Below are 124,718 nucleotides of genomic sequence, written 5' to 3'. Positions count from 1 at the left end.
CAATTAAAATAATAATTAAACAACCTGATTACAGTGGTGGATCAGAGTGACCCTGGGAGCAGGTGGCTTGTGAGCGGTCCAAGTCAGTGAAGCACAGTTGGTGTTTTATGTCCAACACAGCTGCAGCAAAGCCAACAGCAATGGTCCTGGAGCTCTGTACCTTTGAAGTTGCTACAAGATTAGATTCCTTGGAAGTGTAAAAAAATCCACCATCAAACAGCTTTTCCTTAAACTCACGAAACTAGAACTCTTTGGAAGATTAAAGGCAATTTCAGTACTTAAAGAGAATAATTGAAATATCAAGGGAACTCCCAAAGAAATTGTTGGTAAAGTGAGGATCCTAGCACTGGGCCCCAGATGACTCTACATCTATGTCTGTTTTTTCACTCAGGCATACTGCATACCAAAGTAACAGCTATTGAAAATATTGCTACTTTCACCTTTGCTTCTTTTTCTGGGAAGATCTAAAAATATATTTGCTGCTTGATACAAATGAGAGAGGGACTGCTGTAATTCCCTCAGTTCTTTACATAATACTAATACTAACTCTTAGTAAGAGGGGAGGTTGGATATTTTTTGTCTTAGTTTCTTTTATTTTGCTTTTTGTATTTGCCTCACACTGAGAAGGATAAAATGACAGATGTGAAAGGTCTTGAGTAAAAGTAATTTCTAGTTGAAGCCAAATATCATATATCTCCTATGTCTTACTCAAAAGGCTGGCCATGGTAAAAAATATAACGTCATTTCTACCCATGCAAAAGGATGAGCCTAAATGGAGACACTAATCTTTATTCTTGGAATTTTTTCAACATGTTCCTCCACTGAAAATGTTTTTGAAATACGCAAGAAAGATAGACTATAGGAGGAGGTATATTAATCTCTAAAAAACATGCAGCAGTAATAACAAATTTTCATTAAAAAAATATCTGAATATGTTGTGTTCTTCAATTGCTTGCTTCCTTCCTTTCTCTTCTAGCTGAAAGTTCCCTCTGTTGTTAGTAATGGGTTGACATGAGCTTCCAATTAAGAATCCTTTTATCATGGCTTGACATTCAAACAGTTATGTTTTCAAATACTGTTTTTTCTGCCCATAGAAGGTGCCCCATTTCTGCCAGAGAGCCTTGGGACAACTTTCTAGCAATGAGCAATCAGAGCCTGGGACCGAGTAACTAGGGATGTTACTCATATTCATGCCAACCACATTAGCTGAAGTCATGGTTATAATAAAGCCAAGTGGCACAGTTCAGCTATGGACATGAATAAAGTGGTCTCTTAAAGATGAACTCTCTAAAGACTAGGTGTACATACACTCATCCTCTGTCCACATCTGTTGTTTACTACTGTGTTTTATTTCTACCATTATCATGTTGTGATAAAAGCACAAAATAAAACAACCAAGTTCCATAATCCTCATTTTGAGGTTTTTCATAGTAGCTAGGTTCAAAAATAGGAATCTGACTGATTTATGTTATTTAAAGTGAAGTGATGAATAACTGTGGAAAACTGAAAAATTTTTGAATAATGACAAGCTTCTTGCACATGTACTCACATCCTCTGTACTTCAGTAGGGAATTCTACAAATATTTTCATTATTTCTAAACCAATTCTTTTTTTCCAGCTTGACAAACCGGGCTGAATTGAGTAAGGAAAAGTATTACTTAATGAAATTTCATTCCATAGGTTTCTCTTGCATGACTCACTGTATTGATGCTGAAACTAACACCACTGTGCTACTCTGTTTTTGCACTTCACTTATGATTTCCAAATCACATGCTAATTTTGGAACACCTCCCAAACTGACAAAGTTGTCCAGATGGCCATGTAAATGCTTGCAGTCAGTGCCAATACTCACGCAAACATGCATTCACACCCTTATCTCTGGTATTTTACTTAGCATTGAACATTCTTCTGAACAAAAACTTGCTTTCAGAAACATTTGAAGAATGTAAATGAAAAGAATTCTGAACATCATGGAAGCTGATTCATGGTTTCTATTCAAAAAACTGCTAGTGAAACCTTCTAAAATCATGAGCATATTTTTCTTCCCCATGACCCAAATTAGAAGTAGTACATGGGTAACTTTAAACATGCAAATAGTGCCAGTTGCTCACAGTTTTATATATGCAATTACATTTATTTTTTACCCAGGAGCTTTATGATTTTTATTCATGTTCATCTTTTCCTGAAATTTTATGGGAAATCTTTAGGAATGGCATAAAAGCAGCAACTTAATGCAAATGTTAATCAGTCACAAACTTTAATGCCACAATGCAAGAACCACACTGGAACAAAAGATACAGATGAACAAAAGGAAAGATACAAATGAGCAGCACATAAAGCCAGCATGACTGTCAGTCTGGAAGAATATAAATGTAAAATCAAATATTAGAAGGTTTAAAAGGCCAATCAACAGCAAAATTGCTTGAAGTAATTCCAGGGTTAGAATTGGTCGATGACAATAAACAAGACGAGGATCCTTCAACAGGATGGAATGTTGCTAGGAAAAGAAAATCTGTACATGAACTGAGTAAATAACAAAAAAAACTTAGTGACTGAAGAGTCACTGCAACAATAATCAGAACAGATTACTTGATTGATTCTCCAATAACCTCAACCCATTACATATTTCTGAATTAATTCCTTTAATTTTTTCATAGTATTTCCACTCAGAGCTTCTTCCTTTAGGAGAAGAATAAGGATTAATTTGTAACAAAAGTCATAAAAAAACTTAACATCAAGTGAATTGTTTACGTTTTGTAACAGGGCTGTTTAAAAAAATCCAAAACAGATGTTTTGCCAATGAAGGAGTTTACAATGGTATTGGATTTCAAATAATTTTGAGTGCAGTCAGTCAACGCAAATACTTTAACCAATTATTCACAATGTTATTCTTCTGCAAATCCTACAGATACATCTGCTCAGCCCTCCACTCCTTAAGTATTTTGGACAGATAGCACAGCAGTAATAGGTAGATTACTCAGAAAGCAAACTATTTAAGATAGTGATGTTGTCTCCATCTTGTTTTGCTGTCTATGACACAGTGCTCTAGGAAGTCGGGGGATCCATTATTTAGGGGTAAGAAAACTAACCAAATATAGCCCTTCATTGAGGAAGTAAAAGAAACAGAAGAAATGAACAGGAGAGCACAAGGCTGGAGTTACTGTTTTAAGGGAAGACAGCCCAAGGACACAAGTTATAGGTTACACAAAAAATAAAGGAACTAGAGATGAAGTAGGTTGCTTGGGAGTACCAGCAAGCAACGCCACCTTTTTGTAAATAATTGTGATGCCCACCTCTCTGTCTCTTTAGAGCCCCCTTGTACAGCAAAACCAAAGAGCTGGACTTCATCTGTAAAGATTTGAAAACACTTTTTCCTTCTTTGGTGTCAGAAACTGTCATACTTCTGCTCCTGGTATAAAACCAATGACCACAGTAACACACCTACTCTGTCTTCCTAAATCCAGGGATCAGGGTATCAGGGTCCATGATGTGGGGTGAAAATGCCAGTAGCAACCTTATTACATTAAGGGGAGGGTGATGTCTATGCAGCAACTGGATAGATAAGATTCTCCTTCTTACTTTTCCATAAAACTCTCAGATGCCCAGTAATAAGATTCCAAGGCTGTCTCCCAAGAGACCATGAGCACTGTCTTACACAAGGTCATATTTTAATGGTGTTCAATGCATTGTCTTTTCCAGTAAACAATGTAAGTAAAGATTATTCTGAATGCATAAAGATTTAGATCATACAGTCACTTGTGTTTTCATCTTCCTCCATTAATAATCAGCAGCCAAGGAAAAAGAAGCTGGAATCTGAATGCAAAGAGAAAATGTATAACAGTAGCACTAGCAATAATAGTAGCACAGTAAAGGCAAAACTAGAATTAGAGTTCAGTTGACATCTATGACCCAGTAGGAGAACTTAGGTAGCCAGTTAAGTGGACATGTTTTGCTTTTTTGAGGTTTATTTTCTTTAGGCTTAAACAAAAAACATATAGGGGTTGTCATATTTTCTTAAAACAAAATCTAAAAATTTCCAAGCTACTAAAATAGGATACTATATACTTACTTCCATTTTAGCCATTGGCAGTTATTGTTGAGTGCATTTGCACTTATGCTTCACATTAAAAAAAATGTTTATGGCAAAAAGCTCATATGTTTGTGAGAAGAGTATTAGTAACCTCTTTTTCATCTGAAAACATTATTTCTTGGTAGCAACAAATGAAAACACTACACACACTTGTAGTAATTAATTACAATCTACATTAAAACAAGATGTTGCCTGTTTACTTTGCTACCTCAAGTCAAGGACTGAACTCCAAATTATCTTATCTGTTCAACTTACCTTTTGGACTCTGAAGTTTGAAGACATATAAACCTTCTTCTTTTTAAAAATTAAATCTCTTGGAGCAAGAGTCTGGAGGGAGAGAAGCAATGATTTGGAGACAGGCTCCCTTAGGAAGTAGTCTGAGGAGGCACAGCTAAAGTTGCATCCTCCCTGGTGTCTCTGACAATGATTCCTACAGAAAGTCAGATAACATCAGTAGACACAATCCGGCTGTTAAAAAGAATGGAAAAGTGAAAAGGAAACTTATAAAGAACAGTCTCCCTTGTCTGTCATTCTCTGAAAATGGAATTGTATTGAACAATGGCACTACTGGTGAACAAAATGTGCAATCTGTACAGCCTTTCACTGAGATTTCGGGAAGTTTTAATTCTGTATGGTTCCTCTTAATCCTTAGAGGTGTTTCTCCAGCTTCCAAACAAGTCACCCTTCATTTTTAGAAGAGATTTTTGTCTTTCAATCATATGCAAACAGTTCCCATTTATTGATTGTGGGATAATTGCTCAGAAGGAATTTTTTAGGAATACGTATGTCAATGCCATTAGTGCAGCTTCTCACTAATGGATTCTTCAGCATATTTTTTTCAAAAAGCATGTGAACAATATAAACAGAAATTGGAACACCTTTTCTGTCCTGTAAATATGTGACATATGCCAGTGTGGTGATTTTATTTTGCCTGGGTGTTCATTACTATTATTATTGTTGTTGTAGTAGTAGTAATAATAATAATAATAATACTAATAATAATAATAATAATAATAATAATAATATTGTTTCATTTCAAATCCTAAGGAACTCAATAATTTAATTTTTACAACAGGAAAGAATTACTATTCTGTGCCTTTTCAGTGGTGGGAACAATCCAAGTAATAACACTAACAGATACACATTTCTTTCTATCATCAAGTTATAATCCAAGAAATTTGAAAACCTTGAAATCCTTTGCAAACCTTGAAGCCAGAGTCACTGTGCTGGATCAGCACACTTCAAGTATAGTCAACCAACAGCACCATATTCTGTCAAACACTTCCATCTTGAAAATAAACCCCATGGCCCTGCATATGTGGGATCTCAAGCACTCATATGAGATGTTTCACATTTCTTTCTGTCTTTCCATTTTGTCAAGGGTTTGTTGACAAACATGACCGCACTTCACAGCTATAAAAACTTGATACCAGGTTCATTGCTTCCTCACAAAGAGACCCTCACATAGTAACCCAAGACCTAGTCTGAATTAGTTTTGGTGCTCCATGCCTTAAATTCTTGCTGGTTACACTTGCAATGTACTTTAACTGTGCAATCTACAGGTCAAGCAAATATCAGACTGCCAAACTGCATGGCACTGGTCTGACAAAATATCATGTTACTGTATACCCTGCTGCCATTTTTCTAAGGTAAACCAGGTCACCCTATTTCTGTGCCTGTCAGTATCTTCAGTAAATGATGTTTCAGAGTCCTGCCTATCCCTATTTTAGCCCCTGCTAGTCCCAAAAAGTTAAAGAGGAACCTGACATGAAAACAAGATTTGGAAAAGTTGAGCAACTGTTTGCAGGACAGAAATAATTTAACAGATTTCTTGCTTTAAAGAGTTTCTATTTTTGCCTTGCTTCTATTTATGAGGAATAAGGTACTAATAGACCATAATTCAGAGTCCTGTAGATAAAAAATAGGTTAAAAAAAACCTAGGAAAAAAACAAAGAGGTAGATAAGCATAGAATTTCTTTGACTGAATAAGTGTGTAAAGCATTTACAGGAAGTTCTTTTGTGCAGTTAAAAACAGCTGCAAAGGAGGTGGATGATGTTAGAAGTCAGCTGGTAGGGACATCAAGCTCAGTGTGCATTGGGGTGGGGGTGCAGGTTAGACTTAGTGGGTTTTCTTCTGTTCCTAACTCAGCCAAATCCTTCTGATCTATTAGCAGAGGGTGAGCTGTACAGAAGATATATATGGAGGGAATAGAAAAAAGGGGAGAAGGAGACAGGAGAGAGGAAGGGGAAGCAAGTCAGAAGCAGACAAATGAGTGCAAATGAAAGCTTTCTTTGCATTGCTGGATGTAGTCAGGGTTGTATGGTTCAATGTGAGCAAAAAAAATTAAAGGTAAAGCCCAGATATGGTGCTATAGATTTTTCATTTAAAAAATTCACTCCACCTATCCCCAAATTTTGATAATTACACAACTAAAGGGAACCACATTTTTCTGTACAACAATCTGCTAAGGGCACATCAGTTTTGCTGGAAGTATACCTGACTGATTATGTATGAACAGAGACACCATTTGCTGCAGCTCGAGCAGACCTCAAAGATACAGACATTCATACTCATAAACAACAAATCCCTGAGACTTGCCTGATTAAACAAAGGCCAATAGTGGAAACTCAGTGCAGCTTACAGGGAGTACAGATGGCTCTGGGACTCTGGTGCAAGAGGGTGTAGAAGGAGGCTCTACTAACACAAGTCTGATAAATCATAGGGAGTCTAGGGAGGAGATGAACAAAAGGCAGATACAAGATCAATATGTGTCCCCTTCAGTCTCAGTAGCCAGTTGGTTTTCATAAGGGAATTAAGGGCCACGTTTCATCAAGGGAAAAAATTACTAAAAAAAAATCTAAACACTTCAAAATACCAATTTCTCAAATTAAATGGAATAAAAAAATCAACAGTTAGATATATTGACTAGAACTGAAAGCCCTTATGGGATAATAATGTAAAATTCTAATTAAAAAGCTTTGAAAAGAACTGCAAAATTATTTAAAGAAGTGAGAACATAATTTAATTTTGAAGAAGATTTAGGAATTTCGGAACTTCATTATAGCTTTGAAGTTATGAATTTTAGCTTTAAAAAAAGCTAAACACAGCACAACAAAACATCAACCAAAAAAAACCAAAACAAAACAAAACCAAAAACAAAGCAAAAAAAAAGTGCAATCTCTAGGAAGTGTCCAAATGTGTTTTTTAAAGGATTCTAGTTAAGCTTTGTAGTGTGGCGGAAAACTGGTTCTTTATTAACAGCTGGAGTCTGGAAATCCTAGAAGTGCTAGTTCCCAAGCTCTAAGCCCGCAATTACAGGCCTTGACTCCCAGCTCATTTTTATGACTGGCAGGTAGAATCCTAATTGAAATCTCAAAACCCAGAAAATCTCCAATTCCCACTTAGACAAGAAACTGAAGAGTCTGGGAAGTATTTAATCTCCTGCAGGCAGGTAGGATACAGAGATGTTAAAAAGAATTGCTGGCAAAATTCAAAACCCTGTCTCACCTATCATACTTTCACAGAAATAAAAATGTCTCTGCAAACATTTGAAATTTGACAAAAAATTATTCTCTGATGGAAAAATTGTTCCCTTTGAGAATTTCTCAACTGTCTATTTAGCAGAGTTGAAACACATCATATTCCAGAGATGAAACACAAGAAATTAATAAAAAAGATTTTCTGATGTTCTTTTAATGGCTTCTGAGCTAGTCTCTTGTAAGTCTGTTCTGCTCCTTTAGCTCCACCTGAGATCTTAACAGCTTTATCACAACTGTCTAGCTTCATCAGTTTGGTAACAAACAAGAAATTGTTTTGACACTCAATACTTTCTGTCAAAAGCAAAACTTGTAACTTGCAGCCACAGTGATATGTCATTAAAAGAAAAATACTTATTTCCAAAGGTAAATAAACACAGTTCATACAACTGCAGCACTGAATCACCTGGTTTGGGAATACTGAAATACTACCTTCAATTTATAAAGATATCTCTAAGATATAAACCATAAACACAGGCTTTATGGTTCAACAGTAAAAAAAATTGCTTTCTAAAGCATGTAGTGTTTTGGGGGAACATATTTTCCCTCCAGTTGTGGTTTTAAGGTCTTTTAAATATCTAATTATGTAAAACACTCAGATCTAAAATTAGTCTTAAAATCCAGAAGAACTTCCTTCCTAGATTATTTTTCAGTTCTTTTCAAGTACAGTATTATAAAAAACTCAAAAGGCCTTCACTTTATAATGAGAAAATAAGACAAGATGTCCAGGCAACTTCTTTCACTGAACTTTTGCCTGTAATAAAATCGATGCATTTAGCAAAAGGAGCCAGCAGGTCTATACTGGAAACTACCAGAGTTCACTTTGGATATGTGGGCACATGCTTATGATAAGAAATTCCAGTGCGGATCACCAAGTTGCTCCTGTGTTTGTTAAGGTTAAAATCAGAGAAGCACCTATGGTTCCAGTTTCAGAAATATGTTTTTTTTCTGCATTTATCTCTGTCGTAAAGGAGCCATAGTTTAGACCTTCTTGGTATTTATGTAAGGGAGAAAACAGTTAGTATTGCAATATGAAAAATACTGGTACAAAATAATTTAGGGCATTATACTTACCTAAAGTGGTACCATTTTTCATAAATTATCAAGATATGTTTTTACCCTTAGTAAATTTTTGAGCTACTCCCAAACAGGGATTTTGTATGTACAGCCTTGGTTGGCAGGTCCCAGCTAGACTACTTCCTGGATACCCAGGGAGTGTAGTGACCACATGGGTTTGCCAGGGAACCAGTGCTCTGACTGGGACCCTCAGGAATAAAGAAGAACAGCAATACAGGAATTCACTTTCAGAAGAAAAGTAATGGTTAAGGGTCACACCTAAGATATGGGAAACAGAACAAGTTTCTTTCAGCTGTTTAAATTTAAGTACTTCAGTTTTCTTGTTCGTGGTTTTTTATTCAGGGGTTTGACATCCACTGAAATCCCACTTCAGCTGCTTTTTTGGAATCTAGTATGAGGAATCTAATAAAATATTAACATGGGCATGTCTAGAGTAAGTCTTGCAGAGTACCAAAGCTGAAGGGCTTAATATTTTAGTGTGAAGGGAAGGGCTGGAGCACTTGCGTTTAGAACTATGCCATAGAAACACCCATTCTGGAAAGTGGAAACCTGCTAAAATTGAGGACAGGAAATGGAAGAGACACTCAAGAATGTTGTTTAGAGGCTGCTGCTGTGGCCAGTCTATCACTGCATGGGGAATTCCTGAGGAACACTCAAAAAGCAAATCTGTAGAAAGAAGATTCTGGATACCAGCTGTGAAGGCAAGAAGTGCAGCATCTGGTGAGCTCATCAAAGATCAGGGAACATCAGAGACCCTGTAAATTATCACAGAAATACCCACAGTGGAAGAGGTAAGCCTGGACTTCAAAAAACACAGCTGCAGTCACCAATTTTGGCAGCAAGCCAGAGAATTAAAAAAAAAATCCTGTAGTCATAGAAAGAAAATAAAAACTGGATCTCTCAGATTTTGCTATCAGACAAAGGATTTCTGCCCTTTGTACAACCATGTATGTGGTTGGTGCAAAGGAACACAGAAAAAAAATAGGCAACTCAGTCAGGGATGCTTAAGTGGACATGACTCAAGGAATGTACAGGGGGTAAGAGCAAGTGGCTCAGGCATTTCCTGAATTCAGAAACCCATTTGGCAGCCCTGAGCCTCATCACAGCCTGGAAGCCCTCAGCAGCCAGGTAGGCAAGGAGCTCTAGTGCCAGGAGAAATCAAGGAAGATTTCAAAGATTTCAGGGAGAACAAGCCTCCTGGAGGGTGGTGAACAGGAACAGAAACAAGGCAGGGATGTTTTATGCATTCTTGCCCCTGACTTCAACGCAGATGAATGACCACAAGAAGGTGCCAGTGCCCTGAGCTGGAGGATCATGACTGAGAATTATCAACTCCCAGTCGACCCTGGAGTTGTTCAGGATCTGCTGGTCCGAACGAACCCCTACAAACCTCTGGGGCCAATAGTAGCATGGGTCTTATGGGAAAAGGTTTCATTGCATTAGCCTGTGTTGGGGACAAATATGCTTAGTTGAGAAAGAAGGTTTATGAATGATACATATATCATGTGTTGACTGACTAAATTTTCCTACAGTTTCTTTTGCTCTAGAAACAGACCAAGGCCTGGATTGTAAGAAAACCTACCTCTTATTCATGACCAGAAACCAAAATCCTAGCATGAATTTATAAATTTTATGAAAAAGTGTCTCTCACAAGGAGGAAAAGTCAATTTTATTAAGAATATTTGGGATGAGAATGTTCTCTTTGAAGATGCAGAAAATGTGATTTTTCTCAATAGGAAATTGACATGAATTATACACTGTCAGAGCATTGCTGGTGGGACCTGGATGGAACCTATGTTTGTGATGATACTCTAGTCCAGTCTAGCAACCTAGCAGGACACTTCAGTGTGAGTGCTGAGTGCTGCTCTGTTAATCCAGTGATCCTCCAACCTGATCTGCATGCAGCCAGAGTAGTCATATCTTTTTGCACTCCTGGCTCCAGTATCTCAAGTGTCAAGATCTCATCTTCAAAGAGATGAGAGCAGTTGTTGGTTGTAGTCAAGTTCTTTATTGCATGAATACATCAGTCTCAAAGGCAAGGAGTTCAGATTATTAAAGTCCATGCTAAAATCTTTCTGGCATAGAGTCCTGAGCAGCAACAGCAGCAGCAGCAGCAGCAGCAGCATCCCCACCTTTTCTTCTTCATCCCCTTCTGCACCCCAATACAGGGACTATTTTTTCAAAATAATCCAATCAGATAAAAACACAATTCTAAAACAACCATTCTAAACCAATCTGAACTTGATTCTAATGTACCAAAGTAATATGAAAGTAGTGTCAGTTCTTACCCAAAAACTATGCATATAATATTATCTATTTACACAAATGGTACTGGCTGTTTTCTTAATTCAAATTAACATATATAAGTTTATCTATTTACATGAATAGTTCTATCTATTTACACATATAGTTCTGTCTGTTCTATCTAGAAATGCAAACAAAGTTCTGCTATGTTTTTGCTATGTCTGGAGCTAAGTTAAACTTGTGAAAAATAACACTACTGAAATTTAAACTAGGCTTTAGGGCATTATACTAACTAACATAGTCTCTTAAGGAAGGCACTTAAGATATATTTCTACTTACTTAAAACTAAAACTTACAATTCTATTTCATGTCTGTGTGGCTTAATATATTTCAGCTTCTCTAGGGGTTCTAATTCAAACCCTGCATTCTTTTCTCTCTCTGAAGGACTCAGAGAGGCTTCTCTTCCATGCATTCCAAACTGAAGCATAGACCTGTCCAAACCCAGAAAGTGGTGAAACTGCTCCCTATATCAGTGTAATGGGTTGCTGTAGTCCTCATTTTGACCCTGGTCTTGTCTGACTGGACATATACAAGACAATCCATTTCCTAATTGTGCCTTGGTTTTATAGCTGCAAAATGTGACAGCTATTCCAATCTTCTTGAAGTATTAACTCTCTCATGCAAGCAGACTTTTCTTAGCATAATCCCAGGAAGTGAGACTTGCTGATTTTTTTCTTACACTTGCCACAGATTAGGAAGTGTAAACCAGCAGAACAGCATGCATAAACTACTGCTTCTCCCACATCATTCACTTCCACCCCTAAAACACTTCTGTTTCTACTCATCAGCCCATTAAGTAAGCCTTTTTCACTTCATTTTCTTTCTATGTTCATCTCATGAGTGATGGATGTTATTTTCATACAGTAATCAAAATTTGCCCTTCATTCCTCTTAAGATAACATTTCCAGCACAAATGGGAGTTGTGATGCCTGCCTCACACAGATGAATCTTCTATTCAAGTGACAAAACGCTTTTTCTATCTATTCTTTTATTTAAAAGTGACTGGTTTTTAGCTTCTAGTGCATAAAGGGTTTGGCTTTAATTTATCTTCTTGGTCTTCTGTCTGGTCTGTGGCCAACACAGTTTGCTGATTCAATACTTAGAATGTTCCTGAATATACTCCATAAGTCAATATCAAAGTGTCTGGTCATTAACTGTTGAGACTTCAATTACATTTGGAAAAGGATGAATCTAGAATAATCATCTTTTCCATTGCACAGACACTCTGTCCCTCTTTGCTAGGGTATGCTTGTAGCCAAGATGGAGCAGGTGTTTGGGGGAGACTTTGGGGAGAGTCTGGTGGCACCATTTTTTGAGGTTCTCTTTCTGGAACCATAGCAAGTGCTTCTCAGAACCAAGAAGGAATTCTTCAATCGAACAGGAGTCGGACTTAGACATTGTGGGCACCATAATGGGTGACGCATACTGAAGGGTAACGATGCAAAGCTTTGCTTGTAAGAACACACTCTCCCATCAGTGTTGCCTCCTCCTAGTATCAACATCCTCCTCGTCATGGCTTCCCTCCAGTCACAGAAGAAGTTGAGAGAAAGCAAAATGTACTAAAGTTGTTGGACTCTGTGCCCGGTTCATTTGTCATTCTAACAACCAAGCACAATTAGGAGATTTAATAAAAACAACTGACCCATCAAAATCCTAACAACATGTTCTCAGGAATATTCCTTTGGAAGGGATGAGAAAATGTAATTACATGTTGCCAGACTCATTGCTTTCAATGCGTCATTGTACCTGAGTGGACTGTACATACAGAACTGTTACAAAATTCATCTTATAAACCGTAATAGATACAGAATTTTACTAGCAAGCAAAGCGACCCTCTTACAGAGAAGAAAAAAATATATATTTTTTGGTAGAGAAGTAACATATAGCCTAAAATTTTTTGTGAGCTAGTTATAAATCTCTGACTGAGTTTTATTGAAATGGGAAAGAAAGATTAAAAGCAAGCAAACAAAGAAAGCAATGGTAATAGAAAAGTTTAAATGCAAGCACTCAAATTCCTGTGGAAATGGTTTCATTTAAGATGACATTTAACAGTCCCCTACACCCACACTGCTGGAAACTAAAATCCAAACAGAACAGAATTATGGTTTTTTGCAAGTGAAATTTAATACTGATCAAGAAAAGAAAGGTATGTTCTAATTTCACTAAGAGAAATGTATCACAAAAAGGATAAACAGAAAATAAAGTGACTTAAATGTATAAATTACTAACTGTGATAACACAAGAGCCATTAGTTACCACATGGAAGAAATTGTGCAGGAATGTAAGTTAGCAATTAAATTAATATTAGACAGCATATATTCCATCAAGGAAAAAAAAAAAAAAAAGTCCTCTTCTAGAAAGGCTCATATGCTACTTCCTCATTTAATCATAAGAAACAGATACACCTGTCAATCAAATCATAAAAAAAAGTAACATGAAATGCTTTCCTACTCTGCATCATGCAGTTGTCACCCTGTCTTCTGCTTAGTGGACTGTACTGGTAGAAATAATGACCCTGTGACATGGCAGTAGATATCTGGGCTACACTGGTTGACTTCAGGATGGTACATAAATGGGTGGCACTCAGCACAGCACTGTCCATTTGCTCTGATATGGTACTTCTAAGATATCAGGGTTAGGGAGAGCATGGCAGGGAATTACTTCTGGGAAACTTAGGTCAGTATCAGTGACTTTTTTCTGAGACAGTATTTTGGCTTCCAGGATTAATTTTAATCAGACCCTGTTGCAGAGAAAACTTACCACTGTTTTGTGCAAATAACCAGAAGCGTGGGAGTGATTCTGCACAAAATTTTCATAAAAAAATAATAACATGGGATATTCTTCACAGCTTTAAACTTTGCTCACATTGACACCTAAGCTCTAGCAGATAATTGCATTTTGTTGACTGTAGAGAATAAAAAGCAAGCAGCAGAGAGGAAATGGAACAGAGGCCCTTTCCTAATACACTGTGCAAATCATACAGTAAAACCCACAGCAAATCATTACTTCTCTTCTCTGGTATTGCTGTATTCCCAGTTGCTGTAGATTCTGCTCTAACATCTGCAGAACTGCAGCTCAGAAATCATGCTGGTGATCCTGATGCTTCCTATCACGAACTGCAACTCATGCTTTGAGGTAAGGGGAGGGTGGGATGATTTCCTGGAGTGTTTACACCTAAGAAATAATGTCTGGCAGATCAGCATGTGTCCTACTTAACTAACACTGACAACTTCAGTGGAACTACTCACATACTGCTGGTCTTTCTTATACACAAAGAATTCTTATCCTAGTTCTCACCTGGTTTGGCTCAGCCCTTTCTATTTTTGTATGGTTTTTTGTTTGTTTTTTAATTACCTACCATTAAAATAATACTCCAATCTGACATATTTTTAAAACTGTAACTTTTCCTGATATCCTTGTTCTTTTTGATACCTGTTCAACCTCCATGACTATGGGTTTTGAAGGATAATTTTGACTGTATTTTCAGAACTCTGAGCTGAAGAAATGCTATTATATGCCTTTTGCAGGCAAGGGGTTAATATCACACACAAGCTGATGGAAGGTTTTCTTTTCTGAGAATGGGTTCTCTAGTTTGTACACTGAATACTGTGTGAAACTTGCATTTATGCATATTTCCTCTCCTCTAAAATATGCTGCAATTCTTGGTATATTTATACTTTTTTTTTTCTCACTTCTGTATTTGTTTGAAATTATTCAGCTCATGAATTGTGTGACTCATGGACCGTAACTGAATTTCAAACAGGCTACCATCAGAGTGGGAGACATGCTTGCTTGGTTTTCTTTGCATGGCCAACTTGGTATTGGTTTTGCTCTCTGACTAAAAAGGCACAATCTCTAGAATCAAAATTTTCCTTCTGTGAATATTCCATAATATCAGATGTTTTAACAAGATCACTTGAAACATATTTCATGAACCAGGCATAGAAATATATGAATGTAAAAGTGGTAAAAACAATAACAAGGTGACATGAAACAAACTGTTCTGCACGTGTGGATCTTGACCTTTTCAAAATTTCTGTACATATGCTTGTGTGTAGTTTGCAAGAGTGATGCCTTAACACTTTCCTAAAGACACTATTGATAAATTTTTCTAGATATCTGCCTAGCTTCTCTCAGCCCTTCTTGTGAATGAATAATATGCAGATGAATTATCACACTTTGGTTTTTAGTAAAAAAATAAGCTTTGGTATATACATAGAAGCCACAACCAATTGTAGGGGTGGGAAGCCTTTGTGAAGATGGGTCTCAAAGAAGCTATTCCACACCCATCCCACAGTCTCTTCTCTACTTGCCACCCTGGAAAGCATGGGAAAAGCTGTTCACCAGCTCCCACTATTGAGCACACAGGTTAGCTTAATTTTGTATTGGAAAGGTTTCTGTCAGTCCCTCGTGCCATGGGTACTTGGGCCATATGTGCTAAATGCCTGACATTTTGGTCAATGCTTATTGGGGCTGCGCTGTTTATAGAGAAAACCTGCATGTTTTTAGTGGGACCACTAACTTAGCTGATCAAGATCAGCATTCAAATTCTGAAGCTTGTTTAATTCTGCAACAAGACCTCAAGGTTATTTGTGAACTGCCTTCCTTTTTTAGCTCCAAAAACTGAGCACTATTTTGACAGTCACAGCATCAAGGAAATGACTCCTCTCTTCTCAGATTAGAGTCTGGTAGCAGGTGAAAGTAAATAAGCAGGGCTGCCTAAGCAACAGAAACAATCTTGCTGAATGCATGAGAAAGAATACAGCCTAAGTTTCAGCAAGAAACCAAAGCACAAAATGTAGTGAGAGAGTAAATTTATTTTGTTTTTTTAGATGTCTGATAGACACCTGCTGTTGTTTCAGTGGGCCCTTTACATTTGCTATGAATGAGTACTTTAAGAATGTATTCTAAAGAACATTTCAAAGAATATTCTGAGACCACAGTGTGGCCTTTTTTGGGGGTGGGGAGTGGGAGAGGGATGCACCCACAGCATCACCATGACCATACTTGTTAAGCTTCTCTGAAACCTAATTATTTCATGCATGTATTTATATATGTATGTTTCACTTAGACAGACTTTGAAAAGTTCTTGTCTTACTGATACCCAAAAACTATCAGAAATATATTTGAACTTAAGGAAAAGCCTGCATATGCAGTTTTCTCAAAGTCTTGGCTAGGCTGCACCTGGCTTCTCATAACATCAACTTTAAAACAAAATCACAAGCAATGGCAGTTTTTGAAAGAAGAGTGGAAAGGGTCTTATAATTAAGAGAATGGAAGGAAAGAGAGGTACAGGTGTAGGGAAAGGAATGACAAGTATATAATATTGCTGTTAATAAAAATCTATTAGTGAATTGCTATGAGGTTTAGAAGTCTCAGAAGAGTAGAAGAAAATTCATTCTTGGTATTGCATGGTATCAGGTTTGAATGAGCAGAAATGGTAAATTAGCTGGCGAGAAGCCTGGAAAAGCTGTTCTATGAAGACTATCCCCTAAATAAATAAATAACCTATATACAGTGAAAAAATTGTAGATTTTTTTGGCTTCTTTGTCAATGTCTGATTACGTGTAGCTATTTTTTTTTCTTAAGAATCAGCAATAAAGAATTCAATCTGTTTCCTCATGGATACACTTGCAAATGCACAAAAATGTTGTTTCGAGAAATACGTTTTGTTCTCAAACATATCAGGGAAGAAAAATTCAGCATCTGTCGTATACATACTGTGAATAAATACATTAGAAAGGATGCAAATATGAATCTAACTAAGCAGCTATAGAGATTTGAAGTGTCTTCCTCCATGCCTGAGAAGTGCTAGTACACTAGTCATTGTGTTTCTAAATAATCAAGTCATACCTGAGGGTTAATTTCTTAGCCTGTCTTTGCATGGAGAGAAATGGAATACAATTAATTTAAATTATTTGGTATAGACTTTCTGGAAGGGTCTTTACTGAGGTGAATTCTTTAAACAGCATGCTATTGACCAGCCTGCACAGTCAGCCACTCACTAACACCTCAAGCATGGTGCAAAGCGACAGGAGGAATCACACTTCCCAAGAATGTGTCTGAGTAATTACCAGGAGCTACCAGTGGGCTCCTGTCAAGGAGCTGATGGGGTCAGAAATGGGGCCCTCCCTACCCTGACATCTGTTTTTCCATCTGATGATGCGCAGTCCATGTGAGTTGTACCTCCAAGATGCTGTCTGTCCAAGCAAGCACAGGTGACAGCAATGGCACAGCATGAGGGGTTTGTCCAGGCATCACTGCCTCAGCAATGGCCGTGGAGCTGGGCTGAGAGAGAGGGGCTCACAAAACACTCAGAACCTCCTCCAAAGGCAGCAATGTGGAAATATCCAGTAGTGATGAGGTCTTGCACTGCCTCACTGTGTAAAGGGTAAATTTCACACAGAATTTGCAACCAAATGGATTTCATTTCCACAGTCATGAATGTGGTGCCTTCCACCAGCTCTGCAATCACTTTCAACTTAAATAAATTGAAGCAGGCAGCAGGGCAGGGGAAATTAAACTAGCAAAGGAAAAAAATTATTTAAACAGACTGGAACAGTTATTGCTGCCTGCTAGGAAATGTTTTTCTAGTCTTTTATCACCACATACAATCCCTAGTCCCATGTGATTAGTAAATTCATCTTGAAACACTGGTGTTTCTTGACTGAAGTTGAAAAATTAAGTGGTATGTTTAAATTCTTGTTCCTGAACTCAGTGAAAAAAGATGTTTTGCAGCACTTGGATTATAGCGTATATAATCAGGCTGCACATTTCCTATCTCATTCAACACCTTGCAATCTCCTGTGTGCCGACTGTGCATGGTGCAGTGATATGTCTAGAGGTAATTATTTCTGGCACCTACATAAGGGCAACAGATATGAGAGCCATCTCATGCTTACCTTTTTGTATACTTTTAAATGTCTGGCTGGTTTATTTTATACACAGGAATACATTTTATTTTAGAAATTTGTTCCTGAAAACAAATGCTAGAGTAGACACATATGAAAGAAATGGGCCAAATATGCTGTCTTTATTCAGAATTCTTTGGAAATTATTTGGAATGCTGCAATAAATGGACAAAGAAAAGATGAAGCAAATACCTTCTTTTAATGACATAAGGGAAGAGCCCAGGAAAAGAGTCCTAGAAATATTGGTGAATGACAATTGAAAGCCACATCCATGCCCCTTACTGCAGCTTGAAAGTAGGAAAAGGCAACAGTTCTGGTCATGTTGTGAGTTCCATCAGCCAAGTCCTGCAAAGAAAGCTGTAAGATACCCTCTCCCGAGAAAGAGCCAGTCTACATAGTAATCCCTTATGCCATGGAGGTGACACAGATACCTGAGGACCTGAGGGTAATGTGGCATGTACAGAGAAACAGATGCTGTGAGGCAGCCACCATCACTGTGAGCATGTAAGGTGTCAAGGTGGAACAAATCACCTCTGCTTGCTAGTGGGTAAGTCTACAGGATGCAGAGCAGGGGTTTCATCTCAGGAGAGTCAGCATGATGGTAGTTGAGTGAATGGCATTGATGGTTCTGGAGGGCTAGTAGAAGTGAAAATTGTGCCAGAAAGACCTAAATCCATTCAATTCTACCTTACCTCATAGAGGAGCCGCAAATGGCGAAGCCTCATTTTTCTTTGTTTTGCCCTGTGGATTCTGCAAGCTGATTTCTTTGCTATTTGATACTGTATCTAGATTTTACATCTTGTTTCACAGCTGTATGCAAAACAGCCATACTTTTCATTCCACTTCAAGCATGTAATGTCTTCTATAAACTTTGGTATCACTGGGATCTCATCTCAGGTCCTGTACCTGCCCTCTTTACAGAGGTGAGCTTGGGAGCAATGGACAGTGAGGGAGTACAGTAACAAGGAGAAGCCCACTGCAGGGTAGTGTTCATTTTACAGACTGAAAACTGCTGGCTAGAACTTTCCACTGTTGTTACTAGAAAAGGCCAGCCTGAGGGATCTGAAATGTGCACAGTGGTGGATGATGCTCCATTTGTAGCTCCATTCTTGCCCAGGTGACTCCCATTTGGCCTTAAAAACATTGCAAGGACTGTGATCAAAAATCTTCCACAAACAGGACAAGTAGTGTGGCTCATGAAGCTGTGCTTCTGCCAAGATGGTCTGGCAGACTCTAGTAGCAGAACACAATGTAAGAGGTACAATTTATTGTGCTTTGCAAGTGACACAAAAGCTTTAATGGGGTAGAATCATGCTCTAGTCCTTTTCAGACATCAGAAATTGAGAACATGGAACCAAACAGCAGGAGAGGTTCTTTGAGGCAGGACTTGTGATCAGATGCTAGTCACTAATTTTCTCAGCCCCTTAGGGCTCCCCATGCTCCCTCTCAGTGTTACATATGATCACTAACAGCTCCACAGCTGAGACAGAAACATAAAACTGTACATGAGGCACAAGCACATCTTTCAAAATCTATTTCAGGCATGACCTAGGATGTTCATTTATATTAACTGCAAAATTCTGCAAGATTAATATTAGGTAGGGCATTAATATTTCAGCCATGAGTCTGGAATAAAATGACCTTTAGAAAAAAACTTTTGTTGCTTTACATAATCAATAGTTTCCCACAACAGGAGAAAAAGATGAGATCAGCAGTTTCACTTCACTAGCAATTTCTTCAGCTATTAGTTATCAAAAAAATTTAATAAGTCTACATTCAAACCACTCCTAGAAATAAACAAAATGCTATTAAAATCACTGCAAATGATCCTTCATCAGCATAGTAAGACTTTTTCCAAAAATTAAAAAGATAAATAACATTTGGATTCTACCTGTGTGAAAAGCTAAAAACGCCATCTGCAGAGATGGCAGGATGCTGTCAGCACAGGATGTTTCACATAAAACTAGGCCCTAGTAGAGCATCTATGAGTTCTATATTGTCTTGGATGAGGGGAGTTGAGTTGTCTGTGTTCAGTGAGCAGCTATCCACACTCAAAAAATAAAAGTAAGAATAATAAAAATGCTACTTGTGGTTGGTTTTAATAGGTGAAGAGGAGTATTCTGAGTCTATCAGGGACACCAAGAACCACTTAAGTAACTAATTAAGAAGCAATTAACCATTTACAATGGTGCTTCCAGAAAATCAAGGATTTAAGGAAGTTTGTTGTGTTGTCCTTGCAGACTGCTCTGCAAGCAGAGCATGCAAATGTTTGACTGGCGCCTTTGCCTGGTCAGCATACTCAGCTAACTCCAAAAGCGCATGTGCTTCTCGTTTCATCTGGAGTCTCCTTGCATTTTACAGATCTGTAATTGCCCCTGAACTGCAAAGACTTCACAAATTTCCAGGTAGCTCTATCAGACTTGAGGAATGCTCCATGAAGAAAAAAAAAATGAGAATACAAAGATTACTTTGCTCTCAAGAAATGTCACCATACTAAAAACAATCATATGAATTAAAGGCTTTTGACAAATGAATAATTCATACACGCTAAATTAATTAATGCATTTTCAAGACAGGCCTAGTACATTTTCCTGTGTTAGCCGTCAGTACATGAGCAAACCTGGAACAGCTCTGCCATCTTTGCTCCCTGTAGTCATGATTCAGATTTGGAAGGAGGATACAATTTGCATAGCACTTGTGCGTCAGTGAAAGGATTACTTTTTTTATTTATTAATCAAAATAATGCTGTATACATATTACTCTTTTCCTCCCCCCCCTCCTCCGCTTTGCAAGACACTAGGAGCAAAACAACTGTTTCTTCATAAACACTCCAACTGCTGTGGTGAACAGAGATGACATTTACATAAATGGATTGCAGTGCAGTTGTTGAACATACACAGGGATGATTCTCTAATCCCATTTTAATTAGATGGATGTTGCAAGCATACAAAAAATTACAAGCTTCGATCCCTGTGGTGATGCCATACTGGCAAGGAATCAATCACCACGGCCTCAGTTGCCATGGAAACTGATAGCTCCTGTGCCACCATCTAAGTGCTAAATGATTGGTGGTGTACTCCTAACACAGGGAGAGCAATGAGTTTTTCTATCCAGCAGCTGTGCCAGAGAGTTAATTAAAAGCAGAGAACATGAAATAAATCTAAATCTGTGAATAAATGAAATGTACAGTACAAATTGAATTCCTGTGTTGGACAGAAATTAATATGCAGCACAAACCACAGAGCAGCCTGAATAAGCAGCAGCTCTGAATCCTGGGAACTGGTACCTCCGTGGCAGCTAAAACCCAAAAGTGGAGGGAACACCTCCTTATCTTGTTACCTAAACAAGGTCTTCCTTCAGTGCTTGTGGGGACTGAAGCATGCAAATGCATCCTCTAATGTTAAAGGTTTGCAGAAAAGCAGGAAGGACAAAGCTTAACCAGGATCTAATTAGCAACTGCAGTTTATCAGTCGTAGACACAATGTAAGTAAATGTTTGCAGTGCTGTACTCAAATTCACCAGGCAATCTCTCTGAAAGTCAATGTGGTTTTATTGATAAGCTGTGAATTTCAAATTCCTATTTCAAGTACCACAATTCCAGTAGCCAACCCTGAAATGCTTTTATCATAAAAATATTACCTCTGCATAAAATATTTTTTGGTGGGATGGGATGCAGCTCAGGCACAAGATTCCCACAGCCTCCCCTGAGGGCTCACCACCCCCTCAGCCCTACTGTTTAGGAGGGAGATTCCTGTGAGTGGGACAGCACAACTCCATTCTGGAAAGATGTTTAACCACTCACACCTGACAAACATGCCAAATGGGCAAAAGCACCAAAATTTAACTCACTCCTCTGTGCACAAGTGAAATTAAGGAGGGAATGGGGAAGTCTCCTTCCAGCTCCAAATGCAAGTGTGTCCTGGACAGCCATCTTTGAAACAACAAAAATTTCTGTAACACTGTCTACATCTCAGGCTCTTTAAGTGATTTGCATCTTTATCAAACCTTTCATGTTCAGTGATTTCCTGTTAGCCTATTGGGTCAGCCTGGTTGGTTGGGATGGGCATTGGTCATTTTTTCCCCTCATTTCTATCCCTTCTTTTTCATGCTGTCTGCTCTTCCAGCTGATGTCATATGCACTAAAGTCTGAGGATTTTTCTCAGACCTCTGGAATGACATGCTGTGGATGCTGACAAATCATTAGCATTCAAACCTGTTGTGCTAGATTCTTAGGAAGAAATCTTCTAAAGAGGTGTATACATTTTCAGCATCAAGCCACTAAGATTCATCCCAGAGGAAGCAGGGGCCATGCAATGGGAGTGCATCTTGCTTGTTCTCCTCTTACAGTCTGAGGTAGACAGGCACCATTGACTCTTGCAACCTGTCAGACAGGGTCCAGGCCTTGGCAGAGCACTGGTCTAATGAAAGAAAAGTTTTATATTCTTATCTAAGTGTAACAAATCTGATTGATCTACCATCTTTTCCTAGAGCCCATAGGAAAAAAATAATGTTTTAAAGGTTTGCAAGCTTTTCTAATAAGAAAATACATCAAATACTGCAGATTTTCTGTGAGATAAATTTCTTTTGCAATCTTCCTTCCTTCCTTCCTTCCTTCCTTCCTTCCTTCCTTCCTTCCTTCCTTCCTTCCTTCCTTCCTTCCTTCCTTCCTTCCTTCCTTCCTTCCTTCCTTCCTTCCTTCCTTCCTTCCTTCCTTCCTTCCTTCCTTCCTTCCTTCCTTCCTTCCCTCCTTCCCTCCTTCCCTCCTTCCCTCCTTCCCTCCTTCCCTCCTTCCCTCCTTCCCTCCTTCCCTCCTTCCCTCCTTCCTTCCTTCCTTCCTTCCTTCCTTCCTTCCTTCCTTCCTTCCTTCCTTCCTTCCTTCCTTCCTTCCTTCCTTCCTTCCTTCCTTCCTTCCTTCCTTCCTTCCTTCCTTCCTTCCTTCCTTCCTTCCTTCCTTCCTTCCTTCCTTCCTTCCTTCCTTCCTTCCTTCCTTCCTTCCTTCCTTCCTTCCTTCCTTCCTTCCTTCCTTCCTTCCTTCCTTCCTTCCTTCCTTCCTTCCTTCCTTCCTTCCTTCCTTCCTTCCTTCCTCCCTCCCTCCCTTCCTCCCTCCCTCCCTCCCTCCCTCCCTTCCTCCCCTTCTTTCTGCCACTTCCTTCCGCCACTTCCCCAGTGCACAGCTGACATACTGGAAATATTTGAAAGGATGCTTTCAGGTTTTTCCAGGTTCTAGTTACTGCTAAAATATATTAAACAAACCAAAACAAACAAAAAAACCCCAACACACCCTTCTCCCTCAAAATCAGGAGCAGCTTGATGTCCCAAGTAGAAACTAAAACCTGAAAAAGGCCTCCGCCAGCTGTAAGATGCCTCTGAATGCAGCAGCTCTGTGCTCCCAGGATGAGAGAGCACTCACTGCCTCCTTCATGGCGTGAGTACACACAGGGACGATACTTCACAGGTGAAAATTCTTCTGCTTTTCAGCTCACCTGCAGAAAAGGAGTGGTGAAAGTACACTTGTGTGGTAGGTAAACTGCAAAAAAGGGAAGGAAAAACAGGAATGCAACAACAGCATGAATACATAATAAAAGGGAATGAGAACACCAGCAACATAGCCATGCAATGGAATCTCCTCACTCCATTTTTACTCCAATTTCAATGAGATTGTTGGTGATTGCTGGGAGTTGAATTAGCATAAGGCAAGCCTTCAGCTTGAAACCACTTATGATAAATTTCACAGCAAAATTAACATTCAGCTGTAAGGATGTCACATGGAACTGGGCAAGGTGAGGACATCACAATTGTGCCCTTCAGACACATCCGCAGTTCTGCAGAAACACTAACACTAAGCCAAACTCATAATTCAGGAGTCATAGGTCTCAAAGCAGCTGAAGATTCCTGGTGTCTCCTTTATAGTGACAGATTATTCTTATTTAACCCATCCCTGTACAATCAGCCTTTTGTATGTCTAGTATAGCTTCCCACATGGAAATCACTCCTTACAACTGAGTGCTCTAGTGAGTGCTTTTCTCCAGTGACCTGCCCAAAGAAGGACTCCAAACTATGCCCAAAGAGAATTAACCAAATGGGAAAACTAAACAGTGAACAAAAATAACAGAAATTAATTTCCAGGGTTTTGAATGGGTATGCTCTCTGTGCTTCTTTAGTATGAATCTTTAAAAAGTTAACAGGCAATGTAATAAATCTTCCACATTTTTAGACAATCAACTTACCTGAAAAAGACCAGAGACTGTGGTGCTAACAGATATGACATTGATTAGTATTATTGATTAGTCATAGTTACTATGACACTGCATAGTAACATACTATGCAGTCTATGTAGTTTTACAATTTCAAAGAATAATTTCTTCATAACTGTTTTGGTGAAGGCCCCCTAAGTTATGTAGTGCTTTCCAAAAGTGCCCCTAAGGGTGTTAGGTTAAGTCACTCTGGCCTATCTTAAAAAAATTCTAGAAAGATGGAAATTTTTCTCACTCTTGTTCAAAATCACTTTATTTTTATTTAAGTTTGGAAGAATTTTTTTCAGTTTAAAGGCAGTGGTAATAAGATCATAAGCCAAATCACTGTTTTTTTCATCCATTTAAGATTTAAAATCAAGAAAATCTCACCATTTCCACATCCATATGGAGAGGAAACCATTTAGTGCTGAAGAAAAGAAGGGGAGAAGTTGAAAAAAGATTAAGCTATGTCCAGATGCCCTCTTTCATACAGTGAAAAAATTTCATGCAAGGATTCAAAATAGCAGAGCAATATAATGGGATGGATATAGCAAAAAAAAAAAAAAAAAAAAAAAAAAAGAGAGACAAAGGGAACATGTCTAAATATAAAAAACTGCAGTACTGTTTCCAGGTATCTGAAGTTAAACAGCAGTCCTCAGGGGAGAAAGAAGGACTATAATTTTCAAGCTTTTTTAATATGGTTCCTGTTATTCTGTTTTGGAGCTAAATCCAGAGTCCTTAAGCTGATAGGTTAAACTGCAAAGCAGTAGAGTCTAAATTAATAACCTTGTTTTAACAGTCCAAAGTCATAAGATGGTGTCAAAGTCTGCTTCCAGTTTCACCTGTTGAGCCACCAGAAAAATACAGAAAAATCATCATTTTTATCAAGTATTCTTCCTATTAGTTCACAGTTGCAAGCTAATAGCTCACAGCTAACAAAGCCAAATTGATTTTTGGAAATTAGGCTATCTTTTGTTGAATTCCAGCAGCTCTTCATGGTATGAGCTTTGGTCTGATTTCAGCTGATTAAATAAGGACTTCTTCAGAGATTTCTGACTTGGGGTAGTGAGCATGTAGCTGAAGACATATTCCCTCCAATTCAACTCTGGCAAGGAATATGGACAAAAAGAAAGAAATGGTATGGTAAGTGCTTTTCACAGCTGTGTCATGGACAAGTCTTGTCTGTTCGACTCTTCTACCAGTTAGCTTTAAATGGTATCTATTCCCTCATATGCAGTCCTTACTAGCAATAATTTACAATTCTTTTCTGTTCATGAAAGCCACCAAAATGTGAGATATTTTAAGACCAAATAGCGATTTCCTTTGAGACAAGAAAGGTGGCCTTATATTCTAAAAAAACCCAAATCATAAAGCATGGAATAAAAAAATATAAGGAGCACAGAGTATTGCACAATTTCCATCAAAATTCTCTACAGCAAAGGGTTAATATTTTTCTTATTGAAAGTACCAATCAGCACCTTTTTCTTTCATGTAATTAGTTATAAATTCTGGGATCTCAAATGACCATGTGCAGGAAAATATGTGATAATGAATTTATACATTTTTCTATTTATTTTGTTAATTATTTTCATTGCTTTCTATTGCATTATTAAAGCTTTTAGTCAGAGAAACATTAGGCAGCATGATAGATGTAAAAATATCTTCATGTCCTTTTATGTGACAAAAATCAAATATAGCTTGAATTGAATGAAGATGAAATTTTGCTGCCACATGCCTGCCAGGAATCAGCCCCACCCACATTTTTGGTTTTGCTGTTGGAACTGATGCCAGCTGGCAATGCACTCAGCAATGAGGTACTCAGCTGTTAGCTTTTTTAGAAGTATCCACTGGCCTCCAGTACTTCAGGAATACTGAATAGGTGTATAGGAGCATAGGAGACAGTGAAGGTATCACATTACAACAAAGACACATCAGCAAGCTTGTAGAAACTGACTGTATGCTGCCAGAGCTGGTGGCAAGCGGTACGGAAAGCACTTTAGCTTTCATTTTTTTTCTGCCGAGATTTTGCCTGAATTCTTTTGCATTTTTTAAATGGTTAGGAACACATCTGCATTTTAAAATCTTCAGCTGCAAGAATATCCAACAATGTTTTGGAACCCTGACCTTTATCACTGACAGGGGAATTCACAAAATCTGTACCGCTATCAATTACTTTGTTGGGTATTTCAAAAGTCTAAGGTCTTCCACATGTCCAGTCCTTTATATTATATCATAAAGATAATGAATAGATAGCAGCCTAGTTCTGAAAGACCCAGCAATCTGAAACAGTGATAGTCTAAATTAACTCTGTGGAAGCCTATGCCACTGCCATAAAAAGGTCTTCAGCTTCTCCAGCTCAATCAGGAACATGCATTTCTTTAAACATGCATAGAATAAAGTTTCAGAATATTGTGTGTGCACTGCAGGTATGAGGTGATCATTGACTGCAATGTAAGTTTTTCAAGGTCAGACTAAAGTTTACTAGAAATTTGCATCAGATGGAAAACTGGATTTGTAATAGGAAGGTGTTTTAAAAACTTTTTGTAACTTTTGGCAGTGATATACTATATACTGCAGGCTCACTATGTCTCCTCAGCAGGTCATATATTTTCCTTTATGCTCAGCTGAGTGGAGCTAAGATCAATTTTTAAATCACATTGCTATATTATCCATCTTTACTGTTCCAGACAAGGTAGATAATTGTTTGCTGGTTTAGAGTTCCTTGAGTTACAAAGCTAAATCCTTTTCCCAGAATTCTATTGTAAGTCTCAAAATGACCACTGTTTGCTACTTACAGGGTATTTGTGTATCTATTTTCCACAAAGAGGTCAAAAGCACCAACATTAACATCTATTCATACATACTTAAACACCAATAAAATATTTATTTTCCTTATTATAATAATAATACAGGTTTTCTTCAAAGGTAGGGGAAATTTGGTCACTTACACAAACAGCTATGAAAGAAAAATAACCATGAAAGAAAGATCTGTGTTTCCACTAACTAAACAGAATTTACAGGAAAATACAATGATAATCATTTGCAGGAATATAAAGCACATTATTAATTCAGAAAAAAAATAATGTCGTTCCTGTGTTTCACTATGTACAAAAGGTGAACTACAAAGCTTATCTAATTCTTATTGATACACTTTAAGCAGGAATATGTTCTTGTGCTTTCTTTTCTATGAAATTACTCAATTTTCAATCAACTTGTTACTGCCCAGCAAGTCACTGCTGTGTGTGAGTATGGAACTGAATACACACCGTCACACACAAACCTTTCAGTGGCAAAATTTTTGCTTTTTCTCCACAGATTGATGTTGTCAACTTCTGGAAAGTTTTCTAGCTTGGAGATATGTCCTCCTCAGGAGGAGCCATGGCTATTTACATCTGGCCAGTAACTGGAATTATGACCTCTATATGCCACCTCAGGTCTTCTGCCAAATATCTATGTCAGATAGCAAAGGTCCAAGCTAGTCTCTGCTCATCTTATTGGTTTCTTTGTTGACTTTTTCTGGAAGAAATACATGAACATCATCTGCTTTTCACTCTCCACCCTATCTCAGAGTCTGAAGAGGCACTTTAGTCCTACAAGTGGCTTTTGATTGCCTAGAAAAGCCTTCAGTATGAACCTCAAACGCACCACTATGGTAATGTCACACATTGTTCAATATGATTTATGTCTCTCCTCTTTTGTGTTTATTTTGTAATGTATCCAGCACATTGCTTTTGCTGATACTTAACCAGATGCAAGCTATTTGTAGAAAGTACTTGATGAATTTGGACGCTTTCATCAAATAAGTCAGTCTGTGATTCTGCATTTTATTGTCTTTGTAAAGTGTCATGGTTAAATATTCTTCAGCCCAATACCAGGGAGAACTTGAACAATCTGACTGGAAATTGTGCCACTCAATTTATCAGATCATACATATATCCAACCTGGTGTTGTTTCAGAGGCAGCAGCCACTATGGATCCGTTATGCAACATGCAAAGTAAGACAGTATGCAAAATAACTGCAATGGTGGAATGGTGGAATTAAAAAAAAATCATGCAAGAACATAAAGATTTAACAGGGCTCTCTGTCTGGAAGTCTGCTACAAAAGAACCAGGCATTGCAGTAATATCACTGATATCTTATAATAAAGTTGTGCAAATGAGGAAAAAACCCACACAAAACAGGAGCTCCAGCTACAATGTGGTACTCAAATGAGAAAGAGGCATATTAGATACTAGAGTCATTATTTGCCAAAATCTTCCTGTCCTGTAACAGGAGGAACATACTGCGTTGAAATTCCAAATTCCCAGACCATGCAAATGGCTACTCTAACCCAGAGATGGATTTCTTTCTGACCTAAAAATCTGTTGGTTTTTTTTTTTTCCTAAACATAATCTTGTCAATAGACCAGATGAGACTGAGATTTTTCTCCCATTAAAGTAAAAATATCCTCTCACATTACAATGCAGAAAAATCCTAAAAGGCCTTTACAAGTGACCCAGGAGAGCCCTAAATTAGAATCTTCATATGAAGCAAATATGGCACAAAATGTTGCAATTTACAGTACTTTCTAACTGTTTTGCAGATGCTGCATCATTGCAAGGTTAAGGGCAAATATCACTGACATAACTGACCACTATGGGAATTTGTCAATGGAAAAATATATCAATGATATTTTTTTCATAAGGCACCAAAAAGTAATAGAACAGCACCAAATCTTTTTGAGTTTCTAGTGATGTCAGCAGAGAAATAGAGATTAATAATAATAATAATAATAATAATAACAATAAAACTTTGCCATATAGAATAATCAAGTCTATAATGAGGTGGAATTTCACCACATAAGAATCATATTTGAAAATATTTGTGGCCACTTTTTGACAGAAAGTAAAATTGTGCAAGTCATAACATGTTACCAAAAAAGCTGACATTATGCCCTGCATTTTGTACTCCAGGTTTAAGATAGAAATTCCTCCTCATTTCCTTTACTTGTGATGCTTGTTTTATACCTTCAGCTCCCACCTCCCATTCGGTATTCACAGTTTCAGCCGCATGTGAAGATGTAAGACCTGAGTAAGAAGTACCACGTTTAAATGGAAATAATTCATGCTGTGTAAAATTCAATTTAATCCCTCTCTAAAGATCCCAGATAAATCTGACCACTATTCAAGTTTAAGTACCAAGCAGAGTAGCCAAGGATAATGAAAAATAAAGAGGCCTAGAGAAGCTACAGTAACACATTGATGTTATGCCAAATACTCTGAGCCAAATTCCTCATATAAGTACTCAACTATGGAGTTACGCTAGAGAAAACTTTACTCAGCATTCTCTGATTATGAGAAAATTCATTTCTAAAGCAGGGAATAAAATCGCTGACCCAAGTATAATAAAGAGGAATGGAATGGCAAGGACCGAATAAATGAAGATTGAAACTCATTGACTTGTACTATCCTGAAAGTCAATCTGCCCTTGCAAAACATTATTCAAACATTGCAGGAGTTAAATGTACATATTTGGAGATCTCAAAATCATCTGTACAGGAAGAAGGTAAACTGTGTATTTACTGAGGGTGCAAACATCAATATTGAGATGAAATTGCAGCAGAGGAAGAAAATGGGTTTTTTCAGATACAGTGCTGTAGGATCTGCAGAGCAGCTATTACAGACCAGAGTTAGAAAACAATGCAAAGGCACAAAGGAAAATCACTGGACCATCTTCCTCCATAGGGAAAAAAATGCACTGGGTTTGGAGAACATAGGTAGATGTCTCCCCAGAAACTATTGATCTAAGAATGGATTCATATAGTATGTATAAGGGTTCACATAGTATGGCATCTTCAGTTTTCTTTCTTTCTTTCTTTCTTTCTTTCTTTCTTTCTTTCTTTCTTTCTTTCTTTCTTTCTTTCTTTCTTTCTTTCTTTCTTTCTTTCTTTCTTTCTTTCTCTTCTTTCTTTCCCTTCCTTCCTTCCTTCCTTCCTTCCTTCCTTCCTTCCTTCCTTCCTTCCTTCCTTCCTTCCTTCCTTCCTTCCTTCCTTCCTTCCTTCCTTCCTTCCTTCCTTCCTTCCTTCCTTCCTTCCTTCCTTCCTTCCTTCCTTCCTTCCTTCCTTCCTTCCTTCCTTCCTTCCTTCCTTCCTTCCTTCCTTCCTTCCTTCCTTCCTTCCTTCCTTCCTTCCTTCCTTCCTTCCTTCCTTCCTTCCTTCCGCCACTTCCTTCCGCCACTTCCTTCCGCCACTTCCTTCCGCCACTTCCTTCCTTCCTTCCGCCACTTCCTTCCGCCACTTCCTTCCGCCACTTCCTTCCTTCCTTCCTTCCTTCCTTCCTTCCTTCCTTCCTTCCTTCCTTCCTTCCTTCCTTCCTTCCTTCCTTCCTTCCTTCCTTCCTTCCTTCCTTCCTTCCTTCCTTCCTTCCTTCCTTCCTTCCTTCCTTCCTTCCTTCCTTCCTTCCTTCCTTCCTTCCTTCCTTCCTTCCTTCCTTCCTTCCTTCCTTCCTTCCTTCCTTCCTTCCTTCCTTCCTTCCTTCCTTCCTTCCTTCCTCCCTTCCTTCCTTCCTTCCTTCCTTCCTTCCTTCCTTCCTTCCTCCCTTCCTCCCTTCCTCCCTTCCTCCCTTCCTCCCTTCCGCCACTTCCGCCACTACCGCCACTACCGCCACTTCCACCCTTCAGTCCTTTTAAAATTCTTCTTGTGTTGCTTGGAAAACCACCAAGGCAGTAGATTTAATGTTTCAGCTCCTGTGGGTGGAATCAGTTGTGCTTTGTAAAATACAACAAGAAGCAATAAAACTTGAAAGGCATAAGACTTTGTCTGAAAAACCATAACACAACTCCTCTTGGAAAGAATAATTGAACAGTGTACATGTTTCTTCCCATGGCTTGACACATTACATTTCAGGTTCTAAAACTGCTTTTTGTTATTCAGACTTTAACAATCCTTTATGATTTCTATGATCTCTTTGATCCCCACCTTTTGCTTTACTGTCCCAAACACATGCAATAGGCAATAGATAAATTGTTGAAAATAAGACTGGCTATAGCTGCATGGACCAAGGGGGAAAAAAGCCTTCTTTTCTTTGATCGACATCCTCTAATTGCATGAATTATGTTGCCTGCTAACTGTAATCACACATTAATTTTCCGTCTTTAATATAAATAAAACCACCTTATCAGATTTTTTGTCTTTTTTTATTCTGACTGATTTAAAAGGATAGTCAGAGACCTTGCATGGCATGAAAAGTTTTCTACTTCAATATGATGTGTATAATAACAGCAATATCTGTCCTTGGTGGTGCTTCAGCAAGCCTTGGTTTTGGATAGATACTTCTTTTTGTTTAGCTTCCTTGGACTTAACATGCCATAAAATTCCAAGCAGTTAAATTTAGGATGCAAGCAGCAATTTTAGGATGAAAATATTACAGACAAAATGAATATTTCTTCACCATCTGAAGATTTTGAATGCTTTCTTATTCAATGTTAGAACTTTTAAATGTAGGATCCAGCTGCAGCACCAAGGTGGTCTATGGATTTGGGGACACAATTTACATTAAAATAAATACAATTATTTCAAGTCTTATTATAGCTTAATTTAGTTAAGTAGCTTTTATTTCCTTTTAATACTACTCTTTCCACATTTTTACATAAACAAATCGCTTGCTTACTTGACATTTTATATTTTATTACAGACACAACTTATTCAACAGCTTGCTGAAATACCAGCCCTGTTTTCTTTCTCAACTTCTGGTACCTCTGAATTTATAAAGTTCTATTTTCACTTCTGCTCCACTTCTTTTATTGAGAGAAATATACCATTAGAGACAAAAAGGTAAAAACTGTTCGTCTTTGGGAATTGATGTTTGATTTCAAAGGCAACTTGAAGAAGAAAATTCCTACAATTTACAGACTATTCTGATGGCAATTACGTGTCCTTAAAAATATTGTTTTAGATGCCAACTGAATGAGCTAATATTGTGCTAGGAAGCATTAATAATGTTACTTGGCAGCAGTAGTATATCCACAAAAAGAACTTAAGCACAGCTATCATAATTAATAATACAAAATATACACTCTCATAAGCTTATCATTTTAGGATTTTAGTCAATCTTGTGAGTGCCATTGCACAGTGACATCACTTCATCATGGACACAGATCACTCATTCAAATGCTTTTTTTTGTCTACCATTTTGCCAGAAACTTTGGGTAGTAAGTAAAGAAAAAAAGTCTTCAGCCAGAAATTATAAATGTCTTCCTATCCAGGAACATCTGAGAAGCAAAGTCAGCACATTTCTAGATCTACTGGATAAATGCAATTTTGTTGTGTCATAAAAGGCCATTGTTTTTGAAGACCAGAATTTGAAATAAAAACACTGATTAAAATGGCATACCATTTAATAATAATTTCTAACCTGTTTATGTTTCTATTGACGATTTAAGATTCTGGTAACTGAAAGCATCACAATAGCTTTTTTTTTTTTGCCCTAACGGCTTACTTTATTTTTTTTTACCATTTCATAGAAAAAGTTTCAGTGTTTCCTCTGTGCTAGTGAACTCCGCTCTTCTTATTAACCTCAAATGTCTTTAGCAGATTCACAGAGGGAAAAGTAACCATATAGGACTATAAAAAAGTATTGTATGTTTTTGAAATAGGCAAATTCATGAACAAGGCTGGAAACTCAAAATCATTATAAAACTATGAAGTAAAAAAAGTAGTTTGCTTCTTTTATTTTTCAAAGTGTGTACATAACTTGAACATAGAAAGACTCTTGATCTTTACTTCAAACACACGGGAAGAGAATAAAAGTTATTCAGCCTGAATCTAACATATTAATATCTTTCCTCATTTCAATGCTACTCATGTATATTAAATTGTTCAAATCAGTGGTTTCAGGATCTGTCAAACACTTCATGGCTGCTATCCCTCAAGAATATTTTTTCTTTTTTTTCCATATATATATAAGGACTAATATGAAGCAGAGAGGTTCTTAGGGGGTTTTTTAATGCTGCAGAATCATATAACAACCTTAAAAATGCATGTCTGCTAAGAGAAAACCTGGTGCATAATAAGTTTGGTTATAACTGCATCTGAGTCAAATTAATTAAATGTTCAGTAATGATATCTCTACCAGGACTTGTTCCTTAATGTTCAAATGGATTTAAAGACAAAACTATCCAAACAGATCTTTCCAGAAATTTTGGAAAACAAACAGATGGAGACATAAACATCAAAGCAGGCACAAACGGAAATAATTGGAAACTTTGGGTGGAATAGGATATAAATGAAGATGTGGATGGTGGGTTGACCACACTTTGCCTTTTCTAGAAGATTTTACCAAATGAAAAGTACCTTAATTTCTGAGAAGATTTCTGAGAATCTTCCTGTGTAAATTGCTGGGACGAAGTGCTGGATGATCACCCCCCTCAGTCATGAGTTCTCCCTCCCAGCTCACCCTTTGCTTGGGAGAAATCACTTCTGCAGAGCTCCCAGAAGAGAACAAAGCACGCAGACAATGTTCTGCGACTGATATCTCACTGGCAAATGCTAGAGTGTGCCTGTAGCATAGACTTCACTCTGAATAGGGTTAATTTATTAATCTACACTTAACTGAATGCCAGAAAGTCACAGAAAACAGACAGGCAGAAACAGTCAGTCATAGAAAAGTCTGAGCTGGAAAGGACCTTAAACACCATCTACTTCCAACCCTCCTGCCATCGGCAGGGACACTATCCACTAGACCTGGTTGCTGTAAGTCCCATCCAACCTGGCCTTGAATACATCCATGAGTGGGGTATGCACAACTTCTCTAGCCCGTTCCAGTGCCTCACCACCCTCACACTAGAGAATTTCCTCCTAACGTCTCATTTAAACCTATTTTCTCTCTACTTCAAGCCATTATCCGGGTCCTATTACTACAGACCCTTATCAAAACTCCCTCTCTAGCTTTCTTGTAGCCTTCTCAAACTACTGAAAGGCCACAGTGAGAGTGAGAAAGGCTACCATGAGAATTTCCATAAAGCCTTTTCCTCCACAGGCTGAACAGCCCCTACTCTCTCAGCCTGTCTTCATAGTGCTCTTCATAGAGGTGCTCCAGCTCTCTGGTCTTCTTCATGGCTTTCCTCTGGACTCACTCCAAGAGACCCATATCTTTCTTGTGCTGATGACCCCAGAGAAGGATGCAGCACCCCAGATGTGATCTCATGAGACCAGGCAGAGACCGAACCCCACCCCTCACCCTGGTCTCCATGCTGCTTTGGATGTAGCCCAGAACACATTTGGTTTGCAGGTCTGTGAGGGTGCATTGCCAGGATGGTGCAGATTCTCGAGTCCTTCTCCTTGTGGCTGCTCTTAATCTTTTCTCTGCCTGGCCTATACTTGTGTCTGGGGTTGCTCTGGCCTGGGTGCAGGACCTCTCCCTTGTCCTTGTTGAACTTCTGAGTTTTGAATGGGTCTTAAACTTGCCAAGGTGCATCTGGATGGCATCCTCTCCCTCCCATGTGTTGACTGCACCTAGAGCTTAGTGCTGTCAGCCAACCTGCTGAGGGTGCCCTCCATCCCACTGTCCATGTCATTGACAGAGATGTTGAACAGCTCTGGTAACAATACTGATCTCTGTGCGACACCCCTCACACTTTGTCTCCACTTGGACATGGAGCCATTGACTGCAACCCTCTGAGTGTGGCCATCCAGACAATTCCCTATCCCCTGAGTCCACCCATCAAATCCATGTGTCTCCAGCTTACAAGCAAGAATGTTGTGTGGAACAGTACCAAATGCTTTGTACAACTCCAGGTAGCTTCCTTCATCTACCAACACCATAACCCTGCCATAGAAGGCCACCAAATTTGTCAAGCAAAATCAGACCTTAGTGAAGCCATGTTGGCTGTCATCAGTCATCTTCCTGTTTTTCATGTGCCTTAGCAGAGTTTCCAGGATGTTTTTCTCCATGATCTTGGCAGGAACACAAGTGGGACAGAACAGTCTGTAGTTTCCCAGGCCTTCCATTTTACCCCTTTAAAAAATGGGCGTTAAGTTTTCCCCTTTCCAGTCAGTGGGAACTGCACCAAGCTGCTTTCTTTCAGCACTCATTTGCACATGAACTAGGCATTTGAAATATTGTACTTTCACTGGTACACACTTATGTTGACGCAGAACCCTAAACTCCATTATTTTGTTGCATGTGCCAAACTCAGAGGAAATAATTCACAGTGTACATTTTCACATTTATCTTATCTTGATTTAAAAATAATCAAATCAAATGCATTTGTTGCATTTATGGTTTATTTAACTTTTCTTATATATGATATTACTGGATAGTATCCAAAACACAATATCACTCAGCATTTTCAGATGCTTAACAAGAGTGTGACCATGAATGCATCTACAATTAATATGAATTGTCCATTCCAAATGTGCAGTCACCAGCCGTAAGTGTGGAATTGGCAGTGATATCTTATCAGTTGTACTTGATGTTCATAAGGATCTTTTTGAGCCTAAATGATTCTATGACTCTATGATATCTTCAAATTTTCCTAATACTCAAGATTAATAAAGAATGTCATACCCCAAAAAGAGCTTCAGGTTTGATCTTTGAGACCAATGCAGTGTTCTCAGTGAAATATTGCAGCAACAAAGGATTTCCTGGCAGGTATATCTGTTGGACTGGGAAAGATGCTGTAATGCACAAAGGAGGCTGGTCACTGCAGCAGAGTAACCAGCTGACGTGATGGCTCCTTCTTGGAAGATGTCATCAGCTGTGAGCAGTTGCTCTGATTAAAGTCTGCCAACATGTAACTCCTAGTGGAGCAGGACCATCCTGACTGTGAGCTTTGACAGAGATATTTCAAAGCCACAGAAATCTTTAGCTCAGAAGAGAGGCAATTTAATCAGCAATTTAAGAGATGCCGGAGAAAGACATTTTTATGAATCAAATTCCCTATGCTGGACATCCAGACTAGAATTGAAATTTAATTTATTCCTCCTTTGAAGAAAACCAGCTTGAGTTCAAAGATGATCTAGCTGTATTAAATTGTCTCAGTATTAAAAATCAGTTTTTCCAGTACAGAGCTTAATTTTCAGGATTCCAAAACTAAATAACAAATTTGCCACTCTCATAAAGCATGTGTTCCATGCCTAAATGTAGCTTAAATGTTCAAGATTAATTAGAATTTACTAGTGACCAAGAACTGGTTGAATCATACTTCCTGGAAGAAACTAATTTATGCTGCATTAGCAGAAAGGTGATTATTTTCAACAAGTTAGTAAAACCTGCAATGGAAAAAATATTTAAACATTTGCAAATATCTTTAAATATTATCCTCACTGAAAGTCATAGATATAAGAAAAGTTGTCTGGAGGAAACTCCTAATTTAAGGAGGATAACTTAATTTATCCTTGAGTACATAGGACATCTATTTCCTGATCTGCTATTCATTTCAGCTGAACTGTAGGTCTAGGAATAAAGCCTGGAATGATCTGAACGAGAAATTCCCAGTACTAAAGGACTGGAAAGTGTCTAGTACTACACTTTTTTTTTTAAATTTGGTCTATAGAGGAGATGGGAACTGCAGGCCAGAGCATCATTATCCATTGGAGAAAAGAGACAGAATCTATTCTAAAGAGTAATTAGGGAGGAGGTGAGAATGTTGTATTGATACTGATGATGTGTCTTTGTATAAAGATATATATTTATGGTTTAATGATATTAAAAATACAGCTTGCTGAAGAAGTTACCTACAATGTGGCAAAAGAAATCTGTCACATGTTCTGCCTAGGTTTAGGTCAAAGAACAGTCAACATTCTGTCAACATTCTCATAGGAGGTCCTTTCAGAGTCCAGAAAGAACAAGAAAGAAGAGGGGAAATGGAAATGGAAATGGAAATGGAAATGGAAATGGAAATGGAAATGGAAATGGAAATTAAGTGGGTATGATGTAGAAATCATCCTCGTGCCACTGTACAGATCCATAATGATGTTTCTGACTCTTGGGCAATGGGTAAGAATGACAGGAAATGCATGGTAGAAAACCTATTAAAAAAGTGATAAAGATAATAAAAACCCTGTTTATTACAGGGCCTAGACAAGAAGTAAAATACAATGAAGAAGTTAATGTTCATCTGGAAGACAGACATGGAAGAACTCTGGAGAATTAAAACTAGTCTCAGATATCTTACTTAATTTGCCAATCAGGGGAGTACATTTCCACTATATTTTAGAAAGACATCTAATACAGGTATTTTCATTCCCCCTCAACCAAACAATAAAAATATTTTCTGTCCCTATTATTGATTTGTGAACTTTATCAAGTTCTAAATTTGGTTTAGAACTCATCACTTCATTGTCGGAATTATTTTAATCTAATTACTGTAACTGAAAAGAAAATATTTAAAATAAAAGTAATTTATCTTATATTTCATATTTATTTTAATCACAGAAGCCTATGGTATGTTTGTAGTTTTACTGGTTTTTTACAAATTGTTTCATTATCATTTCTGGAATTGTTTAAAAATATAAGAAAAACCCTTTCAAAATCTCTTTTGCTTTTGATAGTGGGCTCAAATTACATATTTTTCTGTATTAATGTAACTCTTCGAATGAGGTTTCCATAGCAAGCTCCCTGAGATAAGTTTTCAAAACTATCATGCACATGAATGAATTCACATCAGCCCACAAAAGTACTTGCACAAATGCCTGAAAAAATCAAACCCAAACAAAAGTGCAAATAAAGTGATATTTGTAATGTATGGCTTGGGGAAAGGAGAGTACAATATGGGATTTTCTGAAAAGGATCAACATTTAGTTATCTTTGTGAGATATTTTTCAAAATCTGTGCAGAACTGGGGCTTTGTCAGCTTGCATAAATCAGGTCCACAAAAGCCTGAGTGCTGTGACAATCATTAGGTTTAAGATATAGAGAAAGCTGCATCATCTTTGTTCTGACACTTTCCTGATGACTACAAAGAAAATTTTGTCTTCTTCTCTTTCAAGCACATCCTACCTCCTTCCCTATTCGTCATCCTTTATCTCCACCCTTAGCATTTCCTTTGAGAAACTGACCTGAAAGCTCCTCAGAGGGAAAAATTGTTAAGTTAAGAGAGGTTAGTTCTACCTAACATTCCTCCTTCAAAATCAAGTGCATCTTGCCAGCAGTAAGTCTCTGGTAGGCTGTAAAGGGATTTGTTCTTTTGCAATTAAAAGGTGACAAGCATCAGATAAGCTTCATAAATGGATTCAGGCTGTCTTCTTTCTGAATTGAGAAACAGTGCATGGTTTTAACACAGTGAAAAAAATAAATCAGAAGTTAGAAATACTGCAGTCTTAAAGTTTAAGTTTTTTAATCAAATCAAAAACTGTAGGATGAAAGAGACAGAAGTAGAGAGAGTGGAAGGGTTAATGAGGACAAACATAAGAACTGCTAATTCATAAAGCAAATCAAGACTGCAGCACCTAGAAGACATGATATGAGGCATCATTCACAAGTGCTCTTGATCACTGAACCCCCCCAAAAATAAAAGAGTGATAAGCACAGCCTTAACAAATGATAACAATTCTCACTGACACAGGATATTTTGCTGACTGATGTGAGACATACTTTTTTCCAGGTAACTTCTTCACTGACAGATTGATCTTGCGCTATAGCAGTCTCCAGCCTGCATGTTCTAAAGTATTTCAGCATTGGAGACTTAGGTAAAGGTTGCCAGCTCAGTTACACCACAATTTAGAAACTCAGGAGGCTGAAGAAAAATGTGTCTTCTGCTCTCTAAGATTTAGATAGATTTCAACAACTACTCCCTTGTGATTCTTCATCATGTAACTTTAGGGTGGATGGCACATGTGTTTTTTGGAAGCAGAAATTTACCTGATCTGAAGCAGTAAGAAATTACTGATTTGAATGTTTTCACATGGCCAATGTCATAACTGTTGAGACTACTCACTGAGCTAAATCCTTCTTCTTTAAATTCTACTTATTTTTATTCTTTTACTAATATGTGGCAGGACAACACTGAAGAGATTCACCACTGGAACTTTCTTCTGATCAGCGTAGGACCCTGTTGAAGTGTGCACCCTTTGCCATGCAGTAGACTTCATAAATCATAGATCACAGAATCATAGAATGTTTTTTCCTGAAAGGAACCTTAAAGACAATCTAGGTCCAGCCCTCCTGCCATGGGCCTGGACAAATTTCACCAGATCAGGTAGTTCAGAGTTCCATCCAGCCAGTACTTAACTGGAATTTTCCATCATTCAGCCTAGGAATAAAGTCATTGATCACAGTCCAAGGTTTGATTGTTGTATGCACAGGTATATTCCTCTTCTTATATTTTCTAGGTCAACTAACACATTCTTTCCCTGGCTTTTAATTTGGATCCATTCCTTTGTAAGAGTTCTTGCAGGGCAGTAAGTATGTTCTTTGAACCTGCTACCTGAAATGTGCTATACCTTCATGTATGTTTGTAGTCTCTCAAGTAAGTGCAGCTCTAACAGCCAGATGTATTATATTTCAAAGAAATGAGTTTTCTGCCTGATCAGCCATAATCTTGAAGATAAAGCAAAAGCTGTAGGAAAGAGGAAAAGACAAAAAGGAGACAAAAAAAAAAAGAGAATGAAAAAAAATGAAATAATAAAAAATAAAGTAAAACTGCTAGGGGGAAAAAAAGAAAAAAATAAAACAAAAACCAACAAAACAACAACAAACAACAAAGTATGCTAGGAGGGGAAAGGAAAAAAGGAAAAATGGGGAAAAGAGAGAATTTTTTTTTTATATTTCCAAACAGAAATATTCTGACTTTCACTAAAAAAAGAAAAAAAGTCTTTGCTTTGGAATGTTCTGAAATGCACTTCCTGTGTTTTAAAAAGTAAATAATCTCCCAACTAAAAATGTTTTCCTTTGAGTCAAATCAATTTCTTGGTGGATCAGAAAAAAAATACTCTTTTCTTTCCTTTAGCCAAGGAAAATATAACTTCAAGAGGAATAAAAAAATAATTGTTCAGGCAGGGCAGAGAAGGGGGAACTGTTATTTTCACTTGTTTGTCTGCTAGCTTTTTAGAAATACTCTTCTGTATTCAGTCCTACATATCTATACTGTAGACAGCATGTTTACAAAGCAGTCTGAATTTTTTCTTCCTTACAATTAACCCTTTTGCTATGGACATTTCCAGTAATCTTTCTTCACATGCTCATTTAATCTTCATCTCAGCCCCTACAGATTTGACCTTTTCCCTTTGTCATTACAAGTGCCTTCTGCAGCAAGTCTTTTGGTGAGAATGAATCTGCAAAAGCAGCTTCTGTCACTTTTCTAGCCAGGTTTTTGTAGTAGCCTCTTTGCCTTCCCTTTCGACTCCTCTTGGAATGAGAGGTCTCTTTCTTCCTGAGGGCTGATGTGGTCAGATAACTTTTCTCCAGTGACATGGATCCTTTCTAAAACCCTTTTTATCTCCTGTGGGACAAGTCTCCAGAGATATTTGTTGGTATATACCAGTCACTGAATGGGTGTCTTTCTCCTGCCTGTGGGTGAGCAGTTCTTCTCCTCTCACAAGGAGAGCCTGTCAGATGTGGGAGCAGCAGCATGATGGGAGGCTTCACGGGGGGCATATTGGAGAATTAGGACTTTGTTAATTGAGTTCTAGACCAATACAAAGTCACAAGTTAAAGCAACCAAACTGAGCACACACAGTACTGTATGAAACACACACTTACCAAGATTTTTGCAACAATCTGCTGCTATCAAGATAATAAGCAATCTACTTCATCAAGAGGTCAAGTACCAGCTTTTCCAGACTACACCATATACTAAATACTTGGGCAAAATCAAGTTTAATTAATGTAACAATTCTTTGTTATTAACAAGGTGGTGGTGCAGCACATGAGGAAAATATCATTAAGAACGATTCATGTAAGTAGATCTAGGTATCCCAGTGGTGATCAATGCTTGACTTGTGCAGAAAGGCCACAGACATGTCCCAACTGCCAAGATGAACTGCATTGTGGCAATAACTACACAAATATGGAACACAGGATGGGTTAACACACTCTATTTCAAAAAAAGGATGCAAAAAGTGACCTTATGAAAATAAAATATATACACACACACCCTCCAATATTATCTTTTAAATAGAATAAATAGCCCCAGAAAAATATTGAAGTAAAGCACCTATGAGGTTAAAAATGGTTCCTACAGTGAAAGGCAGCACTGCCGATCTTAGTTATTGATTAAAAAAACGACATTGTAAATGTTTTTGTGATCAAAAGTCTGGCAAATTGTATATGACAACCCTGGCTTTTTCCCTTCTATTTTTATTCCTAAGCTCTTCTCATTTATTCAGTTATGCAAGGCACTCTGCAGAATGCTGTACTTCTAAAAGTACACCTCATGCACCATTTTAATTTCTGATTTCTGATTACTGGATTTGGCATTGCAATTTTTCTTTAGAAGTTCAGTGGAAATAAAGAGTCTCATAACAAAGTGAAAATTGCCAAATTTTTTACATTAACAAACCTTAACAGCATTCTTTGCTTCCTATTGATTTTAATTTGAGAATACATGTTTTAAAGGGGAACATTTCTATTTTACCAATTCCAATATCTCACCACACTGTGTACATTTAGATTACCAGTAAGATGAGGCATGATGGATGAAAAAAGGGAAGGGAATGGAGGAGCTGAGAACAGGAAAATCAAGGCTTAAGTCTAGGTTGAGTTATTTGTGAATTATTTTCGCAGGCATTTCAGCATAAAACTCTTCCTGACTTAAGGAAAGGTATCAGCACTTCTTTAGTTGGTGCAGTACTTTAATTTCATATCTCTTTGATTACCTCACAGCACTAGGATACATGTGTAATAAAAGTAAAATCTTTAATATCCTTATCCACCTCCAAGAGCAATATAATTTCCTACTGCCTTCACAGTGCTCAAAAATAAAACAGTGTCTTTTTCCTGCTTGTTAAAGCAGCGTTAATAAAGAGTGGGTACTGTTTATCAATGTCCCCTGCTGGCTCCCACGCACAAGTGATATTATTTCTCTGCAAGATGTCTGCCATGCTCACAGCAATGCTACTTGTGTGCAAAATGGCTGACAAGGGATGTGGGTTCAGAAGTGGCTTTTGCTGCCTTAGAGCACATTTTGTCGAATATACATGCTGATAAATGCTTCCTACATTTCCAGCTTCCATAATTCTGGGCTGAGCAGGAGGTTTATCTCTCTTTAAAATGAGAAATGTGTCACCGACTGAGACATTTTCCGTTATTCCCTTAAACATTGAATTAAGGTCATGATCTTAAAAAAGGTATTAATAAAGTTACTACATAATAGAGATGAGAGCTTAAATAATGCAGTGACTTTATAGCTGGAGATCAGTTTAGCTCTTCAGCACTAGCAGCCACAGAGTCAATGGGGGGAAAAAAAGTTTGAAATTTAAAGGAAATCTTCAGATCATGTAGCTTCAATTGTAATATTAAAAGGAAATTGAGCAGGCAACACTACAGACAGTGAGAGCTTAGCTCGTCCTCCTTTGTCTCTGTGCTCTGCTTGCTCCTGCTGTTAAAAATCCTCAGTACAGTGGATATTATATATTGGAGTAAAAGAGGTCAGTTTAACTTTTAACTCTACACAGACATTATATGAAATTATCTGGTGGGAGTGTGCCACTGTGGACACAGATATGGAAAGGGATTCGGACCACTATTTAGCTCATGGTAAGAAGTGTTGCCACTTACATAAGGAGCACCACTTTAGAAACACTGGAAAAAACCCTGAAATAATTGTGCTACAATTCGGATATCTGAGGAAATGGTATAAAAAAATGAAACATGAACAGGAATTTTAATAAAAGGTGTTAATCAATCAGGTAAGAGACATTTTTTAGTCTCAGACCATCAAATGAACTTCATTTTGTGCCTGTGCTTCAAATTACCTGAGAGACTTATCTCCTGAAGACAGGCCTAATCACAACAAATGGCAGAAGCTCTTGAGGTTTCAAAAGCCAATATGCAAAGATGACTGATATTCAAATGTTAGCTGCTGCCAAGTGTATTGCACAAGGCTTTCAAAATACAAATTAACCCATTTACTACATTTTAGATAATCAAAGTAGCAGGTTTTTGCACCATAGTTTAAGTAACTGCCTTAAAATCAATGAATGGATTTAAAATTAGTAGCTCAGGGTGTTACCAATGTTTCTGAGAACTAAACTTTACTCTTGGATTTCTTTCCCTAGTGCAATATGCAACTTAGTTATCACCTTGTAAATACTCTTGAACTTGAATACTTTCTAAATACTTTTGAACAGAGCTCTGTTCCCATAAATAGGATTAGATATGCGGTAGTATCTGTTCTGGACAGATTTCTCAGTGAGACATGTCCAGACTGCTGTGTGTCACCACCTAACTCTGAAGTTTGCTCTTCTACTTTTCAAGGAGAAGCAGACTCAAACTAAGTGTAAATGTAAAGGTTTCATAAACAATTTAAAAAAAAAAGGCTTAAAAAAATCTTCTTGTAGTTAATTACTTAATACAGAAGGTTTGTTTTAAATATAGCGTGCTTAGACCACAGATCTAAGGAGACACATTTGTTAAATGTGCTACCATCACAAAAGCCTATGAAAGCAAGTAAAAAATAAAAAAGGCAAGACTTTTTTTTTTTTTTTTTGTGCTCAACAGCTATATACAGACCAACAATGGTGACATATTTGGACTTCTTGTTGCCACAATTTTTCAAAGCCAGAAGTTGTAGATTTAAGCCCCAGATTCTGAACAATGGCTCCTATCCAAAGCAAGTGATGTAGCAGTGCATCCTGACTTAATGAGAGAGCAGAGGAGATGCACAATGCTCCATCCAGGGAGGAACCTTAAGCCATCCAGGTGTAGTGGGTTGAGGCTAGACATAAGATGAGCATGGGTAACCTTGCAGTGGGACCACACTACTGTTACAGGTGACCTGATCAGGAAAAATTAGATTATGTCTTTTTTAAACAGCTGGAAGAAGCCTCCTTTTGACAGATATCTGTCTTCTTGAGTGACCTAACCACCCCAGTGAGATGTGGAAGGGAAACAGAGCATGGAACAACCAATACAAGAGGTGATGGAATCCAAGGTCCTGAGAGGAACAGAAAGAGGGCGAAAAATGAGGACTTACCATTAACTGCAATTTAATTAGCTTTGGAAATATTTAAACAAACTGTACAGTCAAATACTCATCATGTGTCACAGGATGCAGCTGCCATTTTGAGGCAATCCTTAATCACCTTCATTCACCTCATGGTGAACAGAATTGTTCCAAAGGACTGGGGAAAAACAAATAACACCCCTATCTCTGAGGACAGAAAAGGGGGAGAAGAGGAAATTAAACAGCTGGGCTCAAAGAGTTGCAACCAGTGGCACAAAATCTTCAGCTGGAGGAGCATCACTAGTGGTGTATCCATCCCAGTGGTCAATAAGGCTCTTAGGATCAATACTGTTTTACATCTTTCCAGTGACCAGGATGCTGGGACGGAACAGACTCTTAACAAGTCTGCAGATGACACAAAGCAGGGAGGAGGGGCTGATTGGCTGGCTGGCAGGGCTGTCTTCCAGAGGGACATGGGTAGGCTGGAAAAATGGGCCAATATGGACTTCTTGAAGTTAATTTTCTTGGAAATGACAAATTCTGAACTAGTCAGGAAATAAAAACACAGAAATTACATTGGCATTCCTTTTTTTTTTCTTTTTCTTTTTTTTTTTTTTTTTTCTTTTTTTTGGCATGACCCAGCAGTGTACTCCTGTATCAAAGACCAGTGGGTATCCCGGGCTGCATCAGGACACTGTCGGCAGATTGAGGAAGGTTCTCTTCCCTCTCTGTTTAAGCTCAGGTGAGACAAATCGAGACGGCTGAGTCCAGTTCTGACCCCTCCAGTACCAGAGAGACATGAACGTCCTGGAGCGAATCCAGCAAACAGCCACAGAGGATCAGGGCACTGAAGCAAGTCTTGCACAAACTGAAGATGGAGAGCTGAGGCTGCTCAGGTTGGTATTTTATCTGTGTGTGTAAACATCTGATAGCAGGGGATAGCACTTGGACTGGATGGTCTCTGGAGGTGTTTGCCAACCTCAGAAATTTGGCAACTGTGTAGCCCTGAACAAGGATTGCCAATTGCCATACATATAAGACATAAAGAAAAAATTGCTCAGAACTTTCTAAAATATGTAAATAATCCCTTTGTTCTTCCAAATATGGTCTTAGCTGAAGAGGGACTGAGCACTTATTTAGATCAAAAGGAGCATTTCTACTTATTTGTAAGGGGTTGGAAGCAAACCCTTCAAGGATTTATAACAAAAACTTCCAAAAATTATAAGGTTACTTTATTTACTTCAAAGTTGTTCAAATTACCAGTTTCTTGTTATCTGCAGTTACTTCAAATATTTGAAGTAATTTGAAAAGTTACTGTTCACACACAATATATCTTGTTTCTCTGGTGATTTTTAAAGGCAATTTATATTGATATTAATGGTCACAGGTAAACTATTTATACAGGGGGACCCTGATCACAGAATCTTGGAATCATTTAGATTTGAAAAGAGTTCTAAGACCACCAAGTTCAACCTTTGACCAATCACTGTCTTGTGAACAAGATCATGGAACTTAGTGCCATGTCCAGTCATTTCTTGTACACACCCAGGGATGGTGATTTCACCACTTGAATTGGCAGTCAATTTGAATGCTGAATAACACTCTCCATGATAAAATTTTTCCTGATGTCCAGCCTGAACTTCTCTTGGTGGAGCATCAGGTCATTTTCTCTTGTCCTGATGTCAGATGCCTGGGAGAGAAGCTGACCTCACTTGTCTGCACTCTCAAGGATTTGTAGAGACTGATAACATCTCCCCTGAGCCTTCTTTTCTTGAGACAAAACAACCCCAGCTCCCTCAGCTGCTTCTTATAGGACTTAGCCCCCAGACCCATTATCTCAACCTTTGCCCTTCCAGCACCTCAGTGTCTTTCTTGCAGTGAGGGGCCCAGAACTGCGCACAGCCCTTGAGGTGTGGCCTCAGCAGTGCCAGGTGAGGGTGACAGTCACTGCACTGTCCAGTCTAACTGGACTCACCAGTGCTGACAAGGCCAGGATGCCATTGGCCTTCTTGGCCACCTGGGCCCACACCTGGATCAGGTTCAGGTGCTGTTCACCCCCAAGTCCTTTCCCACTGGGCAGTTTCCCAAACATTGCCCCAGCCTATAGCACTGCACAGGGACGTGGTGACTGAAGTTCAGGACCCAGCACTTTACCTTGTTGGACCTCATACCAACGTCCTCAGCCCATCCATCCATCTGCATATCCCTCTGCAGATGCTTCCTGCCCTGCAGACAAACAGTCGCACCCAGCTCCATGAACTGACAGATGGTGCACTCAAATATCTCGTCCAGATCATCAATAAAGATATTAAACAGGGTTGGACACAAAACTGAGCCCTGGGGAACCCCTATAACGACTGAGCACCCACTGGGTGAACTCCATTGCACACCCCTCTCTGGGCCTGGCCACCCAGTTCTTTACCGAGTGAAGAGAGCACCTGTCCAAGCCATGAACTGCAGCCTCTCCTGGAGTATCAAAGCCTCTGTTGGAAGGCATAAAACCATGAAGGATGTGGCTGCTCTGACTTTTGTTTTGGACAGTCAAAAGCAATGCTTGCTGAGTCCTTTTTTGCCTGCAACATGAAAGTATTTGGCCTCAATTTTGGTATCAAGATTTTCAATTAGAAACTCACATTAGTTTGGTCCTGGGTCTCTTGTTCTGAAAAGAACAGAGAGGAGCACACTCCCCCTCTTTCCAGAAAATCACTGTTCTTCCAAAGAAGGACCCACTTATGCCGTATCTTTCAAGTCTGTCTCTGAAAGAAATGAGAATGAGAAGTAGTTATCTTCCCAGAGTTTTCCTGAAATGTGGCTGAGAATGGGTTAAATATCCCTCCCAGTTGTGGTGGTGGGAGCTCCTCTGGCAGCTCCTGAAGAAACCCTGCTGTAACCTACTGGATCCCAATATTAGTTAAAAATCTCATAAGTGGAAGAGTGGAAGGCAGGAAAATTTCATGCACTACCTCTGCTAATGTCTTCACAGCTCCTGTCCACGCCCACGTTTCCCCATCAAATGCAACCATCCTGCAGAAAGAGGCATTCTTACAGTCCTGTCACTGGAATGGCCACCTCAGGGCCACAACTGCAGAGAAAATACCGTGGCCAATGGTCTGAGGTCCTCGTGGCCAAGATCAAGCCACCATCTCAGTGCACAGCAACTCCTTCCTGGTCAGAGGAACAGCTTTTTTGCAAATGGAAAGTTCCACCTAATAGTGGAAAATCAAAACCTTGTGTACACTGTAAGACTGTTGGGGTATAATTAAGTCATGTCCTGAGTGCCCACAGAGCTTTAAAGTAATGGTTTTCTTACTTCTGTGATCCCACAGAAATGTAATATTGCATTGAAAACATCTAGCATTAACTGACATTTCCTGTTTGTATCTTAAGAGCTTCAACTTACATTTATTTTATCTGCACTAGATATAAGACTTTTCTGAGTTTATTACTATCTCCTTGCTTTTAAAATTCTTGGGAGCTGATTTTTCAATATTATGTTAAAGTTAATTGAAAAAAAATACCCCTTCATTTTGGGCTCTAATTTGTGTCTTTCAGGCAGAAGCATTGTTACTGCATGTATTGTTTATAAACCATTTCCATCATATTCATACCCTGAAATAAACAGGTACATTGTTCTGTTGCTCTCAGTTACATATATATGAGTTCTCCTGTGCATTCATGAATATTATTTTCGCATTTTCCTCTATATAAATAAAATACACTATTTTCCTCATGACCCATTTTCGTGTGATAGTTTAGAAAAAATTAGCAGATCATAACGCTTGGGCAGAAGAGAAGCATATTATATTAAGCCAGTTCATGACAAAGAATTAGAGCTGATGTTCTCCTCCTTTGTTCCTTCAGCCCTCAGAGATTTGTGCATCTTCCCCATGTACTCTCTGGGAGTAAGTCGTGCCTTTTATTACCTGTGTGTGCAGAACTGATCACACAAATCCTCAGTTATGGTGTCCTGCCCTATCTTATATTTAAGAAAAAGGAGGTAATCAAACTGTATGGATTTCAGGATTTGTCTCAAGAAGGGGGAAGGCAACAACAATTTCAGATTGCACAAGCTCTATAGTAGTGAATCTATAAAAGGAAAAACAGCACAGAGACTTTTCATTGCCTAATTCACATAATATAATCAATTACTCTGCACCACAAAACTGGCCTTTTTACTCCTCTCTGTTACTTACATTGTGTGTTACAAGCTTTGACTGTATGACAAGAAAAATGGATGGTTTTATGACCAGCTACACCACAAAGCAGGATTAGAGGATTTGTATAGGATTGCTTTTACCCCTTTTATTGGGGAAGGATCAGCTGCAATTTCACTATAACATCTGCCTGCCTACTGAAAATGTCTGAAGAGCAAAATTACAAATCTGGACTGCCAGACAAGACAAGGAGCTGCTCCAAATTCCAGGCACAAATCCTAGCAAGCAGTCCTCGGCTGGTATTGCAGGACAGACAGACACATACCTCTCAGATCTGCGCAACACTGCAGACCCCAAAGCAGCACTCAGAAACATGGCATTCAAGTTTCTGTTTAAGCTGCACAACACCCATCTCACAGTTTGGAGGGATGGGATGGAGAGCCACAGACTACTGAGGTTTAAAGATGCTGGTTTGATTGCTTTCATTTCTTTTCAGACCAGGATTGCAAGACACAAGCATCAAAAATGGTCACCTTTCAATGCACCAATAGTTAATGGATGGTGATAAATTGGAAAATAAGAAAGAATGATGCTAAAATATTATAGGAGAAATGTAAGTGTAATGGCTAACATATTGGCAGATCTCTGCAACATGTTCTAGAAGCATGCAGAAGTAATCTTAAGGCAGATTGTGTTCTGCAGCTGCAGCTTACCAAATATGCTAATCCACTATCATTTATTAATGAATCTTCACGAATCTGAGCTACCATGTTGAGTTACATGATATACTTCCAATACCACTTATCTGTGATCATCACTCAGTTAATGGTTTGCCCAGACAGGACTTTCATACCTTGGGCTGATGTCTCTTTATGTATTTCTGCAGCATTTGAGAACCTGATGAATGCACATCCCACAGCATCTGCTAGCCCTTGATCTTAGGAGAACAGAGGCAGGCAGAGTCACTGCTGGACCTGCTGGCTTCTTCTCCCAAATTGAAAGGTCCTTTTGCCTGGCCTTTCCATCTGCACCTGAGCCCCTTTGCATTCCCAGCTTCTTCCCTGTCTTCCTGGCCAGACCCAAACACCAGATTGTGGTACCAGCTGGGTATGTCACAAACACAAGGGAAATATAAAGACCAGCCTTGATCTCTGCCAGATGGTGCATTGGGGCTGTACCATAGGAGAGTGAATCCTCCTCCAATGCAGCAAGGGAGGGATGAATGCTCTGTGTAGCTCCTACCAGAGGTGACTACCACACAAGCACTTCCAATTGCTGTAGAGCCTCATCCATCACAAAAGCAATTTTGAAAATTTTATAGAGGCTACTGGCCGTCTAAACAGTTATTTTAATACATTTTTTAAAAATCCCAGTCTTAGAGACCATAAAGAAATTACTATAAAAATATTAGTGAGGTAATGATTAACTTTTAATTCACTGAAGGTTTCCTGTTGTATGCATTAAGTGAGGCCTGAGGCCTTTCCAGTGAGGATAAAAGGGAATACCAAATGATTACCCTTCCCTGACTGAGTCAGGCATCCCATGGAAGAGTTTGTGTGCTGTTACATAAGAAAGGATTGCAAGGTAATGCATATGCATAAGGAGTGTGCATGCAAGTAACAGGGACAATTTTATTCTGGTAGTTCCTCATTTTCTGAACACTGGATTCACAACCTTAGTGGTCTAGCAGTGTCAGTTTCAGATAGGTTATAGGTTCAAGACTATTATTTGGAACTCTGAACATTGTGGTAAGTTAAAAACCACTAAGATTGTACTTTCTTTAATTAGAAAATTGGTTCAGTCAACTGTTCAGGGAGTAATGTCTCAGTGCAGTTTACTAATTCAGGTGGGTGCTTTTCTTTTTTGCTTTGAGATAAGGAAACTCAAACTCATGAGAATTTCATACATCTATCTACATCTGAAAGGCTAAATACAGTTAGGAATAAGTGTATTTGTTTCAAATCTAGATCTCAGGGAACCATTCCTTCAGCAGGTGTTGGCTGCAGTTTTATTTCTGCTCTATAGAATGGAATTTTCATCTGTGGGCAACACTATTTTCTTCATTCAGAATATATCTTTCTTCACAACATTGAATAATTTTCATCATAATATTATGTTAGATTAATTAATTTAACTTGAAATTATTTCTAAAATGCATCATTTTGGAAGTACTTATCATCTTATTACACTACTTTTTCACATTTTTCTTCTAGGGCAATTTTCATCTGAGGTTGAAACCCAACCAGGGTCCTGTTTGTAGCACATACCTGTAGGCATCAAGTTTAAATTTAGATAATTCTGGCTTCCAATTTTTTTTTTGCAGAATAACGTACAGGGCCAGGTTAATAGGCCTTGTCAGTTCTGAATGAGGCTTGTACTGATAACATAATGCAACCAAATAAAAAGGCTTGAAGGTAGTATACTCTTTATCATCTCCAGAATAGGTATATTGAAGTCTAAAGGAACAATTCTCTCTTTTTTTTTTTTTTTCAGATGCAGTAACAGGATATATTAGCCTTGATATCCACGATGCCTAAATGCACTTTTTACTTATATAGGCTTAATATAGCACAACTTTCATTCTGCTTCAGAATGTATTTGCCCAAAGTTTACAGAAGTGTTGATGAACTTGCTTGCTCACAAAAGTGCTTCACTAAAATGCAGCTCAGCAGGAGATCTCACAGCTAAACACCGAGTCATTCATGGGCAATTTATATGAGTAGATGAAGTGAACAAATGTTGTGAAGACTGCAATAAAGGGGCTAGACCTCCTGGTGGCTGCTTAAGGAGCATGCACTGTGTACTACAGTGTCTTCAGCTTGCAATGCTTTTCTTTTCGTGGCTGTACATAAAGGCAGTCGTAAGCAAGTAATTTTGGACATGGTCCAGCAGTCTGGTGAGGTGGCTAAGAAGGCCAAGTGCATCCTGGCCTGTACCAGCAATACTGTGGCCAGGACAGTGATTGTCCCTGTGTACTGGGCACTGGTGAGGCCGCACCTCGAGTCCCGTGTTCAGTTCTGGGTCCCTCACTACTGGACACCGAGGAGCTGGAGTGTGTCCAGAGAAGGGCATGGAACTGGGAAAGGCTCAGGAGCACAGGTCTGTTGGGAAGCAGCTGAGGGAGCTGGGACTGTTTAGCCTGAAGGAGGCTCAGGGAGGACTTATCAGTCTCTACAACTCCCTGAAAGGAGGGTGGAGCCAGGTGGGGTCAGCTTCTCTCCCAGGCAACAACTGATAGGAAAAGCTGAACTACTCAGTATACAAGAAAAGTGATGGAGGGGGAATAAAGGAATATGCATGATAATGGATTCAGACTGAGCTGCAATTTCACCAAGTCAAAAAGGAGTCAAGTTTTGGTTCACTCTGAGGCAATGCTCCATTTTTGTTTGCTTCTGGGGATTTCAGATGAGGTCTTCTCTTGCAGAAAACTTGTGGCAAAATCAGAGTGGCCTGTTTAATACCTGTATTGTCACCTCAAGCCACAAATCATTGTTTGCATATATAAAACTGAGCACATACAAAAAAGGATGCTGATGATGAAGTATGTGCAATTACTTGGCACACTGCAACAAGTCCTTATAACTTTTCTCATTGTCAGGAATCCAAAATTCCTCACTCAAGACGTCAGCATTATGCTATTCTTTCACTCTGACTTTTTTTCTCTTGCCATGAAATTGATTCTGTCTCTTCTCCTTTTCTTTTTTTTTTTTTTTTCCTCTGCTAGTGGTCACATGATACTCTTCTTGTTTGGATTTATTACAGGGTCAATATCCAATCCTAAACTAGAAATACATAGAAAACAATTTCTCTTGGCCCTGTTCTTGGCTTGCAGAGCCTTTATTATTTGTCTGATTTGTTATTATAGTTAACAGTATTACTACTTATGCCTGCTAATACAGCACAAAAGCAAAATGAATTGATAGTAATGAGAAGCTTTTAAAGGCAATATTTAAGCAATAATGACCTCTGAGTCAAACATTTCCTGGCAGCTAATGACTGGCTGGAAGAGTAAAAGGTCTAAGATAAACCCAGGGGCTCTTAACCCAACCCGCTATTAGCTGCCAGGAAATGCCTGACTTGGAGAGCACTAATGCTATTATACATCATAAAAACATACAGAAAATCTAATTGCTTTTCTGCATGGTCAAGAGATGCCATGGATTGTTCCCTGCACTTGTGTTTCCCTAGGTGTTAATCACCAGCGTAGTTATCAAAATAGAAAGTAAAAATAATTTATTTGGAGTCATTAATATTATTTGGAGCTGATAATTCATCCTAGTGTGTAGGCCCAGAGAAGTCTTCATTGCATCACTCTAAATCTTTACATAAATTTTAAATCACCATAAACATGAATATCCATGAGACCTCAAAAGATATGTGTCACACTGACTGTAGACAACATTTTATAGCTTTATACATCTTTGTGCTGATCCTTTGGAAAAAAATAAACATAGTTGCCATCTTCTAACAATACAAGCTGGAACTAAGCATTTTTGCATCTTCTATTGCTGAATAGATAAGAAAAATTTCTCCAAGCCAGGTCAGTTGCTATTCTAGAATAAAAAGAAAGTTTCTCACAATTTCATGACGTAGTGATTAATATGATTTATTGAATTAGCTTTTCATATTTCAAATGCCTTTGACTTTTCCTCTGAAATGTACCCTACAGTTTTGTTGCATTGTACATTAAGACACCACACTTCCTTTTCCCACTGCTCCTGCCTCATCCATTTATATTTCCTTGTTCCCTTTGTAAACAAATCTCACTTCTTTTGACAGCTGTCCTGGTGCTCTTTGAGACAACACTTTGGTTTATTACTTATTAAGGGGATTTGTTGCAACAAATTATTTCCCAGAGCATTGTGTTTGGATGGGAACCACAGCAGGACAAGCAGAGAGAAGGAGCTATCATCTGCAAAATGGGAGGCAGTTTGAATAAAGAAGTAGCCCATTTGGAAAATGCTACTCTTTTCCCTGCTGAATGTTTGGGCATTGCAATATTTCTGCTGTTTAGTCTAGAGTATAGGTTGCACAGTGCAGCTATTGCCATAGTTTTGCTATAAAAACAAGCACTTTCACCCACCACAGATCAGCTTCACTGTGAAATATCAAGTGTCCTTCTTTTCTGGATATTATCCAAAGGTTTTACTTTTCTGCATATACATTTTTGTTCCAGTGAGCTCAAAATTTGTTCTTGAAGAAATGGTTTTTGTTATTTGTATATCCTCAGCTGGTTTAAAGTCCTAGAGAAAATAGAAAGTTAATAAATTAATAGAGCAAATCCAGGAGGAGTTATACAACTCAGATAGCACATGCTTAGTTGGGGAAATACAACTCTATTGAAATTAAGAAGAGACATTGCAATGTGCAGGTTCACACCTATAAAACACAAAGAAAGAAGGAAAAGTCTAGCAACAGCCTTTTCCTACTTGGCTCCCTATCCTTACAACCATATTTAGTAGCAGTATGCAAATAAATGTCTGTTTACCAAAAATTGATTGAGCCCAAAAATCCTGAAATTCTTTGATACCTGTTAAGCTGTAAAATCTACGATATACAAACCCCATGGCCAGTTCTATGCTGGAACATCTGGAATGCATATCTTGGTTCATAAGCAATTAACAGTAATGCAGATGCTGTTACTCTGCAGTGACTTTTTAGTGCAGACATTTAATCTCTAATTCACTTAAGGATGTTCCAACTGTCACAGAAAGTTACATTCAATATCTACATTCTGACATGCCATATTCACTCTGAAACCCCATCAGAATCTTGGTTCTTCAGCACCAGAGGGTACAGGGTAGAAACTCTTCTGTCATCTCTTTATTCTCCACATGGATTTGTAAATGTGTCCCAAAAAGTATCATTAACACAGACAGCACAAATGATCTCTAAGTGCATCTGTCATGTGAGACAGCCCAAGCAGTTGCCTGTCACAGGAGTTCAACACCAATGGCAGAACATGGCCCAGAGTCTGTCACCTCTCTGCTGCTGCTTCTCTTTGCCACAAAGCTCCAAGAGCACTATTAATAATTTCTCAACATGGTTCTTTCTTGAGCTGGTAAAACCATAAAGAAACAGTTGTCTAGTGTTGGTTTTGTTTTATACTTGAGTTTCATTTACTGCCTGTGTTGCTAACTCCTTTTAGACAAGTGCGGAAAACCACTGAACCTAGATCAAAAAGAATATTTTTGCACACAGATTTAAAGGTCAAGTCTTACACAAAACTCATTTATTTGAACATTATGTACTTTACTATTTAAATTAGTATAAAGAGCTGGAACTGACTCCTACTGATTTGAGTTATCTACTTTTGATCACTGTTGCTTAAATCACAATGGCATTTTTTATAGTTCCAGCTCCAAGGACATAAAGCCAGCTTGTTGCTTGGAATGACAGGTCTTGCATGAGAAATCACTAGCACAAGGTGCCAGTGGAAGGTCTGCCTAGTTCAGTGGGTTAATGAACTAGCTTTATGCCCTGGGAGACAATGAACTTGTAACTAGTTTTGATCACAAATGGAGGACTAGTAGATCTGAACAGGTCTTCTTTTCTCATCTCTGCAGTGCAACACCCACATGGTATTTCTGTAGGGAGAGTTTGAAATTATTATAATGATTTAGTTATTAATCATTAATCATTAGTTATCATTAGTTATTAATCATCAGTATGAGATTTCAGTCAGCATCTCACAAGCAGGCATTGAGCCCACCAGGAGCTGGCAGGAGGTCTCCAGGTGGTGAGATGCAGATGGTCCAGGGACAGCAGCAGGTCCACAGTATCTCCCTTTTCATCTTTCTGGCAAAGTCTCATTCCACACCAAGACGTAGAACTGTCCCATTTGCCCTTTCTGGAAAAACTTTATTCTTGATAAAGCTTAGCTAAGATGGAATTGAGCATAAATGATATCTTTCCTTTGAAAAAAATGTCAGTTAATCAGTACATAATTAAAATGAACTAGGATAATTGGAGACCCTGGAAATATAAATACCTCTCTGACAATGGTGTACTAGCATTTATTTGAAACACCAGTGATTGCTAATCAAGTGCCTGAGAAATGTTTTCACGGATCATTTCCCTATCTGGAAAGCTGTTGCAGAAGCACAAAACAGAAAAAAATGTTGTTCCACCAATAACTTAATGATATCTGACAGTGCAAGAATGTCTTGTGGAGAAGAATACATGGCCCATAGTTTTGTCCCTGAGAGTGGCCAGATGTGAGGCAAGCCTAAGAAATGGTGTATGCACACGGAATGATCTTTTTCCTGAAAGAGTTTTCCAGATTCTAATAATGCAGGCAGACAACAAGACAGGCAGTGACTTCAGATATCAAATGATTATTTACCTGCTGTAGACACCAAAATAAAGGACATCCTTAAGGAGGTTGTGTAATTCTGGAGACCATCCCCCTTGTTCTAGAAGGGGAAGGAGGGCTAAGTTCACAGAACAAAACAGGCCAACCAAAGTAAATCCCATTGCTCCCACTAGGTCTGGTGTAGACTTCCAGAGAAGGTGGCTTTCACTCTCTACAGATCCTAGAGGCCAAAACGCTGCTAACAAATATAATTTATCATATTGCAGAAGTCAAGTCATGCTCTTTGGACTTCTTGCAAAACATGACAAGAGGTGCAGAGGTTCTTTGTTTCTGATAGTTTTGCACATGTATATTAAACCTTTTTTTCTGGTAAGTGCTTAAGCTGGGACTCAGATGTGTAGTGTAAGAGAAAGCAAAATGCTTAATGAAACTCTGCAGAAGGGTAGAGTTTAGAAGTAAAAAGCTAGGATAAAAGCACTTTTCAGAGAAGGCCCACAAAGTTATCTTTCTATTCCTAAGCCAGCATAGATAGTCACTTTTCATACTACACTGGAGAAATCTTCTTGGTTTTGTTGAAAGAATAAAGTTGTGCAAAACAAGTTTCATCTATTTCTTCAAAGTGAAAGGAAATGCAATGTCTGGATTTTAGTATCAATCAATAAACATAACTACAGTTTATTACAAACATTGCTTTTCATTCCTTTATGCTATAACAACTTAATTTGTTGTGAAAGCTGAAAGCACCAAGAATCAAAGCTCCTGTAAGGCATCGGATATTTAACAATTTCTCTTCAGGCTTGCTGCTGCAAAAATGCATGAAAAAGAAAGTTCCCATGTGTAGTGTGTTGGAAAGCAGGAGATAACTGAATGTATAAAATTATCTCAATTTCATGGTATTGAAATTTACATTGAAATAGGACTACATACAGTCTAATCAGAACCCTGAGGTGTGTGTTGCCTTAATATTTCTATTATTTAAAGGAATAGGCAGTAGGAACCTTAGGCTTTTAATAATAGTAGACTCTACATAAAAATGAATGCACACACAACTTCCAATTCAGCACCATAAAATAATATATTCCCCCTTTTTACTATAATTTCCCTCCACAATTATTTCAAGCAGGATTTTCACTGCAAATTACATTTCCCATTTACTGTTACTATTCCCTCATTTAAGTACATATTTATGTCAGTGACAAAAGTATGTTAATGTACACTTTCTCAGCTCTTTTTAAGAAGGGAAATTATGGGCAAGTTTTCTGCATGAAAGTTAATTCTTCATGTCTAATAATTTTCTAATAATGTTTACCCACGTGCAAGTGCAAGACAAATTCAAAGTTCTGGTTGATTTGGATTCTTGACCCTTAGCAGTAGAGGACTTATTTCCTGAGACATAAGTGGAGGTCTGCTGGAGAGCTGCTTCACTTACTGGAGCCACAAGTATGAAACATTTCTGAAGGTGAGAGCTTTACAAGCTAAGACAACTGTAGCTAATATGCTGATAGTATGCAGGTAATTCTGTCAATGTCATTGAAGGACACCCTCGACAGATTTTCTACAAATGAAGTTGTGTTAATTGAAACTGGTGGCCCTTTATTCTCCTCTTATCAGTATAGCAGTCTGGACTTTTTTACTGATGTCTCCTAAAACTGGTCATTCTGTCTTCTGGTCAGCAGTAGTTTGTACTAGGATAATTGCCCATGCAGAGTAAACTAATTTAACCTCTACAGCCTTGGAGCTTTGTATCCAGCTGGTGCCCTTGGACAAGACCCATGTATATGTCTCACAGATGTTCTGCGGACACTGAAGTTTGAATCAGTTTTTGAAACAGATTTTGTGTTTTAGGTTGCACTTTCAGAAACCCTGTAAGGCAACAATGAAACAAGATTTACTCACAAAGTTTTTCAGAAGAAGTTACAGCACTGCAAATAATCTTGTATACCAATGGCTTAGGCTGCAGGGTAGATAAAAGCAGAGGATTCATGTTGCATTTCAATAAAGTGCTTAGAGAATTCATTATATTTAGCTACTATTTTGGAGTCAGAGACAATTTCATGCTTTATATTGCCCACAAGTGCAGGACAACAGTTAATGTGATAAAGCGGCATTTGAAAACCTATACAACAGTAAGTGATGGGGAAATTGAGGTAAGGAACCAAGCATGAGCACTAGGACAGACCTAGAGCAAATTTCAGAAAGCCCAAATGGTTATGCTGAAAATTAACTTCACTGTAGGGAGGCAGGCAATGGCTAATCCCCTCTTGAAATTTTTTAGTTAGCTGGCTGAGAAACTTCTATAGCTATCTGACACAGGATACTTTAGAGACAGTAAAATTTCAGTGTGGGAATATTACACACTGCAAATCAAAATAAAATTACACATTAAAATTATTACTCTTAGCAAAGAGAGTAATATTTCAAAACTAAAACTAAGTGCATTTTCTCCCTTGTTGCTTGACTGCCCTTCAGGCAGTAACCAGCCACTTTGGGGAGATTCCCAACTGCTGTCAATTGTTCAATCCTCTTGAACTCCTTTGAGATAGTTCCAAAGACCTGCAAAACATGAAGTCCCTAATGTTCCACTGAAATCTGCTTCAAGTGTGTGTATCACCAGCACTGAAAAGCTTGCAGGGCTCAGGAGCTGATCAGCAGAAAACACTGCCCCTGTGTGTGAGTGAGCGGTCTGGGAGAGGATGCCCCTCCACCTGCACCCAGAGGCATGGCAGGGATGGCCAACCACAGACAGAGAGAAACACTGGAGCCCTGCAGAGCTCCTGTTCACCCTGGACAAGAGAAGGGGAGGGAAGCCAAGGAGTACCCTGATTTGGGTATAGCAAGCTCCAGGTGAAGGAATGTGGGAAACAGGGGCAATATGCCATACATCATTTAAACATTTCCGTGCACATCATGCGTGCCAGTGGGATGCTCTACACCCCCAGTCAGGCATCTCTAGATAAATTCTTTTGTGTGCAGAAAACCTATTCCGTATTAGCCTAGAAGACCAGGTGACTTGTGTCCACGACTTACCCAGGGCATTTGGGTGGTGACCACAGCTGCACTCAGCTTGGGTGTTTCAGTACCTACTCCTCTGTATGCTAGACTATTTTAGACTGAAGGTGGAATTCACTAAATTCAACACTGATATCAAAAAATCTCTGAGAATAAAGAGCTCCCCCTCCCTATCTGTCCAAATATGATAGGAGTGCCAGAGAATTCAAAAGCCTCTGCTAGATAGGATGGAGAATATAAAATGAGAAAGATAGCAAAACGAAACTAAAACAAAAAAAAATTTATCAAGCTGATGCATTCAGGATTCAAGCAGGAAACAAAGACACTGATCAAAAAAGCTCCAGCTCCTTCTGCATATCAGAGTCCTTGCAGGGGCCCCTCAACACTTCATGAAAGGAATCCTCCACTCACAAATCAACGGAATTTCAAAGACAGAGGAAAAAAACCTGAATTTTAAAGCAGTCAGTATGAAACATACTTTGTTTCACCATAAGAGCTCCTCCAGGACTGTTGTGCAGATATGCTGGCAGTCAGGAACAGAGAAGTCCAGGTTCAGCATTTAGGGTGAACCACTATATGCTGCTGCAGGTAATGCAAAATAGGGAGTTGATATATCTTCTGTACAGAGGGTGATGACTGATGTACTGTGATCAACAGCACATGAGAATGATGATATAAACTAAATATATGAGTTATACTCTAATGAATGAAAAATACTGGGATATATTTCAAATGATACAACTTTTCTTTCTGCTCTTCAGAAGATGGTATGAAACATCTGTTACTGAAACTGTGCACTGAAGGAAAGAGAGTGTAATTTAGGTCAGTGTTTGCACCCCAGTAAGAGGAAATTAGATGCTTTAAGCATTATTTGTTTCCTTGCTGGTATGTCAAATATTTTCTTTCTTAATGTTTTCCCTTCAGTGGTAAGATTTGTATAAAAATTGTGTGGAGACTGTCAGTAACTGTCAATATATATATGTGCTTCAGTCACCAGATGTCATTTATATTATCAGGAAAAATCTGTACATATTGAAAGGAACCACTTCTGTTTAGATGCTTATGTCATTAGTAGCCCAAAGTTTGGTACTTACCCTGGAGTGCTTGGTCTCAGGTCTGGCTGCATTTGTACTGCCAGTGTGAAAACAATTGTGTGTCAAGGACTATTAGATCAATGCAATTTTTGCAATCACAGAGAGTCTCATATTGTGGTATATCTTGTACCTGCAGAAATCTTTTTGCCTGCAAAGTTTTGCCACTGCTGTTATACAGATCTGCCAGTTGTCCAGAGATTTTTAATTATTGAGTTTGTCCAGAGATTTTGAAGCACTTTGGGAAGTGTGAATTTCATTACTGTACAGTTAGAGGAACTGAGGCACAGGTAAAATATAATATGTCCAGCGATAAGATACAAAGGAGACAAAGGAGATTAGGTAAGGAAAAGAGCCCACAATAAAAACATTCTTGACACTATGACTTTCTGGTTCACATGTCAGTCATACTGCTCATACTGAACCATACTTCCAACTCTTTTATTGCAGGTGTTGTGTGGTATGTGTGCTGCAGGAGATTAAATACGACCCCATAAAATTTCCCTGAAAGTTTATCCCATTGGGTTTTCACTACTACATGTACTAAAATCTCCAATATTTGTGATACTGGCTGTTGCAACTAAATGGCTTGAACATAATACTCCGTAAAATTTCTGGCTTATACCATGTACCTCGGTGAGATTCAGACTACATAAAGAAGCTACCACCCTCTGCAGGAGATGGGAAGGGCTGCAGGAAGCCCACTTGTTCCAAGGAGGAGCACTGCTTCCGTGTGATCGCTGGGGCACTGCTGTCTCTGTTTTGCAAAAGGAGACCCAGGAGGAGAGATGTCAATGCACAGGGCGTGGTGGGAGGGTGTCAATGCCAGGGCGCTCAGACAGCTTGTTGGCCAGCATGCAGCGGGGAGGGATCTGCTAACCTTCCTTGGGCACCGGGAAAGCAGATGGTGGGATCCAGGCTGGGATTTGGGTCTAGCTTTATTACCTTGTGGCAGGCAGGTGGGGGCTGAGCCAGGGTGAAATTACTGGCTATGTAAACTTGCCCAGCTGCAGAAAAGGCTGTGTGAGGACAACTTCAAATGGGACCAAATCCCAAACCCTTCTACTCCTTCACCTGCTCCTACAAAGGGGCTGTTTTTCCTCTGCCTGGCCCATGTCAATGTTTTAACACGTAACAAATATCACTTAATGCTTGAAGAAACCTTTGAAGATGAAAAGTGTTTTCCGAAGCGCTTAAGTGTCATAATTAGTAAGGAAAGTACTGAATTGCTCTGTCAAGAAGGCAAGGAAAGGACAATCATCAAAAAATTAATTGTATGAGGGGTTTTTGCATGAGCTGTATATTGTGGCAAAATTTCTTGTCACAAGTGAAAGAGACCTCATACTATTAAAACTCAGGAGGATTTAATGACCAGGTACTCATTGCAAGATAATAAAACTTTCGGCTGAAAGGTTTTATTCTCTAAAACTCTAAAGAGATAGAAAACAGCTAAAAATTCTGTTAAAACAAAATTTTAAAGAAAGAGTCTTGGTAGAGAACACACACGTGTGGGCTATTACTCCCCTTTTCTAAATTAATCCTTGGAGAGCCAGAGTGGCACAGTAAGAAATTTGTAGTTTCACATAATTTTGGTGTGAAGCCCAGCAAGACTTGGCAGATATAAAAATGGATTTGTAGTGTTTAAATGCAAGTGGTTTGGCATTTTTCCTTGTCTTTTTCAGAGTAGCCTGGTTTGACAGTAAAACTGTTTGATAAATTGACATACTTTGCTCAAAATAACCAAGGAAAAAGGTGAATTTATACCTGAATTTTAATTATACATTTTATTTAAATTTCTTTTAAAAGAGTGTTCCATGCATCATTTCTCAGAGAGGGCAATAAGCTCTACTGGAGCGGTGTCTTTTTGCTCCGTCTTTTTACAGAACCTCATGAAGTTTCCAAATATAGAAGTGAATTTCTTCAACCTGTAAGCAATAAACAAAAATGTGAAGCCTCTCAATCAGAGAAAGATAGATCTTGGAAAAACTCATACATTCATACATAAGCCAGGCTGAAATTCTGAAAGTACCTGAAGGATAGAGAAAACATTTTACTTCAGCTGTAAACCGAAAGTCAGACAGAACTGTTGAATCCACTGTAATATGAACTTCAATCTTTTTTCCTCCTTCTTTAGTTTGCACTATTTGTAAAACTTCTAATTTAGAAAGTAATGACAAAGTACTGATATCTTCATTCCTTGTTTGTGTTCAGAGAGCTACTTGTAGCATTATGTAAACAAAATACTGTTATTCTTTTCCAATTAGTAGATGAAAAGAGCTAGAAGAACGGATCAGATCTTTTTCTGACCTATTATCAACAGAATAGTTGAAAATGCAATCATCCCAGAATCCTTGTTTCTGATGAAATGTAGAGTAAACTCACTTTCCAACGTCTTTTTGGAGCCAAATATCATGAAATACTTTAATGTTACTTGTAAATGGCCCAAACTAAGAGATGCTGAGATAAATAAAATGCATAAGAAATAATATATTTTATTTCATTTTCAAAAGAGAAAGCTGGCTTAAATTAATTTGTTTATTTTCTTTATATGAATCTGACTTACATCCCAGATTCAGCCTTCCTCTTTCCAAAACCAAGTGATATACAAACATGAATTATTGACACTTTTGCATATTGCTTTTTTGGGATTTTACAGAGTAATACATACAAGATAATACACACAATAATATTATTCTCCAATGTGTAAAAAATGTGGAAAGCTAAGCAATATCTGCTCTTGTTTGTGCATGCAAGATTTTTAAAAAATAACAATTTGTTATACCATCTATTTTAAGCCCATTCCCTTCAATTTGTAATCCAGATTTCTCACCAGGAATTTGAAAGAAAATGCCAACTCCATTTGTTCTGTTGTGCTCAACTACAAGCCACCACGTGCTTGTGAGACTGTGCAAACAACCTGAAACTTCATATGTGACCTACACTTTCTTGTCACAGTTAGAAAAATTAAAAAGCACAAAAGTCATTCCTATTCCTATATCCTTTGGTTGTACTTTCTAAAAGTGGTAATGGTTTGTAAGGAATATAGATTTTTTTAAAAAAGGTTTTCCAAATGAAAGTTTATAGTGACTTTTTTATGAGTATATTTTCCTTCTGTGACAATGCGGTCAAAAGTTTAAACCAACTCACAACAGAGGTAAAACTTTCAAAATCTTCAGAGCATGGTCGAGAACACTTGGAAAAGGTGAGATTATGTCTTATTTATTGTTAAGCATTAGTGGCTTCCATTTGGAATCCTGTATTTGGATAAGATTAATTCAACATCAAAAAGATGATACCACAACAGAAGCAAACTCAAAACTCATTTTAGGCAAATTCTTTTTAATTTCAGCTTCTCTGGTTGTTTTTGCAGACAACTGATTTCAGAAGCCAAGTTGAATTTTACTTCTGTGAAACTGATTTGTACAAATGATGGTAGTGTTTTGGGAATCAGACTCTTCCCATTCTTTGGGACATCCAAACAGCAGTGGGAACCTGAAACTGCAATAAGTCTAAAAAAAAAACCAAAAAAAAACACCTATAAAGCTTTCCATTGAGCAAACAACATCATCTCAGTCTATGTTGCAACAAAGTGTTTTGAAAACATAAAAATACCTGACAGTTACTTTTATAAGCCTTGTTTACCAGGTTAAAACTAAAGGATACCAAGATGCCAGAATAAAGCCTGCACCTTATTTGCATTTGCCAGTGTAATACTTACATGATGCATCAATTAGCTTTAAAGCATTCATAACTTTATTTAACTTTCATTCATGAGACTAGTGTAGCCCTTGGTGATTTCAGCAGAGGTGGAATCTACCTCTTAGTAAATGGAGATAACAAAAATTTGCATAAAGCAGGAAAGCCATAAAATATAATGAAGAACAAAAAATCTATTGTAGTCAAAATAAAGAAACTACAGGAAATAAAAATCAGCTTTCAAAGCCTTCAATCAACATAGCAGTTGCGAAGCAGATTAGAATTGGGTTAAAAGTGAAAAAAAATCCAAACCAAATTCCAAATTATGAACACAAATTATAATTGTTAAGAAAGTTATGCTAAAGATTAACAAAAGCTCTCAAACAGCTAAGGTGAAAATTTTTGGGTGACTTGTGGAGCATCCTTCCCACTGGAATTTCTTTTTCAAAGCCATGGGGAAGCAACATCCGTATCTGTTCAACAATAGAGAGATGACTTGCACAGTCTTTTTGACATCAAAACATGCATTCCTGTAAATGTACACTCAAAGACCCAATAGCGTAACAGCAATTGAGGGACAGAAAGGGAAAGTTAAGTTTATACAAAGATTCAGCGCAAGACCTTGCAGCCTACCTTGCTTCTTCTTGTTCCCCCTACAGCAGCTGAGAGCGTCAGTCCATCCCCGCTGTCTGCTGCACTGCTGGCTTTGAGGCTGTGTGGCAGCTCTCCTTGCCTGTGAAGGGCGAGGTGATATCACCTTGCTGGGAGCCCATCTGAAAAAGTAGGAACTTGGTCTGACTCGACAATGTCAGCAGAAAAGACCAGGAATCTGTCTCAGCCAGAATTCCCTGCTACATTGTAGAGCAGACACCCTCAGCTGCCTCTCTCCTGTTTTGGAAAGACACGGGTATCCAGGAGTGACTCTTTATCAACAAGTGCATGTGCTGGATGGGGCCAAGCCATGCTTTCTGAATGGCCATCCTTAACCTCGGCTGGGATCCATTTGGATGAACCATTTCCTCATGGAAATCTCACAGGAAGGTTTTACACTACCTTGAGTAAATCTACCATCCCTCATAGAGAGCCGTGACTTAGGAAGGGCTGAACTCATGTGGACAGCTCCTGAGCTGCTGCGAGCTGGCCTTGTCTCCTGTGTTTGCACCACTGATGGTTTCCACCACGTCTCCACTCACTCTGCACCAGCATCTTTGGAAATGGTCATTCTTTGCACTATCATGGTAAAATAGTGTTCATAATTAGCCGTATAGGTGCTTTTTCCCAACATCCTTTTGGGGAATAGGGTTGGAAAAGCTGGAATTAGGCAGGGGGGCTGGGGGAGGTGTGTACACACACTTACATGCAGAGAGAGACAGACACACAGTCCAAGCTGCTTCATACAAAACAGAGGAAAAACACCAGCTTTTACTTAAGGCTTGGAATTTGCTGTTTTGGCTTCCCTACTCCACTCACTTTCTTGCCAAGCTCAAATTAGATCAGAATAAAAAGAATTGCAGGATTTTTATGAAGGTAGTGTGAAACCATGTTTCTGTTTCTCAGTTAGGAACAGGGAAGATCACTGTATGCCCACTGATGATGGATGGTTCCTCTCATTATTGAACAAGGACTTTATTGTATATTTATGGCAACCCTGCTATGCAGTATTTCGTTACTTATGGGGCTTTTAATGTCAATTTGAATGAGATTTAGAACAAGATCTGCCATAATAAAATATTAATTAATATTATTAATAAAATACAATTTGTACAAATACAAAATACAATTTAAAAAATATGTATTTATCTCTACACATGCAGTGAAACTTTTTTATTGTGTTTTCAAATACATTTTCCTCTTTTTTTTCTTTCTTTTTTTTTAAATAATTTGTGGCTTCTAACTACATAAGTAACAGCATACAATATATGATACTTTTCAGCCATATGAATATAAAAATATGTATTTGAGAATGAAATCTGTACCCAAAAAGACTTAATTTTAAAGAAAAATAAGATTTTAGATAACTGTAATAAGAACGTATTCAGTGTTGGCTTGCTGTCAGAAAGCCATGGTATATGAACTTACAATATAATACATGATACTCTGTTTTGTTGTTGGTTTATTGAGCCTGTATCTTCTATTTTCAGATTTTCACGTGTCTCCATACATATTTGCCCATAAATTGCACAACTCGCCTCTGCCATCTTGTGGGAAAATGTGTGTTGTTACTTTACAAAAAGGTGAAGAAAACTCATTAAACACGATTTGTGTTCTGAAGACATTCCTAGAAGTTAGTAGAAATATATTAATTCATATCCAAGTCAAAAGTCACAAAAATCATATATTTACCTTGAAATGAAAAATTTACCATTAAATTAAACCCTAAAAGTAGTAATTTCAATAATATCTAAGTATTTGCCAACATCATGAAAAGATTTTGTTCTCCTTTCATTATAAAACTCAAAGGGTGTTACATTAACCATCTAGTAACATAATTTCTATACACATACAGCACATTAATGTACGCTATAGATTAAAGAAAAGCTATTTTGACATTTATGAAATGCCTTGACATAAGAAAACAGAAAATGTGCTCTAAGACTTTAATTTATTTTTTAGGAGAAAATTTCTAAGAAACACTTCAATTTTTAACAAACTGCATTTTATCATGTTTGTTGTTGTTTTCAAAAAAGCACCAGCATAACCTGAAAATTGATAAAGGTATTACACTAACAAACTTTACAAGTATCATTAGAAAATTTACAAGGTTTCATTTCAATGTATGGCATCTTAAAAGCAGTAGAATTGCAAAAATATGTCATCATCTTACAAAAAATATCCTCCTTTTGACATCTCTTCCAAAATTTGCATGAGCACAAATATTTTCCGGACCATGCATTTAGGGGGAAGAGAACATCCTTATGGTTTTAACAAGGTCAGCAGTGGGTCTATAAAAGGCTGTCTGCTCCTTCACTTGATGGCAGAGTTATCCCAGCAGGCCATGGCACAGCACCACTCTGCTTTGTGTGAACAGAGATCCCAGTGCAGCACCCCGAGCTCACCGAGCTCCCACAGAACTGCAAAAGAGGAGGCAGGTCTCTGTAGCAGGGGACAGGCAGACAGAGAAGTAATTTCTGCTTCCTCTCAGACAACAGCAAGGCTTGAACAGCTCTGCCATCTTAGGTGATTTCACTCTTTCTATTCAGCTGCAGGTAGGTCTAGGAGTTGGGAGGGACATGGAGACACTTGAAAGGTTGAATGATGCATTGTGAAGGGACCAGATTTTTGTAGTTCCACCTAAGTTTTTAAATGTATTCTCCCATTTAGGTAGACATCAAAATGTGCTTTCTGATAAGTTGAGTACTCTTGCAGCTGCTGCTCCAGGCTGATTCAGTACTGAAGAAATGTTGACAACAGTCCAAGGTGTTGCCATGTGAATTACTCCCCATTAAAGGACCAGACTCAACAGTGTTCTCTGTCTGGTTGACTCACTTCAAATACCTTAAGTCCAGGTAACCTGGTCTGAAAAGTCTAGGTTTGCTGTTGACTGGCTTTGTCAAAATACCAGGACCTATTGCTTTAATCTTGGGTAGAGCAGATCCTCCACTTATGCAACTTACTCATCCTCAAAGTCCAACAAATACAGATGTGTTTATACTGGATGCACAAAGAGAGCAGAAGAAAATTACCCTGTTACCCTGGTCACTGTCCCTCAGGCATAAAACTTAGCTTTCAGCTTTTTTTTTTTTTTGTGCAACTCTTTGCAAGAGTTGCCTCAGAGCTGCAAGAGTTTGTCCACTTTGCAGAGAGATGCCCCTCTCTTTTTCCACTCAAAAGCATATTTAACTCAAAAAATAGTCAAATCCATATGACTGTGGTGCATGATGGCCTTTAGATGTGAACTGCACAGAGAGAAAGATTGGCCAATGTAAGATTTCTATATTTTCTGCAATGAAAACATGGGCAGTAGCACCCAGGAATATGGTGGAAAGACTGTGATGTGAGGAAGGTCAGATGTAAGGCAGCAACTGGACAAAGCAAAGCAAAGTAAATTTGGGATCCCTCCCATGCCTTTGAGTCTTGAATTACAGCCTATAGTATATATTTCCTTTGTTCATGAATGGAAATGGATAGGAACTAGTAGTTCTTAACTGCACAACATATTTTGAATTATAAAACCCATCTTTTCTACTTTGGCATTAAGATCAAGTTCAAACTTTTCTGTGTACAGTTAACAGGAGGATGACAAAAAAGAGGGAATTAATGTGAAATAAAAGTGCAATTCACTCATCTCTCTTTTTGCACAAGGTTCATAAATTCTCCTTATACTCATTTTCTTTCTGGACCATTGACTACATAGTAATACAATCTGGAAAGTCTTCAGGAATGCAGTTATATAGAACTTCAGGGGTTTTTTGTTGCTTCCTGGGAAAAGAAAAAAAATTAATTTAAATCATCATTTATTTGGACAGTTGCCAAACTCTTTTACTTTTTCTGAAAAACAAACAATGAAAGAAAAAATAGGAATAGATAATGTCTTTGCATTGTTCTCTCCAAATTTTTCTCTGAACTTGAATGAAAATCATAAAAGAAGAGAGAACATTGCCTTCTGCTTATCCAAGAGGCAAACGGAGCAGTTTATTTTGACAAGTGTCTGCAGCTTTATCATTCACTCACCAGCAGCTGTCATTGTTATGGCACAGCATGTTGGAAGAGACTTCCTAAAAGCCAAATGAGTCAAATAAACAGCAAACAAGAGAGTCATCTTACAAAGAGCTACACAAGGACAGAGAGAAATTCAGGCAAATTATTTGCTCATGGGTGTGCATGAAAACACATTTCTCAGCTAATGCTGAATGAGTGTTCAGCAGTTTCTGACAGCTTCTTGTGGGTCAGCTGTATGGTGTCAGAGCAGTTTACTGCTGCACCAGTAATCCACCATCACTGGTGTAGCAACATGGGTGCAGCAGTTTGCTGCACTCTGGCATGTACCTGTTCCTGGATGTGTCCCAGAACTAAGCCTGCAAGTCAAGATTTAGACATTGGAAAAAAAAAAAAAAAAGGTGAAAGGAACTGTGTGAAAGATTAGACTTGCAAATCTCAAAGTACAAGGTGTCAGACTAGTCACGTCAAAACATCTGCTTAGAACAACTCACACAGTAACTGTAACATATTATAGAGAGGAATCATGAATATGCAATCAGAACAAAATAGTTTCAGAGCCTGATTGTCACCTCTGTCAATTCCAGCAGTCAATTTCTGTGATGTTGTCTTGTCATTTTGACAGTGAATATACTTTTGTGTGGTGTATTGCAGATACTACACTTCAAATATTTACAAATAAAATAGAATAAAATAGTATCTTACACTTTCACTGTAAAAGTAGAACATTTTAAGTAAGTAAGAAAAACACTCCTCCTAATCAAACTCATCATGCATGAGACACACTCAAAAAAATCATCCTCTGTCACAGCTGCATGATGTGACCAACTCCAACGAAATCAAGTCATGCTGGCAGTTTGCAGAAAGTATCTAAAACCAGTGTGAAGGATTTCTCAGCTAATAATGCTATAACAGCACATTTTTCTCCAAGTAAACAAGTAATTTAAAAAAAAATCATTAACAATTTAAGATTTTAAAAGCAATTTATTTTAAATACAGCAAGTTATAAACACATGTTACCTGGCTGAATAGTTTATAGAGCACCTGTATGCAATGCTCATCTTTATAAACAGATTTGTTCATGATGCTACACACTGACTGTTCACTACTTCACAGGGATATAGAACAAGACAATATATTTTAAAGACAATTTAAGAAAACTGTAGAATCATCATAACAAAAGAAGTATGCAGAAATCTTTATTCAATAACTACTTACAGGACATTCTATTTTTAATAATAAATATGTCAGTATATCCTCATAATTCAGTTTGTTTGGCATGGAGATTAGAGTATATGAGGGATATATACCTCAGTTGGCAATAATTATTACAGTATAAATGTCCTCCTAAGTTCTGGTTATAAAGGACTTTCAGAGATCACAATATAGACTGTATCAGCTAATTTAAAGTAAATACAATGAAAGATTAGAAACTCCTTTTTTTTTTCTGCATTTGTTGGCTCTGTGATATGAAGTCAGGAATCTTTTACTGGTGATACTTTAAACAGAGTTCCACGTAGATATTGTATCAGATTTATTCCAGGTATCAAATTGTTAATCAGGTAGTTTAGACATTGTTCTAGTAATGTTGTATTGGAGATGGTATGAGTAGCTGTGTGATAAAAATTGTCATGAGAAATGCACATAATTCTGGACTAGTTACATTTTCAGTGATAACTTTTAATGACCAAATATGACATCAGAACTCTGAGCAATTAGAGGTTTCATATAAGAATTCTGAATGAAACTATTTGACAATTAGGTGATAAAAAACATTTCAGAGCATTTGACCTTAGAGTTTTTACATACTCTTCATTTTTACCCATCATCACAGCTGAGCAGCAGCTGTGAAAATAGGCAGGGAGGACAATAAACCCTGACTGAAATGCAAATTTTTTGAACCTACTAAGAATCTACATGGCCAGTAAAAGAAATCTGTCCATACAGAACCAACACTGAATTAATCACTTCTATGTTTGTTATCTCTACCAGTTTTTCCCATGTGATGCAATTTGTATCACACTTTTAATTAATGACAGTCAGAACAAAGCACAAAACAGTACCTATTTCTAGACTTCTGAACACTAAGAGTTCACTCAACTCCTCTACACCCATTATGAGTAAAATACTTGTACCTAAAGGAACCTTCCAGTTTGCCAGAAAGTTTAATGCTGATGGTCTTATTCAGATTTAATCTTGGCACTTTTCTGCAAATGGTAAAGGCAGAAACCACAAAACTTATCAACAGCAGTGTTAATTTTGCTATCAAAAGTAGTCCCAAATATCTGTGACAAATAGAAGGGGTGAAAGAGCTTAATAAAATATTACTTTCCTCTTCTAAATAAATTCAAAAATTCAGAGATACTTTGCAAGCAAAATATACACAACTTAAAAGCACAGTTATTTAGTAGCTAGCTGTAGTTATAATACACCAAAGGCACACATGCTGTTACTTTTAGCTTCTCTAATTAAAAAGTGTAGAATTACAGAATCACATTGAAGAGAGTCAAAGTTCAGCAACAATAGTATGGTTGTCATGGATTTAACAAGGCACAGATTTAACAAGAAATGTCAAGAGGAATTTGCTTACCAAGACACTCTAATTCCTTGAATACTAGTTGTAAAGTACTGCATATTCTTTCAATGGAATACACCTCTTAAGTTACTTCAGATTTTGAAGTTTTTGTTTACCAAATGCCATTTCAGGTACCTTTGCATTTTATTTCAACAGATACAGTAGTGACAAATTGTTTCAGATAAATATTTTCTTCCAGCATTTTTTCCTGTCTGAGGGCTTATTACCACCATCTCTTGGGTCAGCTTGTATAGCTGCTTTTAGCTCCACATGCAGACTCTTCATAAAACATATAAAGTCCTTCTAGAGCAAATGAATTCTATAATGACTCAACGCACATAAAAGACAGATAAGATTCAACAGGCTGATAATGCCCATTTGTTCACCACCCCCAGAAGACCCCAAAAGGCTATTTGGTGAGCTGGGCAGGCATCAGACAGAGAAAAGAATTTGAATCACCAACATCTTCACCAGTAATATCAAAAAAGAAGGAAAGGAGATAGCCTATACAACTGACAGACAACACATTTCATACCAATAGAAGGAAATGCATTTTTTTAGTGCACAATTACCTTGTGAAACTCATTGCCAAGAAATGTTCCTGAGGTCAGAAGCTTTGCAGCACTCAAAGGCATAAATCTCTTTATGCTGCAGGAGCACTCAGGATCACTATAAACATGACAATGGAAGCAAACTGTCACCCTTTTTTCCACAATCAAATCAGGTTTGATGAAAATGAACATTTTCTCTGGAGTTTAAAGTTTGTTTTTACACTCTTCTGGTGCAACTGACAGTGTCCAGTGTTAAGCAAACTTCCCTGCCCAGCCATCTGGGAGCCATTCTGGCAGTCACTCTTGCACCACCTGAGCTGGGACTGAGGCTCTTCCCAGTTACAGCCCCCACAGTTGGAACAGGTTTCCTTACTGGGTGCACCCCAGGTTTCCCATAGCAGTCTCAGCGTCCCAACCATTGAAATAATTTCATCACAGCACAATAACAAACTAACAGCTTGGGCCGGCGTCTCTGGGGAGGGACCCAGAATGAAGGGACCTGCCCTGGGCTCTTTCCCCTCAGCAGTCTAAGCGTGGGAAGGTCTGGGATCGTCGGCTCCTGCCGTGTCCCAGTGTCCGGTCCCCTGGCTGGGCCACAGGTCCCCGGGCCCTTGAGTGCCCAGGGTCGGCTCTTCACGGCCCCTTTGCCTGGGCTGCCCCAGCCTGAGCTCAGCCTGCAGCTCCCACTGCAGCTGCACCCGAGCTACCTCAGTGAACATGTTCCTCAACACCAGCTATGGAAACATGTTACTGCGCTGGCTGGATCACCACCACTGCCATCTGCGCTCCTGTGTTCGGCAGCAGATAAGATGTTTTGCACAGAAAATCCTGATCTGAAACAACAGAAATGTATCTAGACCAAGTCAGAACTGATTCCCAACACATATCCAAACAGCTTTTCTTATGCAGTTTTAAATTTTTAATCTCAAAAAGGATTTTAGCCTACTAGGCTATAATCTTTATACTTTACCTACTTTACAAGCAGGTAAAGTAGGAATTCTAGTGATAATAACTAGATACTTGTTTGTCAAATGCTTTTCTAATTAGACAAAATATAATATATTTCTAAAATTATTAAATGCGGTAATTAGAATATGAATTACTGAATATTAACTGAGCATACAAGATCCATTACTGAGTGAAAAAAACAAGGTATTGTTACTTCTGTTACTCTGGAAAATAGTCCCACTTTTTTCCTCAGTTTGCCTCAGACTTATCTTAGGGATAATAATTCCTTAAGAACATGCTTCACTGTGTTGGCATCAAATACTTAAAAATGCACTTCACAAAATGAAATTAAGCAACTAGGGCCCATAATCATCTCAGGCAATTTTTTTTAGTTCCAGGCAATTTTTTTAGCTCCAGAGAAGTTAGTAGAAATATGCCAGATGATATACAGCATCTTGTTTCTGAATTCCTCTCCCACGCCATGCCTTTTTGACATGTGTTCAGGCAAGGAAAGACCATCACTTCACCTAGTTTTACCTGCACTGTAATAGAAACTTACAGCAGGCTTACAGCACCTGCTCCAGCTCCCACTCCCTTCTATAAATGCTACAATCTCAGAAGCCAAAACAGTTAAAAAATCTAACTGAACAAAAAAAATAGGGAAAAACATACATGGTGGGAGGGGTTATTATGAATGTGTCATTACCTGTAACAAAAAGGAAGTTGCTGGTAAAGAATATAAAGCAGAAGGTGAAAACTACAGCAAGTTCAAAGCAAAATAAAGCAAAAGAAGCAGAAGACAGAAGGAGAGATCTACTGGCAACAGATAAAGGGTTTCATACTAATATAGCAGTACTAATAAAATGTGTAAAAGTAACAGATGACTCATACCAAAGTATTTGTCTGTGCAGTCAAAGCAAAATGGTTCAAGCTGATCCTCAACAAATATAAAGCATAAAGAAACACACCACAGAGAATTTCAGCGGGCTGAAATAGATGATAGATCAACAGGTGCTGCAGGCCCAAGTAGCCAAGTAAAGAGGTCAGCTTTAAGCATTTGCAAAGACCGATGCTTTAACCTGCTGTCAGCCAGGCTCAGTCCTTTCACACAGACTTGCAGTTAATCCTGTGGTCCTCACTGAGGTCACAAGCACTGCAGATGAGGGAAATGGCACAACAACAGTTCATCAGCACTGAGGGCCAAATGGTCACAGAAAATGCTTCTTGGTGGGGCATAGATTGAAAAAGTTAAACTTTAAATTTGTTTTGTGAATTCCTGGAGTCCATAGAAGTATTGGCCCTAAGGTTTGAGAGAGGTGGAGGCAATCTGGAAAGCAGCAGGGTGGAAGCTTCTGTCAGAACACAAGGGTCTGAGCTCTTTAGAGATAAGAGTAGCAACATTAGCTCTGGTGAACCCAGAACAAACTCTTCTGGTTCAGCCTCAACTAAAACTACTTTAAAAGTGAGTGGCAGATGCATTTTAGGCCCTGCTGCACATCTCCAGTGGTGAAATAAGAAATGATGTTGCAGTTGTTAATTCACAAACATTTATCTTGTTTACCCTCCAACAAAATAATTGCTGCTTGATTATAACTACAAAAAGGTTTTGGCATCCAGTCGCATAGCAGAGGTGATCTTTTCCCCATGACACTCTCAGAGGACTGATGCTGCACATGTCACACACCAAATCATTGTACACTAAGATGAAGTTCACATCCATCTGATCACAGGCTTTTAGCTGTTGCAAGCCTATCATATACCTCTAGCTTCTGAGGATTATATAGTTTTATTCTCATTTGTACAGAGCAGGCTCATACCAGGCAGGTTGATCTAGAGATTATGAGTACACCAACTCCTCAACTGAAATCCATGGAACTCCACAAATTTATTGTTAGCTGAAAGGCTGTACTTTTTTACTTGCCTTCCTTTCACTGAAACGAGCAGAGCAAAGTGTTCCCCACACGTGATACATATACAGAGGTGCAAAGGCATGTGCATGCATACATTGAAACAACATTATATGAATCTAAGGTACCAAATCATACCCAAGGCTGACACCTAAGAATTAGAAGTTATTGTCCTTTGTAATAACAATAAATTTGGAAAATAAAAATAGTACTTGTTTAGTAAAAAAAAAGGGGTGTAAGGTCCTTTCACTGAAACCTTTTCACAATAGACCACTTTCTGTTAAACTGCTTAAACTTTGAAAAACTTATGTGGATGGAAAAAAATGATGGGTATCTATATCTCATTGCTGTTTTTATACAGATATTGGTATCACAGCAGTTTGTTCACACATTTAGTAAAGAAAGAAATATAAGAGCAGACATTTTTAAAACAGAATAAACTGGAATATAAAATTACCTGGTTAATCGCAAAACAAATTCAAGTAACTAAAATAACATGACAGGAACCACAACTGGGAACAATGGCCCTGGAGATGTTTTATTTTCCATTAAATACAGCTTTCTGGCTGAGACAATGGTGTCTGCATGCCAAAGCTGGGACAATGACAGTGTGGTGTTGCTGGCATCTCCAATCAGTTGTTTCCTTCTACATTTCGGAACGCCTGCACTGCTTGACTTAGCTGAAGAGGAGTGAGCAGGCAAAGAAATTTCACCCATGGACAAACACAAATGAGAGTTTAGGGATATAAGCACAGCGGACACAACAATTATATTGCTTGTGAGTGACAGAATCACATAATATACTGAGTTGGAAAGGGCTCACAAGGATCACTGAGTCCAGCTCCTAGGTGAATGGCCCATATAGGGATAAAATCCATATCCTTGGCATTATTAGCAACATGCTTAATCAACTAAGTTAATCAGCCAAGCCCGACTTACCCAAAGCAGCCATCTGAAAATCCTACTGGAGACAGCAGCTACCAAAGCAAAGACTTGCAGGAAAGCACTTCAGCTAGTGAAAGAACATGGAGGGAAGATGCCAGCTTCATTAGTTCCTTTCTACACCCAAACCAGTGATATTTCCTAAGGTCTACATGCACAGATTTAGCACACTCATTATCTGGGGGTGGAAGGACACATTGTGTACATCCATTACACAGTGTTTCAAAAATGTTCTGTTGGACAAATAAAAAACTCTTGTCCATCCAAGTGGATCACACAAAAGGTAATATTAATGTTGATTGTCAAGTAAGGAAATGTAAAGAAGCATAAAACTCCTGCTAGTAATGGTCCTTTGTCATTGCTTGCCAGCAAAACATGTTCAAAATAATAGTACAGAAAAAAAGGTAGTATATTGTATAAAAAATAAACCCACAATTACTAACATACACTTTTACCCCTAAATTGTAGCATCTCACTAGTCTTCATACTTTAGGGAAGTTTGTCAAAATTCTTTGCATTTTGCAGAAACAATTCATCAATTTTTCCAAACTCACATATGAATTTCAAGGAGAATTTAGAGAGGAAACCAATATTAACAAGAGACTGTCAGTCAGAGTTGTTAGGGAGTGATTAGGACCTGGTTGTCTTATAGACCCCTGTGCAGCTGGAGTAATGCATAAGAGTCTCTATGCATCTAAGTCATTGATTATTCTGATTAAGGAATTCCTCTTACCATCTCCGAACTGAGGACAGATTTCACTGAAAAGGTTTGCTGACTGTTCCTAAAATTTTGAGACTCTCTAGTGAACATTTTCAATCTTTCCAGATTTCTTAATGTGCAGTCTGACACACTTCAAAAATGCCTGGCTTTCAATAAATATGCTAATAATTCACTTTTAATAAGTTTACTACTGCCAGTTATGAAAGGAAGTAACTAGATTTGTTAATTTCCTCCAGAAGTCTTGCTCTGCTCCACTGCTCATATAACGGGCATTTGGTACATGGTATCTCCCTTTAAAATAAACAGAGAGATCCTCTATCTGTCAAGGTAATATGGGTTACGAAGTTAAATTTGAAGCATCCAACAGCAGAAATGAAAGATTTCATAAACAATTAAGCTTCTTCTTTGGGTCATTAGCTGTGGTCTAAGCTTTCAAGAGCAATGCAGGGTTTAACTGAAAAACATGAGAGTGCTGGTAATGGCATTTTTTTTGGTCTCGCCTTTATAAACTTGTACTGTTCAAACTGCCAAATTTTCCTTTCTCTCCTTTTCTCTGTCTGCCTCATGACACCAGCAGAAGAACATTTATGTTACTACTGGGTTTCTTTATTTTTCCACTGGCCATCTGAGGACATGAAATGTCCTTTGAAATTATTTTCTTGAAGCTCTGGGAGATCAGTGCTGAAGTGTGCTAAACACAACTGCCTCCCACTCCCTACAAACCAACACAGCAGATTCTCTTTGAGGAAACAGTATTCCTCCTTGCTGAGAGGCAGAACTGCAGACTTTGCTGCTTAAGGACCTTTTGCACTCAATTCATAAAATACTCCATTGCACTGGAAAGCTGATAATCAGCTTGCCCAGCCAAAAATACTATGACACACAGTCCAGTCCAGAGAAGATTAAAAAGCAGTTTTTCTTGAGATCAGCTCTTCCTTCTTACAAACAGAATGGAGAATATTTAGGAATAAGAGTGCCTGTATTTTAGATATTTAAGTTTCATTTATATATGAAACATTAAAGGTACAAGCTCTTAGGTATGGAGAGGCAATCTTAATCTAACAGGGGCTGCTTGTATCTTTACAGTCAAAAAAGTAAGCTCTGGAATCACCAGAATAAACAAAAAATTTTGAACAAATTTACACAGCAGCTGCAGACCGGAGCGTGTATATCTCCTTGAGTCTTTTTTCATAACAATGCATAGAGAAATTGAGAAAAATTATTAATTTTATCTCCTTAAAAGATTGTCTGTTAATTTTCATCTTCATAAAATGAAGCAAAAATGATTCTCAGTGATGGCATTTTTCTTTCAATTATCAAAGTTATGCAAGAAGTACATGAGGAACAAAGAAATGAAGCCCCCATCAGTAGGTATCTGAGAGTGTCACAATGAAGCTATGATTAAAGGATTAAAATCATACAAATTGGGTTTTGGTAGACAAAAATAGATGCAAGGCAACAAAATATGGAAAACCGTTTTCCAAGAAAACTGAGACCAATTCAAATTTGAGAAATGGCAGCAGTTTTTATTTAAACATATGAAGAAGCCTGAAAATAATCTGAATTGATGTTCGCATAGGTTATCCCACCACTCTTTCACCTGACTTTGGCTTATTCTGGTGTCCCTTCACACCATTCACAACAAGAAAAAATTAAATTACTATGCTTTGGGTTAATATAAATTCAGAATTATATATATTCTTGTGCAATAGCTGAGCTACCTTATCTGTCAGGAGCTACTCAGAGAGTTGCAATTGTTCTGGACAACTTGAGGGAGGGCGAGTGTGAGGGGACGATTACACGTGTATATATAAACCAGATGGGAGTAAAGACAACAGAGGAAGATTTTTCTTAAGGATGCTCAGAGAGCAGATAAACAGAAATAGCACAAATATAATCACAACGAATACGATTTAAACATTTTAAAAATCCCACACTTTTGCTGTAAGCGTGGTCAAACAGTTGAGCAGGTTGCTCAGAGAGGTTCTGGAGACTTTGTTCCTAAAGATATGCAAATCCTAACTGGTTATGGTCCTGGGCAACCTACTCTAAGAGACCCTGCTTTGATGGCTCAGTTAGATGATCTCAGAGGTACCAGTCACGGAAATGTGGTAGCTCTGTAAATGAACAACCCTGGATAAAAATAACAGAGATTAGGAAAACAAAACAAAACAAAACAAATCACAGAAGGAAAATATGTATTCTGAGATTAAATTTCATTTAATGCAAAAAATGTTATTCTAAATTCCTATTCCTAATCTAGATTCCTATTCTGTCTTGTTTTAGCTACATATTTGGTAGTGCTCATTGTAGGAAGAATATATGTGGTAGTGGAAAGACTACTTAAATGTGAGAAACCTAGTAGGGAAGAAGGAAACAGGAGACTTCATGGAAGCTATTTAGTAAATGTGAAGCAACAGAAGCTCTCCTGAGCTCTGAACACTACTTGACACAATGCAGGGCCACAGAGCTCTGTGAACATCTGTGTCTTTCTATAAATGTCTTGCCTTGGAAGGGAAACCTTGCTGTATATCTAAGGCTGTATCATTGGAAAATCTAATAAATAGAACTGTGAGGATGGTATCAATAGAATGTGGATAAAAAACATGACAGAGGATGCACTATGGATCAGTTCTACAAGCCTGTCTGACAAACACTATGGGAACTGTATAAACCTCAGGTGTCAAAACCAGTCCTCATGGGTATCCAAAGCCTGTAACTACTCACACAGGGAGCTAGTTAGATTTTCAATTTTGTAAAAAGATTTTGTTCTACTGATGTGAGGTAAACAGCTGGCCTGTTGAGGTCTAGTGCACCCTCTGGTCTTTGTCAGCTTGCAGATCACATTGCTTGCCCCAGTGTGAAGCTGAGCTAATACCAAAATAATTATACAGCACCATATCCACTGATTTCAGAAATCTAAGCAACAGGTCTGAAGAGCTACTCCCTTTCTACTAAATATTCAATTAAATGAGTCAAATGTTTTTCAACCAAATACATTAAAATTAATTTCTTTAGAAATCCATCACCACTGAAGACGGAATGCCATTGCTCTAGTTCATTATTTCCTAGGAACTTAGTTAAACTCACATGAGTATTTAAATTAATATACTTACTTTTTCATCTGTTTCCTTGGACTGCTTTATTCATGAACTGTGTTTTTTCTCTTGCTCTTCTATGAAACTGACTGCACTATTGCTAGGGGAAATAGTTTAACCATGTGTATTAATTTTATTAAACTGAATCTCAGTGTTTCTGCTGCCCTTCATTTAAAGCAGTTTCTCTTTGAGATAAACTGTAAGGAAACTTCTGGGTCAGATCCTGGAATCTGACTCAGATTGATGTGTCTCAGTACTCTCTGACTTTGGCTAACTATCATGGTTCAGTTCATCCTTCAATTTCATCCTTCAATTCCACATCACCAAAAGGGTGGGGACAATATGTCTTTTCTGCTGGCCTTGACTCTTGTCTGTGAAGAGGACAAGACCTCTGCAAAAAGCACCATCTCTCTTGGCAAGCACCCCAACATGGCCTGTAAGGTCATGAACAAATTGACTGAGAGGTCATGCTGCAGCTGGTTGACTCAGTACAGAGAGATGGCCAGTGTTCAACCAAGACAAAGAAGGTCCCTGGAAGCCTTTGTCCTGAGTTTTGAATCTTACAGCAGTGCTGAACAGGGTGATCTTTACACTAACCTATGCAGGCTGAACTGGTTCAATGAGGAGATATTTTCACAAATTTTAATCAATGTCCAGCCTCTGCAAGGCTCATCCACAGCAGTGACCTCTCAGGATGAGTAGGCGTTTTAACAGTGTTGTGTGTATACAGGTTGCCTTGTCCAGTCCTTGTGTTTGTTCTTTGCAAAAACACAAAATAACCAAGAGAATTATAAATCTTTGTTTGTGATATGATTATTTGGCTAGAAAATTTGTCTCTGTGTATGTATACAAGAACAATGATAATATTAATCCACTTATGACAATTTTTCTTAATTGCATTCATTTTAAAAGATAGCTATATTATATGGGGTATCCAATTCCTGTCCCTTCCTTACACAAAACAATCAATGATCTTTCTTCTTTAATTTTGAAAAACACAAAAATTTTTTGCTTGCTTTGGCAATGTTCTGGGATGTAATAATGTACAGAAGTCTAGCATAAACTATAATAACAAGAAGAAATACTGTTATTTCATAGTTTCTAGTAACTTCTTCAATATGCCAAGCCCTAAAGGTAAAAGCTTTCCACACCCACACTGCATTGCTGTCTGGCTGGCATATGTGAAAGGCAAGCACTTCAGGAGAGGAGTTAGGTGACCGTGCACCCCAGGAACACTTCTCCAGAACACTTATACCAGTTGCAGAATACTGGCAGGTCTTTTCTTTGTTCAGCCTGCAGGGATGAGCATTTGGAGAACCTTTTGGGTCCACCAGAACCTCGTGATATTCTGATAATCTGTATTTTAGCCACCCTCTGACCTGGAAATCTTGCCCACATCTTTGAAAATAAAATTTTCAGTGAAATGCAATAAAAGCTCTATTACCCCAGGAACTTAGGTACTAACCTAGAAAACGTAGTAAGAACAAAAGGAGAGAGGGAAAGAGAGGTGCTGAAACTGACAACACAGAGTGCTAGTAGAGTACCAGACAGAGCAGGGGGTGATTAGAAGTACAGTGGGAAGAAGAAACAACACAGTCATGAAGAAGTCAAATTAATATAATTAAATGGGAACTAATGAGATTAGCCAAAATTCTAATGATACAGTCAGAAGGATGGGAAATTAGATGACATTCACCTCCTGTGAGAAAGAAAAATGTGCATGCGCAGCAAGTCAGGACAAAGAAACACAAGGACATGGATGGGAAGTCCTCTGTGTACATAAGGTATAGTCCCTCTGAAAGCATTTGACTAGAACAAGAGGTAGCTAGGATTCAAGATGAGGAGGGATCAAGGCTGAACAACGTCATGGGTCTGAACGACAACAGCCCATGGTGCTGACAGTGATGGCCACTGTCTCCTCTCAGAAACTCCTCACAAGCTTCTGTTTTTCCCATGACCAGCCTTGGAGAATATTTATCTGGCCTGAATGGCATAACATTCCTGTTCTCACACTTTCAAACAAGCTGCCAACCCAAACCATGGCCAGGATGAAACACTGTAATGACTGAAGTTCACTCTCGTGAGACCCTATAAACAGCGGTCCAGAGTGGGACCCATCTGGAGATGCAAAAGCATCTGAAGTGAGTATATTCACTGACCTCTGAGGGGAATTTTTCCACAGGTACCTTATCTTGCACCATGTCTGCACACATACTCTTTGCGCATATGTCTAGAAGTTAGGTTAAGTTATAGTTATAATTTAGCATAAATGCTGTTAAGTGCTACTTCTCTGTTAGATTGTTAAAGTTAAGCTATAAATAAAGGCATAAGTTAGGTTAAAGTACTGTTAAGTGTTGTAAAGCTTTAGGATGCATTCTTTTTCTTTCTTGTTTACATTGTCTTTACACACAGACACACACATAGACTTAGGTATTTTCAATTAATTTCTGTTTTAATAGCCTGGATCTTGTTTGGTTTTGTTATTGCTTGCTTCCCCCCTTGTTGTGCCTCAGGTGTCCTTTGTAAGTAGAGTGAATCTTGACAATGAATTTGTTGTGCTTTGTAGTTTAATATTCAATCAGACTTTTGCTCATACACTTGAAGGTGATTTTTTGAGCAATCTCAAATAAACTTGTTCAGGACATATAAGAAGGTGGTTTTAGAACAGAATGGTTTCAAAAAGGATTGGTTTTAACAATGCCAAAGGAGTCAAAATTAGCAAGGGATGGCAGTAGAGTCAGTTGGACTACACACATGGTTGGAGACATGGTAGTAGAACTTTTAACGGGCCATTAATGCATCAGTGTCATCACTGAGGATGATGACAGAGGAGGAGTGAGGAGTGAGGAGTGAGAGCTGGTACCAAAATTACATCTCTGCCCAGAGACTTCTTCAGGATGTAAAAAAAGAAGGAAAAGAAAAATATCACATTTCTGTGGAAAATCAGACAGAACACAAATACCTAATAAAAATATACCAATGGCTGGACATTTTCATTTCTTGGAAGAGACATCAGGTTTTCTTCCTCTTATGGGGTGAATATTTGGCAGGCTGCATTCTCTTGCTTAGGAGTAGTAATTACCAACTAAGTAATTTGAGTAAGTAAATGAAATATTCACATTCCTAGTTTGCTTTCAGGCAATAAGTTCCTTATCAATATTTATTTCCTTAATATTCACAACCACTTGCAGTAATTTGCAGTCCCCCCAAGGTAAACAAAAAAATAATAGAAAATATTATTCTAACAATTTTTAACTACTGTGTAACTTATTCCCCTCTTTCAGAATTCATTTGCTATGCTTTAATTATACTCCTCTACTAAAATGTGTTTCAAAGCACTTCATACAAAGGCTAAACAAAACAACATCCTAAACTTGTGCCATTTATTGTGACAATCTGTCAACTTGTTGTGACAGGCGTAACAGATTGGTAGCAAAAGCTGAGCAGCAAAGGCTGGCTGACTGACTTTTGTTTTAATAGATGATACTCTTGCTTGGCTACATTTTTAAGAGTTATCAGAACTAGAAAGACCATTTTCAAAATAATTAAAAACTCCTTAAAGCTGCAATGTAAGTGGTGTTGCAGTCCTGGGGAAGAGGCAAACCATAGCTTTATCATCCACACAAGGCCATAGAGGAGACATGAACTTACTTGCTTGCATGCAGGAAACCTGGGGTGCAGATTTCTTCCTTATTCAGTACAGGTTGTTTGATAGTTTGAGTCGGGGCTGGGCTGAAGATGATGACACTGAGTCACTGTTAAAAATCAGTTTCCCATCTTCTCCTTCTGAAGGCAGTCTGTCAAGGCTTGGCCAAGAAATCAGATCACTATTCTCATTTCCTGTGCTGTGAGGTGTGGGTTTGGAGTCATCGAGTCATACAATATCCTGAGCCAGAAGGGACACACCAGGATCATCAAGTCCAGCTTCTGACCCTGCACAGGACACCCCAAGAGTCACAGCATGTCACAGCACGAGTCACAGCTGCACAGTCCAACCACTCCTGGGGAGGTATGGATAGGCTGGGGAGAAAAAAAAACCCCAGTATTAAATACATACTCCTTTGGCAAGAAGAGGCACTTTAGGTATCACTGCACAGCTGAAGCACTCAGACAGACATAGGCCCTGCAAAAAAATCACTATTTTGCTCAAATGTATGGAAACCACGAACCTGGAAACTTCTTGCTGGGAAACAGAATTGCTAGTAAGAAGTTTCTGGAAACAAAACTGTCAGACAGCCCCTCACTGGCTCTGCTCATGACTTCAGCACCATCAAAGGCCAAAGAAATTAGTCCATAACCCTGAAGACCTTAGCCAAAACTCAAAATACCTCTAAAAAGGTCTGGAAATGTGCAAACCAGTACAGTCAGAGGCATACAGAGTGTATTTGAAAGACCTCAACAATATCCCAGTCAACCAATTTTCCAGAATTCACTAGCCACGCACCAATAATAACCAGAGACTGAAGCAAGGAGATCAAAACAGTACTGGAGGTAAAACTCACAGATCTGGTTTTTGTTTTCCTTAAAAAAAGCAGCCAAATAGATTAAAGATTGATACAGTTCATAACAAAAAGCCACTATTACAAATTGAAAGTGCACAATACCTCTTAAAATGCTATTGTCCAGTAAACATCATATTTATACATTGTGACAATCATTTAATAAGATGGTAACCTGATGAAGATGGATCAATTAGTCATGCAGAGGCTATACTGGAACCAGGGACCATGAAAAGACTTAAGAACTGGAGATAGAAATAAAAGCTGCATATGAAGATAGCCAAGCAATCATATCTGTTTTCATCCAGTAGCAGGAAGTATGAGGATAGAGAAGACATTTTTATTTTGTGCTGTGCAAACATCACACAAGGTACTTCAAGAGAAGAGAATGATTACCAAAAATTATGTGAAATTCCACAATTCAAAAAAATGCCTTTCAAGCATCCTATTCTAAGCTTAAACTTAAAATAAATACAAACAGCAAGAAGTCATGAAATGCTATAAAAAGATGGAAGGGTTTAGGATTCTCTGCATGATGAGGTTTTTTTGTTCGTTTTTGTTTTGTGGACCCCAAAGCCAGGCAAAAGCCCAGTCCAGACGGACAAAGTGAAAGGGAAAATAATTGTCTTACTAATGTACCTTCCACACTCAGTATAGAACACCAAAAGTTGTTGGGTGCTCTTCTGTAGTGTTGGTACTTCTAATGGTGCACAGGGTACCACTGGCTGTTATATCCATGCCCAAGGAAGGGTGACAGCACTGTCAGTACTTCCATCTTGCACAAAGCCCTTCTTAGGTCACAGCAACAGCTGTCGTTAAACCCTTGAGTTTTTCTCACTAACATGACAGGGAATCTGGAGTCAAGTGTCCAAAAGAGGAAAATGAGAAAAATAAGGCATTTTTTGAGATCTCTAAGACATACTAAAATGAAACAAATATTCCTAAAATTCCTATAAGATGTTTTAATTCAGAAGGAGTGGCTTATCTAGAATTGCCTCCACTCTAACTCATGTCTCAGGAAAACACTGCCTTTGACTTTTAAAGAAATACCTGAAAGACCTTTAGAATGTTTTTCATTTTTATTCCCATGTATTAAGCCACTCACAAACTCTGTATCAATAAAAATGTTGTTCTATAAGATAGTTCACAAAGTCAGTAGAAATAAAATAATTCACTAGTAAATCTGATAGACCCCATCAGAAAGTCTTTAAGTCTATTTCACTATGTCTGATAAAACTTTGTACATGCAAATGCTCACTTACATGCCATTCACTGAAAATTCACAGAAGCAGTTGTTTCACAAAAAAAAAAATTATGAGATTCAGCTCAAAAGTTATACTGCTGTTCAAATGTCCTGTTACCATTATAAAGTTTTCTGATTCTGTTCTATATGCCACATTTTCCACTGGAGACTTACCCTGGAGCCATAAAAGCTGCAAGGCTGCCAAAGGAGTTTCCACTTCAACAGGTCTTCAGAGGAAACCTAAATGCAGTTTATACACACAGTAATGTATAGAGTCAGAATCAGACAGAACACATTGGGCAAATTTTGTCCATGCTTTCTTATTTTCACCTCTAGAAGGTATGAAGCTGTGGGGTTCAACTCAAGGCACGAATGCTGTTAGTGTGTTTTGAGAAGACAAATGGCTGAAAAATTACTTCCCTATCCTGATTTGTCTCTCTTCTCCTGAAAAAAAGGTAATTTCTTCAGCTCTACAATATTTCCAGTGTGTATAGATGTATGAAAATAGCATACTTCTTGAGAAATTCTATTAATCAGAGATCTGATTTGGATAATAAATAAATTTGTCTTTAGAAAAAAGACTGGAAATTCGATTTTTTTAGTCCTCTACAAAAAACAGCTTGTGCAAAGCAAATGTCCACAGATATTAGCAAAGTTTAATCTCGAAAGACATCACTTTGGATTCTATTACGAAAAATAAAATATAACCAGTTTGGTTAATTTTTACTCTGCTTATTCTCAACTTCACTCTGCATCTTCAGTTTCATAGAATGGCTTGAAGATCATCTACTTCCAATGCCCCTGATATGGGCAGGGATGGCATTCACTAGATCAGGTTGTTCAGGGCCCCATCTAACCTGGCCTTAACCACTTTCAGGGATGCTGTATCCACAGATTCTTTGGGCAACCTGTTACAGTGCCTCACCATCCTCTGAGTAAAGAATTTCTTCCTAATATCTAAATTAAACAGCCTTCTCTCAGTTAAAACCATTGCCCCTTGTCCTGTTACTATCTGCCCATATAACAAATTCCTCTCCCTCCTTTTATGCACACAGAGAATTTGGCAGTTGCAGAGCAATTAAGCTGAACTTCTGATACATCTCTGTACTTCAATATAAATAAAAGGAAAACAAACTGCCTGAGAGGATGGAGCAAAAGTACATTCAGAAGTGAATAAGCAATAGCATGGACAAATTTAAGTTAATGTAAGAAAGACCATAGAAAAACAGGAAGAAAAACTGTGCAGGAAAGCTTAGCATTGCCAGACATTTACTCCCCTGTCCTTTTTAGTTAACCTGAAAGCATGGCAGGGCTGACACAAAGCTGGTCTTCTGACAACTTTCTAGATTCTCCTGCTAGATCACTGTTAAGTGGTACTGGCAATGTAATATTTCGGGACCTGGAAGCAGAGAAGCATGCAACCAGACTCAAGGCATGCAGCAAAAAGCTAAGGTAACTGGAAGCTGAACCAGTTTGCACCTCCACCAAATAGTGGCAAGTGCCAAGAGCTGGCTGCTTGGCCGAGGAGCTGGGAGTCTGGGCACAAGGACAAACCAGTGGGGCTGAGCTGATGCACAGCCCCCAAGTGATGGGGAGCTCTAGGCACCCCAACACCACAACACCAGGCTAATAGCTGCACCATGCCAGAGATGGATATCAGTGTAGGCAGACAAGAACTGGGGAGAAGGCTGGATTGCAATGTCCTAAGGGCCCTGACATGAACTTCACAAGATTCATACTCTGCCCATATTGCCCTAGCTGACCAAATATCTGAGATGTTTGGGGAACCTGCAAAACAAATGGAAAATGTGCTAAAAGGAGAAAAGCATTAATAAAGAGCAGAAGAATGAGCAGAGGAAAAATGCCAGCTCTATGGCTCTCAGCTATTTTGTAGAGATGCAGCCAATCATTGATAAAATTTATTGTTCTTTTGAGCTTCAGTTATGATGGCACTGGAACTGATCATGATGCTCTCTAATTGGAGACAACAAGCCATTCTTATAAGAAACTATCTCTGGCAGCTGTAGTTACAACACAGATAATATGCTGCATACTGTTTCAACACATCTGCTCAGTGCTGTATAGAAGATGAGATCATTATTCACCTGTTTGACCTGTGGGATATGGTAGGGCTATTCTGTGACAGCAACTTGTTCTTTGGCCACAATCTTCATTGTGGTCCTGGCTGTTTCCTGCACGAGGCTGTTTTCTGACTGTCCACTGTCTTCCATCACTGTTCTGCAGCAATCAATAGGTCTCTGCAAAAAGACAGTAATAGTGCAATTAACTTCTGACAATTCTGACATGTTAAAACAAGGATTATTAATATTCCCAAGGATGATCACTCTAACCTAGCCGTGTAAATCTGGCAGTAAATAGCATGCCTCACATAAAGTAATATAAAATTTGGAATAAAATAAAATAAATTGGTGGTAATTAATCATACTTTGGAACGTTGAAATTCTTGCATTAATTTTAAAGTGGGCAACAGCATCTAGTGTGTAATGATGATAGTGTAACAAATCTCCCTCTGAAACAGAGATGCCTGCACAAAAGGCTGTGCCATTCAACAACATGAAGTTCTGTTTCATAGCTGAACTCTTTAGTTCACATTTTATTTTTTCCTTTTTTTTTTTAACCTGGGACTATTTAATCCAATTGTTTACTATGACCTAATTTATATCAAAAGTCAAAGAGTCCTACTGAGTTATGTCTGCATCAAGTTGCTGTGGAAAATGTAGACATTTCCTTTTTCCTTCTTGAAAAAAAATGAACAATATAAAGGAATTGATAAAACCTGTTTCCACTCACTAATGCCTCAGCCTAAAATTACAGGTTTCTTCTGCAATGATCTTGGTGATGTGGTTTGGAAGCACAGGTGGTTGCCATGAAGAAACATCTATAGCTACAGGTAAAGCAGTAGAGGTTGCCGGTGCAAGTTACCTGAACACAGCTCAATCACTAGCTTGTGATGGTCCTCTGTGTTTAATCATCTGTGTGATTCCTGCAGAGTTTTACCTGTAGCAATTGAAGCAGGAGTTCAGGAAATTAAACATTACAAAGGAAGACTACCTAAGAAAAAGAGAAAAAAAAGATTAACAGTTCAATACAAGCTTCATAATGACTATGTATCTCAAGATTCCGCAGGATGTTGCCTGGTCTGTGCAAGAAAATGACAAATGAATGCTATTTAACATTTTGCTTGAAGAGTTTTCCCATTCAGAAAACCATCTGAAATACAGTAATGAGAAAAGCAGAACTGTGAAGCATTTTATAAGGCTGATTACCTTTTTAGGACATATAATCTGATACATGCTTTGTTTATCCAGATTAAATTCAGTAGTTGAAAAGATTAATTGAACGTATTTTATGCTACTTGTACATGTTCTCACAAAGTAAGTTACTTTTTGTTTCTTATTATTGACTCTTGCACAAGAGCCTGCAATACACCACCAAGAGTAAATTTTCTATATTTAGTAGTTCATAAATCTTACAAGACACCAATCCATCCAGTAGTTTGTTGTTTGGGGCCTTTTCCTTCTTTTGTATACCCAAATAAAACAGGAATGCATGCAGGAGATGCACAGTATTCGCTTTTGCTTTTCTCCTCTCCAAGGGTACAAGAGGCATCTGTCAGTTTACTCATGCTCTACCCCCTACTCTCACTCCCTCTCTCCCCATAAATATAATGCACACAGTGAGCATACACATACGTGTGCATGTATGTACATTCATTTTTAACTCTTCAGCTAATGGACAAGAAACTGCTATGACTTCAAGGCTTTCTGTTTTGGAGGAGCTGTGTGACCTGGCTCATGTAATTTGCTGAGGATTAAATTTACCATCCCAGCAACACACACAAGGGTGGATGATCGTCTAAAAAAAGTTATGCTCTGCATGTCTTTTCCCCTATGCACTTGATGCTCATCTCAATGCCTTGGACAGCAGCTTCTCACTTTGTTGTGACTTGTTCTACATGTAACACACTGGATGGATATCTGATCTCTAATGGCTACAGGTTTTCAAAAGATTAAGTATTTTTGCCACACACACTGTTTCATATGTTATTCATCAGGACTAAAGACTAACTTAGATGTGTAGTTGGTCATTCCACACCTTGAGAAAAAAATTTTTCAGGACACAACATTCCTAAGAATCCTAAGAGGGGACTTCTCCTCAGCCCTTGCAGATAACAAAAGGCTTGCTTCAGTTTATTTAGTTCCCGTTTTGGAGACCACTGACAAAATACCTAGATGAGCAGGTTGCCTAGCTAGGCTTGGGATGTTTCTAGGTCTTCTGTTGCTCCACGCCAAAGGCCATGAAATATAAATACAACTTTTATATTTATATAAATATAAAACTACTATCTGTTGAATTGCAGATAGTTACAGCTTACTGGAAACTGACACTTGAAACTTCTTAAAACTGAGTCACTGAGCATCTGTGGCACTGCTGATGATTCATCTACCAGTAAAATGTTCCATAGATATGCATGACCACAGCAGCAGCATTTTCTGCAGCCACCTTTTGGATTCTGGTCCAGTTTGGAGACAGAAACATGCTTCATCCCTGCCGTTTCCCTTCAATGTGATGAACCTTAGAATCTCATTTGAAGCACACCAGGTGGGTACCAAAGGAGGCCCATGCAGACCACCCTGGGTTATGATGTATTTCTGACAGGCTGAACCGGAAACAAAATCCCTGGCCTACATGAGTGAGCTCCGCGTGCATGTACAGCAAGATAACTCTGCTGGGTTTATTTTAACTCTGCTCTTATGTCTCTCCTGAGATTTCAAGTTACCTCAGCGTGAGAGACTGGAGAAATCATTACTTGCTCAAAACAACCAAAGTGTGTGTCTGTGTGGCAGGGTGGCAAGGCAAGCTCTGCAGAAAGTGGGATGATGCACTTCTCCATATCCCACCTCCCTGGAGCCTCTAGTCCAGCTCCAGAATGGTTATCAGCCATTGGCACACCAGAAGCCCCATGTGGAGGGGAGGGTTCCAGGAGGCCAATGCAGATAAAACCAGTTGCACAAACACCCTCTCTCTAACTTCTTCTTGAAATCTGGGTAACTTAAAGATGGATGGGTTAGAGTTCGATAAGTCAATGCCTTTGAAATGCTTTATGTCGATTGAATGTTTTAAAATTTGCCATGTACCCTTATTTTCTAAAGTCTGCCTGTAAAACTTTGTTTAACCTGCTGAGAACACTGTGTTTCTCCCACATGTCCGTCTCAGGGAATAAAAAACCTTAACCTTAAAGAAACACATCAAGAGAGTCCAGGGCCTTACATACTAGATCTGGTAGGTAAGATATCTTCTTCTCAAAAGGCACCTGGAAAATAGGCAGAATATCCAGGGAAAGTCAAATAGCCCTGGATAAGGTTATGCGCATTGCTAAATCCAACAAAACTGCTGGCTGAAGTCTTGTCTAAGCCTACAAAATTATGCCAGGGAACTCTAGAAGAGGACTGATAAATCTCATTTCCTACCTTGAGCTGATTAATGCAGCTCAGTCCTTGTCCTGGTTTTGACTGGAATTTGAGTAGATATTTTTTAGAAGCAGATACAGCACTGTGTTTCAGATTCAGTATGAGAATGATGCTGATAACATACCAATGGTTTGGTTGCTGCTAAGAGTGCTTACTCTGAGCCAGGGAATCTTCAGCAGCTCATGCTCTGCCAGTGAGGAAGCGCACAAAAAACGTGGAGAGGAGCACAGCCAAAACAGGGGACCTGAACTGGTCAAATGGATGTTCCACAAAATAGAATGTCACACTCAGTATATAAACTGGAGGAGTCATCCAAAAGAGGGCCTATCTTGTTTGGCATTGGCCAGCAGGTGGTGAGCAATTGTGTTGTACATTACTTTTCTTTGGTTCCCCCACTCTCTCTCTCTCTCTCTCTCTCTCCCTCTCTCTTCTTTTTATTACTAATATTACTATTATATTTTACTCCAGTTCAATTATTAAACTGTTAACCAAAAAGTTTCACTTTTCTTTTTCCACCCAGTTCTCCTCCCCATCCCACTGGAGTAGGGTGTTGTTGAGTAAGCAGCTGCATGGTAGTGAGTTGCCAGCTGGGGCTAAGCCCCAATGCTTTCTCTCCCCATGTACATTTCTTAGTAGCAGCTGACACCAAGTCTCACACTGCTTCCTCACACTATGCAGGTAGGTGCAGTGGGAGTGATGAGCTGGTTTACACAAAGCAGCACTGGAAAGCAATGGCTGCCTGTAGCACACTTGTTTTCCGCAGTTATGCTCACTGCCCTAGACACCCTTCACATTTTAATGACAATTTCCTAGTAAGGAGTGTCATGAAAAACAACCAAATGAGGTTTCCCACACTGTAAATTTCTTTGAAGTATTGAGAATATTTTCTGACTTTGCAGCAGATCCTATGCAGCATGCAGCTCCTGAGACCTCAAGAGCAGATTCCCAAGGGACTCCTGGGTGGTGCAATGTTTGCTCTCTCAAAATAGAGAAGCAACTCTGCAGTTCTTCTCATTGCACTGACGTTTTTAAGCTGAACCATTTCCTGATCACTGTGGCCAAGACCATGCCATCTCCCACCAGGCCGTCTCTATTCCAAACCAGCAAGTCCAGGGCATCTTTTCTAGTTGCCTCTCTGAGTACTTATAATACAAAGTTCTCTCCCACAAACTGTAGGCATTTTTCAAATCTGCTCACCACAGCAGGATTTTTCCAGCTGGTCTCTAGAAAGTTGAAATCTGCCACAAGGACAAAGGCTGCTGATCCAGAGATTTCTCCTAACTGCCTGTAATATTAACCTCTCTGGGACTGGGATCCTGGCTGGGCAACTGATAGAAGACATCTGATTTGTCTTCCAGCCCTTCATCTTCACCCAGACTCCCAACCACATTATTACCAACTTTAAGGGCTGTATCAAACCTCTCCCTTCTATTTACTGCAACAGCTCCACCTTGCCCTGCCCTCTCCTCAATAGCCTGTACCCTCCATCCCAGCACTCTGGGTGCAGGAGAAGTTCCACTTATGCCAAGGATATCCCAGCTTAGTGAATGGACCAAGGGTTCCAGTAAAAGGCATTTGCAGCAACAATCCCTGAGCCATCTGCCAGGGACACCCCAGACCCTGAGCTCCTGACCTCCAGGCAAATTTGGAGAGGCTGTCGGGGCTAAACAGAACAAAGGGAGCCACCACATTCATTCCCAGGAGATGCCAGAAAGCTCTTAGCAGCCAATAGCCAGAATGGAGCACGGCAAGCTCACTATAGTTCACACCTTGTGGCCCCTGGGCCTCCCAGTGCCCTGGCTCCTTCAGACACTTGTGCTCCCTGAAACCTGATCCCATGGTAGCAACCAACCTGACCCCTGCAGCCCAGAGATGCTCTCAGGGGCAAGAGTGGAGGTGACTGTGGAGGGGACTCCTGATTGTCTCTCAGGTTCAGGCAACCTGTGCCGTCTGGTTGGGCAGGAGCAGCCCTTCTCCACAGCCTGGGCACTTCCAGGTGATGAAGACCACGGTGAGACAAGCTGCCCCCTTCAGCCCCTGGATAACCACATGGAGCACAGACCCACCTGCAGGCTGTGGAAAAGCCCCACTGTGGAGCAGGTAGAGATGGCCAGATGGAAGCTGCAGCCCAGGGAGATCTCACACAGGAACAGGCTCCTGTCAGGAGATGAAGCCTGTGCTTAGGAGCACATACAGGAGCAGGTTTCCTGGCAGCTGGAGCAATCTGTTTCAGAAGCACTGCACACCTGTAGAAAGGGCCCATGTTAGAGCAGAGGAACAGTGTAAGGAGTCAGAAGCAGCAAGAATGTGATGGACTGAACACAATACCCATTCCGCATCCTTCTGCACAGCTGGGAAGGTAGAAGAGTCTGTATGAAAGAGTGAAGTTGAGAAGGGAGGGGAAATTTGTTTGTTTTGCCTTTATTTCTTATCCCCCATCTCAACTGTTCATTGGCAATAGAATATATTAATTGTATCCAATTCTATCTGGCTAGTGACAGTACCCTACCTTGTCCTTGCCTCAACCCAGCTTTCCCATCTTACTTCCTCCCCCATCCTGGGAAGACAAGAAAGTTTGTCAGAGCAGCAACTTCACTACCTGGCAAGCAACCAGCCAAGGTCAAACCCATAAAACTCATGAAGGTAATGCAGGAAGACAGAGAAGGTATCCTCCTCATTCAGCCCTCAGAGCTAGTGCTGTGCACAGAGAGAAGAGCCAAACCAGGAAAACAAACCCTGCCAGAGCCCTGTGTATTGCACATACCTGCAGCAGGACACCTAGGATGTGCTGAGCTGGGTGAATATTGGTTATTTCAAGGAGGTCAGGAGGAAGAGTTTTATTGCCAAGGCTAGACAAGACAGGTGTTTTTCAGGTATGCAGCCATAGGATATAAAGAAGAGCAAAAGACTTCTTGAAGGCTGCACAGCTATAGAACACAAGGCAGAATGCACAGACTCCAATAAGGGAAAAAAACCCCAAGAAATCTGAAAAAAAACCCCCAAAGTTTCCCACGGGAATACTCCTATGTTAGGGCAGGACAGAGTGGCCATCCAGCTTTTGGGAAAACTCAAAACTGAATCAATCCCAGGCAATCTGATCAAAGTTTCTGCTTTCAGTGAAGGCTTGTACCAGCTGATCTCCAGACAACCCTTCCAACCTGAAGTACTCCCGAGTGCAAAAATATCCAATGGTCTGGATACATGAGACACAAAACACCAAAAGAAAAAACTCCATTTGCAAAACACACAGTACATATGCAAATATATTTAAAAACAACAAAAAAACCTTATTGCTTTGTTCAGATTTTGACATAGGTTACCTTAAAATTACTCAAAGTCATTTGAGAATTTCTGTAGAAATCACTGACTGCTTTTCAGCAGAGATCTGCTTAAACCAGAAATTGAAATGATGCTGGAATTCAAACTGTATCACTTTTTATGAACTAAACAACATTTTCCTGGTCTAAGAAGAGTAATCCCCATAAAATGCATTTCCAGGCTCTTGTTTTGGGCTCCTTTTCTCTTGTTTGGTTTACACAAAACTTTGAAATACTCTGTGGATAGCTTTATGAAATCAAAATGCCCAAACAGTCCTCTAACAAACTTTTAGAATTACAGACTAGCAATATTCTATCTTCTTTGACTTAAAAGTGCATACACATTCAAAAGTTTTATACATTTCCTAGACATCTTTTTAACAGACAGAAACCCTATCAGACATTTTTGTTTTCAAGGGGAAAAAGAAAGTAGTTAAATTCACAGTTTGAATAAGTGTTCCAAGGAAAGCCTACTACATTTTTTCTTCTGGGAAATCAAACCACGACGATCTGTTGACAAGTCTCTTTGGCAGCCTCAGTATCAATGGCTCTCTCTCTGGACACTCTAGGAAGGAAGTCCTGGGGGAAGGCAGTTGACTGGAAGGCGCTGCTGGTGCTTCCGGAACATAACTGGTTACAGTTTCTGTGTGAGGGGTGTTACTGCTGGTATTCACTGTGATAACACTCTGATCAGCTGCTGTTTCTTGAAGTTTGACATCAGCATTTCTATCTCCATTATCTAAGTTTTCTCCTGTGGCAGGGATACTATACTTTTTGTCTACTCCTCCAGTTTCCTCACATCCTGCCGTGCTCAGAAAAGATGGAGACTCATTTTCCCTCTCATTTATTTGAGTTGTGCCTGTCCATGTAATACTGCTGTCCCATTCGGTACCTTCTGGTTCCTTGCTACTATCACTATCAATTGTAATCACCACTGGAGAAGAATGTACTGAGTTACTCGTGTGATGTTTCCGGTGTTTCTTCTTATGCTTTTTCTTTTTCTTTTTAAGATGCCTCGTTGTGTCTGTTGCTTTTCCTTCATAGACTATCTCCACACTTGGACTCCTCATTTTCTTCTTCCTTTTCTTACGCTTTGTCTCACTGCTTGCACGATTGTCTGACAGGCTATCTTCATTTTTGCAGCAGTCACCAAATTTTGATGAAGTTTTCTTGGACTCATTTTCTCTTTCTAGATTTGTGCTTTCCATGAATGCATTCTCCAAGTGGCGAGTTTTGTACTTCCTTTTTCCACCAGGCTTTTCACTTTTCATTCTGTCAGCTCCTCCAGAAGGAGTCCTTGATCTGTTGCTTGACCGACTCCTTGATCTGCATCTTTCATAACAGTAATAGTGTCTCTCATGGAGTCCCCTCTGGCTATGCAGATCTGTCCTCTCAATAAATGATCGTATCCTGTATTCTGGACTAGCAGATTGCCGCGAATAAAGAGTGTTAGACCGGGTCCGCCTTCTACTGGAGGATTCATAGCTGTCTCCAAAGACCTTTCGACTACAGAAAGCAGAACCCCACTGGTGTCTACTTTGATAACTGTCTCTTACATAATAGCGATCACTGTCTCTACTTCTTGATCTCCTTTTACTGTGGCCTTTGCTGCGAGAACGTGATCTGCTCACTTCTCTGGATGGAGTGCTCTCACCACTTAGAGAGCCCCTCTGGCTTTTCAGAGAGGCTTTGGTGTCATGAGCCCTTGATCTTCTGCTGCTTCTTTTGCTCCTATGTTTGCTACTATCTCTGCTTTTCGATCGTCTCCGTTTAAGTTGGCTTTTGCTATGGTGCTCCCTTCTAGACCGATGGCCATGATTGCCTCGACTGTCCCGGGAACACGACTGTGGGCTTCCAGACTTTCCCTTTTTAGACAATCTGTGATTCCAAGGAGAGCATGCTGTGTCACTCCCTGGAGAGGGGCTCCAACTCAAGTCCTGTAGAGGCAGATCTTTTCTTTTACATTTGTTCTTCTCATCCTCTTTTGATTCCATCTTCTCGACTGCAGGAGATAAGCAGCTTCTACAGCTTCCGACATCCTCCCTATATGATGGGGAATGTGGTGAGAAGCTCCTGCTTGGTTCACTGTCACTCCAGCTGTGACACTGGACTGGTCGCTGTTTCTTGACATCTTCTCTTTTCTCTTCTTTGACGGACTCCTCAGAGTCAGAGGACAGCTCAACCACTTCTGGTGTCCTCTCCGCTAAGGGCTTAACGTACCCGACAATGACACAATTGTCTGAGGAAGAGCCACTGTCGTTTGAGTCCGCATTAGCCTGTAACTCCGTCTGCAGCTTGGCTCTTCGGCTCCCTGAGGCAGAGTCTTCATCAGAACTTTCCGATGACTCCAGAGGAGAAGCTATGGTTGCACGAACCTCTTCCGAAATGGAATAGGAAGGCCCTGGAGTTTCATCATCCCACGGGGCCTGACCAAGACCAGCTACAGACAAACTACTATCTGGCCCTTGCGGGTACGCCACATCTGGAGATATTGTAATAATGGATGAGTCTGACTGGCTTCCTTCCTCATAGGATGGTGCAGGACAGTCATAATTGGCGTGTTGATCGTACGCTTCTAGGTTAAAAGGACAACGAGCAAAACTGATGAACTCGTGCAGGAAGTGCTCTGTCCGATTCAGCAAAAACGGCTTTAAATCGTCAGCAAAGGCCTGACTTTCCAGATCGTATCTAGTCACGTTACTCATGATGATGTGCTGCACAATATTGATCAGAGACCCGTGGGCACCAAACAGGACTGTAAGTTCTCGCTTCAACCAAGGAACCAAGCGGTGAAGGCAAGCGGGGTTGCGGCGGAAGAACTCCGCCGAAATCTCTCGGTATCGGCCGCCGTCCTGAATGCTGCGGATGCGCACGCCGGTGCGGTACAGAGCCCTGCGGAAGGTGATCATGTCCTCCTCCTGAATCTGCCGCAGAGATCTGCCCTCTGCGCTAGCCTTTCTCCTGGAGGCCAGCCTCCTGAGCATCTGCTGAATCTCTCTGTGTCTGTGTCGCGTCGGCTCGCTCGACAGCCCTTCAAACAACATCCCGTTATCCGGAGGGGACGGCATCCTCCGGGAAGGGGAACCGCGCGTGCGGCGTTCCCTCGTTAAGGTAGTGCGATAACGAAACCTCCGGCCATCGGGGCTGGCAAAAGAGCTTGTTTCTAAAGGGCTGAGTATGTACTCCTTGAAGTCATCTTCAGCACGAATCGTATGGAAAATGGAAAAAAAGGGTTGCTTGCAGAGCGGGCATTCTGCTTTGTTTTTTGACCATTCTTGGACGCAGCGGAAGCAGAACCTATGCAAGCAGCGATCTAGATATGCGACGTTGTCAAATCTGTCCAGGCAGATGGGGCATTTGGAGTCGGGAGACGCATCTGTTGGCAGCTTGCTGGTGCTGGCTTTTGGCGAAAAATTGCTGTTTTCTGCAAACTCCTTATCTGACGTCATGTTCTAGAAAAGACAAAAGATCATTGCTGTCACAGAGAGGTAAAAATCTTACACTCTAGATGAAGAAACCCATAACAATTGCTTTTACAGTTGCAAAACTCAGCAGTGGCTCTGACAGAATGCTGGACATAGAGGCAGCATGAACTAACTACTTTGTCTGACTTCTCTTCACAGTGAGATATAGCTCTTCAGTGCTGCAAGTTTTACATGGCACTCAAATCATGCTGGCATAGATGAAGGTAACAGGCAGGCCTGTCTTCTTTCCCACTCTTAAATAACTCCTTTGATGTGGTCAGTAAATTTATGATTTACATGGTATCTTCCAAAACATAGCTTAAAAATCTAGCATTTATATATAAAAAGTATGAGAACAGTTAGTTCTGTACTTTAAAACAAACCAGCCAAAAGAAGTAATTGCACTTGAACTATGTTATCACCTTCCAAGTTCTGCTGGACCTGTTCTGTTCCTGCACAGTCTGCCCCTCTTTGTTGGGCATTCATGCTGGACCACACACAGCTTGTTGGACAAGACAATCTCCAGGGATGTGCTCCTGCCAAAATAAGTATTTTTTTCAAGACTGAAGCAGAAACAACCAGCTGTCATGCTGAAGTACACACTGCCTTTTATCTAGTCAGGTTGTCATGCTGTTTGCCTGACATAGTAAATTTTCTTCACAGTGACTGGTCTGGGGCTGAGCTTTGAATTTGTGTTGAACACAGTGTTGATAATACAAAGATATTTTTGTTATTGCTGAGCAGGGCTTGCAAAGAACTTTTTGTACTTCTGTGCTGGTGAGGAAGTTGGTGGGGCATGCAAGGTTGGGAGGAGACACAGCTGGGACAGGTGACCCAAAGTGACCAAAGGGATTTCCAGACCATGTGACACCCTCAATATATAACATGGGGAAAAGAAGGAGGAAAGGTGAGACATTAGGAGTGATGATGATTGTCTGCTCAAATCACCACCACACATGATAGGGCCCTGCTCTCCTGGAGATGGCTGAGCATCTGCATGCCCATCGGAAGCAGTGAATTAATTCCTTGTTTTGCTTTGGTTGTGTGCAAGGCTTTTGGTGTCCTTATCTAACTGTCTTAATCTCAACTGACAAGTTTTTCAGCTTTTACTCTTTTGACTGCCTCCCTGATCTCAGGGAGTGTGGGAGTGGCTACCTGGTGCTGGGCAGCTGGCTGCGGTGAAATCATGAGATGTGAAACATGGTCAACATAAAATCAATCTACTTAAAAGTTGATTTAAGTTTTGGCGTTACCCTAAGGCATTACAATCCAGCGGAAATAAGTTACCACGCTACTTCAAAATCCATTAGCCCGTGTTTTGCAGCCTGCCTGGCAGCAGGCCTTTCCCGCAGGCAGGGCACCGGGAGATGGGGCAGCAGCAGCGCTGGGGCGCCAGGGGCGCAGCCCAGGCTCAAAGAAGTGTCCGCGCTCCCGCGGGTGTGAGCAAGCCCCGGCCCCGGCCCCGGCCCCGGCCGCCCCCGCCCGCTCTCCGCGCGCCCCTCGCCACCCTCGCCTCGGCAGCCGCCAGCCCAGCCAGCGCCCCGGAGGGGACCGGCGCTCCGCCCGCCCCCAGGCCCGCACTCACCGCCGCCGGGCCCTCGCTTCCCGTGCGGGCCAGGGCCGCGGCCGCCTTCAGCCTGTGGCGCGTCCGGCTGCGCCCGGGGCCGGGAGGCTCCCGCCGCTCCTCCCCTGGCGGGCGGCGGCGGCGGGCACCCTCCGCCAGGCGCCGGGACGGGTCCGCCATCGGCGGCGGCGTTGCCACGGGAACAGCCGCCCGCGGGCGCGGAGCTGAGCCGGGATCCGCCGGGACCGAGGCCGGAGCCGTCTCCGTCACATCCGCGCCCCGCGCAGTGACGCCATTCCGGGGGCGGAGGCTGGGGAGGGGCCGGGCCGGGCCGGGACGGGATGGCGCCGGCGGGCGGTGGCTCCGGCGGGCTCCGCCGCCTGCTGCGTGCCCGCGGGGCTGGCGGTGCTGAGCAGCCCCGGGGAGCAGCTCGGGGCGGCGGCGGCGGCCCCTGGGCAGTAGAAGCGAGGGGAGTGGCGGCGGTTTGTTCCGCAGGTGGTGGCTGGCGCGGTGGTGCGCAGCTGGGCCTTCCGCGGCCCCCTGCGGCCGCTGGCGTGCCGCATCCCGACCCAGGGCTGCCCTAGGCAGTGGCAGAGCCGCCTGCGGGAGCTTGGCACTGTCTCCGAGAGTGCAGAGGAATCCACGGAAGGCTGGAGAAGCCGTGTGATTGGTTGGGCAAGTAAAACATAAAGAGCACGTAGGAAAGAGGAGATAGACAAAGCATAAGCCGTTATGAGGAAACAGAAAAATAACTGTCCTTACTGATTTTTACAAGTACTTACTTGCAGTAGTGTGCAAAGGACGTGGACAAGGCCAGCTGTGCAGACTGCCGCAGTACCTGCATGTATTACTACCGGGACTGGTGTAAAACGCGAGCACAGCCAGCCCTGTCCCTTTTCTTGTCCACAGTCAGTATGGACTAAAGTTTGCAAAAGCACACGGGCACTCACAGAAGCCCAGAGTACCAGCACAGCCCTTCTGTTCATGTGATAAACCTGCCCCATATCCTGAGCCGTTTCACTCATTCCCACGCACCAGATGGTCCTGCTTCTTGCTCAAGAGCAAATGCGTGCTGTGGCACTTCCCAACAGGTACTCCAGTCCTAAAGATCTCCCCAGGTGGCAGCACCAGCCTATCCTTCATGATGTGCCTGGACCCAGAGCCTGCTTCTCACAAGGTAGCTCACCTTAAAGTTTGCTCAGGAGTTACGTCCCTGCTCCCAGTAATTTTCCCTGGTGTTCAGGGCAGATACAACCTCTCTTGTGTCCACAGCAGGCAGCATCAGGCATGTAGGCTGTGACCTGCAGTCCTGCTTTGTGTGTGGGTGCCAAGACTCACTCATTTTTCTTGCCTCAGTTCCCAGCAGGTGCACCTGGGGCACACGTACCCATCCTCCCCCAGTGACTGGAGCTGCACTGGCACCTGCACCCTTTGCTGGCATCAGGACCATTATCCACTCCCATTGCTCGCATAATAGGAGGGATTTGTATCTCAAACAAATACAGAGTACAGAGACAGTTGTACTCTGTCAACTTGGTAAATCCTGTGTGCATGTGTCAGCTCTTAGGCAAGGTGGGACTCACTTGGACAGCTCATCTCTGGGTCATGCAAATATAAGGGTATACTTGAAAGGCATCCCAGGCTCTTCACAGGGGTTTATAACTTCTGAGCTGAAAAGAAGCAATTCTAGAAGTAAAATGGATCTGGATTGAGGTGCTGGTTTTCTACACAGCTGTGAAGGGCAGCACTCATATGACTCCTCTGCCACTGACCTAACAGACTGGCAGCACATCGTCCCACATTCCTCTTGAAGCTGGGGAACAATCTTTTCTTTGTGAGCCTGGCCCTCCTTCCTCTGCCATCAGGGCCTCTGGAGTCCCTTGGTCAGCAGCAGGAATTTTCCCTGCCAGCAGCTCTGTGGGAATGAGAGTGTGGAGACATGCTCATGTCTTCCTGAGCAGCAGCCACAGCACTGGCAGTGCCCACTCTGTTGACAGTGGGATCTGCAGTCCCTGAGCAGGGACAACTCCCAGCCCTCTTTCTAGTGTGCCCTGGCACCTCGGACAATGCTCACTCAGACACAGCATCAACAGCTGCTGTGGGAAAGGAGGTCATCAGAAGGTTCAGATTGTTCAATTCCTGAGTTTGTTCATCATCTCCCATCTCAGCTACATCACCCTGTAAATAGACCTATAGCAATGCTTCTCCAAAGGCTTCTGTGCTGATGGACTCTGCCTCTCTGCTGGCTTTCTCTGAGCCAAAGCTGACTGGCTGGATCATTCTTCACTGTCCTCACAAGAGCTGTCCATACACACTGTCCACAGAAGAGCTCAGCTTCAGTGTGCCCTTGTCCTCACTGTGGTGTTGAAGCCTTCACCAGCTTTCCCTGACTAGCTGGGAATCTCCAGCAGACACCAAGAGCAGGACTTAGAAATAGTCTCTGACCACTGGCCTGCCCCAGGCTGGGTCCTCTTTAGTTTTATCGTCTCAGCCTTTGCTTTAGGTCCCACCAGTGGTGTGCACCTGCAGCTACACATGGGCAGGTACCGGTCAGTTCAGGGTTGTAGCCTGCTCTTCTACAAACATTCCAAGAATCACTTTGCAGCCAGCTTAAGGGAAATCTCTCTTTTGGATTTGTTCCTTCTGGCCAGCGAGTCTTTGTGATCACGTCGAGATGCTTTACTTCAGAGTTGCCAGGAGATGGCAAAATACTCCCCGGCATCCCCTCCAAGCTGGCTTGCCTGCACCGCGGGCTGGAGCCGTGCAGGACTATGGGGAAGCAGCAACAGCAGCTGAATTTCTCTCCCTTCATCTTAGCCTGCTGCTCGGTGTGCATACTTGGGGATGCTTCTCTAAAAATCTCCGGAGGACCAAGACCTGTCCATTTTCTCATGTCCCTGAAGTCCAAGGCAGAGCCTATGACTGCTCACAAGAGAGATGAAACACTTGCTAATGTCCCTGCTGATGACAACGACCTTGCACAGTGACAGCAAGCTAGGGCAGAAGGAGACCTTTCTCTTTTTATGACATGGCTTAGCTAACTGAGAAACCCATGTAATGTTTCTGTGTATATTAAAAGAACTAAGAGCCTCGCTCAAGAGCTTTTACTTCTCTAGCCTGTCTTGACTATTCCCTGTATCCTTTCTCCTGTACTGCTGTCACAGCTCAACGCTAGAGTAAATGTCAAGGATCCTAGAAACATCTCCAGTTCCACATCCTGATGGTGACCTGAAGTTATGTCAGCATGATGGCAGAAGCAAGAAGCCACTTTTACCTCCCCCATAAGACAGAAGTGGGATTAAAGGCCCCACAGAGATTTAGAAAATACCTCCTTCTAGTCTAGTGGGAAGGTGCTGGTTTTTGCTTGGGTAGGGCTAATTTTCTTCACACTATCAGACTGTGAGTTGAATTTGTGCTGAAAACAGGGCTGATAACATAGGGATGGGTTTTTTTCCTGCTGAACAAAGGCCTTTGCTACTCCTCACCCACGCCACCAGTGAGGAGGCTGAGGATGTACAAGGAATTGTGAGGGAACACAGCTGGAACATCTGACCCCAAATGACCCAAGGGATATCCCTATCCCATATCATATGGTGCCATGCTTAGCATATAAAACTGGGGGAAGAAGAAGAAATGGGAGGAAGTCCAGAGGCCTGGCATTTGTCTTCCCAAGTCATCCTTACATAGGATGGGGCCCTGCTCTCCTGGAGATGGCTGAACACCTGGCTGCCTATGGAAAGCAATGAATCAACTCCTTGTTTTGCTTTGCTTTTGTGTCTGACTTTTACTTTCCCTATTAAACTGTCCTTGTGTCAACCCATGAGTTTTTTCACTTTTACCATTCCAGTTCTCTTCCTCATCCCACCACAGAGATGTGAGCAGGTAGTTATGGGGTGTTTAGTTGCTGGCTGGTTTAAACCATGACAGTCCTTCTTTGGACCCAATGTGGGGCTCAAGAAACTCAGATTATGGTGGACTAGATTGGAATGTGCTAGATGAAACTCTCAGCTGTTATGGCTGTTAAATTAATAATCAGCAGGCTCCAGTGCTTGCCCCAAGGGGTCACTTGCCTGATGCTGTATTGCAATCCAGTGCTTGTTGGTGGCTGCTTGCTGTAGCTTCTTGTTTCGCTCTGCTGTGCTTATCTCACTCTGCTGTGCCTGGGAACATTTTGATAACAGCCATGATGTGCGTGGGCTGGCAGGTGGCCAGAGCATTGCAGCTGTCACTGGACAGGTTGGAATTCCAGCATGAACTTGAAGCAAAGGGACTGTGACCTGTGAATGAGTCCCCAGTACAGGGGAAGAGTGTGAGAAGTCCTTTCCCTGAAGAAGAAGGAGAGGCAGGACGTGGGCCAGGTGATGAAGCAGAGATTCCCCTGCAGCCCATGGTGAAGCCATGGTCAGGCAGGCATGCATCCCATGCATCCCATGGAGGTCCATGGTGAACCCTGTGGTTGGCATAGCAGCAACCCCTGTTTCTAGCCAGACTAGAAGCAGGTGAGGAGTTCATTACGCTCTTAAACCCTTCAGTCTGGCACAAAATGGGCAGGGGTGGAAATAGTAATGGAATGTCTTTAAATTGTTGTAACCCATTATTTGAGTTTCGCTTACAGGAATTACTATACCAATGGAGCCACATGAACCAATGGAGGACAAGTTTTACAATAAACAGTGCAAATGCAGTAGTGACCACCTGAGCTGGCTGTAGGCCACAATGCTACAGCACATCACCTCTCCTCTCCTATCCTGTCCTGAGTGACCAGCAGAACAGACCGAGACCCAGCCTATGGGCTCTGAAATGAATTCAGCTGACATTCTATGGACATATGTTAACATTTGGTGGGCTTTTGCACAGGAATGATATCTGTGTATTATATCAAAGGATGGAGAGGGAATAGGGGGTGTCAGTGAGATTCTATTAAATCATGTAGGACTACAGCATGACATAAATTGTATGAAGTAAGGAGTAGAGAATGTACTGGGTTTCGCTGGGGTAGTTTCCTTCACAGTGGCTAGTATGGGGCTGTGTTTTGGATTTGCACTTACAACAATGATAATATACGACAGTTTCTGAGCAGGGTTTCCACAGAACCTAGGCCTTTGCTGCTCCTCACCCACACCACCAGGGAGGAGACTGGGAGTACAGAAGGAGTTGGGAGAAGACAGGACATTGTCAGCACAGCTGGCCTCAGTGGACTCAAGGGATGTCCCACATCCTGTGCTATCATGCTCAATATATAAAGCTGGGTGAAGAAGAAGGAATCAAGGGGGAGGGTATTTGTCTTCTGAAGTTACTGTTATGCATGATGGAACCCTGCTTTCTTGGAGATGGCTGAACACCTGCCTGCCTCTGGGAAGTGGTGAAATCCAGTAGTGAAGGAAGGTTTTGTTTTGCTTGTATGTGTGTCTTTTGCTTTACCTATTAAGCTGTTATTATATCAGCCCATAAGGTTTTTCACTTCTACTCTTCTGATCTTCTCCCTGATCCTGCTGGAGAAGGAGTGAGCATGCAGCTGCATAGTAGTTAGTTGCCTGCTGGGTTTAAACTACACCTTTAAAACCTAAGTTTTAAAGCCAGTTATCTCATTTTTTTAATACACTGATCTACCTCTCTCTGAAAAAGCTGTCTCTGAAGCTGTTCACTGACAGTGTTATATATTCCACCTCTCCTTCTTTTTAAATCTCTCTGTTCAGCCTCTGCTTGTGTGCTTGCTCATAGAAGTCCAGAAGCATATAGAAACCCCCTCAACCTTCTTCTGGGATTTAATAATAAGGGCTTTTTCTCAGTATCCACCATCTTCTTACCTAAGAAGATGCAGTTCAGAACAGAAAGCATGTTTCCTGTCACATTCAAAATGATGCAGCAAATAACTCTGTTTAGGCAGCATTAACCATTCAGATGACACCACCAGAGATGGCTAAAGGAATATATACATAATGCTGATGAGATCTCCCTCAGATCTTCTTTTTCTTTTTCATCCTCTTTAATAAAGCACAGCTTATATATCAGAGTAAGACTGATTTATTAGCCTTGAAGTGGTTTGTTTGTTTAGATTTCAGGGGGGTTGTTTGGAAAAATTGTGATCAGCATGCTTTTGATTAGCATATCTAAGAGGACTTTCATTTAATGAAATGATTAGTTGATTCACCCAGGTATGCAGCCACACTAACAGCTGCTTTAATAGAGACAAAAGATTCTCCTTCAAATACAATCTTATCTCATTAACATGAAGCAGTACCCATGGATACATGTTAATTATAAGGTTGATAAGAATATGTAAGGACAGCTAAACCTGGTGCCAGTAAAAGTTATGGAACAGATTTTCTTGAGTGTGCTCCCATGGCATGTGCAGGACAAGCAGGGGATCAGGCCCAGTCTTACTTGATCAGCCTGATTTCCTTCTATGACCAGGTGACCCATCTAGAGCATGAGGGAAAGGCTGTGGATGTGTCTGCCTGGACTTCAGCAAGGCCTTTGACACCATCTCCCACAGCGTTCTCCTGGAGTGCTAGCAGCCCACAGCTTGGCATCTTCACTGGGTTAAAGACTGTCTGGATGGCAGGGTCCAGAGAGTGGTGGTCAACGATGCTGCATCCAGCTGGTGGCTGCTGACCAGTGGTGTTTCGCAGGGATCTGTGTTGGGTGATCATGATCTGGGTGAGGGGATCAGTCACTTTGCAAACGACACCAAGTTCATCTGCTGGAGGGCCGGAGGGCTCTGCAGAAGGATTTGGACAGCCTGGATTGACTGGCCAAGGCCAATTGTATGAGGTTAAACAAGGCCATGTGCCAGGCCCTGCATTTGGGGCACAACAACCCCATGCAGAACTGCAGGCTGGGGAGGGAGGGCTGGAAATCAGCCCAGAGGTGAAGGACCTGGGAGTGCTGGTTGACAGCAGCTGAACATGAGACAGCCATGTGTCCATGGTGGACAAGAAGGCCAGTGGCATCCTGGCCCGTACCAGCAATGGTGTGGCCAGCAGGACCAGGACAGTGACCATGCCCCTGCACTTGATGAATCCACTGCTCAATTCCTGTGTCCAGTTCTGGGCCACTTGCTACAAGAAATGCACTAAGGTGCTGAAGTGTGTCCAGAGAAGGGCAATAGAGATGTAAGTTCTATAGGACAGGCTGAGGGAGCAGGGGTTTTTAGCCTGCAGAAAAGCAGTCTCAGGGGTGTCCTTGTTATTCTCTACAGCTACCTGAAAGTGGGGATCAGCCTGTTTTCCCAGGCTTCTACTGACAGGAAGAGAGGACATAGCCTCAAGTTGTGCCAGGGGAGGTCCACGTTGGATGTCAGGATGGATTTCTGTACTGAAAGGATGGTCAGATATTAGAACAAGCTGCCCAGGGAAGCAGTGGTGTCACCATACTTGGAAGTTTTCAAGAAGATCGAAGTAATGGTCTAAATGCCAGGGTGTGATTGATCAAAGGTTGTGTTTGATGATCTTGAAGGTCTTTTCCAGCCATGATGATTCTGTTTACTGTTGTAGCTGAATTATTTAAGGAAGTCTATTGAAAATGAGGAAAAACAAGAAACGAAGTCATTAGTCAGGCCACTCTGGGCTAAATACAGCTTAAATCACTTTAATATATCATGATAATCAATTTCTCTCAAGTTATGCCACCCAGAAAGCTTGAACATAATTGCTTCATTCCTGCATTACATGCTGTTTGAAAATGGAGGAATTGTGCAATTTCAAACTAGAGCCTTCTGCCTCTTTAAAAATAATTATATATATTCACATACATAATAAAAATGTTATGTATTTGTTATCCTCTTTATTATTTATGCACTAACATCTGTAACCTAAAGGCTATATACATACAGATTTTTGTCAACAAATGCAAGTTCGTGGTGAACAGAAACTATGCAAAGTTTTAAAATCCCAAGATGACCAGATGAAATATGCATATAAAACCTAAACACAGCACTTCAGACTACTTCAGAAAAGTAGCTCACTGGTCACCACAGACCAAGAAGCAAAAGCTACAGCTTCTATGGGGAAAGAGTAAAAAAAGATGTATTTGTGGTATGAGACAGAGAAGGATAAGGGAGAGAGACACACACTCCCGAAAGCAAGATTTGGCACTGAGCCCAAAGGACATATCAGGAGGTGATGTGTCATGAGACCCTGTTTAATGACACTGCAAAAGCTTTGTCATTAGAAAAACTGAACAGACCTGGAATTGGGTTTTCTGCCTTGTTGTGCTGCCAGATATCTTGTAAGAGTTTGGACAGATGGGTTTCATTTCCCTATCTGCAAACACAGTGAGTTTTCTTCGTGCATTGCCACTTCAGATCTCCTCTGCTGTTTGCTGCTGTCTTCCATCTCTCATCTCGTGCTGTGACCACTCCAAACGATCCTCTGTTTCCAAAGAGAAGTCAGTACTACAGGACCTTGACTCGGCGACAGAGGCACAGCAAAGCTATGTTAACACACCCAAGAAGCATCCAAGAAGCAGAAGCGCACGAAGCCTTTGGAAGCTAGACGGCAGTGTTGGCACACGCTCCCAGCCACAGGCAAACTGCTGCTCGGGATTTGCGCACTGGGATCGGACTGTGGAAACTCCCTTTACGGGAATCGGGTTTCTACCTGCCTTTTTTGTCATCTGAATAAAAAATGGTTTAGCGTCTCTGAAACTTCATCCTCAAAAACAGCAAACACAAAAGGGGTGCTCAGGGCATAGTGCAGAGCAACAGCCAAATAGGCTCAAATGAAGTTCCCAAAGCAGAAAGAATACACCATTTTCCTTAATAACAAAAGGTGTTTTCTCCCTTTAATTCAAATTTCGGCATGTCAGTAGAGGTCCAATTGAACAGTGGCATACCACTAAATGAGCTTGTCACTAAGAGGAAGTTACAGTTTTTGAAATGGGTCTTTCCATTCAAACGAAAGAGAGGTGGAGAGCTCTGCCACAAACAGTGGAAGAGACAAATGGTTAAAAAGATAAAGACCTTCAAAGACCGTATGTTGCCCCAAGCAGCCGTTAATTGATTTTGCTGTAGTTCAGTGAGTCTGGCTTGCTTTTAACGGCTCATTTGGCAAGCTGCTGCTGCAACGATTTCTAATAATAATAATGTCATAATAATCTTTTGACTGGGTACAGATGTGTGGCTATTCAGGATTGCTCTAAAAGTGATTTCTGGACTTGGTGGGATGGGAAAATGTAGACAGTAAGTTCCTTTAGTTCCTTCCTCTGTGGCACACATCACACTTAAGAACAGAAGGACAACAGTCACTCTAAGGAAGAGGAAAAGGCATTTTCCTCCTCTTATTTTAAAATAATTGCAGCAGCTAAGAGCACAACATGGCCAGCAGATAAAGACAGCATTTACTTTGTTCACACTACGTGTGTTACTGTCATTAAGACAACATATTTTTACTCAAACTATTTTTTGGTAGAGTGGTTTTGATAGTTCTCCATTGCAAATGATATAAATTATATTTTGACTCTATCCTGGCAGTGATTCAATTAGCAAAGTAATCAAAATTACTAAAATGATGAATTATACTTGAGACTGTATATTGGTTTTTATCATGAACCAAAAGCTCCATTCTAGCATTAGAGCATAAAAGGGAAAAAAAATTAAAGCCAAGCAAGTGAAATAATTTGCTGGTTATGCAGCTTGACAATCATGTCTTATGTGTTTTCATCAGCTGTAGTCATCCTACTGTCACTCCACATTGCTACAAAGGCTCTCAAGTGCAAGAAAACACACTCTGAGTTCTCTGTTGTCATTTTTCAGATATAACTGTGGATGGACAACACATTTTGCAGCAGGTAAAAGTGCCTATTGCAAGAAAGAAAAAATTTGTAGCACACTGTCCATTTCAGTTTCTTCCCCTTTTCCTTTCTTTAGAAGACTAAATCCAAAATCCGTACAAATCACTCACCTGACTTGGGGCAAATAATCCCGTCAAAGTAAATAAAAGCAATTTAAAAAATCATACTCCGTGTAAACATCTGGAGTAGGCTTCAGATCCATGTCAGACATGAAGCTCCCCACGACTGTGACAGCTGTTCCCAGTGATTTCAAGGTGACTATTCATGTACAAAAGTATGTGCTGGACTTCCATGTTCAGGACCTGAAGCCAATTAATTCAGTTTTAGCTACACACGAGCACCAAACGAAATTCCTTCAGGGTTGCTATTCATTAATTACCATTTCTGTGTCACCGTGCGTGTGTGGCACCTTCTAAACTATAAATTCACATACCTGAAAGGGACCAATTTAATTTTTATTTATGCCTCAACACTTGTTATACATGAGATGAAAAATTACTGTAAGGACTGTACAGGTGTTGGGAGCCCTGTCCCGGGGAGCCTTTGCCTGGCGGCCGATCAGGGCAGAGAAAGCTCCCGCGGTCAGCCTGCGAGTGACCCCCACTCGCAGGCGGGGCAGATGCCCGGGTGCCTGGCAAAAAATGCCTGGGAAGTCGGGCCGTGGGAGGAGCCTTAGCACATCAAAGCAATGAACTGCGACCAGACCAATGCCATTTTGCTGTGCGCTTCTTGGAGGGATCAGGGGCTCGCCCGGAGGGTCAGCTTGGCCCTCCTCCCCCGTCGGCTCTCCCTCCCTGCGCTCCCGCCTCCCTGTCCGCCCCCGTCCTGCGGGCTCCGCCGCTTTCCGAGGCAGCCCGTGCCGCGACATCCCGGCGCTCCGGCGCTTCCCTGACGGGGCGGACGCCGCCCGCACCCGGCCCGCGGGGGCACCGCCGCCCGTCCCGCACTGCCCGCGGCCCCGGCCCGCAGCCGCCCTTCGCCGACGCCGCAGACGCGCACGCTGCTGCCGCCGCTCGGGAACCGCGCCCGGCCGCTGCCAGAGCTGCGCGGGCTTGCAGCAGGTAAAAGCGCCTATTGCAAGAAAGAAAAAATTTGTAGCACACTGTCCATTTCAGTTTCTTCCCCTTTTCCTTTCTTCAGAAGACTAAATCCAAAATCCGTACAAATTACTCACCTGACTTGGTGACCGCTCACACCGCTCACAGCGCTCACCGCTCACACCGCTCACACCACTCACACCGCTCACACCGCACACACCGCTCTCCGTGCACTGCTCCATCTGCTGAACTGACGCTGACCGGCAGCGATCTGTCCCTGTCTGCTACTTCTCTCTCCGTCTCTCTTTTCCCCTTCCTGCTCTCCTTTCTATCCTACTTCGGTAGGAAGAGTTACCCATCTTTATTAATAAACAGTTCTTAGATATGATATTGCTGCATTTGTGCTTTATTTTTGTCCGAGAAATCTATTAATAAGAATCTTCCTCAACTCGCCTTTTACAGCAGGACAGGACACATGGGTTTACATAAAGGCAGTTTAATAGGGAAAGTAAAAGTCAGACACAAAAGCAAAGCAAATCAAGGAATTCATTAATTGCTTCCCATGGGCAGCCAGGTGTTCAGCCATCTCCAGGAGACCAGGGCCCCATCCTATGTAAGGATGACTTGGGAAGACAAATGCCATGCCTCTGGACTTCCTCCCCTTTCTTCTTCTTCCCCCAGTTTTATATGCTAAGCATGGCATCACAAGGTATGGGATAGGGATATCCCTGGGGTCATTTGGGGTCAGATGTCCCAGCAGTATTCCCTCACAATTTCTTGTGCCTTTCTCCTTCCCTCAGCCTCCTCACTGGGGGGATGGGTGAGGAGCAGCAAAGGCCTTTGCTCTGTGTGAGCCCTTCTCAGCAGTAACAAAAATATTCTTGTTTTATCAACCCTGTGTTCATCACAAATCCAACACCCAGCTCTATACTGCCACTGTGAAGAAAGCCAGCACTACCCAAGCCAAAACCGTGACACATTTTCTCCTTGTTCTTATACGCCTGCATAAACGATGACCAAGTTTTGCACATAACCTGAAGCCTTTTTAGAGGTTGCCTCACCTGATCTGAAGTGCTGTCTGACTGTGGTGTGTCTCTCTATGGATATGTCTGTGGTTCAAGGAGTGCTGCAAAGCTAGGCCTGCTATCCTCCCCACACAGCACCCTCCCAGCACAGGCTGCACCCTGGGTCTTTCTCTGCCAAGGAGAACGACCGTAAGGAGCGGACGCTGCATTACCCAGGCTCTGGCATCAGGCACAAAAGGTGGCTGGTGTCCAAAGGAGTATCTGAGGGTTTAGTTTTGGATTATGGGATGCTCAGCCAGAGCTTGATTGGCTTTTTACCTTGTGTCAGATAGGGAATCCCTGTGGGGAGCAGACAGTGGAGCCAGTGTTTCTGTCTGGGCCTAGGGTATGAGCATATTAAATTGCCATTTTCAGGATGAGCTCCTGACTCTCGCAATAGCTGCAGAGACCAGTGAAGATGCAGCTACCCTTCTTCTTTTCCTCAGCTTTCCCACTCTCCTGTCTCAGTTTTCTTCATCACCCTGTCCCTTTCTCCTTCCTCCTTAGTGTCTGCATGACACTGATCCATATGGCTTTAACAGAATATCATTAACCTGCAGCACTACAGAATGCTGGTGCTTTCTTAAAAACCTGCACTTTCTATTTTTACAGTCTCTGAAGTACAGGCACCTCAGACCAAGCTGAGGCGCTGACCTGCTCCTATGTACTCATCTTGGCTGCTATATCCCTGCACCGGTTTTGTTCTGCTGGTACTTCAGGGGTGGCTTGGACTCCAGGTTGTGTCTCTTCAGACTGTGGGCCCATTATGAATTTGTACAATATCACATCTAAAGGAGTAAATGTGCACTTTCAATTTTCAGATATGGGTATGCAAATGAGGATGCCTTTGAAACTTGAAGAAGAGAATGGGGGTTTGCTCTGTTTCTATATTTCAAATTCTCTTCTTGTCCCACCCTCATCTATTTTTTCTCCTGCTTTCACAAGTGCTGCAAGAAATGAAGTAACTTGCCTTTAAAACACAACAAATATGATGTGGCACAGAACAAGTGTTCTTATGCTCTCCTTCCACCACGCTGTAACTTCAACTTGTTCACATGGCTTTTTAAGCAAGCAAATTATAATAGTTTTATCATATGAAAAATAAGGACTCTTCATTTTTGTATCACTCAATCTAGGTTGCATTTTCCTTATTTAGTGGATGGATAAGCAAATATTTGCTGTATTTATTTCATGTGGTTGCTTTCTGCTAAATGATTATATTATCTCTTTATGTAGTACTATGCCATGTAAATTTTGATGGAGGGGATATAGATTTTTACATTGCAGGCTGTTTGCAAACCTTCTCAGCCTGTTTTGCTGGCAGCCAGTTTAAAGACATGTCCATGGTAAAGGGAGACGTGATTATATTTGGAAACTGCCTGTCTGTGAGTATCAAGACAAGTTATTTTACCTCAGAATTAAAGCAAATCTTAAAACTGTGGAATCCAGATGGCCACCTAAATTCCAAACTCCAGGAATGCTAAAATTGAATAAATTAAAAAATCAAACTTTTGAACCTTCTTAAATCACCAAATTTCATCTTAAAAGGCTTCTCAAATATCTAAAGCTCAAAGCATGTACCTTTTTGGTTTTGGAGCAGTTTTTAACTTTTAAACTCTGAAACAGAGGAACATAAGGCATAGTACAAGATTTTGACATTTTATATACTCTCCAGTGAAAGTTGCTTATATAACTTAAATGTGCAGTTCATGCCTTGCAGCATCAGCCTGACTCTGAGAACTTGCTGTGGTTACAGAACAAGCTAGCTCCCAAAACCAGGCTGTTCCATATTGGCTGTTTAGATGTCTAAAATATATTTAATTACCAAGAAAAAAAAAATAACAAGAAAATTAATTAAATGGGCAAGTGGCTGCTTACCTGGGAATACTCTGTGCTTGCAGAGAGCTGCAGTTTGAGTAGGACCTCATAATTTTTTGCAATTTATTTCTTTCATGACCTGACCATTTATAGGCAAGCACAAAAAGGACTTTTTTTTTCCTTTTCCAGCTGCAACAAACTGATGTGGCATACACATGTATCCCTTCTGCATACAAGGAGCAGAGGAGGGAGCCCCAGAAGCCTTTCTGTGCACAGGGCTCAGCTGTCATGAAAACAAGACAGGATGTGAATTACCTTTGTCATTCTTTCCCTTTTGGTCTCTACTCGACCTGGCTCGTCCTCTTTATAAGAAGCTGCTGTTACAGTTGGGTGTCACTTCAGTCCTTGTTCACAAGTGCTGGCTGGTTTTTTTTGAGATGTAAGGAAAGACACTTTTGGGGTATCTGACTAAGGCTTCTAGTAAAACCACTGTGCCCTTAGTATTTCTGTACAAACATCCAGGTAAATTTTTCAGTGCAGGATTCTGCCACTGTCTTACACCAGTTCCTGCAGTCCTGGATTGGAATGCTTTTTCTGATTGCATTTCACCAGGGAAAGGATGGGTTGTCTTCATAGTGTTCACACCTGCCATGCATCTCTTTTTTCAAGATTCCCTGTTTCTACACTCAGTGTTGTGTGCTCTGAATACATTGCAGTGAAGGACCAGAAGCTGCCCAGGATCACAAAGCACCACCTTTGTAAGTTCTGAAATGCTTACCAAAGGGTGTTACAGGGATTCTTGCAAGTACTGTCCTTCTAGCATCCTTCTCTGAGGAGGGTGGAGTCACTTCTGCTTTTATTGCTCTTCTTTTGAGGCATTAGGTTTAGTCATGGTGTGGATAGGACGGAAGCTTAGACATTGTGACTTAAGAGGACAATGTGCATGAAATCCTTGGAAGGTTATAAGTTCTGTATAGTGTCCTATTAGTGAGTGTGGAAGGTTTTCAGTGCTATCATTGCCTATCTGTAAAAGCATGTGATATAATTTCTTCCCTTTATCAGGATTGTTGGTTTTGCTTTTTCCTGCACATCTTGTTTTTGCACATGGCTTCTGCTTCCAATGTACCCTGCATCTGCTTTAGACAACCTCTGCTTGCAGTTCAAAACTGCCTGCAGTCTTGAGCAGAGCCAAAAGCAAAGCACATCCTGGCCACAGAGCAATATTGCCACGTGGACCATCTTTGAAATAACAACCTTGGTTTCTCACTTTGCCTAACAGCTTCTGTTTCAGGCCCTTTTGACCCAGTTTTCACATAGCTCAAGAACTCATTGCTTGCTTTGCTTTGTGTCTGCAATATGGCTCACTCTGTTCAGAGATTTCCACTTGACCTTTGCAGTTTAACTTGCTTTTTTGCCATCAGCCAGCCAAAGGGCAGGCGTTGAATATGTTTAAGGCGTCATGTTGCTGATGTGGGCACTGTTTGGCCAGTGGATGTGCAGCCCTGCAAGAGCATGAGGAATGATGGGAGGATGTAGAGCTTGCTGGTAGAAGGCAGTGCATTTCAGAGCTTGAAGGCTTTGCATGGAAGAGCCTGTGCCTGGGAATACTAATTATTCCATGTTCACAAATAAAAGTCTGCAGATCATACTGAATTTCATTCCATCTTCCCTTCCAATTGTTACCCAGAGAACTCCTCAAGAGGAGAAGGAAGTTTTGCAAATATTCAGTCCCTTTAGTAAGTGACTGCATGGTATACTTGGTCTTCTTGATTATGATACTGGTTTAGACTGTATATTTAGACTCCTTTATGTCCAGGAGACTGTGTTTTTGCTTAGACAATAATAATTAATTTTCTTTTAAAACAAATTTTATTTTTTTGCCTTAGAACATGATTATTTTATAAAGTAAAATGGCTCACTAGATTGTGAGACTGGGTGGCTTAAAGAAGTGGTTGTGGAAGCTAAACCTTTGCTTTCTGATTTTCTGACTCAATTCCCATTCACATATCAGTGAGCAATGCTGCCATCTAACAGCTGCCTGCAGGTCACATCACGATGAGATGGTTGCTTAAGACCAGTCCTTAAGACTACAAGGAACTAAAATAAAGAAAAAAAAAAAAAAAAAAAGAGAAAGACACTCAAATCTCTATTGCAAGTTGGGACCCTGTGGGCACCTTTTGGCTAAGAGCCAAGAACTGAGACAGGAGATGCGTACAGAGCATCTGCTTGGAAAAACTCCTTATCTCAGTGAATAAACTCAGCCTGTGCTTCACAGGTCAGGATGTGACTCATGCTCCAAGGTGCTTTGCAGCAGGGATGAACTCACTGGCCAAATGGTAGTCGTGAAATGTGGGAGGTACTAGGTGCTTTCTGTTAGCTGAGAGATTGCAGAAAACAGCAATTTTTCGCCAAAAGCCAGCACCAGCAAGCTGCCAACAGATGCGTCTCCCGACTCCAAATGCCCCATCTGCCTGGACAGATTTGACAACGTCGCATATCTAGATCGCTGCTTGCATAGGTTCTGCTTCCGCTGCGTCCAAGAATGGTCAAAAAACAAAGCAGAATGCCCGCTCTGCAAGCAACCCTTTTTTTCCATTTTCCATACGATTCGTGCTGAAGATGACTTCAAGGAGTACATACTCAGCCCTTTAGAAACAAGCTCTTTTGCCAGCCCCGATGGCCGGAGGTTTCGTTATCGCACTACCTTAACGAGGGAACGCCGCACGCGCGGTTCCCCTTCCCGGAGGATGCCGTCCCCTCCGGATAACGGGATGTTGTTTGAAGGGCTGTCGAGCGAGCCGACGCGACACAGACACAGAGAGATTCAGCAGATGCTCAGGAGGCTGGCCTCCAGGAGAAAGGCTAGCGCAGAGGGCAGATCTCTGCGGCAGATTCAGGAGGAGGACATGATCACCTTCCGCAGGGCTCTGTACCGCACCGGCGTGCGCATCCGCAGCATTCAGGACGGCGGCCGATACCGAGAGATTTCGGCGGAGTTCTTCCGCCGCAACCCCGCTTGCCTTCACCGCTTGGTTCCTTGGTTGAAGCGAGAACTTACAGTCCTGTTTGGTGCCCACGGGTCTCTGATCAATATTGTGCAGCACATCATCATGAGTAACGTGACTAGATACGATCTGGAAAGTCAGGCCTTTGCTGACGATTTAAAGCCGTTTTTGCTGAATCGGACAGAGCACTTCCTGCACGAGTTCATCAGTTTTGCTCGTTGTCCTTTTAACCTAGAAGCGTACGATCAACACGCCAATTATGACTGTCCTGCACCATCCTATGAGGAAGGAAGCCAGTCAGACTCATCCATTATTACAATATCTCCAGATGTGGCGTACCCGCAAGGGCCAGATAGTAGTTTGTCTGTAGCTGGTCTTGGTCAGGCCCCGTGGGATGATGAAACTCCAGGGCCTTCCTATTCCATTTCGGAAGAGGTTCGTGCAACCATAGCTTCTCCTCTGGAGTCATCGGAAAGTTCTGATGAAGACTCTGCCTCAGGGAGCCGAAGAGCCAAGCTGCAGACGGAGTTACAGGCTAATGCGGACTCAAATGACAGTGGCTCTTCCTCAGACAATTGCGTCATTGTCGGGTACGTTAAGCCCTTAGCGGAGAGGACACCAGAAGTGGTTGAGCTGTCCTCTGACTCTGAGGAGTCCGTCAAAGAAGAGAAAAGAGAAGATGTCAAGAAACAGCGACCAGTCCAGTGTCACAGCTGGAGTGACAGTGAACCAAGCAGGAGCTTCTCACCACATTCCCCATCATATAGGGAGGATGTAGGAGGTAGCAGAAGGTAAATACAGTGCCATTAAAAGACCATGTGAGCTTGTCTTTAGCACTTAACTTTATAGCTTGCTTGTCATCAGAATATTGCCAATTTCATATCTTGATTTCACGTTACTAAAAAATTGCATGTGCCTGCCAGGAGATAATAAGATTAGAATGACTGGGCTGGGCAATACAGGAAAAAAATATTCAGAAATGCCTGAATTCCAGGAAACAGAAACTCTTCTGTGAAAATGTCTTTTCAATCAATTGTAATCACAGCTGTCCACTGATAACCTCAGGGCTGGGATGAGACATTAGATTAATACCATCAAGTGTGCTGGACTTCACAGCCAGACTGATTTAATGAGTTGCCTCGAAAGGTGTTATAACGGATGTGAGTTAATCTCCTCACTGCACGACTGGATCTCATTGTTCCAAATCAAGTTTCCTAGTCTGGCAGACAGTGCATCTTGGAACATCTGCTTAGCATGAAGGGCTAAGCCATTGGAAAACATCTTTTCTACAGGCAGAGGTAGAAAATGCTGCTTAAATACAATTTTATTAATTCTTTGATTCATGAGGACAATAGGGGATACTGCCCAGTGTTCAAAACAAACACAACCAAAGTTTTTTACAGTATTGATCTTCTCTGCAGAGCAGAAAACCACATGAAGTTTGCCTATTTTCTCACTCCTGTGTCCTCACACATTTTATTTAGATACATACTTCACATGCCAGCTTTCCTTAATGAATGGTCAGTGGGAAATGCAGTTCACTCCCAGATAAGCATTCCTGACATTTTCTTATGTTAGCTCTGTCCTGACACAGGAAAAGCCAACATGGAACTTCTTGTGTGCACCGGAGAATTTGGGAGTGTTGTGATCCTGAGTCAGTGTTGGGAAAGAGAGGTATAAGATGAGACTTAAAAGCTAACAATATGCCTTTGTGTTCAACTTCCAGTCCTCCTGTAGCATTGGAAGACCATGATGAAAGCGAAAAATAAATCAAGGCTGTTGATTTTTGCACTGTCAGTTGAGACTCTGCCCAGGAAGTGGAATGTATTTGATAATATACACTTTGTAGATAGTTGAAGTGTGTTGGATTATGTTGGGCTTTGTTACCTTCTTCATCTTTTGTTACCTTGTTCTCACTGTAAGTAATTGGGAACTTTTTCACTGAAGTTCACCTGATAGTTTTGAAGCATTTAGACAGCTTTGTTTCAAGTTGCTATTTAAATGTCAGTAGGAGGACATAAAGTATGTGACGGATGCATACTTAGGTACCAGAAACAAGTCAAGAAGGCCAGCTGTAGAGATAATTCCTGGTTATACTTCATATTCCACATGGTTTTCTGAAAATCAAGACTTTATACATGAATGGTAAAAATGTCTCACTCCATGCACAGGTTAATTCCATGTTGTTCTCTTTATTCTGTTTAATAAAAGCTGTAGTTTAACATTAGTTGGATTAGTTATGCACATTTTGGAAGCCATGGAAAGATAAAGAGCAGGAAGCAGATGAGATGCTCAGGAGAACCTCACTGGTTTTGAGCATGCATCATCCCTGTGGCATCTTTCTGCCATATGCCCCTTATGAAAAATCCATTAATTCAGGTTACTTTTTTGATAAAAGCTGTTGCTTTAGAAGACAAAACATCTGCTCTGAGTCTATGCAAGAAGTCTGTGAACTTTGCCTGTCAGAAACAACTTGTGTATGTGGCGAAAGGCTGGACACTTTCAGGAAGAAAAATACTGATACTGTCCCAAATTCAGGCAGTGGTTACATATATTTTTCCACCTTAAACTGCTTAAGCTGATGTCACTTGATGCATTTTGGAGTTAGTGTTGCTCTGGCATAGCAAACCCCCTTGCAGTTCTTACCCTTTGATATTTGTACTCTGCAGGCAATAAGTGCATTGCTGATTTATGCCTGATTCACATTTTTAAGGCACTCAGGAGAAATTTGAGAACAGAGCATGGAGTAATAATTCATTGGTGAGCCTGGCCCATGGATGAAAACCAAAACACCAATCTTTCAGCAAGAACTAGATGGCCTAGGATGAAAACGTAGTTGGCCAATTTAAGCTAGATATCTAGTTCTTGGGTGGCTGTTAAAACACAATGTCTACCTAGATTCTCATATGCTGGCCTAATCAGTTTCATACTAGAGTAATTCAAATTATCCATGCAGGCATGAGAAGAGAATGAAATCCTTAAAATAATTACAGATTTGTAAATATTAAATAGGTGTTATCTCCTGGCTCTTAATTGTGTGTTAGTTCTTTATGCTGCTTGAAAGCCTCATTCAAGGCTTTTAATAGCATTAAAGTACCATTTTTACACTGTAGAGTAAGAGACTGTTGCCTCTGTGTTTCTTAACTTGCACTTCAAAACTTTTACTTTAGTATTTTCAAAGGAACATTGTGTGAACTTAACAAAAACCTGACTTCAATTTGAGCTTTTCATTTTCAACTTGTGGCAAGCTATGCTTCAACATATTATAAATGTAGCAAAAGAAAAAACAGGTTTTTTTCTATTTTTTTTCAAGGGCATGACTTTGTGTCTGCTGAGCTAATTGTGCCAGGAAAGAGAGTCAAACTTTAGTTTGCTGGATATGGTCTCATTTTCTAAAGGGCAAGTGGTTTTAGAAGTCTCTACTTTGCATGTTGTCCCATGGGAGGGATGAGGGTGTGTGCCTGATTTGACAGCTTTCTACATTCACATGCAGGCCATCAATCTTTTTTTTTTTTTTCATTTGGGCTTTTCACACAACATAGCAGGGAAAGAAGCATTTCTTTTAGTGAAAACTATGACTGAAAACGTAAATCATCAGCAGGCTGCAGGCACAGCTTTCTGTCTTCTGATAGTAATAGTAACTCAGTTCTGTGTGGCAGATGATACTGCCCACTTAATTCAGCACAGAAGTTTTTTACAGATTTCTAAAGCATCACTTACAGTTTCATTACCTAACTTAAATAGCAAAAAACAACATAGATGAGTTATGCTTGACCCTGAGGAAGCAGTAGAAGAACATATGCGTATTAATAAGAATCCTACTAAGCTATTTTTACAATTGCTTCTGAAACTAGAAGTATGTACTCTTCAAATGAGTTCTTTTCCCAGAAGCTGTTTAGAGCTGTGGCTGAAAAAGATAAATTGGCCAACAGCAGGCTGAAGCATGAGCGAAGTAGTTCTGAGATGTAGTTATGTTTCTTTTTTCCTCATGGGTAAAAGCCTCCTAATTAAGAAAAATTGATAGTGGTATTGACTTACTCATAGACTATTTGTGGGTGAATCTTGCACAGAAAACACAGCCAGTTTATTCTAGTCTACTGACATCTGTCTTAAGAAGGAATGGTTTTGTGAGCTTTTAATATTTCAAAAAATTGCAAATTATCTTTACTATCCATTCAAATATAAAGTTAGTGGTTTGAGATGCTTTCTAAAGCATAATAAATTACATATTTGTACACAGACTTTGTCCTAATACATATTAATAAATCCCATATTATATCTGGAATAGTAATGAAAATTGTTTCTGAATTTGTAAGTCTGTCCTACCGTTTATTGTAAAACATTTCTTTTTATGCAAAACCAAAATTCCCTACTCAAGTTTGGTTAGTTGTTGTTGTTTGATTTTGCACTGGAGTTTTTTTTTGCCTGAAGCCAAAATTAATGGACCACTCAGAAAGAAACAAGCTGTCAGGAAAAATAAAAATCAATCATCTATGAGTTGCTGATGTCCCCATGTACTGGACAGACTAAGGTGGATGGAAAAAATACTCCCCTCTTCTGACTTGCTTCATCTTGAGGAGGGCAGTTTGCCATTGCCTGCCCTGTGGAAGTTTCCCTTCCTATCCTACCCTTCAGAGCAGGGCTGTCCGCTGTCCATCTTGCTCAGATTTTTAAATATGAAACTCATTGTCTTTTAATCTGGGACATTGCACTGTGACACCACTATGACACAGATTTTCTGTTAATCTCTACAGTTCTCCATTGTCATCTATTTGCAGCCCACATTTCCCATCACAGCTGTGGCTGTGTTTCAGTGCAGTTTCAGACGTCTTTCATAGAAATTTTTTGTTATATAATTTTTTCTATAATAGAAATTATATGTTAGCTATGTTTATGAAGGCTCTTTAAAACCCTGTCTGGCTTGGGAGATGCTGTGTCATCACAGGAGGACTGTTGTCAATCAGTAGCTCTCACCTTGCCTGTGAGCACAGATAACTTACTTACCAGTTCATCTCCTCAGCTCCTACTCAGGGAAACAGCCACGACTGTATTTCCTTCACTTGTTTTTGCAGCCATTCTACATAACACTGCAAACTCCATGGAGTATGCTGTCTTCTGCACTCTCACAAAAATTTGGCTATCTCAGTGTTATATTTACAGATGGTTCTAACACCAGTTCTGTCAGACCTCCTTGAAACCTGAGATCAAGCCTAATGAAATGCAGGTATTTGAGGAGGGCTTTATTGCTGACACCTTTGTCACTAGGCTAAATCCCTACACTCTTTTCTAATGAAAACCACTTCTATTGCAGTAAATAAGGCTGAGGCCCGATGTTTCATTTTGAATTGTTGTATTTTGAACAGGTAACTTCTAATAGGTGCCATGTATCAGCCCAGGAATGGAAACAAGGACTGAAATGTTAGCATTGCTTAGTTTAGTTCTCTTGAGATGAAACACCCAGTGTCTGTCTGTAGAGAAGACCACCCAGCTTTACCAAGACAGGGGTTGTTCATTTGAAGTCATGGGCCTTCTTCTTGTAACAGATGATGAGATGATAATGAGCAAATACATTCAGCTGCAAATTTCACATAAAATGTAGTCCACAGGCCTTTGGAATGCAAATGATATAAAAATTCACTTGGAAGCAGGTTACCTCCACTGAGACATCAGCTGAACTCTGCATACTGTCAAGACCTTGGCATCCCCTTTTGTTTGACGGGGGGGGAGGGGGGGGCATGTACAATAAATTAGAATATAAGCCATTCTTGGAGACATACAGAACTTGGGTAAATATCATCCCTAGAGTCTGGCCCTGCAAACAGGGTGTATGAATGTCCTGTCCTGCTGTAAAAGGGGAGTTGAGGAGGTTTCCTATTGATAGATTTCTATGACGAAAATAAAGCAAAAACGCAGCAATATCATATCTGAGAACTGTTTATTGATAAAGAAGGGTAAGTGTTCCAACCGAAGTCAGCAAAAAGGAGCAGGGAGGGGGAAAGAGAGACGGAGCGAGAAGCAGCAGACAGGGACAGATCGCTGCCGGTCAGCTCGGCAGATGGAGCGGTGCACGGAGAGCGGCGTGAGCTGTAAGCGGTGTGAGCGGTGTGAGCGGTGTGAGCGGTGTGAGCTCTGTGTGCGATGTGAGCTGTGAGTGGCGTGAGCTGTGAGCGCTGTGAGCGGTGTGAGCGGTGTGTGCGGTGTGAGCTGTGAGCGCTGTGAGCGGTGTGCGCGGTGCGCAAGCCCGCGCAGCTCTGGCAGCGGCCGGGCGCGGTTCCCGAGCGGCGGCAGCAGCGTGCGCGTCTGCGGCGTCGGCGAAGGGCGGCTGCGGGCCGGGGCCGCGGGCAGTGCGGGACGGGCGGCGGTGCCCCCGCGGGCCGGGTGCGGGCGGCGTCCGCCCCGTCAGGGAAGCGCCGGAGCGCCGGGATGTCGCGGCACGGGCTGCCTCGGAAAGCGGCGGAGCCCGCAGGACGGGGGCGGACAGGGAGGCGGGAGCGCAGGGAGGGAGAGCCGACGGGGGAGGAGGGCCAAGCTGACCCTCCGGGCGAGCCCCTGATCCCTCCAAGAAGCGCACAGCAAAATGGCATTGGTCTGGTCGCAGTTCATTGCTTTGATGTGCTAAGGCTCCTCCCACGGCCCGACTTCCCAGGCATTTTTTGCCAGGCACCCGGGCATCTGCCCCGCCTGCGAGTGGGGGTCACTCGCAGGCTGACCGTGGGAGCTTTCTGTGCCCTGATCGGCCGCCAGGCAAAGGCTCCCCGGGACAGGGCTCCCAACACCTGTACAGTCCTTACAGTAATTTTTCATCTCATGTATAACACGTGTTGAGGCATAAATAAAAATTAAATTGGTCCCTCTCACCATGGTTTTTCACTCTTACCCTTCCCAGTCTCTTCCTCATCCCGCTCTGTAGAATGTCATTTTTCCCAATTACACATGTGAAAGGAAACCTGCTTTCCTAATGCTTTAACTTGCTCTCTGCCCTCCGTGCCACATGTTGGAAACCAATGGGCTTGGAGGAAGCAAAGTTTCAGGGATGACAGCCTTTCCTTAGGAAGGACATGTACTGAATGTGTTCATCTGCAGATTGAGCTCAGATGAAATGTGAACTGGCTGACACTGGTGGCACATGCAGTAAAGCCAAGCACACGCCACCTCCCTGCTTGCAGCCTTTACCCAGTGCTTCGTGCCATAGTCAGAGGATGCCAATGTCACAGTCGGAAGAGGGGTCTGGTACGATGACAGCTACCCCTGACAGCCATGCAGGAAGGAAGCTGTAAATTGGCACTGAGTGAAACCTTGGTGGACACCAGAGACAGACTGATGTAGGACACTGAACAAGCTTCTTCCCAGAGCTACTCCACCTGCCAACACTAGCCTGACCCAGAAGCTGACAGCTGAAATTCTACCCCTCAAGCAGTGCAAGCTGAACTGAGCCCAGTGTGGTCTGAAAGGTAAATATATCCTCAAATGCAGATGAGACAGAAGTGTACATTCTCCCATCTCACAGCAACTCTCCAAATAATTTCCCATTGTATCTTGCAGACCTGGATGCATATGCTGGGAGTTGACACAGCTGGAAATCCTACAGCATGTCCAAAAGGATCCCTGGAGGTCAAAGAGCAAGGTACATGGTAGAGAAACTGCCACCTTCTGATCCTTGTCATATTCAGCTTTCTTTCCATAAGACCCTCTCTCATTGTAGCCCTGCTGCTTTAAGCTGCTGCTCCAGTAGTGCAGAGGTCCTTCCAAGAAGATGGTGTAGCCAGGGGGTACCTTTGGGCCTCACGTTGCCTTTGAGCCGAGCTACAGAAGCAAGAGGCTATTGATTTCAACCCTGGTTCTGAAACATCCTCACTGCCTCATTGATTATAACAGGGGCGAGTTTTCCGAAGGCCTGGAAAGCCCTCTGAGAAGCTCTGAGACTCTGATGTGACAGCTGGCTGCAGTCTGGCAGCAAGGGTCAGGTATGAGCACTGCAGCTGATTTTACAGTCCACGGGAGTCACACCAGATCATTAGAGCTAGGGACCAGTGGGCCTCAAAGCAACATGCTGCCAGGATCAGACTGAGACCTGGTCAAAAAAACAGATGCAAAAACACGTTCAAAAGAAAAAGCAGAACAGGCACCACTGCAGTTATGGACTTTCTATCTGCACTAGCTGTCTTGAGATTTTAAATTTTTCTTTCACTACAGATAAACATCAGCCAGCACAGGTGTCACAGGCCTTTTAAGCAATGGGGAAGTAACTAATTACCTCAGTGGGGATGCCCTCTCAGGTATTCAAAACAACATGTGCTATGTGAGCACAGCCTGCCAGTGCACCTGACACATCCCCTGCCATAGGTGGGGAGGGCACTCCCCTCCCCACCTATGGTAGTTCAAGATCCAGGAGTGAATTTAACCAGCAGAACAAAGAAGGATGATCAAAATTAGCAGGTCTAGGAAGACCATGATAAAAGTGTGTGTTACCAGTGTACTTTTTCTTGGAGGACTGTGAGAATTGGAATAGTTCAGGCACACCACATCAGAGTGGTGTGAGGGAATCAGCTCACGCACCACTGAGATGTATTTGTCATTGGGGGGAAGTACAGCAGCTGTCTAGTCATGTACAGTAGCAGTGTGTAACAGTTTTAGGCTAAGAATGCCTGAATTAATTGGACCTCTGGGGGAACTGGGGAAGGCAAAGTGTAATTACTAGAGCTTAAATTTATCCAACTTGAAAAAATCCCAAGTTATTCCTGGAAAAACTATTATGTAACCTTCCATAGTGAAATACATTGTTCAAAAGGACCCAGGATGCGGGGTTATTATGTCCCATTGAAAGTTATCCAGTGCTGTAGAGAAACTGGTCAAACTCACTTTTCAAATATCAGATAATCGTAAGGGGTTAATCTCACGCAGGCAGGTTGGATCAATGAAAAACGCAAATCAATATATACCAATGGACTATCAGAGCAACAGAGCTCCTTACACTGATTTATAAATGCTTCATGCCTGCCTAAGGTGTGCTTACTAGTTTGTTTACATCATGAGAGTTATTTAAAATAAAATAAACAAGCATTATTTTTTTTCATTCCTCTGGCCACCCTGAAGGCAGCTGTCATGTTGTGGATGGCAGAATCCTATTGAGAAGTGATCTAGAGTTAATGTCAGACTGTGAGCTTCTGAGCAGCCACAATTCTCTATCATTCAGTAAATTTAGCAACAGATGTGATTGGTTTCTTATTTAAATTGAGATAGTTACAGAAATATTAAGGTAATGGATGAAGTTAAGCCACTATTAGGCTAGAGAGTAATTTAACTAGTAGAAACATGGCAAGTGAATCAAGCTGAACTGATCACACTTTTTTGTGTAGACAAAGAGAAAAATGTCCAAATTCAGCCCTGAGACTTACTTCTCAGTAGCAGGGTCTCTGCAGAAAACTCACCTGGAGCACATGGTCCTTCAGTTATGGAGCAGTCTATGCTAACCTAGGTAAACTACGAGCTGTCTGAGCTGCATGCATTGTTTGAGAGCCCATCAGCCAC

The 124,718-nt window shown here is 40.5% G+C and overlaps 2 protein-coding genes and 1 long non-coding RNA gene across 5 annotated transcripts; 1 reads left to right on the top strand and 2 right to left on the bottom strand.

Moving 5' to 3' along the window:
• Positions 1-61,515: 61,515 nt before the first annotated feature.
• On the bottom strand, positions 61,516-87,570 carry LOC135289533 (uncharacterized). The gene is made up of 7 exons (XR_010352280.1): positions 87,449-87,570; positions 86,743-86,895; positions 84,812-84,877; positions 82,547-82,915; positions 65,577-67,916; positions 64,131-64,727; positions 61,516-63,310 (listed from the first exon to the last, which is right to left on the bottom strand). It is a non-coding gene; the product is annotated as an uncharacterized LOC135289533 (long non-coding RNA).
• Positions 87,571-93,363: 5,793 nt separating this feature from the next.
• TOPORS (TOP1 binding arginine/serine rich protein, E3 ubiquitin ligase) lies at positions 93,364-98,740 on the bottom strand. Of its 3 annotated transcripts, none has more exons than XM_064403209.1 (3): positions 98,496-98,621; positions 97,333-97,446; positions 93,364-96,898 (listed from the first exon to the last, which is right to left on the bottom strand). In XM_064403209.1, exons 2-3 carry the CDS (start codon positions 97,390-97,392, stop codon positions 93,920-93,922), a joined length of 3,039 nt encoding a protein of 1,012 aa, XP_064259279.1. In that variant the 5' UTR covers positions 97,393-97,446; positions 98,496-98,621; the 3' UTR covers positions 93,364-93,919. The 3 variants fall into 3 exon arrangements, with proteins under 3 accessions (XP_064259279.1, XP_064259280.1, XP_064259278.1); XM_064403210.1 differs by lacking the exon at positions 98,496-98,621 and adding an exon at positions 98,164-98,182; XM_064403208.1 differs by lacking the exon at positions 97,333-97,446 and having other exon boundaries at positions 98,496-98,740.
• An 11,259-nt stretch (positions 98,741-109,999) lies between these two features.
• LOC135291259 (E3 ubiquitin-protein ligase Topors-like) lies at positions 110,000-116,290 on the top strand. The gene is made up of 2 exons (XM_064405293.1): positions 110,000-110,012; positions 114,568-116,290. The coding sequence occupies exons 1-2, from the start codon at positions 110,000-110,002 to the stop codon at positions 115,983-115,985; spliced, it is 1,431 nt and encodes a 476-aa protein (XP_064261363.1). The 3' UTR covers positions 115,986-116,290.
• Positions 116,291-124,718: the final 8,428 nt, after the last annotated feature.

Source organism: Passer domesticus, chromosome Z (assembly GCF_036417665.1).
Source record: "Passer domesticus isolate bPasDom1 chromosome Z, bPasDom1.hap1, whole genome shotgun sequence".
Taxonomy (NCBI): Eukaryota; Metazoa; Chordata; class Aves; order Passeriformes; family Passeridae; genus Passer; species Passer domesticus.
Note: the sequence above shows the minus strand (reverse complement) of the source record. Positions and strands in the feature narration are given on the sequence as shown.

Coding starts and splice junctions, on each gene's coding strand:
- TOPORS (XM_064403208.1), bottom strand. CDS start 98,654: ATGGCGGACCCGTCCCGGCGCCTGGCGGAGGGTGCCCGCCGCCGCCGC. Junction 96,899..98,495: donor GAAGCGAGGGCCCGGCGGCG/GTGAGTGCGGGC, acceptor TGTCTTTTCTAG/AACATGACGTCAGATAAGGA.